This window comes from Kogia breviceps, chromosome 11, assembly GCF_026419965.1.
Source record: "Kogia breviceps isolate mKogBre1 chromosome 11, mKogBre1 haplotype 1, whole genome shotgun sequence".
Classification (NCBI taxonomy): Eukaryota; Metazoa; Chordata; class Mammalia; order Artiodactyla; family Physeteridae; genus Kogia; species Kogia breviceps.
Window position 1 is genome coordinate 9,371,206 of NC_081320.1, and position 118,694 is coordinate 9,489,899.

General features: G+C 46.4%; 2 protein-coding genes across 5 annotated transcripts; both read right to left on the minus strand.

The window, feature by feature from the left end:
• Positions 1-54,103: 54,103 nt before the first annotated feature.
• NCAPH (non-SMC condensin I complex subunit H) lies at positions 54,104-92,547 on the minus strand. Of its 3 annotated transcripts, none has more exons than XM_059078486.2 (18): positions 92,493-92,547; positions 83,384-83,627; positions 83,135-83,225; positions 82,345-82,437; positions 81,880-82,018; positions 81,278-81,402; positions 71,571-71,760; positions 70,775-70,866; positions 69,817-70,022; positions 66,133-66,281; positions 65,406-65,512; positions 64,907-65,029; positions 62,144-62,254; positions 60,784-60,951; positions 59,705-59,818; positions 57,795-57,883; positions 57,047-57,122; positions 54,104-54,588 (listed from the first exon to the last, which is right to left on the minus strand). In XM_059078486.2, exons 1-18 carry the CDS (start codon positions 92,509-92,511, stop codon positions 54,529-54,531), a joined length of 2,196 nt encoding a protein of 731 aa, XP_058934469.1. In that variant the 5' UTR covers positions 92,512-92,547; the 3' UTR covers positions 54,104-54,528. The 3 variants fall into 3 exon arrangements, with proteins under 3 accessions (XP_058934469.1, XP_066863294.1, XP_058934467.1); XM_067007193.1 differs by having other exon boundaries at positions 54,151-54,588; positions 57,034-57,122; XM_059078484.2 differs by lacking the exon at positions 54,104-54,588 and having other exon boundaries at positions 56,917-57,122.
• A 4,270-nt stretch (positions 92,548-96,817) lies between these two features.
• ITPRIPL1 (ITPRIP like 1) lies at positions 96,818-101,807 on the minus strand. 2 transcript variants are annotated; one of them, XM_067007194.1, is made up of 3 exons: positions 101,340-101,807; positions 101,076-101,169; positions 96,818-100,391 (listed from the first exon to the last, which is right to left on the minus strand). In XM_067007194.1, exon 3 carries the CDS (start codon positions 100,375-100,377, stop codon positions 98,728-98,730), a length of 1,650 nt encoding a protein of 549 aa, XP_066863295.1. In that variant the 5' UTR covers positions 100,378-100,391; positions 101,076-101,169; positions 101,340-101,807; the 3' UTR covers positions 96,818-98,727. The 2 variants fall into 2 exon arrangements, with proteins under 2 accessions (XP_066863295.1, XP_058934481.1); XM_059078498.2 differs by lacking the exon at positions 101,076-101,169 and having other exon boundaries at positions 101,340-101,599.
• Between the last annotated feature and the right edge of the window lie 16,887 nt (positions 101,808-118,694).

The following is a 118,694-nucleotide window of genomic DNA, read 5'->3' on the forward strand; positions in this document are numbered from 1 at the left end:
AACAATCCAACAAAAGGCAGGATAAGAGATAAAAGAGTAAAAAGTAAAGTAGATAGGTACAAGTCCAAATAGAGCAGTACTATAGTAAATGTGAATGGGTTAAATTCACCTCTCAATTGACAAGGATTTTCAGTTTGGGCAAATAAAAAAATATAAATAAATTTTAAAAATACAATCCTGTTACATTCTATCTCTGAGAAGTGGACCTAAAACAAAATCCAAAAAGACTAAAAATAAAGGAAAAGAAAAATATACCAAGCAAATAAGAAGAACAAACAAACACATTGTGGCAGCCCATGATCAGGCTTGCCTTGGAGATCCCTCAAGGTAACATAAGTGGAAAATGCCTGGGCCTTGCAGCATAAGAGCAGATAGGAAGAGATTGCCCAGTGCTGACTCATAAAGAGCCCAGGTATCAGGCTGGGGACTATGCTCGCTGATGGGTTGAAGTTCTGCTGTGTATGTAGTATTGATTGTTTTTGATACTGAAGTGAGACTATGATTCTACACTTTTCATACATCTTACTCCATTTAAGACCATCAAACTTTGGGCATATCCCTTGAGACATAAGTGGGCAACCAAGAGCCACCTCCCCCCCGAATCAATATCCTATGTAAATCCTTTGATCTAGTTATTTGTAAACCAAAAGTAAAAGGTTCCTTAAACTAGGTCCAAATCATTATTCTTTTTTTTCTTTTCTTTCTTTTTTTTTTTTTTTTTTTGTGGTACGCGGGCCTCTCACTGTTGTGGCCTCTCCCGTTGCGGAGCGCAGGCTCAGCGGCCATGGCTCACGGGCCCAGCCGCTCCGTGGTATGTGGGATCTTCCCGGACCAGGGCACGAACCCATGTCCCCTGCATCGGCAGGCGGACTCTCAACCACTGCACCACCAGGGAAGCCCAAGTCATTATTCTTGTTCATCATAAAAGACAGATTAGGCTCCTTGGTCTTAGCTTCTGTGCAGTTGTAGCTATATTAGCATCAGACAAACTAGAATTTAAGGGAAAAAAAAGATTATAGGGGATAAAGAGGGAATTCAACTAGAGATTTTCATACTAAGTAAAGTAAGTCAGAAAGAGAAAGACAAATACCATATGATATCACTTATATTTGGAAACTAAAATATGACACAAATGAACCTATCTACAAAACAGGGACTTCCCTGGGAAACAGGGATGTCCCTGGTGGTCCAGTGGTTAAGACTCCGAGCTCCCAATGCAGGGGCTCCGGGTTTGATCCCTGGTCAGGGAACTAGATCCCGCATGCCGCAGCTAAGACCCGGAGCAGCCCAATAAATAACTAACTATTAAAAGAAAGAAAGAGGGACTTCCCTGGTGGCACAGTGGATAAGAATCCACCTGCCAATGCAGGGGACACAGGTTCAATCCCTGGTCCAGGAAGATCCCACATGACGCGGAGCAACTAAGCCCTTGTGCCACAACTACTGAGCCTGCGCTCTAGAGCCCACGAGCCACAACTACTGAGCCCACGTGCTGCAACTACTGAAGCCTGTGCGCCTGGAGCCCATGCTCTGCAACAAGAGAAGCCACTGCAAGGAGAAGCCTGCACACTGCAATGAAGAGTAGCCCCTGCTCGCCACAACTGGAGAAAGCCCATGTGCAGCAACGAAGACTCAAAGCAGCCAAAAAAATAAATAAAATTTTAAAAAAAGAAAGAAAGAAACAGAAGCAGACTCATGGACATAGGGAACAGACTGGTGGTTGCCAAGGGAGAGGGGTTTGGGGGAGGGAGGCAATGGGAGGCTAGGGTTAGCACATGTAAGCTTTCATTTTTTATTTTTTTATTTTTTCTGTGGTACGCAGGCCTCTCACTGTTGTGGCCTCTCCTGCTGCGGAGCACAGGCTCCGGACGCACAGGCTCAGCGGCCATGGCTCACGGGCCCAGCCGCTCCGCGGCACGTGGGATCTTCCCGGACCGGAGCACGAACCCGCATCCCCTGCATCGGCAGGCGGACTCTCAACCACTGCGCCACCAGGGAAGCCCCTACATCGCTTTTATATATAGAATGGATATGCAGCAAGGTTCTACTCTAGAGCACAGAGAACCATATTCAATATCCTATGATAAACCATAATGGAAAAGAATATTTTAAAAAAGGAATGTATATATATGTGTAACTGAATCACTTTGCTGTACAGCAGTAATTAACATTGTAACTCAACTGTACGTCAATAAAGTAAAAAATAAAAATAAATATGATGATAAAAAGAATTATTCATAATGTGCCAAAGTGGAAAACAATCCGGATGTCCATCAACTGATGAATGGATAAACAAATGTGCCCTGTCCATACAATGGAATGTTATTTGACCATTAAAAAAGGAATGAAGTGCTGATTCATGCTACAACATGGATGAACCTTGAAAACATGCTAAGAGAGGGAAGCCAGTCCCAAATGGCCATATAATTGTATAATTCCATCCCTATGAAATGTCCAGAATAGGCAGATCCATAGAGACAGAAGGTAGATTAGTACAGGTGCCAGGGGCTCGAGAGAGGGAGGAATGGGGAGTGACAACGAAGGACAAGGGGGACAAGGGAGATGGTTTTGTTGTTGTTTTTAATTTTTAATTTTAACTTCATTTAATTTTATTATTTATTTTTGCTGTGTTGGGTCTTCGTTTCTGTGCGAGGGCTTTCTCCAGTTGCGGCGAGCGGGGGCCACTCTTCATCGCGGTGCTCGAGCCTCTCACTATCGCGGCCTCTCGTTGCGGAGCACAGGGTCCAGATGCGCAGGCTCAGTAGTTGTGGCTCACGGGCCCAGTTGCTCCGTGGCATGTGGGATCTTCCCGGACCGGGGCTCGAACCCGTGTCCCCTGCATCGGCAGGCGGACTCCCAACCACCGCGCCACCAGGGAAGCCCAGGAAGATATTTTAAAATTGATTTTGCTGATGGTTGCACAACTTTGTGAATATGCTAAAAACCACTGGACTGCACACTTTAAAGGGATGGATATTATGGAATGTGAATTATATCCAACTTTAAAATTATGAAAGGAAACCTACACACCAAAATAGATGAATAAAGATGTGCTAGTGGAAGAAAAAGAAGGGAATATTAGCTCTGGGAGCAGGAAAATCTTCAAAGAAGAAGCAACATTTAAACTGTTCTTTTTTTAAAAAAAAACATCTTTATTGGAGTATAATTGCTTTACAATGGTGGGTTAGTTTCTGCTTTATAACAAAGTGAATCAGTTATACATATACATATGTCCCCATATCTCTTCCCTCTTGCATCTCCCTCCCTCCCACCCTCCCTATCCCACCACTCTAGGTGGTCACAAAGCACCGAGCTGATCTCCCTGTGCTATGCGGCTGCTTCCCACCAGCTATCTATTCTACGTTTGGTAGTGTATATATGTCCATGCCACTCTCTCACTTTGTCCCAGCTTACCCTTCCCCCTCCCCATATCCTCAAGTCCATGCTCTAGTAGGTCTGTGTCTTTATTCCCATCTTGCCCCTAGGTTCTTCATGACCTTTTGTTTTTTTCTTAGATTCCGTATATATGTGTTAGCATACGGTATTTGTTCTTACAGGGCTAATGGCTATTTTGAAGGCAGAGAGGAGGGGAAAGGTATTCCACATAGTGGGTACAGCACGTGCAAAGATGGACAAGTGCAGGATATGTCCAGGGAATTATGGGGAGGTTGCACTGGCCAAAGCAGAAGGAGCAGGAAGCCGCAGAGGAGTCCAAGGGGAAGGAGAGCTCTGCTGGCCGTCGAGTGGCTGCAGAAGGGCTAATCTGTCAGTGGGCCCGTCTCACCTCAGTCAAACACACTCTGCTTGTAAGGCACCTGAGGAGAGAAACAGGCCCCTGCTAAGTTTCACTTTCCTAGGAATCCAGGATTTCTAGGTTGTGATAAGAAGTCACTGGATCAGAGCAAACAGAGGTAGTGTATAATGAATCATCATCATGAGGATAATACAGAGCGAAAGGAAAGTAAAAGTGCAACCAAGGATTGTCAATATTTGCTTGGCTTAAGCAGGAAGCCAGCCTGGGCTGGACCAGGGACCTGCTAGGGGGCTTTTCCAGAGACTGAGAAAAATTCCCTTGGTCAGGTGACTTTCAGATGAAGCTTCCTGTTACACCGACTGGGGCGTGAGACGTCAGTCTGGTGAATAACAAGCCGTTCCTCCAGGGACCAGGACCACTGTGTCCCCTTTCCATCCCCCAGCCCCTCACATGGCCCCAGCACGCCACCGTCTTCAGTGCCCCCCCCCAGCATTATTGCCTAATACCTGCTCCCCACCCCTACCCCCAACCCCACATAAGCAGAGGCTTCCTGCTTGCTGATAACCTGTTCAGGAAATTCCACTTGGACGAAGTCCACGAGCAAAGGCTGAGGAGGGCAGGGGGGGATTATCCCTGAGCCTCTGGCAGAGGGAGGAGAACGAGGTGCTGTCTCACACCTCGTCCACCTCACGTGGACCCTCACACCACATCAGCGTCCTGTCTTCCAGCTGCCCAAGGAGGAGAAGGTAGGGGTTCCCTCATGAGCCTGGAAGTGGTGAGTTTGTGATCCTCTGGTCAGCCAGCCTGTCCCTCTCAGGTCTGCATGAAGTCACTAAGCCACAACACAGATGATAATGTCCCCATTTTACAGCTAGAAAGAGTTAGGCCCAGAGACTGTGTCTGACTTGCCCAAAGCTAGTCAGTGTTTCCTGGTTTGTCAGGACTAGATCCCATACCCCTGAAGCCCGGCCAAGGGACTCCTCTGCCTCAAGCTGTACCATTTACGGTTTGACATAAATGCAGATCACCTAGTAGTACCACCTCTTTATCCCCCCAAAGTTGCCCAAAAAGGGGGAACAATTTACCTAGTCCCACCCACTAGCGGGCTGGCAGACTCTACACAAGGCAGGGCCTGGCAGCCAACTGGGCTGGGAGCCAGCCTTGAATACCAGTGTACCCATAGTAGACCCCACCACAGAATGGGCCGTGCACAGAGGTGGCACCCCTAGAGCATATAGCTCTGGTGACCAGAGGGAACTGTGCTGCAGGGTGCCATAGGATGTCTCCTGTATAAGTCCACTCCTCCAAGATTGGGAAACATGACCCACCTACCTAATACATAGAAATAAAAACAGAGACTGAGGCAAAATGAGACAACAGAGGAATATGTTCCAAGTGAAGGAACAAGATAAAATCCCAGAAGAAAAACTGAGCAAGGTGGAGACAGGCAATCTACCTGATAAAGAATTCAAAGCAATGATCATGGGCTTCGCTGGTGGCGCAGCGGTTGAGAATCTGCCTGCTAATGCAGGGGTTCGAGCCGTGGTCTGGGAAGATCCCACATGCCGCAGAGCTACTAGGCCCATGAGCCACAACTACTGAGCCTGTGCGTCTGGAGCCTGTGCTCCACAACAAGAGAGGCCGTGGCAGTGGGAGGCCCGCGCACCGCGATGAAGAGTGGCCCCCACTCGCCGCAGCTAGAGAAAGCCCTCGCACAGAAATGAAGACCCGACACAGCCAAAAATAAATAAATAAATAAATAATTTTTTTAAAAAAAGCAGCAATGATCATAAAGATGCCCAGTGAACTTGGGAGAAGAATGATGAACACAGTGAGAAGTTTAACAAAGAGTTAGAAATATAAAGAAGAACCAAACAGAGCTGAAGAATACAATAACTGAAATAAAAAATACACTGGGAGAAAACAAATACACTGGAAGGAATCAACAGTAGATTAGATGATACAGAGGAACGAGTCAGTAAACTGGAAAACAGAATAGTGGAAATCACCCAAGCTGAAAAGAAAAAAGAAAAAAGAATATTTTTTTGAAATATAGATTTATTTATTTATTCGGTTGTGCCAGGTCTTAGTTGCAGCAGGTGAGCTCCTTAGTTGCGGCCAGCAGGCTCCTTAGTTGTGGCATGTGAACTCTTAGTTGCAGCATGCATGTGAGATCTAGTTCCCTGACCAGGAATCGAACCCAAGCCCCCTGCTTTGGGAGCATGGAGTCTTAGCCACTGCGCCACCCGGGAAGTCCCGAAAAGATAATTTTTTAAAATGAGGATAGTGGACTTCCCGGGTGGTGCAGTGATTAAGAATCTGCCTGCCAATGCAGGGGACACGGGTTCTCGCCCTGGTCCGGGAAGATCCCACATGCCGCAGAGCGACTAAGCCCGTGTGCCACAACTACTGAGGCTGCGCTCTAGAGCCCACAACTAATGAAGCCCACATGCCTAGAGCCCGTGCTCTGCAACAAGAGAAGCCACCACAATGAGAAGCCTGTGCACCGCGACAAAGAGTAGCCCCTGCTCGCCACAAGTAGAGAAAGCCTCTGCACAGCAACGAGGACCTAACATAGCCTAAAATAAATAAATAAATTTATTTTAAAAAATGAGGATAGTTTAAGAGACCTTCCTGGACAATATTAAGCATACTAATATTCACATTATTGGGGTCCCAGGAAGAGAAGAAAGAGAGAAAGGGGCAAAGGACGTAGTTGAAGAGATAATAACTGAAAACCTCCCTAACCTGGGAAAGGAAACAGCCAGGTCCAGAGAGCACAGACAGTCCCAAACAAGATGAGCCAAAAAGTGGTCCACACCAAGACACATTGTAACTAAAATGGCAAAAATTAAAGATAAAGAGGGGATTTTAAAGCAGCAAGGGAAAAGCAACTACATGGGAGTGGCATGATATATCTAAAGTGATGAAAGGAAAAAAACCTACAAAAAAGAATATTCAGCAAGACTATCATTCATATATGAAGAAGAGATAAAGAAGTTTTAGAGGGAAGCAAAAGCTAAAAGAATTCAGCACCACACAACTGGCTTTACAAGAAATGTTAGACTTCTTTAAGCAGAAAAGAAAGACCACAACTAGAAATATGAAAATTATGAAAGGATAAAGCTCTTTGGTAAAGGCAAATATACAATAAAAGTAGTTAGATCAACCACTTATAAAGCTAGTAGGAAGGTTAAAAGACAAAATTAGTAAAATCATCTATATCTACAATAAGTAGTTAAGGATATACAAAACAAAAAGATGTAAAATATGTCAAAAATATAAAACATTTAAAAAATAATGTTTATTTTAGATTTTTAAGTAAGTTTTAAAATTTTAGGTGAATAAAAATGCAGAGTTGTTAGAGTACATTCAAACTTAAGAGATCATCAATTTAAAATAATCATATCTTTATATGTTGTATATAAACTTCATGGTAACCACAAGCCAAAAATCTATAATAGGTATACACACACAAAGAAGAGAAAGGAATGAAAACATAGCACTAAAGATAGTCATCAAATATCGAGGTGTCACAAAAAGGAAGCCCTGTTGCCTAATTTTTGGAGGCCTTGCGGGAATAAGCACGGCTGACGAAAAAAAAAAAAAAAAATCAAGGTGTCAGGCCTGCATCACCTTTGAAGATTTTCCCCTCCTTCTCCAGCTCACTCCCCTTTACCCTTCCCCAGGCATTTCCCCCAATAAATGCCTCATATGTCTAACTGTGTCTTGGCATCTGCTCCTGGGAGGACCTGATTACCACAGTGTCCATGAACAGGAGAATGGCTGAGTTGTGTTGTGGTCACGCAGTGGATGAACTGGAGCTACGAGTGTCACCTAGACAAACGTCCAAAATATAATGTTGACTGCAAAAAGCACGTTGCGGTAGGACGTTTCAAATCAATCCCAGCTCCAGCCCACTAGCGGTTCTAAGCACTTTACAGGTGTTTATGTATATGATGCTCACCCCAGCATTCTGGAGGAGGGCCTATCATCATCCCCATTTTACAGGTGAGAAAACAGGTAAATCACGTCACTTCTCTTCACCTCGATTTCCTCATCTTAAAAAGAGGATGATGATAATGCCTCCTTCGCAGTATACTGTGAATAATCAGCCAGTGTAAAACATCGAGTATTGTGCCTCCCATACAGTAAGCATCTACCGTCACCATCCTTTTTATTTACTTTAATTCTGTTTTTCTCTCTGGAGGACCACACCTCCCTTAGATATTTAATGGACATTGTCTTGGTATCTGCATCTCTCCTGTGGTTTTCCCTGGCTCTAAGGTCCTTCAGGCCAGCAAAAGCTGGCAGAGGTAATTAGAAGAAATTGCGTGTCTGGGAAGGGCACGATATAGTCATGAATTCTGCATGGAATCCATGTCAGAGGCATCAGTCCTCTGGAAGGAAATAAGGCGGAAAAGCTTGTTTGTGCGCTTTCTGGGGAGGTGAGGGAGCCAGGTGGGCTGAGGACCACCTGTGCCTAACCTCGAGGTTGGGAGCCAACAGGAGGAAAGAAATGGGAGTACAGCCCCTGTTGTGCTGCTGGCACCATGCCAGGCCCTTTCCACAGTGCTCTCATTACATCCTCGCAATCATCTCCTTTTCCGGAGGAGAGCAAAGGTCACTGGAAGAGGAGGAGCCACTACAGAACTTAGGTCTGTCTGGCTCCAAATGAAGTTTTGATTCCTGCCCAGTGGCTGGAACCAGGCCATCTCACTCTGAAGCTTGACCTGGGGACATTCAAAGCATGGCCCCTTATGATCTAATCTCCTATATTGAATAGAAGGACAAACCAGAAGGCAGTCTTCTGGAAAACAGTAAGTCAGGCCATTTCTACAATGTTTCCTGGGTGTGTTTGTTCACTCCAGAATTGCATAATTTTAGGACAGCTATTTTAAGAATAAAAAGTCCATTTGCTTTATGTCCTTATCTCTAGGAATTTCCAGATTCTGTCTTGATCAAGTTCTGATGAAATATAAACAAAGACTAGGGCTTCCCTGGTGGCGCAGTGGTTGAGAGTCCGCCTGCCGATGCAGGGGTCACGGGTTCGTGCCCTGGTCCGGGAAGATCCCACATGCCGCGGAGCAACTAAGCCCGTGAGCCATGGCCGCTGGGCCTGCGCGTCCGGAGCCTGTGCTCCGCAACGGGGGAGGCCACAGCAGTGAGAGGCCCGCATACCGCAAAAAAAAAAAAAGAAAAAAACAAAGACTAGGTGGAAGCTCAGTGGGGAAGTAGAGTAGTTACTTTATCCTAAATGAAAAAATGCACATCTGTATATTGTGCAGTTTCTGTATTATGATTTCCCTCAGGTAACCCTATTTTTACTTCACACCTACTTTGAAGCAGGATTTGTCGCTTTTTAAAATTTTGGCCACACCATGTGGCATGTGGGATCTTAGTTCCCCAACCTGGGATCAAACCCGCACTCCCTGCATTGGAAGTGTGGAGTTTTAACCACTGGACTACCAGGGAAGTCCAGGATTTGTCACTTTTTGAGATTTTTCCAGGAGAAAATCTACCCCCAAAGCATTGGTGAGAGATGCCAATTTGATTGAAGATGCCAGAGGATATCAAGGAGTGAATGAACAGAATGATAATAAAACTACTACTCAAAATTTGTGGGCTAGGGCTTCCCTGGTGGCGTAGTGGTTGAGAGTCCGCCTGCCGATGCAGGGGACACGGGTTTGTGCCCTGGTCTGGGAGGAACCCATGTGCCATGGAGTGGCTGGGCCCGTGGGCCTTGGCCACTGGGCCTGTGCATCCGGAGCCTGTGCTCCGCAATGGGAGAGGCCACAACAGTGAGATGCCCACATACTGCAAAAAAAAAAAAAAAAATTGTGGGCTATAGCTAAAGCTGTATATAGAGGGAAAGTCATAACTTTATATTACGTTCACCTGGAAGCAAGAAAGTTTAAAATGAAATGAGGGACTTCCCTGGTGGCACAGTGGTTAGGAATCTGCCTGCCAGTGCAGGGGACATGTGTTTGATTCCTGGTCTGGGAAGATCCCACATGCCACGGAGCAGCTAAGCCCATGCACCACAACTACTGAGCCTGTGCTCTAGAGCTGGTGCGCCACAACTACTGAGCCTGCATGCTGCAACTACTGAAGCCTGCGCACCTAGAGCCCATGCTTCACAACAAGAGAAGCCACTGCAATGAGAAACCTGCGCACCGCAATGAAGAGTAGCCCCCACTCGCCACAACTAGAGAAAGCCCGTGCGCAGCAACGAAGACCCAACGCAGCCAAAAATGTTTTTAAAAATTTTAAAAAAAACTAAATGAGCTAAACATTCAATTCAAAAATTTGGAAAAGAGCATCAAAGCATACCAAAGAGAAGGTTAATAAAAATATAAAGCTGATTCTTTGGAATAACTAATAGTATCTTTGGCAAAACTATCAAGAAAAACAGAAGATGCAAATAAAGAAAGAAAAGGGGAAATAGCAAGACATACAATAGATATGTGAAAAACAATAAAAGACTAATATGAATAACTTTACATTAATAAGCTAGATTAAATGAGTATAATTTTAGAAAAAAATATAAAAATTGAAAAAATGACAAAAGAAGAAATAGAGAACCAGAATAGGACAGTGTCTTTTTAAAATAGAAATATTAAACAAAGATGCCCTTTCTAAAAAAGGCCCAGTTGATTTTACTGTTGAGTGCTTCCAAAATTTCAAGAAACAGTAAAATCTTCTTATGAAAGTAGTTCTAGAAAACAGAAGAATAGCCAAGCCTCCCCAGTTAGTTTTATGAGGCTAATGTTGATTCCAAAACTGAATAGGATGAGATAAGAAAATTATGTGATTATTTCACTTAAAAATGTAAACATAGGGACTTCCTTGGTGATCCAGTGGTAGAGAATCCACCTTCCAATGCAGGGGACATGTGTTCCATCCCTGGTCAAGGAACTAAGATCCCACATGCTGCAGGGCAACTAAGCCCACGCGCCACAACTACTCAGCTTGCGCGCCTCAACTAGAGAGCTTGCGTGCCGCAAACTATGGAGCCCACATGCCCTGGAGCCTGTGTGCCACAACTAGAGAAGAGAAAACCTGCACGCCACAACTAGAGAGAAGCCACCACGCCACAGCAAAGAGCCCGTGCGTCGCAACTAAGACCTGACGCAGCCAAAATAAATAAGTAAATAAACAAATAAATGAACAAACAATAAATAAATATTTTTAAAAAGTAAATGTAAAAATAAAAAATAAAATATTATCTAACTGAATCCAACAGTGCATGTTTTAAAAGCTTCATGATAATCCAGTAGGTTTATCCCAGAAATACAAAGATGGTTCAATGTCAGAAAATCTACTCATGTAATTCACCACATTACTCAACTAAAATAGAAGGAGATATGATTATCTCAATGTAGAAAAAATCATTTAATAAAGTTCAACACAATTTATGATTAAAAATTCTGAGCAAACGAGGACTAAAAAAGGAACTTCCCAAACTTGGTAAAGATTATAATATTAAAATTTATAGCATATAATATAATTAATAGAGAAATTTTACATGGATTTTCTCGAGGCTCAGAAATAATTTTGATCAAAAGCATTAAGAAGAGAAAAATAAAACTGGTAAGAATTAGAAGAGCAGAGAATCAGCTATCATAATTTGTAAATGATATGACATCTCCCTAGAAAAACAAAATCAACAAACTTTTAGAACAATTAAGAATCTTTACCAACTAGGAAGGATCTTGCTGGATTCAAGATCAACCTGTGCTGGCAATTGCCAACCAAAAGTTTTAAAAAAATATGGGATACAGTTTTTAATATTGACAAAACTATAAAGTATCGGGATTAACCAAGAGATCTGTATAGAAAATACTTTAAAACTTTAATAAAAGATACAATAAGGATGATCTAAAAAATCCTGAATGGGAAGTTTAATATTATAAAAATATTGATTCTCAGAAATTAATCTATAAATTCAGTACAATCCAATACAACTTCCAGTTGAATTTTTTTTTTAATTGAGAAATTAACTATGTTGGATTAAATAGTGTCCCATCAAAATGCATGTCACCTGGAACCCCAGAATGTGACCTTATTAGGAAAAAAGTTCTTTGCAGACGTAGTTAGTAAAGCTGAGGTCATACTGGATTAGCACAGGCGTCACTGGTGTCTCTATGAGGGCCATGTGAAGATGGCGGCAGAGATTGGCGTGATACAGCTACAAGCCAAGGAATGCAGACTAGCGACGGCCACAGAAGCTGGAGGAGGCAAAGAAAGAGTCTTCCTTGTAGCCTTTGGTTCCAAGCGTGGCCTTGCTGACACCTTGATTTCAGACTCATGGCCTCCAGGAGAGAATAAATCTATGGGAGAATAAATTTCTGTTGGTTTAAGCCACCAAGTTTGTGGTACTTTATTACAGCAGCCCTAGGAAATGAATGCACTAACTCTGAAATTTATCTAGAAGACTGAAGATCCACAAGCAGTTAAAATGTCTTACCAGATAGTAAGATACACAACTAAAAAGTTTGGTGCTGGAATAAGTACAGTTGAACAGAACATGAAACAGAATAGAAATATTAGAGACAGACCTATGCATAAATGAGGATTTAGTATATAAAAAGGGGAAAGAAATGATTATCTAGTATTTGATGTTAAAAAAATTGACTCAGGGGACTTCCCTGGTGGTCCAGTGGATACGACTGCACTCCCAATGCGAACGGCATGGGTTCAATCCCTGGTTGGGGAACTAAGATCCTGCATGTCGCAGGGCGTGGCAAATCAATAACAGTGGCTATGTAAATCAACCATACTTAAATTTAAAAAAATGTTTCTAATTGACTCAGTATAGGAAAAAAAACTGAATCCCTACCTAAAGCCACATTAAAAAGTTGTATTCCTGATGAAATAAAGACCTAAAACCATACAACTAATAGAAGGAGATGTAAGAGAATATCTTTTGTGACTTAGGTATGGAAGGACTTAAAATATCAATAGCAGAAATTATAAGGGAAAAAACTAATTTTTGGTCACGTCAGATTTAAAGATTTCTGTTCAACAAAGGGCTCTGTGGACCAATTTTAAAGATTGGTGCAAACTGGGGAAAGATATTTGCAATTTCTAGGGCCTACTATCTAGAACATGAGTCTAGAATAGCACTGTCCAGTAGAACGCTGCAATGAAGCGAGTGTTCTATACCTGCTCTATTGAGCACGTGAATTGTGGCTAGAGTGAACCAGGAACTGAATTTTTAAATTTTCTTGAGTTTTAATTAATTTAAACTTAAATAGTCACATTTGCCTAGTGATTACCCTATTGGATGGTACAGGTCTAGAGTATACAAGCAACTCCTACACATCAAGAAGATAGGAACGGCAACCGAAAAATAGGCAAAGGTTATATCCAGTTATCCAAGAGTAAACCCCCGAGGCTAGTAAACTTAAGAAGGGGTGCTTAGACTCATTAGTAATCAGAAAAAGGCAAATCAAAACTGCAGTGAGGAAATTAGACCTACAAAATGGCAAAAATTAGCTGGATAATGCAGTCTTTGTTGAAGTTTTGGGGGGTAGGGACTCTCAGGCACTGCTGGGAGGGTGTGTAGACAGACACCACCATTCAGGAGTCCATCTGGCAGTACTTGGTCAAAGTAAATATTGATATATTTGTACCGTACGATCCAGCAGTTCTGCTCCTGAGTAACTATTCCAGAGATATTCCCAATCTGGTCCTTAGAGAGATACCTAAGAATGTTCACTGTAGCCAGGGCCAGCTCCATGGGTGTGCTCTGTGTCGCCATCTTGAAATTCTCAATGTTGTTTTTTTTTTTTTTTTAAAGACATATTGCCCCAGTTCTTGTATTAATTAATTTATTTATTTTTGGCTGTGTTGGGTCTTCGTTTCTGTGCGAGGGCTTTCTCTAGTTGTGGCAAGCGGGGGCCACTCTTCATCGCGGTGCACGGGCCTCTCACTGTCGCGGCCTCTCTTGTTGCGGAGCACAGGCTCCAGACGCACAGGCTCAGTAGTTGTGGTTCACGGGCCCAGCCGCTCCGTGGCAGGTGGGATCCTCCCAGACCAGGGCTCGAACCCGCGTCCCCTGCATTAGAAGGCAGACTCTCAACCACTGCACCACCAGGGAAGCCCTCTCAATGATTTTTGATCAAGGGGCCTTGCATTTCATTTTGCACTGGGTCCTGCCAACGATGTTGCTAGTCCTGACTGTAGCATTATTTGTGGTGGTTAGAAGTTGCCAATCTGGAAGAGTGAAGGATGAAATGTGGTGGGGTAGGGACTTCCCTGGTGGTCCAGTGGTTAAGAATCCGCTTTCCAATGCAGGGGACATGGGTTCGATCCCTGGTGAGGGAACTAAGATGCCACATGCCGTGGGGCAACTAAGCCTGCGTGCTCTAGAGCCCACCACACACCACAACTAGAGAGAAGCCCGCGGGCTCTTCGCGCTGCACTGAAGAGCCCGCACTGCAACAAAAGATCCTGCATGCCACAATGAAGATCCCGCGTGCTGCAACTAAGACCTGATGCAGCCAAATAAATACTTAAATGTGGTGGGGTGTGGGGCTTCCCTGGTAGCGAAGTGGTTGAGAATCTGCCTGCCAATGCAGGGGACGCGGGTTCGAGCCCTGGTCCAGGAAGATCCCACGTGCCGCGGAGCAACCAAGCCCGTGCGCCACAATGACTGAGCCTGCGCTCTAGAGCCCGCGAGGCACAGCTGCTGAGCCCGCGTGCCACAACCACTGAAGCCTGCACGCCTAGAGCCTGTGCTCCTCAACGAAAGAAGCCACCGCAACGAGAAGCCCGTGCACCGCAACGAAGAGTAGCCCCCGCTCGCCGCAACTAGAGAAAACCCACGTGCAAAAATGAAGACCCAACGCAGCCAAAAAATAAATACATAAAATTTTTTTAAAAAGAAATAGGTTTCTTATTATTCTCTTATCTAATGTAACCTTTAACCTTTAACCCAAGAGAGTAATTTCAGTGTGTTTGCAATGTAGGTTTGTTATAGGAAATGGCACTGGTTAATATGTTATAGGTAACTGTGTTTTTATTTCAGAGTTAAACTATGTTTGTTATAGTTCATAAGACAGGTTTCCACCGCCGTGTGGAAGTAGAGCGTTCCTGTGAAATCTTTCATAAGCCAAAAAGGTGTAAAGTGAAGAAGCCTTAGGACTCATCATGCTAACGGATACTTAAAATAAATCGAGATAAAACACAGGCGCTCACAGACACAGTCCAGAGCTATGCCAGCTTGACGCTGCGATGCTGAGTGTGGTTTCCAGGCAAGGAGCTTGGCGGAGCCTCTCTCAGTGCTCAGGGTGTCCCCCCACGCCCACCCCGCCGTCTCTGTAACGGCTGCTGCAGAACAAAAGCTGAACGCTATTTTCGATTTTCACCTTTTTCCTAAAAGCAAAAATCCTGTTAGGATTTCTCCTGGTTCATGGAAACAGGTGCTAACGTAGGTCTTCAGTAAAAGCCAATTGGTGGAAAGCGAACTTTCAAAAAGTGAGGGCTACATCACTGCTTTTGATATAATTAACCCAAACAATATAAAAACCGTGTAGGATCTCCAGGAATAGGAAAAGCGTTTCTTCTTTGCAGAGGTTTACGCAAATTTTTTAACCGAATAATGTGACCCACAATGCAAAATCTCTTTCATGACACTATGAACATACAGTTCAAGGAGAAGGCAAGACAAATGGCTTCCTTTTTTCATTGTTAATACTTTTATTTAAATGGTCATTTATCTTTTTTATTGTGGTAAAATATACATATCATACATTTTACCGTTGTAACTATTTTTAAGTGTACAGTTGGTAGCATTAAGTACCTTCACATTGTTGTGCAAACATCGACGCTATCCATCTCCAGAACCTTTCCGTCAGCCCTGATTGAACAATAACATCCCCATTAAACAGTAAGTCGCCGTTCCCACCTCCTTCCAGCCCCCATCATTCTATTTTCTATCTCAATGAATTTGCCTGCCTACATATTTCATATAAATGGGATTATATAGTATTCGTCCTTTTGTGTCTGGCTTATTTCATTTAGCATAATGTCCTCAAAGGTCATCCCTGTTGTAGCAAGTATCGGAATTTCTTTCCTTTGTAAGGTTGGATAATATTTCATTGCATGTATAGGCCACAATTTGTCACCATTCATCTGTCCACGGACACTTGGGTTGTTTCCACCTTTTGGCTATTGTGAATACTGCTAAGAACATTGGTACACAAATATCTGTTCAAGTGCCTGCTTTCAGTTCTTTTGGAAGTGGAACTGCTGGATCTTATAGTAATCACAAATGGCTTTAACATATGAAACAATACTCAACTCAAGAGAAAGGAGAATTAAAACTCTGAGGGAAGTAGCTTTCATGCATAAGACTGACCGAGGTCAGAAGGCCGTTCACAGCGTTGCTGATGAAGGTGCGCTGGGATGGGGCGCGCTGGAGCTCACTTTTTCATCGTGTTCCCTTTTTGTCCCTGTTGGCTTATATTTCTTTGTGCACAGTGATGCCTATTCCCGCACTCCGTGGTGTTGACTTCAGCTGCCCGGCCAGAGTAAGAGGCGGGAGCCATTTGGTTCCAGGCCACCTCCCCGGATTCCTGGGCACCCCACTGAGGTGGGGGAAGGACTCCCACCAACCTGGCCCTGGTCCCTGCGGTGTCCCGGAGGCTGGAGGGAGCGCTTCCAGCTGGCACCTGCAGCCGGCATTGCAGACCTCCCGGGCGTCCTGCGCTGACTGCCCTGGGTGGGGAGGTCACAGTAGCCTGGGGCGTAGGGAGCAGGGCCCTGTCCTCACTCGCAGTGTGGAGGGGCCCTGGGTTACCCCATCCTCCTCTTCAGAGGCTGCTTGGGACTGGGAGGCCACCAGGGACCCCCCCTCACAACTTCAACACCACGCCCTGCCGGCAGGTCACCCTGTTTCTCCAGCAGCTCTGGGGGTGGCCTGGACAGTGCATCGGTCAAGAGTTGTTTTTTGTTTCTTTTGGCCATGCCCATGTGGGATGTGAGATCTTAGTTCCCCAACCAGGGATCAAACCCATGCCCCCTGCAGTGAAAAACGCAGAGTCTTAACCGCTGGACTGCCAGGGAGGTCCCCAAATAACTATTTTAAAGCCCCAATGACACCACCATCTCGTCAAAGCTTTCCTCCTCTTTAATGGTTAATTTTTCTAACTGATGGACCCTCATTTATCAGTGGCTTTGTGTTGGTTCAGGCAGTTCCCCCATATCATTCTCACCTACTTCGTGACTTTCCAGCATCTTTTGCAGGATTTCCATTTCCATTTTGCAGTCATTTGCATTATTATTTTACAGCATTCGCTATCCAGTCACCAGCAAGAGACTGGCCACTGAAGCACCCTGGGTAGGGGGTCTGCACAGAGCCATCCATCGGGGTTCTCAGGAGGGGGTGATAGAGCGGTCAGGTCATCGTTGAATGGCTTGGGCTTGATGGCTGTGGCTGCCCTGCGCATCTTCATGACAGCAAGACTGCAGATGGTGAGCACCGGGTTGGACGCTGACCAGCCCTCTCCTGCGGGAACCAGCACTTACCACGTTCCATCAACAGCCCTGTTCTCAACCTTGGCTGCACATTAGAATGAACTGGGGAACTTTCAAACAACTCCCATGCCAGGGCCCCCACTGAGACATTCTAACATAATCTGTCCGGAGTTGGGCCCAGGCCGAGGTTTATGGGGTTTTTTTTTGCAGTACGCGGGCCTCTCACTGCTGTGGCCTCTCCCGCTGCGGAGCACAGGCTCCGGACGCGCAGGCTCAGCGGCCACGGCTCACGGGCCCAGCCGCTCCGCGGCACGTGGGATCCTCCCGGACCGGGGCACGAACCCGCGTCCCCCGCGTCGGCAGGCGGACTCTCAACCACCGCGCCACCAGGGAAGCCCCGAGGTATTTTTTAAAAGTGTTCCAGCTGGTTCTAAAGTACAGCCAGGGTTGAAAATCGAGTGACTGAGTGAGGAGGAGCTGGAGGACCACATGGCAGAGATCGGCATTTTGGCCAGCAGTGGCCATAGGCGCACTGCTTGGCTGCCGGTTACCCTCTACCTGGGAGGCTGTATTAGTTGGCTAGGGTTGCCATAACAAACACCACAAGCTGAGGGGCCTAAATAAGAGACATTTATTTCCCCACAATTCTGGAAGCTGGAAGTCCAAGTTCAAAGTGTCATCAGGGTTGGTTTTTTCTGAACCTCTCTCTTTGGCTTGTAGATGTCCATCTTCCCCTCGGTCTTCCCTCTGTGTGTGTCTGTGTCCTAATTGCCTCTTCTTATAAGGACCCAGTCATACTGGATTAGGACCCATTCATATGACCTCGTTTCACCGTAATGACCTCTTCAAAGGCCCTGTCTCCAATACAGTCACACTCTGAGGTACTGGGAGTTGGGACTTCAGCATAAGAATTGGGCGGGGGGCACGCAGCGTAGCCAAGAACAAGAGTAAACCTGGGCGGGTCTGGGGCAGGCAAGGAGGAAGTTGTGCCCAGACAGGGCAGCTCAGTGCATCTCCCACACCTTACCAGGATGGGGGCTGTTTGCGGATGCAGAAAGCAGGTACTCAAACCGAGAGCCATTAGCATCCAGGTGTGTTCCCAGGGCTGTGTGTGGTGGGGCAGGCTCAGCTGGCTTCCTCCCCGAGGGCTCTGGGACGACAGGGCCTGGGAAGAAGTCTGTCCGTGTGAGCGTGACCCACACAGGTGTGGGGGACCACTTCCAGGGGCTTCTGAGGAGGGTCTATGCTTGTCTCTGGGCCTTTCTTGTTCCATTTCTTTCTTTTCTTTTCTTTTCTTTTCTTTGGCCACACCACACGGCATGCGGCAACATAGTTGTTCGCGGACCAGGGATCGAACCTGCTCCCCCTACGGTGGAAGCGTGGAGTCTTAACCATTGGACCGCCTGGGAAGTCCCCTCTTGTTCCTTTTCTACCTGCAGGGCCTGCTCCAGACCTCTGGCAGGTCCTTCCTGGTGGCAAGGCCTTCACTCAGTGCTCTTATACCACTGGCTGAGACTCAGGAACCAGAGAGAAGCCAAGTGGAGCTCCTTTGTTTGATGGGAAAGGGTCTTGAGTGCCCCAAGCAGGGATGGGGGGAGGCGGTCAGAGCCTTATGCCACTGGCTCTCAAAGTACAGCAGACTTTGGAATTTCTGGAGGGTGTTTGTAAAAATGCAGAGTTCCAGGCCTCACCACCAGGGGTCTTCTCCATTGAAAGTGTGTTCCAGCAGGGTAAGGATTTTTTTCTGTTTAATTTGTGGCTGACTCCTCAGCTCCAAGACAGTGCCTGGCATAGAAAGCAGTCAGGAATGATCTGTGGAATGATTTGGTAGGCCATGGCATGGCCTGCAAATCTGCATTTTTAAAGCTTCTCAGGTGTTTCTGTTGTACGGGGGCCCTCCCCCCACCCCGAGAGCTGTGCCCCCTTCTGCACTTGGGGGCGTCTCTGCCGAATGTCTGCTTACGACAGCGACACCAGGACCTTTTCATCAGAGCACCCTGCCGGTGAGGCCACCTGCTCAGCCTGGGCTGTGGGGCAGCCCTGGGGGTGGGTGGGTGCTGGGAGGGGAGGACAGGGAGCAGGTGGCCACTCGGGACGGCACCCGAGGGGACCGGAGCGAGACCTCCCAGGAGGCGCCCTGTTGCCAGAAAGCTGACAGCGCTTCCTGAGTATCAGGGGATGGAGATGGAGCCCTGCGCTGCCTGCTGAACCCCACACCCCGTACAGCTCAAGGTCTCACGTCCCTCCCGCCCAGTCCAGGCTGCCTGGGGGGTGGAGGTCGGGGCCTGGAGAGTGCCCTCATCTGCCCCGGAGAAAAGAGGAGTCCTCCTACCCCGCAGCAGTGGTGAGTGCTTCCTCCCCTCATGACCACCTAACCACCTGCCTTCTCCCTCCCAGCCCACAGGGTAAGAATAAGCCACCCTCCTTACGCCCCCCCCAGTGAAAAGGCTGGCTGCACTCGCCCCCTCCACCCCCCAGGTAACAATCGTGGGTGCTCCTGCCTCCCTCACTCAGAGCAGTGGTGGGTCCTTCCTGTCGTGGTCCGAACGCGAGTTGGAAAAGAATTTCCAGACATAAGGCAGAATGTAAAGAAGATAGAATTTATGAGAGGGAAGGTCGCTGCCAGAACAGAGGACCAACTTCCTAGCAGTCTGGGAGAGTCGAGTCTGAACGTGTGCTATTGATCACTTTTCATAGCCAGAAAACAAAGGAATGGTCTGAGGTGAACATTGCTTTTACTGATTGGTTAAGGAACATATACCTTCCTCTATAGGGTGGGAGTGGGACAGGGCAGACGCCTTTCCTTGTTTGGGACAGGTCCCATCGCCCAGGTGGGCTCAGGAATTTCGTAACCATGGTAACATGGTAGGGAAGGTGATTAAGAGTCTGGTAGGGGGTGTAACGCTGAAACTTTTTCAGGCAGGGTCGTCCTTTGTCCTTGAAGCACCACACTTCCCTCTGTCCCCACCCCAGCAATGGTGTGGCCTCGTCTCTTCCCCTTCCTCCCGCTTCCTAAGGTCACCCCACTTCTGCACAGTGAGTCCTGGGGTCCCCAGCACCGGTAAGTTTAGCGACCACACAGTAAACAACCTGGGTGCTGGAGAGAAAGTCAGGCTTTCCAGGACCTGATGGCAAGACCGCTTTCTCCCATGGGACTTAATAAAGGGATATGAATTTATGGGCACCAGGGGCTCCATTCATTAGGCAGATTTTTTTTTAGTATTTATTTATTTATTTGGCTGTGCCTGCTCTTTTTGTGTGTGTGTGTGTGTGTGTGTGTGGTACGCGGGCCTCTCACTGTTGTGGCCTCTCCCACTGCGGAGCGCAGGCTCCGGACGCGCACGCCCAGCGGCCATGGCTCACCGGCCCAGCCGCTCTGCGGCACATGGGATCCTCCCAGACCGGGGCACGAACCCGTGTCCCCTGCATCGGCAGGCGGACTCTCAACCACTGCGCCACCAGGGAAGCCCTGTGCCTGCTCTTAATTGTAGCATGCAGGATCTTGGTTGCCGCGTGTGGGATCTTCAGTTGCAGCATGTGGGATCTTTAGTTGTGGCATGCAGGATCTAGTTCCCTGACCAGAGATCGAAGCTGGGCCCCCTGCATTGGGAGCGTGGAGTCTTAACCACTGGACCACCAGGGAAGTCCCAGGCAAGTGTTTTTGAACATCTCATGTTCCGGGAATACGGCAGATAGGGTCAGGGCGCGTGCCTGGAGAGACTCAGAGGTGCAGCTCTGCAGTGGTAACCGCGGGACCCTGAATGTGTGTCTCTTATGTTTGGATTTGACCATGAACTTCAAATTCTCCAGGGTTGGTATGACCAGCATTACTGGGGTTTGGCTGGCCTTGAGCTAAAAGAACAGTGGTCTGTGTATCTTCCATTGATCCTTCCCAAATATTTGTTGAAATTTAAGGCAGTGGCCAGTTTTCCAATATTTGGATTTGCATTGCAGTGAGCAGCTGTCTACCACTCTTGCAATTAGCCTGCAGAAATCTTTTTCTGTTTGGGGATTTGCTTCCTTAGTATATGCACTTTGGGGAGAGGGAGGGGTGCTTGGATCAAAGAGTGTGCATCAGTGCCTTCAGCATTCCCACAACTAGCTTCTGGAACATCCCCCGTTCAACACGCCCCAAAATGTCCTGGTGACGGTGAGATAGAAATTTTGGCTCTGCTTCACTTGCCTTAAACTGAGAAAAGAGAAATTAGAACCACATCAGAAGGTCCAAAATATATGTGTGTTTACACGCAGGAAAATGTCTCCAAGGTATAGACCGGAGTATTAAGAAGAAAAGTAAGATGCTATATTTGTATGTGCTTATATGCATTAAAAAACTCAGAAAGTCATGTCTTCCTGATTCCTCAATTTCCCCAGCAGTTCCGGAGCCTAGAGTTTAAGATAAGCCTGAAAAGCGCTGAAGTAAGCCTGTTGCCCAGCACACTCTGACGATGTCCACACTTCTACCAACCCACCAGGCAGGAGCACCCCCAGAGGGTCATTTAGTTCAGTGGGGAGAGCCCTGTCTGACCCTGCTCTCGTATATCATACATCAGAGACCCACGTCCCATGTATCAAAGGAAGGGGTGACAGCACCAAGGGAGAGGCATGTAAGGGTCCCTCTGCTCTTGAGTTCTTTCATTCTAAGCTGGAATTGTGGAGACTAGGGGTCTGCCCCCTCCCCAAGAGGCAGGAATGGGGACAATTTGGGGCTGAGCTTGGAGCCTGGCCCATTTGACAGATGAGGAAACTGAGGCCCAGAGAGGAGAGGGACTTGCCTAAGGGCATGTGGCCATTTACCAGGAAGCCGGTCGCAGCTGTGGTGTCTCGGCATCTCCCCGGGGCTCCTGCTGGCTCCCGGCACCCCAGCGCAGAGGCAGGGGCTCATGTGTCCCTCTCTGGCCCTTCTCCTCCAGGAAACCCTCAGCTCCTCAACCCCCAGGGAGCTCTTCCAGCCCCGGGTGAAAGGGCCCAGCTGCTGCAGGAGAGGAGGTCCTCCACCGGGTGCCCAGAGATGGTGCAGGCCGGGCCCCTGAGGGAGGTCTGGGCCAGCAGCATGGGTGCTGGAGCAGAGGGCTCTCCAGGGACTTGCTGAGCCCACTGCCGTAGGTGAGCCCTGCCCTCCCTTGACCCCCTTCCAGGCCCCACAGGAGGCACGCAGCCCATAGCCTTGCCGGAGCCCACCATCAGTTGGGTCGGGGAATCCAGGCTGGTCACTCACACAGGCCCTGTAAGCCAGCTGGTCGGGTGTTAACTTTCAGGGGAAGAGCATGTCTTTCTACGTTTGTCCCCCCCACTGAGAACCCCCTCGGTATCAATCCGAGAACCTGGAAAGCTGAGTTAGGAGCCAGGAGGGTGCTCAGTGCGCAAATCACCTGAGCCAAGAGAGGGGAAGAATCTTTTTTTTTTTTTTTTTTTTTTGCGGTATGCGGGCCTCTCACTGTTGTGGCCTCTCCCGTTGCGGAGCGCAGGCTCCGGACGCGCAGGCGCAGCGGCCACGGCTCACGGGCTTAGTTGCTCCGCGGCATGTGGGATCTTCCCGGACCAGGGCACGAACCCGTGTCTCCTGCATCGGCAGGCGGATTCTCAACCACTGCGCCACCAGGGAAGCCCTGAGGGGAAGAATCTTGAGGAATTTCCATCAGTGAAGCGTCCTCTTCACCCCCGCAGGGAACCAGCTAGACCCCAGGTCCAGCCTTGCCTCCAGGCCCCCCAGCCTCGGTTCCTGTGCCTCCTTAGGCTCTGGCTGACCCAGGAGAGCGGGTACAAAACACGTGATTATCTGTCCGTTTCCTGCAGGGACTGGGGCTCTTTCTGTTCTCTGCTGCATCCCCCCACCCCCACCTGTCCTTGGCTCTGCTAACCCCACACTGTCTCCCTTTCCGCAGCTTTACCCCGCGTTTGTGCTCCCTCCGGAAGGCTAGACTCCCTTCCTGCTCTTTTGCTAGTTTCCCTCGGGAAAGATCCTGTCTTCATCGCAGCCATGCCTGGCCCTCCCTGGTCTCCCGCAGGCCAACCACGTCCCGGAGGGCGTGCGAGGAGCCCCACTCCTGGGGGCGGGGGGCTGTGTCCTCACCTCCAGGCCCAGTGGGAGTGGAAAACTCACGTGGGCCCTGCGTGCTCCCCGAAGATCCCTTCAAGGGAGTGTGCGTGTGGCGGACACGTGCAGAGTGGCGCACGTTTGCTGGGTGTGCTCCCAGCTGGAGTTTGAACAGGCAGTGTGCTCTGCCTTCCTGTTTCAGCTCATGCTGTAAACAAGCGCCCTTTTCAGGGTCTATCTGGGGCTACGGTTTTCTTCTTTGCATTTTTGTGCTTTTTGTTGGTCATTTCACTGTTTAAAGCGGCCCCGAGAGCAAGGCCAAAGTGCCATCTAGTGTCCGTAAGCTCAGGAAAGGCCCGGGTGTACCCCCCAGCGAACATCCACATTAGATAATCTTCGGTCAAACGTGAGTTACGGTGCAGCTGGCCGGGAATCCAGTGCTAATGAATCAACTACGTGTTAGACGTGATGTCTCTAAACAGAAACACACGCCAGACAAGGTAACCACTGTGACCAGAGGCTCCCAGGAACCTGACTTCCTGTCGAGGCAGTGGTTCAGTGTGGGCCGCGTGACCTTAGAACTACTACGAACAATGCGAGTTCACTCCGTTTATTGGTACAAAACCCCTTTTGTAAGCATCTCCTTCAGAGGCTGTAAACGTTGTATTAGCCCACGGCACAAGTGCCTCTCCTTTCACATCTGGGACCACTGCATCACCGAGGCTGTCATTTCAGAGAAAGGAAATCTCCCCAGCCACCCCGCCATGAGGGATAAGGGCAGGAAGTAAAAATTCCTATTAAATCTTCACTGTGCTATGTTTTCCTCACTGTCCAAGGGCCGCCCCCAGTCCACCTGGCTGTGCCCACCTCCTCTCAGCTCTCCCACATGCAGACTTTTCTGGAACCTGGGCTGGCAGTGTCCCATACCCACCAGTGCAGTCCCTGGAAGTTGGGTGTCGGGCTGGCTACAGGTTCCACTGTGATAATAACGGCAGACGGTCATCAAGAGCCCGCTCCGCGCCCAGCGCTGTGCAAAGCGCTTTATAAAGATGAACGCCATCTTCTCAACACGCCGGTCCTGTTATTACCCCCACTTACAGATGAGGACACTGGGGTGCAGAAAGGGGCTGTAACTTGCCTGAGCTACTTACTGGTGTCCTGGGCTCAGCCCTGCCCCTAACATTGTGGGGCTCAGACCCATGCATCCTCGGTCTCGGTATGGAAGGCTTACGTCTAGCTAACAGGTTGTTGAAATATGTTCTTCTTCTCCAACCTTGACAAATACGCCTTCAGCCAGCCTGGAAGGCCAGGTCCAATCTAGGATTCTTGGATTGCTTGGATTTCCTTACTGGCACCCTTGGCCATGGCCCAGTCCCCACTCCATCCTGCATCACGAGGGGTCCGCAGACATGTATGTGAACACCCAGCCCACTCGTTGTCACACAGCAGCCACCCTGCAAACAGTGGCCCCCTGGCACAGGGGCGTGTCCTCTGGCAACACAGCCCTCCTCGGAGGACGCATGCTGAGCTGAGGTCTGCAAGGACCTGGCAGAAGGCATGAGGCTGTTCGATCTTGAACTTCCAGCATCCAGGGACTGGCCCCTGGGGGGATGTCTCCTTGTCCCTGCAGAGAGGCTGGCAGAGGCAGCTCTGAGGCTCAGGTCCCTGGTCTGGTCATGGGTGATTGACAGGGCATGACTGTCTAATGTCAGACTCTCTTTGAATTCCTGGGACAAATACAATTTGATATGTCTTAGTCTGCTCAGGCTGCCATAACAAAATGCCACAGACTGGATGGCTTAAATGACAGAAATTTATTTTCTTACAGTTTTGGAGGCTGGAAGTCCAAGATCAGAGTGTCGTGGTCAGTCTCTTGTGTGGACCTGGTTCCTGGCTTGCAGACTCCAGCATTTACAGAATCTCACTGTGAAGAGAGAGAGAGAGAGAGGACTCCGCCTCTTCTTATAAGAGACTCTCATCCCTCACAGCCACCAGCACGGTCCCAGGTGGGCACCTCCAAGGGACGCATGTTTGCCCCTGGAGATGGGTGCATTACCCACCCATGGCATTTTCCTTTCTGGAACCGGGTTCCCTCCCCCACCCTACCCTCACCGCAGGGTCACCGCAGGGTCAGATATGGTCCAAGTCCTCTGTATGCCTGGCACTCCTCCTCGGCAACCTCCTCCTGGAATACAACAGCGCAGAGCCAGTCTCCTAGCAGTGCCACCAGGAACACACCTGGATTGCTGGAGCCCTCCCCAGGCACCCAGCTAAGTACCGCAAATGGTACTTCCTTTCCCAGAGGCTTAAAGGAGGCCTGTGCTTTCTGTGAGCCAATTTATCTCCGATCGCTACAGCGTACCCTACAGACAGCCTGCTGGACATTACTGTGCACAGGGGAGCACCGGGTCCCTGCCCTGCAGCTGTGCTAAGCCAAGTGCTCTGGCTACAGAGGAAGTGTCCAGCTGGAGGTTAGGGGCCTCAGGGAGGTGGGGCCCAGAGTGCATGAGGCTGAAACCGGCAGCCATGGCAGGAAGGCCTGACCTCCCAGTGCACATGCCCACTGGGTCGTTCCATAAGGTTGTTATGAAGCCCACTGCTGTGTGCCCGGCACTGGGCGGCAAGGACGCCTGAGACTGGAGCTTGGCCAGTGGGAGGCTGGCCAGGGACCCGATGTAGTGAGGCAGAACGCTCGGAACAAGCTGCTCTGGAAGGGCAGCCAAGGCGACAGGGCCCAGGAACCAGGGACTCAGATGACAGGGGAGCAGTGGAGCTGCGTTATGGGCTGGGGAGGGGGTGACGAGCCCTCAGGAGCATGGAATGGAATGAGAGTGAAAAGGTACAAAGAGAAGGTGGTCCTGACGTCCTGGAGGGCGGTACTCACGTTACCGACTCGGGTCCTTGAACTCTTTAATCAATAGAAATTGATGAGGCCAGATGAGAAATTCAGGCAAGGCTTTATTTATTGAGACTCATGCTGCAGCACGAGGGAGCGAAAGCAAGTAACAGGTGCCCTTGCTCGCTCGTTGAGGGGGTGGGGTGAGCTGGTCCCTTAAATGGGGTGAGGGTGGGGGTGGATTGGTGGGTGGGGCTTGTTGAGGTGGGTGGGGCTTGTTGAGGTGGGTGGGGCTTAGGTGGTCTGCCCACCCCTTTGGTGGTGCTGTGTGCAGGGATCACGCGCAGTTCCCTGCTTTTGCTCCCGGTACCTCAGAAGAGGCAGTTGGATTTTGGCCTTTTGCATTGTATTATTCACTATTGCCACAACTGCACGTGTGTGCAGTTATTTTTAGTTCCTTATCGTTTCTTTGTATTCTGTTGCTGGAGGAGACGTTTGTCCAGGTGTAAGTACTCCAGTAAAGAGTCCCAGGTCCCAGCCTGTCTCATCAAGAGGAACACTGACTTGCTTAAGTTCGCAGGGCTCAGCAGGACTCCTTGAAACAGTCCAGATGCCCCTTTAGTCCAACAGTCCACCTAATGGGCTTAATTCTGCAGCCACGTGCAGTAATAATATATCCAGCATTTCCTGAGCATTTACAATGAGCCAGACACTGAGTCACCCATGTCCTCACAGTCCTGTGATGTACATATGGTTATTATCATCTTCCTGTTACAGCTGAGGGCACTGAGGTCAGTGAGGAAAGTGTCCAAGGTCACACAGCTAGGAGGTGGAAGATCTGGGATTGCCAGCCGTGTAAATTAGCCATGTTACTTAGCCTTCCTGAGGTTCAGCGTTCTCAAATGAAAATAAAGATCATAGCAGGGCCTAAACCTTGGGGATATTGTGAGGGTTCACAAGTTAATAATGTGAAAATTCTAAGAGCAGGGACTTCCCTGGTGGCGCAGTGGTTGAGAATCCGCCTGCCAGTGCAGGGGACACAGGTTCGATCCCTGGTCCGGGAAGATCCCACCTGCCGCGGAGCAACTAAGCTCTTGCACCAAAACTGCTGAGCCTGCGCTCTAGAGCCTGCGTGCCACAACTACTGAGCCCGCACACCTAGACCCTGTGCTCCGCAACAAGAGAAGCCACTGCAATGAGAAGCTTGTGCACCACAATGAAGAGTAGCCCCCACTCGCCGCATCTAGAGAAAGCCCGCCCGCGTGCAGCAAACGAAGACCCAATGCAGCCAAAAATAAATTAATAAAATAAATAAATTTAAAAATAAATTCTAAGAACAGACATAGAGATGAGATAGGCTAGGACCTTGGACACTTTGCTGCAGCACTTGCACCTGGACAAACATCTCCTCAAGCAACAGAGTACAAAGAAACTGTAAGGGACTAAAAATAACTGCACACATGCACAGTTGGGGCAATTATGAACAATAAGATGCAAAAAGGCCACAAACCAACCGCCACTTCTGAGGTGCCGGGAGCAAAAGCAGGGTCCTGCGCATGATACCTGCACACAGTGTCACCAGACTCAGGTTTGGCTGCTCGCCACTTGAAAGCCAGTACTCAAGAGGCAAGCGTTGGTAGAAAGGAAAGTTGCTTTAACCAGAAAGCTGGCAATCTGGGGGGAAGACTGACTCGTGTCCCCAAAACCAACTCTCAAGGTTCTTCTCAGCCGTGACAGTTTTTAAAGGGAGAAGGGGGAAAGAATCTCAGTGAATCATCAAGGCAGGAGGTCAAGCTCGGCCGGCTGATTTCTCTTGCTTCAGATGTTATCTTGTCTGTGTGGTCTGACTCAGGATTGCTAAGGGGGCTGCTGGGAGCAGAGAGCTAGTCATCCTTTAACTATTTAATTCTTCATTCCTACTTCTTTTAATCTAAGAAAAGAATCAACAGGTTAGGCAAGGCATTGTGTGCACTGAATAGAGCATAAGTCAGGAATTAGGTTAAATGTTACCTAGTGATCTCATATTTATAATTAAGGTTTAAGGGGAATAGAAATAGGCAAACAGGAAAGGGGCAAAAGAGCTGCTTACAAATGCCCACTTGCCAGACATTGTTCCATTTCTGTGGGGTTAGGGGCAAAAGTTCATCTTCTGTAATTTCTTCATGCTGACATAGGGCACCATATTCTCAGAGTGGAAGATGCGGACATGGGTCTGTTGCATCTGTTTGTTGACACTTTAAGTTGCCTGCTTACATATACAGGCAGGGCCAGCTACAATTATTTTGATGGCCACAAAGATACAGATTGTTATGAGCAGTAATGTTAATTCCATTCTCTTGAGGTCAGTTCTTGGAATTGTGCCAGCAGGGGATTCAGCATTGCTTAAGATGTGTCACGGCTATAGTCTGGTCATCATGCAGATAACTTTTTCCCTCTGGTGGCAGTTGTCGTATCTGTAAAACAACTCAGGAATGTGCATCAGACACTGAAAGATTCTGTGACTCTATTGTCCTAATCATTAGCTACTTGAGCCCACTCTTGTGACTCAGGGAGGCCTGGGAGACTTCAGCTTTGCTACAAACAAGAGGCAGGGGACAGGGAGGGGCCTTTGTGCCTGGGGGAGGGGTGGTACAGGGTTCTGCTTGGTTCCAACAGCACCACCAAGGGGGGTGGGGCAGACCACCTAAGCCCCCCCACCCCGGCCCCACCCATAGATCCGCCCCTACCCTCGCCCCATTTAAGCTCGCCCCTCACCCTCAGGGAACATGTAAGGGCACCTGTTACTTGTTTTCACTCCCTCATGCTGCAGCACGAGTTCCCAGTAAAGCCTTGCCTGAATTCCTCGTCTGGCCTCTTATCAATTTCTATTGATTAAAGAGTCCAAGGACCCAGGTCGGTAACAGAATCAAGCCAAACCACAGTTAGCTGTCGTTAGCTATTATGCAGATTCATTTCTGAATTTCAAACACTGACATCACTGAGCCCTCGAAATTGAATTTCAAGGAGGCAGTGACTGGAGATGGAGCAAAAGGAGGCTTCGGAGGCATGTTTTCCAGCACAGTAGGCTTCCATGACCAACAGGACTATTCATCTGTACCTGAACTCATTTCTTGGCAAGTCTACTTGACTTGATTAAAACCAATCAGTGGAGACTTAAAATGCTTCCAAGAGTAACAGGAACTAGATTAGATTACCCTCCTGGATGAAACAACTGAAAAGAAAAAAGACAGAGTATATAAAATCATGTTTTTTCAAGATGTTGGACAGCTGACAATGAAAGACAGTAACCCCTGAGAAACGGAAAACAAACGATGTAGCCTTACTGGCCACTGGAGCCAGGCAGTCAAGGGGCAGCCGCTGGGCAGAAGCTGCAAAGACCAGGCCTCCAGCCAAGGCTACCAGCTCCTTTTTGGGAGATGCGAGACATCTGGGGGGAGGCAGGGGAAGAGCGCCAAGATGGAGCCCACCTGCCTCCGTCTTTGCAGAGGGTTTCTGTTGGCCCCAGGTGTGTGTTAAATGAGATGCCCGCCCCTCAGGCCAAAGCTTTAAGATCAGCAAATAAGAGTCTTCCAACAGGAAGCCTGGGTACTTTTCAGTCGGCTGCGTCTTCTCTGCCTCTCAGTGCTGGTGAGTCCACACATGCTTCCTTTAAACTTCTCTGTTTGCTATAACCGTGCAGGGCTTGTGATATAAAGCCCGTGGGCTTTTAAAGCTAGACGTTTGGGGGGCTTGGCTCTCAGGGACAGGTCTTAAAAGCTGGGGCACCGGGTGTGAGGTTCAAGCCCTTCACTCCTCAGGGAGACGCTCTGGGTTTTGACCTCCTGCTCGTGGGTCACGGTGTAGGAAGCCGGGTCATCCCAAGACTGCGGTCTCGGCCTTTCCTGCCGGCTTCCAAGGGAATTTTTTCTCATTTATCCGATGTGTAGGAGTTGGGTTTCTCTCAGAAGACAATGTTTCGTACGTGGCTGCGGATTCAGTGTTTCTGTGCGAGGGGGTGAGTTCAGGACCCTCCCACCCGGCCATCTTGAACCAGAACCAGTTTGGCGTTTTGTTTAAAAGTTAGACGTACGCATCAGGTCAAGCCATTCCACTCCTCACTGTTTACTCCAGAGAAGGAAAGCAGATGCCCACACGCAGAGACTTGTGCACAAATACTCATAGCAGCTTCATTTGTAATTGCCCCCAAATTGGAAATAACTCACATGTCCATCTACAGGTGAACAGGCAGACCCATTAAGGTATATCCACATGTGGGGATGATACTGGGCAAACGAAAGCAAAACAAAACAAAACACTATTATGAAAGCAGCCACAGGGATGAATCTCTAATAATGGCAAGTGAGAGAAAAGAGGCAAAAATGTCTAGAAAATGGAAACAAACGTGTGAGGGGTGAGGAGGCAGAAGGGAGCTTTGGGGAGTAATTGCTATGTTCATGATCTTGACAGTGGTGATAGTTCTACAGGCGTATGTGTACGGCAGAATTTGTCAAATTGCACGACATAAACGTATGCAGTGAACTGTGTGTCAGTTATACCTCAAAGCTGTTTCTGAAAAGCCAACAGTGAGTATTCCTGCAGCCTGGGTGAGAATGAGCCTGCCCTGGGCCCCTCCCGGCCAGGGACAGAGGTGGAGATCCCTTGGCCACGGGCCTCAGCCCAGAATGCCATTCCATACGCTGCACTGCCCGCCCCCGGCCAGGGCCAGGCTTCCGTGCTGGGCAGGCAGTGTGGCCTGACAGCGACGCCACGGGGCTTAGGAACCTCTGCCCAGGGGGACGTCCCCTCAAGGATCATAGGTGCTGCTGTCCTAACTGGGGCCCCAGCTGTAGCAGCAAACAAGGGCCTGGGGGGCGGTGCAGCTGATTGGGGGTGTCAGGTAGGGAGCCAGGGGTGATGGGGACGGTGAGGACGCTGAGGGCAGCCGCCGCTCGGCTCCACACTTATTGCCAGAACCAGGGCCCAGTGTCGCCAAATCTTTTTTTTTTTTTTTTAAAGAAAAGCTAGAAGTCCAGGTTTATATGGAAGACCTTCCAATTTTTAAATGGCAAATTTATTCACTGCTTGTGCTAGTGCAGACCTATCAAAACACGTCCGTGGGTCCGAATCAGCCTGGGGGGTGCCAGTTTGCAACCTCCGTGCAAATGCCTTGGATTTTCTTCCCGGGAGCCAAGCCGTGAGGCAGGAAGCTGTGCTCACTTCTGTACGACACAGAGGAGGAGCCCAGGGCCGGGAGAGCAAGACCTCCATGTGTCTATCAAAATGTTACCGACCTGGGTTCGTTAATCAATAGAAATTGAGGCCAGACGAGGAGCTGAGCCAAGGCTTCACTGGGATTCATGCTGCAGCACAAGGAAGTGAAAACAAGTAACAGGGGCCCTTGCTCGCTCCGAGAGGGGCTCAAATTGCTTTTTAGGGGCCCTGCTACTTTGGCAATAGCTGGTCTTCAGGAGACCCCTTTTTTCCAGGGTTTAAGAACTTGGTGCCCGGGGTTTATTTGTGAAGGAACTGCCAGTCTTCCCCCAGGTATGTCCCTCGACGTTGAACTGGCCTGAGTAGCCAAGGGAGGATTGGATGGGCCTGTGGGTTATTTCCGGCACGCAAATCACAGGCAAGCCTTACTTGTTTCGCTGTCCTTTTGAGCCCCTTCCCTGAGCCCCTTTCCTTTTGCATTAAGTCCCATGGTGCAGCCCTCCCTTCGTGGGTGGCATCGTGTAAGCTCTTAACAAGTTTCCATTGTTGGGGCTCAGTGGTTAGAACCTTGTTAGCCGTTTTTTTTTTTTTTTTTTTTGCGTTACACGGGCCTCTCACTGTTGTGGCCTCTCCTGTTGCGGAGCACAGGCTCCGGACGTGCAGGCTCAGTAGTTGTGGCTCGCAGGCCCAGTTGCTCCACGCCACACGTGGGATCTTCCCGGACCGGGGCACGAACTCGTGTCCCCTGCATCGGCAGGCAGACTCTCAACAACTGCGCCACCAGGGCAGCCCCCTTGTTAGCCTTTTAATACCAGCCTGTGCTTCCTTCTCACAGCCCTATTTCTCAGCATTTTCTTGTTCTGCGGGGAATTCTGGGGGAGGCTAGGGAGTTCAGGGGGGCCAATCACTAGGGTCATAACTTGCTCAGCCTTCTGCCGTCAAGCTGCCCGTTTTGCAGTTCAAACCCCTTTCCTCTTCCCGTGGCTCACAAAAGATCCACCCCTCCCGTAGTCCCAAGAGCGTATCACTGCCATCTGGGTCGACAGCTGCCCTGCTTTTAAAAGTCAAGAAGTCCATCTTTGTTTTCTGGGAGAATTTTTAAGCAGTTAACGTTCCTCTTTCTTTCCAAATGGCAGCAGGAACACGTGGAACCCATATTTAGAGTCAGTAGTAAACATACCTGATTTCTTATCCTTCCCTAATTGTAAAGCTCTCATCTCTGCAATTAGTTTGGCCTTCTGGGCCGACAGCTTCTATAACTTCATCTAGACTAAGGCATACCCCACCTTTTGCGTTTCCATTTCTATAAAACTGCTCCCATCAGTAAACCACCTGACCTCAGGGCTGTCAAGAGGCTCATCTAGAAGATCAGGAGTAAGTTTGTTCTCTGGTCTCTATACACTGATGCAATAAGTCTGCACGCCTGGCAACTGGGAGCAGAGTTGCTGGGTTCCGGGTTTGGCACACCTTTAAGGTAATGTCAGGGTGTCCATCAGGAGGGCCTGAAATCTTGTGAACCTTCCCCCTGTCAACCAATGATGTTCTTTGACCTCCAGCACAGATTGTACCTGATGAGGGGTCAACACATCTAGGTGTTGTCCCCGGGGGAGCTTGGGAGACTCATTAAACAACGGGGCGTGGCTTCTACTGTCCGCAGGCAGCTTGGCGATTCCAGAGCTATTGAATTCAGTTGTGATGAAAGGTAAACCACTGGTCTCTGATCCAGTCCCAGCTTTTGGGTCAGGTCTCCTAGTGATCTCCTTGACCTCTCGTGAACATATAGGTTGAAGGGCTTGTCCAAATGTGGAAGCCCCCTTGCTGGTGCTCTACTCAGTCTTTAGAGTCTCAAAGGCCCGCTGGTGGTCCTTATTCCATTGAAGGGGCTCCCTTTCTTTTTCATTTAGAGCCTCATGCAGGGGTTTGACTATAAGGCCAAAATTTGGAATCCAGATATGTCAGAACCCAGCCATCCTGAGAAAGCCTCAGAGCTGCCTCCTTGTGGTGAGAGATGGTAATGCACCCATTGCTGGTTTTCAGCCCATGGCCAGGGCTCGTGCCCCTGGGGTCAAAATACTTCCTAAACACTGAACCCGTTGCTGTGAGATCTGAGCCTTGGCTGGAGAGATTTCATATCCCCTTTCTGTCAGGAAATTGAGGACCTTAACGGTATTCTGATATGAATCTTTCTTTGTCTCACTACTTAATAAATCATCGACATATTATAGCAGAGTTCCCTTTTCAAGGCTCAGTTCCCTCAGCTCCCTTGCTAATACGTTTCCAAAAAGATGGGGGCTGTCCCTAAAACCCTGTGGCAGCACTGTCCCAGTATACTGGGTAGCCTCCAGGGTGTCAGGGTCCCTCTGTTTAAAGGTATTGAGAATCTGGATATGGGAAAATACAGAAAAATGCATCTTTGAGGTCCAACAGAGAGGTCTACTGAGTGCTGTCTGGCATTTGGGCGAGGAGGGTATATGGGTTTGGTACCAATGGGTGAATAGGGCTGACGGCCTCATTTGCTGCTTGTAAGTCTTGCTTCAACAGATATTCCATGTTAGGCTTGTGAATGGGGAAAATCGGTCTGTTGCAAGGGGATTGGCAGGGCCTAATGAGTCTGTGTTCTAGGAATTTGTTGAGTAGCGTTGGATCCCCCTCAGAGCCTCAGGCTTTAAAGGATATCGTCACTTTCAGGCGTACCTTTCCCCAGGCCTTAATCTTATTTCTATCGGGAGAACACGTTTTGCCCTTCCTGGCACTGAATTATTCCAAATTGCAGGATCTACTTGTTCTGTAATTTCTTGGGGGATGTCTTGGGGAATATTTTGATGACCAGCAAAATTAGTAGCCCCAGATGACCGGCGGGTCACCTGGGGCTACCAATAGATGTATTCTCTGTTTGAATTCTCTACCTTCTTGGACTTGGACCCTGTCCTAAGACTATACTAGCTCCTAATTTATTTAGCAGATCTCTTCCAAGGAGGGTGACAGGCCATTCTGGCCTTTACAAAGAGGAGTGACTAAAAATAATGGATCCGACTCCGCAGGCGAGGGGGGAAGTAAATCGCCTTCCCTTTGGCTGTCCATCGGCTCCCGTCACAGCACAGTCTAGGTTGGAAAGGGGGCCGGCCGGCCAAGTCAGAGCAGAGCAGCCAGCTCCAGTGTCTACAAGAAATTCACTTCTCCTGTCTGACACATCGAGGGTGACCCAAGCTTGGCTCTGTTTTTCTTTATTAGCCTCTTATCCTTCTTGGCCTCCCGTTAAGTCTCCGTGATTATAGACCTTGAAGGCCTCCTCTGCCGAGGCTGACAGTGGGGTTTGGGGCCCAGCCTCAAGCTTTTGTAATTTTCCCCTGGTATCCGCAGCGGACTGGGTGATAGATGCACAGCCGATAGCCACCTCCCTTCTGCAGACGCAGGGTCTGTCCTGGCGTCCTTCCTAAATGCCTCTGTCACCCAGCTCAGGAAGACCATCAAGTTTTCATCTTTTTTCCTGTGTCACTTCTTGGACCTTCTCATAATTTACAGGCTTCACCATATGCCTTTTCATTCCTTCTGATAGACAAGGAATGTAACGTCTCATCCTGGCCTGGCCTACGTGATCTTCATGGCCCCAGCGTGAGTCGTGATCTGGAAACGCGTCGCCACCTGCTCGATGAATTTGGTGGTGCGGCTTGGTAGCCAGTAGGCTCTCTGTGTGTTCCTCGGCCTTTCTCCGTACATGCTCCTTTTCATCCAGGGCGCAACAGGGGGCCGGAACAGCCATGATGTCCTGCCAGGTCAGGGAGAACATCAACCCCAGCCTGATAAATTCGTCCCTAAACTCGTCAGCGTTCTCTGCGACCCTGCCGAACCCCTCCTTACAGATTCCTAGGTCCCCCACCGAAAAGGGGACCTGTACTCCAGTCATTGCTCTGTTCTTATCAGTTACCTCCCGGAGGGGGTAAAGGCCTTGTGGGGCAGAAGTGGGCGCTCAATTTGAACCTGATCGGAGCCCCACTGGGGGCTCCAATTTGGGGGGTTCTGATTTGCCAGGGTAAGCTGGGGGTCCCGGGGGCCAAAGGTGATGGTGGAGAGGAGGAAACAGGGGCCCGAGAAGGAGGCTCAGTGTGCCAGTGGGTAGTTGGCAGTTGAAAGAGGGGGGTCCGCGAGGAGGTCTGGCTCCGACTCTTTTGGGGGTGACGCAGGAAGAGAGCCTACACACACACGACAGAAATCCCTAGGACTGGGGTCTCGATAAAGTTTCATAAAGGCCTGCGCATACGGGACCTCTCCCCATTTTGGGGACTGCTTATAAAACAGGTCCAGTTGTAAAATGGTGTTAAAGTTAAGGGATCCGGGGGACTTCGCTGGCGGCCCAGTAGCTATAGGCCTCCAAGCTTCCACTCTGAGCGGGGGGCCTGGGTTCAATCCCTGGTCGGGGAACTAAGATCCCGCAAGCCACAAGCACAGCCCTAAATAAATAAATTAATTAAATGAAGTTAAGGGATTCATTCTCTGGCCCCTTCTCCTGGTCACCCAAAGCGCATTGGGGCCAGGCTGTGCTGCAGAAGAAAATCAGCTCTTCCTTTTTGAACCGTCTGATTTAAACTATCCCCAGTTGTTAGGAATGCCACACAGAGGAGAATCTCTGGGGAGTCCCTGAGTGTTTTCCATGTTAAGAAATAGATCTGGGGGCTAACAACTAGAAATCGGGGTGGGGAGGTGTGGATGGGTGGTTTTACTGATAGGGTGTTGATACGAGTCTGTAAGCAATCGATTCTGAAGCCTAGCGTAAAGACAAAGCGGGTCACAGAATTCCCTCCCCGGAGTTAGTGACACAAACAAGGGGTCTCCAGGATGAAAGGGACGGGATTGTAGGTATGAGGACCGAGAGAGAAGGAAAGGGAGGAGGAACAGAAAAGACAGAAAGAGAGAAAGAGAGTGCTGGTTCAGCCTGCCCCCTGTGGGTGTCTGTTCCGGCACCAGTCTGCGCGCTTCCAGAAAGATCCAGTGGAGGAGGGAGCATCCTGTCCACTGCCCACCGGGGTGATCGAGCCCAGCTGTACGTCATCTGTGAGACTGCAGCCCACAGGTGGGACCCTCACCCACGAGTATGTAAGTCTGTGGGACTTGAACTCACGGCTTTACATAGAAATCTGCTGCGTCAGCCAGTTCTTGACAGGACTTCTCTTGGCGGCAGGGAAATGAAGGTGAGAGTGTGATGACGATCGGGGTTCCGGCCACTACAAGATTTGAGGGTTGAGCCTCTATCGCTCTCAGAAATCTCCCGTCAGGCAGAGCCCGGTGGATCAGGGTCCGCACGGTGTGAGGTGAGCCTCTCCCGTCTAGGATGGGCCTGTTGCCAGTTGAGATTTCCAGAGGTTGGGCCCGAGGATGGGAGTGGCCATCCAACAGATTTCTTGCTCTTCGATGTGACTGACCTTGGTGATGGCCGTGGTGACGGGGTGAGGTTGCTGAGTGGCCCACAGAGCAGCAGGCGTGAAGGTGGTTTCTTTGAAGTTTCTATCAAGTCATCCGGCCCGGCTTGCAGGGCTTTGGGAAAAGGGCAGTTTTAGTTCTCAGGGATGCCAGGTCAGGAGGGTGGGAGAAAAATTGGCAACGTTAGTTCGGAGAGCTGTAGCCAGATATTGGGGGAAACTAGAAAAGTTAAGAACTTGGTTAGAACTGGCAAAAACGGGCAAGGTGGAATCCACAAGGGTGCGCTCTAGCTTTCCATTAAAACAGCGCTCCCCAACCTTTTTAACACCAGGGACCGGTTTCATGGAAGACCATTTTTCCACGGACTGGGGGGTGTGGGGGGATGGTTTTAGGATGATTCAAGCGCATGACATTTATTGTGCACTTTATTTCTATTATTATTACATTGTAATAATAATATTGTAATAATATAGTATTGTAATAATATTATTACATTGTGATATGTAGTGAAATAATTATACAACTCACCATAAGGCAGAATCAGTGGGGGTCCTGAGCTTGTTTCCACTTGCCACTCACCGATAGGGTTTTTTGTTTTTATTTTTTACCATTTTCTTTTACTTAAATTTTTAAATTTATTTTATTTTTGGCTGCATTGGGTCTTCATTGCTGCACGCGGGCTCTCTCTAGTTGCGGCGAGCGGGGGCTACTCTTCATTGCAGTGCATAGGCCTCTCATTGCGGTGGCTACTCTTGTTGCGGAGCACGGGCTCTAGGCGCACGGGCTTCAGTAGTTGCAGCACGCGGGCTCAGTAGTTGTGGCTCGCGGGCTCTAGGGTGCAGGCTCAGCAGTTGTGGCGCACGGGCTTAGTTGCTCGGCGGCATGTGGGATCTTCCCGGACCAGGGCGAGACCCGTGTCCCCTGCGTTGGCAGGCGGATTCTTAACCACTGCGCCACCAGGGAAGCCCCCACTGATAGGGTTTTGCTATGTGTCTGCAAGCAATTGATTTATTATGGTCTCTGTGCAGTCAAACCTTTCTGCTAATGATTATCTGTATTTGCAGCCGCTTCCCAGCGCCAGCATCAGCGCCTCAGCTCCGCCTCAGATCACCAGGCATTAGATTCTCAGGAGGGCGCAACCTAGATCCCTCGCATGCGCAGTTCACAGCAGGGTTCGCGCTCCAATGAGAATCTAATGCGGCCGCTGATCTGACAGGAGGAGGAGTTCAGGCCGTAATCTGCGTGATCGGGAGCGGCTGTAAATACAGATGAAGCTTTGCTCGCTCGCCCGCTGCCACTCACCTCCTTCTGTGTGGCCCGGTTCCTAACAGGCCACGGACCGCTACTGGTCCGTGGCCCGGGGGTCGGTGACCCCTGCATTAAAGCGTAAAAATTCCTCTACAGTTACCCCCTTTAGATCCTTCTTTACCCACTGAGCCTGGTCTCATTAGATTTGGCTTGATTGTTTACATACGTGCAGCAAGAATGATAATTGGCCACCTAAGCAGTTTTGAGTTTGCTTTGCTGGAACTTTTCATAAGGAATCTCAGATTAAACTTTTAAAACCCTCTGGTGGCTAGGAAGCCAGTCTAGGAACTCTCCAGCAGATTTCCCTTGCAGTACCTATAGATTTGGATTGTAATCCTCTCTTCTCAAGTCCCCAGGTATCCTGAGGTTCCTGGGCCCCTCAGGAAGGAATCTTCCTTACTCGCCTGTAAACCAGGCATCAAGCCAATTTTTCTAAGAGGCCTGTGTAAGCCTTGGCTCCACAGTCAACCTTGGTTCCTTAGAGCTGCCTGGTCATATTTGATTCTAGGCACCATTCTGAACTATGACACTCCACTCAAAACTTTGGGTCTTTAACCAGTGTTTCCAATTATGCCCCGTTAAAAGGAGAACAGCTTTTCGGGAAAGACTATTGCTCTGCGTTTGCAGTGGTTGCATTCGCTTGGGATTCTAAATAACTTGATTTGGGGAGAGAAGAGGAGCCTCACCTAACGTCTTTGCAGTTAACATTTAATGCTTTCGGGTCCTCTATTTGGCAGGGAGAGTTGGTAATAATAATACACTCTGGAAGATAAGCCTGGACAGTTTGAAAATGTTAAGTATGGGCACAGTATTTAACTCTGGAACTGCACCTTAAAAACCAGCAGCGTAATAGAATGTTCTGTTGCCCAGGTGCCCACTGAAATTTATAAGAAATTCCAGAAGACACTTGAGGGTGGGCAGGTCTTCTAAGACAGTATAGTCTCATGACTGGGGTGCCCAGGGACTCTTTCACATTTCCTATGAGGTGAAGACTTGTCATAATGACACTACGATATTGGCTTTTTTTTTTTTAAACCATTCTCAAGTAAACGATAGATTTTTTTTAAAGATTTTTTCATGTGGACCATTTCTTTTAAAGTCTTTATTGAATTTGTTACAGTATTGCTTCTGTCTTATGTTTCTGGTGTTTTGTCCACGAGGCATGTGGGATCTTAGCTCCCCAACCAGGGATCAAACCCTCACCCCCTGCACTGGAAGGTGAAGTCTTAACCACCGGACTGCCAGGGAAAGTCCCCAGCAGTGGATTTTTCTAACGAGTGGAAAGCAAATGCCCACGAGAATCTAGATCCATGTCAGCTTCTAATATATTCATGAATTATAATAAAGATGACTATATACATAAAAGAGAGAACAGATTCTTATTGAACTTATGCAAATAATTATATTGCCATGGAAATAAGAATGTTCAATAAGAGTTTCTAAATTCTGGAGGGATCAGGTAGGGAGAAGAGATAAGTGTTTTATTTCTGTTAACAAAAGTATAAGCTAGGACTTCCCTGGTGGCACAGTGGTTAAGACTCTGAGCTCCCAATGCAGGGGGCCCGGGTTTGATCCCTGGTCCGGGAACTAGATCCCACATGCGTGCCACAACTAAGAGTTCACATGGCACAACTAAGGAGCCCGCCTGCTGCAACTAAGGAGCTCATGTGCTGCAACCAAGGAGTCTGCCTCCTGCAACTAAGACCTGATGCAACCAAAAAGAAAAAAAAAAAGTATAAGTTACTAAACTGTTATAAGTTATAGATAGCCTAAGTGAGAGTGATTCCTTATGTCTGAAAAATAGAACTTTAAAGAACCAGCAATGTTCCAAAACAATAGCCCTAATCATCCTTGATCAGCTTATGCAGTCCCATGTAATCAACTCTTGTTCTACTTGATTCTGGCTGAGCAATTTCTTGATCCCATCAGCTTCTAAATATCTGATAAAGAGTTTATTTGACAAGAAAATTTGGTTGTTTCTGTGACACACAATAAAAATAATAACCAGAAGTATGAATGATAGCATTATACCAGGACATATCATGTGGATGGCAGGGTATTAACAAATTTCTGTGAACTTTATACAACTTCTGAAATAGTTATATTAATAATGTTTGCACGTACAAATATAACCTAGGTAAGCTTAAAGCATCTCTTCTTATTTGATAATGCCTTTTCATGCAATTTAACGTGTCAAACAGACCTAATTAGTTTAACAGCTCTCTTTTAACAAGGTGAAAGAACAAAGCCTTTTAGATTTTCCAGGAACCCTCTGCAAAATCCCAAAGTTAGTTCAAGGCCAAAAAACTTCATTTCGAATTTTATTTGGGGAGACAAAATTGTCAAAAATGTAAAAACCCGTAGCTCTTCTAAAAGTGAGAAGTCTCGGTTCTCTTTAGTAATTGAGTACATGAAAAAGATTAGCATAAAGCATGGGAAGTTATTCTGAAAAGACATAAGATCTTGGTGTCATAGGCACATTACTCAAAAGGTAAAGAAAAGATCTTTTACAATCTCTTAAGAGCAGACCGGGCTTCCCTCGTGGCGCAGTGGTTGAGAATCCGCCTGCCGATGCAGGGGACACGGGTTCGTGCCCTGGTCCGGGAAGATCCCACATGCGGCGGAGCGGCTGGGGCCGTGAGCCATGGCCGCTGAGCCTGCGCGTCCGGAGCCTGCTCCGCAATGGGAGAGGCCACAACAGTGAGAGGCCCGCGTACAGAAAAAAAAAAAAAAAAAAAAAGAGCAGACCAATAATCCAAGAAAACATTGTCATTCTGACAGAGAAGACTGAATTCTAGTTTTGCACCAGCATACTTTTGATATTAAGGCTCAGTTTTAAAAAAACTTTTATTGAAGTATAGTCCATTTACAATGTTGTGTTTAATTTCTGCTGTACAGCAAAGTGATTCAGTTATACATATATATTATTTTCCATATTTTTTTCCATTATGGTTTATCACAGAATATTGAATCTAGTTCCCTGTGCTCTACAGTAGGACCTTGTTGTTGTTTATCCCTCCTATTTATAATAGTTTGCATCTGCTAATCCCACACTCTGAATCCTTCCCTACCCCCGTTCTCCTTCCCCTTGGCAACTACAAGTCTATTCTCTATATTTGTGTCTGTTTCTGTTTCACAGATATGTTCGTTTGTGTTGTATTTTAGATTCCACATATATGTGATATCATATGGTATTTGTCCTTCTCTTTCTGACTTACTTCACTTAGTATGACAATCTCTAGTTGCATCCATGTTGCTGCAAATAGCATTATTTCATTCTTTTTAATGGCTGAGCAGTATTCCATTGTATATGTATATACCACATCTTCTTTATCCGTTCCTCCATCGATGGACGTTTAGGTTGTTTCCATATCTTGGCTATTGTGAATAGTGCTGCTGTGAACATTGGGGTGCATGTATCTTTTCAGATTATAGTTTTGTCTGCGTATTTGCCCAGGAGTGGGATTGCTGGATCATATGGCAACTCTATTTTTAGTTTTTTGAGGAACCTCTGTACTGTTTTTGATAGTGGCTGCACCAATTTACATTCCTTCCAACAGAGTAAGAGGGTTCCCTTTTCTCTACACCCTCTCCAGCATTTATTTGTAGACTTTTTAATGATGGCCATTCTGACTGGTGTGAGGTGATACCTCATTGTAGTTTTGATTTGCATTTCTCTGATAATTAGCAATGGTGAGCATCTTTTCATGTGCCTATTGGCCACCTGTATTTCTTCTTTGGAGAAATGTCTATTTATGTCTTCTGCATATTTTTCAATTGAGTTGTTTTTTTGTCATTGAATTGTAGGAGCTGTTTTTATATTTTGGAAATTAAGCCCTTGTCGGTCGCATCATTTGCAAATATTTTCTCCCAGTCTGTAGGTTGTCTTTTCATTTCGTTTATGGTTTCCTTGATATGCAAAAGCTTGTAAATTTGCTTAGGTCCCATTTGTTTGTTTTTGCTTTTATTTTGATTGTTTGGGAGACTGACCTAAGAAAACACCTGGTACGATTTATGTCAGAGAATGTTTTGCCTGTGTTCTCTTCTAGGAGTTTTATGGTATCATGTCTTATATTTGTCTTTAAATTAAGGCTCACTTTTTTTTCTCTAGTTGTGGCGAGTGGGGGCTACTCTTTGTTGCGGTGTGCAGGCTTCTCACTGCGGTGGCTTCTCTTGTTGTGGAGCATGGGATCTAGGCACGTGGGCTTCAGTCGTTGTGGCATGCAGGCTCAGCAGTTGTGGCTCACGGGCCCTAGAGCACAGGTTCAATAGTTGTGGTGCACGGGCTTAACTGCTCCGAGGCATGTGGGATCTTCCCGGGCCAGGGCTCGAACCTGTGTCCCCTGCATTGGCAGGCGGATTCTTAACCACTGAGCCACCAGGGAAGCCTCCTCACTGTAATTTTGATTTGCATTTCTCTAATAATTAGTGATGGTAATGAGCATCTTTTCACGTGCCTGTTGGCCATCTGTATGTCATCTTTGGAGAAATCTCTCTTTAGGTCTGCTGCCCAATTTTTAAAAACTATTTCTTTCTTTATTTATTTGGCTGTGTCGGGTCTTAGTTGCAGCACGTGGGCTTCTCTAGTTGTGGCGCACAGTCTCTCTAGTGGCGCACGCAGGCTCTAGAGCATGTGGGCTCAGTAGTTGCGGTGTGCGGGCTTAGTTGCCCCACAGCCTGTGGGATCTTAGTTCCCCGATCAGGGATCAAACCCACGTTCCCTGCCTTGGAAGGCAGATTCTTAACCACTGGACCACCAGGGAAGTCCCTTCTGCCCATTTTTTGATTGGGTTGTTTGTTTTTTTTGTTATTGAGTTGTATGTGCTGTTTATTTTGGAAATTAATCCCTTGTTGGTCACATCATTTGTAAATATTTTCTCCCATTCCATAGGTTGTCTTTTCATTTTGTTTATGATTTCCTTTGCTGTGCAAAAGCTTGTAAGTTTGATTAGGTCCCATTTGTTTATTTTTGCTTTTGTTTAGGTCCCATTTGTTTACTTTTGCTTTTACTTCTTTTGCCTAGGGAGACTGACCTAAGAAAACATTGGTGTGATTTATGTCAGAGAATGTTTTGCCTATGTTCTCTTCTAGGAGTTTTATGGTGTCATGTCTTATATTTAAGTCTTTAAGCCATTTTGAGCTTAGTTTTGTGTATGGTGTGAGGGAGTGTTCTAATTTCATTGATTTACATGCAGCTGTCCAGCTTTCCCAACACCACTTTTCAGCTGGGACTTTTTTTTTTTTTTTGCGGTACGCAGGCCTCTCACTGTTGTGGCCTCTTCCGTTGCGGAGCACAGGCTCCAGACGCGTAGGCTCAGCGGCCATGGCTCACGGGCCCAGCCGCTCTGCGGTATGTGGGATCTTCCCGGATCAGGGCACGAACCCGTGTCCCCTGCATCGGCAGGCGGATTCCCAACCACTGCGCCACCAGGGAAGCCCTCAGCTAGGACTTTTTAACAAAAAGACAGATTAGGGCCTCCTTGGTGGCGCAGTGGTTGAGAATCCGCCTGCCAATGCAGGGGACATGGGTTCAAGCCCTGGTCCAGGAAGATCCCACATGCCGCGGAGCAACAAAGCCTGTGCGCCACAACTACTGAGCCTGTACTCTAGAGCCCGCGAGCCACAACTACTGAAGCCCACATACCTAGAGCCCATGCTCCACAGCAAGAGAAGCCAATGCAATGAGAAGCCTGCACACCGCAATGAAGAGTAGCCCCCGCTCGCTGCAACTAGAGAAAGCCCGTGCAAAGCAATGAAGACACAACACAGCCAAAAATAAATAAATGAAACAACTAAGTTTATTTAAAAAAAGATTAACAAAGAAGAACAAACAGTGTATTAGCCTGCACAGGGGGAGAAATCCACATGAAGAGTAACTCAAAGTGGTGGCATAGAACTCTGGGTTACAGAGCATCTTCAACAAAGAACAATCAACTTGTGGAGAAATGACAGGACAAGGAAAGCCTTCCAAACTGTGGGAAGGTAAACATATGGGAGGAAATAATGGAGTGAGGTTTGCTTGCAGATTCCTCTGGTACCACCTCTGGGCTGATAAGAGTTTGTCTCCAGTAAAAGGAGAATTTATAACCTGCCTTTAGGTAAAAGGGAGGATAGAGACAGCTTTTCTGCATTTGATGCCTCTTCATTGCCTTCAGCTCCAAATTATTTTTACGTCAAAAGGCTTATTTTGGAGTGACGTTCTCATTTCCTTCACTGGCTTAATGCTTATTCTATAATAAAACTGTTTTTCTTTTTCTACTACCTTTGTGGAGTGTTACGGGTTGGGAGAAGATTTCACTTTTTATTATATGTTCCCAACACCGCCTTCTCCAAGGCTGCCCCCGAGTTCTTGGGAGGAGCCCCTCCTTGGCCCTCTGTCCCCATCCACTGGCTCACGCAGGCCCTGAGCACAGGCTCTGGGCTCCAGAAGTCTGCATGCACTCCAGGGCAGAGTGGCCAGTTGGAAACCAGGGACAGCAGGATTCAGACATATGGAGTCATCCTTGAGAACAAGAGGACAGGACAAAGCAGAAGGAGGCTGGACTCTAGGAGGCCAAGTTGAGGTCATTGCCAGCCTAGCTAAGAGCCCCACCGACTCTCAGTGCCCTGTGGGAGGGGCCAGCATGGATCAACTGAGCAGAGAGGCACAGGGACGAGACCCCTGAGGGCAGGGCCTGCCTGGTGGGCGCTGGGCACAAGGCTGACTGCATTGTATGCAGGAAAGCAGAGGAGACACCCGCATTCCAGTGTCATGTGTCCTTTCAGATAACCGTTCAGTTATAACTTGAGCCTGGAGGGCACGGCTCCTTTCAGCCAGTTGTGGACGCTGATGTCACCGGTCTGACATCAGTGTCCCTGGGTCACCCTGGGCCCCACAGTTCCTGAGGCTGAATGAGTCTGAGGCACGAAAGGCATGCTTTTGCCTGGCTGGTACACTGGGGCCATTGTTTTCAATAGATGAAAATCAGTCCAGTTGGAAGAGGTCCATTCAACCCCAGTGTTTACAGATGAAGAGCCGAGGGTCAGAGTGACAGGAAGTGACTCGCCCACGTCACAGAACGAGCTGGTGGCAGAGCCAGGGCTTGCCTGTGGATCTCAGCCCACAGGCCCAGGAAACTCCCTCCATTCTGCATCAAGATAACTTTCAGTGTGACCATCCCAGATGGACATTTGGGTTGCTTCCACCTTTGGGCTATTGTGAATAATGCTGCAGTGAACATGGATGTGCAGATATCTCTTCAAGACCTTGCTTTTAATTCTTCGGGGTACATACCCAGAAGTGGGATGGCTGGATCATACGGTAGTTCTAGTTTTAGCTTTTGAGGAACCACCGTACTGTTTTCCACAGCGGCTGCACTGTTTTACATTCTCACCAGCAGTGCATAGGGATCCAGTTTCTCCACATCCTCACCAGCACTTACCTTCTGGGTTTTTTTTTGGATAGTAGTGACCCTAATGGGTGTGAGGTGGTCCTCCTTCTATAAGGACACCAGTCACATCGGATTAGGGCCCACCTTAGTGGCTTCACCTTAACTTGATGGTTAAGATGCAAAGACCCTCTTTCCAAAGCAGATCACAGTAACAGGTACTGGGGGACTTCAGCATCTCTTTTAGGGACACAATTCAACCTATAACACATATATTCATATATACAAAAATATATTGTTTTGTTTGTTTGTTTTTGTGGTACGCAGGCCTCTCACTGTTGTGGCCTCTCCCGTTGCGAAGCACAGGCTCCGGACGCGCAGGCTCAGTGGCCATGGCTCACGGGCCCAGCCGCTCCGCGGCACGTGGGATCCTCCCGGACTGGGGCATGAACCCGTGTCCCCTGCATCGGCAGGTGGACTCTCAACCACTGCGCCACCAGGGAAGCCCCAAGATCAGTGTTTTATTCTCCTTCTTCTCATGCCAGCAGTTTAACTCCTTACAAGATGAATTTTTCCTTCCTAATCCTGTAAGGGGTCATGGTCACCTACTTCACCTTGTACAGGCAGATCTGGTCTTTAGTGAACTTTATGTAAAATATCAGTGTGCTATTTGATGTACGATCCCTTGTCTTGAAAATGTATATGGCTGTGCCTTCGACTTCTAACAGGCGGAACCGTCGTCAAGAGTTTTCTGAAAGACTGTCTCCCAGGTTACAGTCCCCAGGTTGGCTCCTGTAAGATGCTGTATTTAGATCGACTGTTGATTAATTTTTTGGCGATGGAAGGAAGGATTTTAGAAATCCTTACAGATGAGACCCACCCTGTGTCAGATATTAAGTGACCCTGTCTCAGCTCCAAACCCACCGCCTGTTCTCTGCTGGGTGATGCGTCTGGTGCTCTGCAAATCGCGTTTCTGCCTTGCCAGCCACTCCCTGTCAGCGGATGCCTAGGAGAGGCATGTGAGGGAGACTGTAGGGCTGGGGGGAAAGGCACCTGCCCCCTGACCCACCTCCCCACCCTGTGAGGGTCCCCAGCCACCCTTCCTACCCCCCCCAGCAGCGGCTGTTCCTTCCTGAGGCTGCAGTTTGCAGATTTTCTAACCCTCAGACCCAGCTCCACCGTGTCCCGTGGAAGACACGAGCAACGGCCGAGCAGCACCCCCTCGGGGGTCAGAGTTTCCACTCTGTGGAGCCCCTCTTCGAAGTCTCTGAGTTTTTCCTCTTTGTTCCCCTCCCTGGCTTTCCCAGCCCTTGGGGTGCTTGCTTCTAGGAGTTGCTACTTACCCGATACCTTAGAGTAAGTTCTCTTTTTACCTTTTCAATATCAACAACTCTGTATACCCAGTAAGCAGTTCTTGTTACAAGTAAGTTCCCTGTACATGTATCAGGTTTCTGTCTCCTGACTAGACACTTGCCGAAACAACGCCCATCTCGATTTTAACATAGGAGGTGACTGAGATCCAGAGGCAGTACCATGAATTCAGTGCTCTTATACATCTGTAAGAACAGAGAGGTGGTTTCCCAACTGGGCTTCCTTTTTTAAAAAAATTAATTTTTATTGGCATATAGTTGATTTACAATGTTGTGTCAGTTTCTGCTGTACAGCAAAGTGAATCAGTTATACATATATCCACTTTTTTAGATTCTGTTCCCATATAGGTCATTACCCAGTGTTGAGTAGAGTTCCCTGTGCTCTACAGTAGGTCCTTATTAGTTATCTATTTTATATATAGTAGTGTGTATATGTCCATCCCCGTCTCCCAATGTATCCCTCCTCCTGCTGGGCTTCCATATTGACAAAGTGTAGGAAGGATGCCCACTGTATATGTAGCTCAGCACGTCCGTCTCAGTGTCCTCCTTTCTTTCCACACTGGCCGCCTCTCCTACTGGCACACGGGGACTTTCCACCTTCATGTCTACAGGTTCCCACTCTCTCCCCATGACCTGTGTTCCTGCCCTAGTTGCTCCTTCGGCAAGAGGGAGGGCAGCTCTGATCCCTCCCCTTGCCCTCCAGGGCAGGGTCCCCCTGTTCTCTGGTTCTGCAATATTTTTAATTCCTGAGGAACTGGCACCAGATCCCACTCGGGCAAACCCAGTTGTGTACGAATTCCATTCATTCTCATGCAGGGAAAAGTATATCTAGGAAAAAGATTTCTGTTAGGAAAAATAACTCTGGACTTGGACTCAGAAGATCTGAACAATTTGCCCCAGAGCCTCCCGGCAAGCAGGGAAATTTGGAAGACTGTTCTGTTTCCTTCCTGGGGAAATCAAATAAGCGTGTGTAGCAGAGCTCCAGAAGGAAACTTTCCAGCCAACCATCCCCCCAAAACAAAGGAAGTTTATCTTCACTGGAAATGCAACCCCAACTGCCCACTGCAGGTCCACACAAAGTCTGAAATGTCATTGCTGAGATGTGGCAGGTATATCATAAAAGGAAGAGACATTTAATCCAGAATGAACAGGGTTGAGATATCAACCCACTGAGAGAGAGGCCCTGCACGGCCTGTGAGAGTTCTGCTACAGAGAGATACAAATGTGATATTGTTCCATTTAATCTGACAAAGAGTTTTTTCCTCCCTGATTTGAGGATTTATTCATGTGAAAATCCTAAAAAGGGACACAAATGCAATCCCAACCTTTTATTTCATAAATCTTTTTTTTTTTTTTTTGGCTGCATTGGGTCTTCGTTGCTGCGCACGGGCTTTCTCTAGTTGCAGCGAGCAGGGGCTACTCTTGGTTGCGGTGCGCGGGCTGTTCGTTGCGGTGCGCGGGCTGTTCGTTGCGGTGGCTTCTTTTGTTGTGGAGCACAGGCTCTAGGCACGTGGGCTTCATTAGTTGCAGCACTTGGGCCCTAGAGCGTGTGGGCTTCAGTAGTTGCAGCATGCAGGTTCAGTAGTTGCAGTGCACAGGCTCAGTAGTTGTGGCACATGGGCTTAGTTGCTCTGCAGCATGTGGGATCTTCCCAGACCAGGGATCGAACCCACATCCCCTGCATTGGCAGGCGGATTCTTAACTACTCCGTCACCAGGGAAATCCCTCATAAATCATTTTTAATGAAAAAAATAAAATGTGATGAAGTCAGGGCTGTTGCAAGAATCCAAGGCGAACAGTGTATTGATGGTGGAGCCCAGAGGAAGGTGGGTTGCTTCTTTAGTCAGATGTCAACAGTGCACCCAGCACATGTGAGGTGCTGATGAGTAAACAGAGACTTCCTCTTTGCTTTGAATCATCACTAGGAAACAGGACTCTGGCCTGGAAACTCGGATCCTGGAGTTCTAGTCTTACAGAATAGCAAATGTGTAGCAAATACTAGTAGGAAGCAATGAACTTCCTATTTGCCTCAGCAGGGGATTAAGAATATTACAAAAATTATTACGTCTGTAAAATTATTGGAGAAGGTCCTCTAATAGGTATCGTATTATGCTTGTACAACTTCATCTTTCCCCAGACCACCTCTCTACATACTAGGCCTGTGAATTAGGCAAAGAAGGAATGATTATGCCGATTTGACAGTTGAGTTGGAAACTGAGGCACAGAGAGGATAGGGGTCTGGTCCAGCTTCCCATTGCTGGGTCCTTTTAGAGCTATGATTACACACACACACACACACACACACACACACACACACACCCGGTATGGTTGTTCACTGATTGCCACATTTTGTTTTTTCGGTTTTACAAAAGGATCACTTATTCATTCAACACACATTTACTTGTTTGTTTATTTATTTTTGGCTGCGTTGGGTCTTCGTTGCTGCACGGGCTTTCTCTAGTTGCAGAGAGCGGGGGCTACTCTTCATTGCTGTGTGCGGGCTCTTTTTCAGATTCTTTTCCATTAATAGGTTATTACAAGGTATTGAATATAGTTTCTAGTGCTATACAGTAGGTCCTTGTTTATTTTATATATAGTAGTGTGTATCTGTTAATTCCAAACTCCTAATTTATCCCTCCCCACTTGCTCCTTTGGCAACCATGTTTCTTTTCAATGTCTGTGAGTCTGTTTCTGTTTTGTCAATAAGTTCATTTGTATCATTTTTTTATTTTAAAAAAATATTTATTTATTTGGCTGTACCGGGTCTTAGTTGCAGCACATGGGATCTTCGTTGCCATGTGCAGGATCTTTGTTGCAGCATGCAGCATCCTTCAGTTGCAGCATGTGGGATCTTTTTTAGTTTCGGCATGCGAACTCTTAGTTGCAGCATGCATGTGGGATCTAGTTCCCTGACCAGGGATCGAAACTGGGCCCCTTGCATTGGGAACACCTGAGCCCCCAACCGCTGGACCACCAGGAAAATCCCTGTATCATTTTTTTAGATTCCACATGTGATATATAGTTGTCTTTATTTGACTTAATTCACTTAGTATGATAATCTCTAGGTCCATCCATGTTGCTGCATTGGCATCATTTCATTCTTTTTATGGCTAAGTAATATTCTATTGTATATATATACCACATCTTCATTTATTCATCTGTTGATGGACATTTAGGTTGCTTCCATGTGTTGGCTATTATAAATAGTGCTTCAGTGAACACTGGGGTACATGTATCTTTTCATATTATAGTTTTCTCTGGATATATGCACATATATATATGCACAGGAGTGAAATTGCTGGATCATATGGTAACACTATTTTAGTTTTTTAGGGAACCTCTGTACTGTTCTCCATAGTGGCTGCACCAATTTACATTCCCACCAACAGTGTAGGAGGGTTCCCTTTTCTCCACACCCTCTCCAGCATTTGTTATTTGTAGACTTTTTAATGATGGCCATTCTGACCAATGTGAGGTGGTACCTCATTGTAGTTTTAATTTGCATTTCTCTAATAATTAGCGATGGTGAGCATCTTTTCATGTGCCTGCTGGCCATCTGTGTGTCTTCATTGGAGAAATGTCTAATTAGGTCTTCTGCCCATTTTTTGATTGGGTTGGTGTTTTTGTTGTTGTTATTGAGTTGTATGAACTGTTTGTATATTTTGGAAATTAAGCCCTCATCAGTAGCATTGTTTGCAAATATTTTTGCCCAGTTTGTAGGTTGTCTTTTCATTTTGTTTATGGTTTCCTTTGGCTGTGCAAAAGCTTGTAAGTTTGATTAGGTCCCATTTGTTTATTTTTGCTTTTATTTCTATTGCCTTGGGAGACTATCCTAAGAAAACATTGGTTCACTTTACTTACATCAGAGAATGTTTTGCCTATGTCCCAAGAGTTTTATGGTGTCATATCTTATATTTAAGTCTTTAATCCATTTTGAGTTTATTTTTGTGTGTGGTGTGTGGGTATGTTCTAATTTCATTTATTTACATTGGCTGTCTAGCTTTCTCAACACCACTTGAAGAGACTGTCTTCTCTCCATTGTATATTCTTGCCTCCTTTGACAAAGATTGACTGTAGGTGTGTGGGTTTATTTCTGGGCTCTCTATTCTGTTCCATTGATCCACATGTCTGTTTTTGTGCCAATACCATGCTGTTTTGCCTACTGTAACTTTGTAGTATTGTCTGAAGTCTGGGAGGGTTATGCCTCCTGCCTATTCTTTTTCCTCAGGATTGCTTTGGCAATTCTGGGTCTTTTATGGTTCCATATAAGTTTTAGAATTATTTGTTCTAGTTCTGTGAAAAATGTCATGGGTAATTTGATAGGGATCGCTTTAAATCTGTAGATTGTTTTGGGTAGCATGGCCATTTTAACAATATTAATCAGAAGAGATTTTTAATTAAACACAAAACAAAAAAAACACCCAGCTGCAATTGGAAAATGTACACGTTGCAAATTTGTGGTTTACTGGCCCAAGGGAGCTGCCCGATTGCACAGCTATGGCTGTGGAAGACGGTGTGTTATTGGCTAAAGGGGCCAGAACTCAGAGTTCAAGTTTAGGGAAGGCAGCTGGGAATTTGAAAGGGAGAAATCCTGGCAGTGTGAGACCCTCAGAAGAAAAAAGGTAGAAACTCTTGAGCATCAGCTGCCTTCCCCAGCTGACAGTTCAACTAGGTGTCTATGGGGGGACACCTGGTGAAGACAAGCTTACTCTTGGGAGAGAGCTATGTGGAGCAAGAGCTGTGAGTTTGATGCTCCTTTCCCCTGGTGCATTGTCCAACTACTTGCACCTCACCTGGAAAAAAATCTGAAGCTGGATGCGCTGGAAGGACAGAGCCCAGAGTGGGTGGAGGAGCTCGAAGATGGGGGAATCTCTATCCTAACAAGGAAGTCACGGAGAGGATGATCTCATCTCTGCCCAGATCGTTGGTCAATCTCCAAATTTTGCAGGCAGAGGGAAGCCCTATGGAATCAGGCCTTAAAAGCAACCGCTGGTAGCTATAAGAACAGATACCAATAACTTCATACCATAGGGAATACAAAGTTAGCAGTTTGAATCCAACTCTTACTTGAGTAAATAAGCATCTTCAGAAGAACATGATAGAATCCAAAGTCACTACAACGTTTTATCTATGATATCCGATTTTCAACCAAAAAGTACTAAACATGCAAAGAAACAGGATTATATAATCTATATTAAGGACAAAGAGCATTCAATAGAAATTAATGCTAAATGGGCCTGGATGTTGGATTTCACAAAGACTTCAAAGTAGCTTTTACAAATATGTTGAAAGAATTAAAAAGAAAGTATGTTCAGGGACTTCCCTGGTGGCACAGTGGTTAATAATCCACCTGCCAATGCAGGGGGCATAGGTTCGATCCCTGGTCCAGGAAGATCCCACGTCGCGGCGCAGTTAAGCTCGTGCACCGCAACTACTGAGCCCGAGTGCCACAACTACTGAAGCCCGCGTGACTAGAGCCCATGCTCTGCAACGAGAAGCCACCCAATGAGAAACCCACGAACCACAGCAAAGAGTAGCCCACACTCGCCACAACTAGAGAAAAGCCCACACGCAGCAACAAAGACCTGAAGCAGCCAAAAAAAAAAAACAAACCACATATTGTGTTATGACTTTATTTATATGAAATGTCCTGAAAAGGCAAATTTGTAGACAGAAAGTAGGTTAATGGTTGCCTTCCCGTCACAACCCCTTATCTTGCTGCCTAGGATATAATGTGATGGCTAGATTCCAGCAGCCACATTGACACACAAGGATGAGGGTTACACATTAGGGATGGCAGAGGAAGCTGGAATGATCCTTGGTCTCTTTATGAGTTCACGGAACTGCCACACTAGCTCTGGACTACCCACCTCCTAAGGTACTTTACATGAAATAAACTATCTCACATACCCATTTATTTGGTTTTTTTATATGCAGCCAAATGAATTCTGACACAGCAACCCTCATATAAATGAGGGAGAATCTTGCGAGAAGCAGAGTGGAGGGGAGGGGAGTTCATTGAAGAAGCTGTTACCACTCTTGCCAGTTTTATTGGCAGCTCGGCCCCTGCCTAGACCCCACTACAGAGAAGTATGCTGGACTGAGAGAAGGAGCAAGCTTGGCTAGGTCTAATCCTGGGAGTAAGAGCAGAGCAAGAGGACCAGCACTCCCCTGGCCTGGGAAAAGATGCTGGAGGCTTCAGCCCCAGCAGGACAGGGTATGAATTTATTTATTTAGCTGCGTTGGGTCTTCGTTGCTGCACGCGGGCTATCTCTAGTTGTGGTGAGCAGGGGCTACTCTTCGTTGCGGTGCATGCGCTTCTAATTGCAGTGGCTTCTCTTGTTGTGGAGCACAGGCTCTAGGTGCGTGGGCTTCAGCAGTTGTGGCACGTGGCTCAGTAGTTGTGGCTCATGGGCTCTAGAGCACAGGCTCAGTAGCTGTGGCGCATGGGCTTCGTTGCTCCGCAGCATGTGGGATCTTCCCGGACCAGGGCTCGAACCTGTGTCCTCTGCATTGGCAGGTGGTTTCTTAACCACTGCGCCTCCAGGGAAGTCCAGGACAGGGTATGGATTCTCACTCGGCATCACTGCTCTTCCTACTAAAGCATGTCCACAACCCTCTCAATACAGCAGAGTGGCTAATATTTTGGCCACAACTTGGAAAGCACATTCCTAAGGGGAAGGGATTGGTTTTTGTTTTGTGTCCTTTTTGGCCTAGGAGCAAGTTCTTTATTATCAGGAGTAATTACCAATTATATCCTTCACTGCCTCTGACCTATCATCCAAGCTCTCTGTTTACCCAGTGAATGGTGACAGGATGCTCTGGCAGAGACCCAGGACCTGACAAGGACGGAATTACTTGGATCAACATCTACAAGTATTGAGCCTGTGACTTGAGCACGTATAGTGTAGTAGCTAATAATAAAGATCTAGAAGCAGACTTCCTGGTTCAAGGTCAACCTCTTGACAGCTGTCTGCTCTTATGAATTACTTTCCCTTTGGGCACCTGTCTCTCCTCTGTAAAATGGGAGCTGTAACAGTTACGTTCCTCACAGGGATGCTAAGAAGGCTGAAAAACGTCATCCACAGAAGGTACTTAGCAGCCACTCAGTTAGCAATGTTTACTATTACCACCCTTTAGCAGAACTGATAGGCCCAATGGACCCAATCTTGAAATCCCCACTCTGCTACAGACAGATCAGCTCAGCCCTTAAGCACTTCCTGCCTTATACTGACACGTGGGTCTCTTGTCCAGCTAACAAGTCTGCATCCCCCTTGAGCATAAGGGCTAGGTCTGATACTCATGTAGCGGGCACTCAAATAGTTTACCAAGCAAATTATTCCAAATGATTTTATTTTTAAGCATTATATATACATTTATAAGCACACTTACGATGTATTTTATACACATGGATTTGGTAGCTGTTAAAGGACAAGTGCCTACTGGGAAATTCTTTTCTATAAGAATAAAGTATGGAAACAGCAATTTAGGAGACAAACTATACATGGATACAAAGAATGGACACAGTTGCCTAATCAAGGATAGTAAGGACCCTCTCCTCCCTCCTAGGTGGGCACCACAGGACAGAAAACTTTAATCAAGGACAGAGCGTTAGGCAGCTGGTTCCCAGACAGTGAAGGAGAGAAGGGAAGAGCAGCAGACACACAGCGCAGTCAGCTGCAGCCTTGCCACCAGCCCACAGCACTGAAGCACCAAGTGCAGGCATCCTGGTCACTGAGGAAGCAAGGGCTTCTCTCCCCACGGACTCAATCCCCCTGCCGGACCAGAACATCTGAAAGATCCTCAGTTCCTTCCAGCTTTAGATTCTGAAGGAAGATCAAACACACGTGAACTTTGGTATCCACAGGATACAAGAATCAGAAAACAAACTCTGAGGTAACAAGGTGGTGACTACAAAGAACGAAGTTTGTCCCGTGACTGTAAGTAAAACTGTCACAGCAAATATAATCTGCATGAAAAAGCTGGTTCCAAATCCTTGCCAACTGCAGGGGCAAAAAAGCAAGCCTGCTCTGATTTCTGCAGCCATCTCCGTCAACGGTCTAAGAGCTAAGCTCTCGGCTCTGGAAGGAGCTGTGGGAAGTGATAGGAGGCCACCAGGGGCCATGGCGCACGTGCATCCGCCCTGCCATGCATGACCTTCTCACTGCTCGGGAACCTCAACCTTAGCGATGGCCGTGGCGGCCACGCTCTCCCTCCCTTCTCTGCACAGCCTTTTCCCTGCTCCCTCTCCCTCCCCGATCCTCCCATCCCCTGGGTCCTCCACCAGCCCCAGGCAACCATCCCCTCAGGACTGAAGAGCTGTCAGAAGCCCTTCCTCACACGGAAGCCTAACCGCACCAGGACCATGGCTCCCTTGCCTGGCACTGGAGGTAGGCATGGTGTGGTGGTGCACCTTCCTCTCCTGCTGAAGATGGAAAGCACAAACCTCACCTCCCAGGGGACAGCTGAGGGGGAGCTCGTTACCAGAGCGGTAGATGAAGAGTCCAGATGTGAGTGAAAAACCGGGAGCAGGCAGGCCTAAAAGGGGTCACATTCTGGCACAAGGTGTTGTAAGACTCCTCTTGGTGGCCCTAAGCTCTGAGTTACCCCAGATCCCTGCAGATTATCTGGTAACTGTTGGCCAGTGTTACCAGTCAGATCTTCTCAAATAGACCAAAGCTCAGCCCAACAGGTCATGGTCTCGGGCCATCTCCTGATTCTTCAAACGCTGAGCCCCCAGGGGCCCCTTAGATTTGGTCGCAGCAAAGCAAGAGAAGCTGGCTCTGCCACTGGGGGAGGCAGGGTGGTGCCAGAGCCAGAGCACACGGACCTCAGTGAAGCCTGGAGTCACACTCACGCTTTCCAGCCGCGTGTCTGCTTGGCCCCAGTGTACTGGGAACAGAGTGGAGGCGCTAAAGCTGCTCTCTCACAGCAGAGATACGCGGCCCAGGGCAGCAATGATCCTCCAGCTGCTACGACTGAGTGAAGTCACTAACACTTACAATTTGGACTCAGGGTAAGTTTCTGAGCTTTGGTGGCACCCGACATTTTTGGGGACTGCACGGGCTAGGGGAACACACCCAGTGGGAGAGTCCACCAGCACCTACGCCCACTTGGATGCTATGAGATTCCAACCTCAGAAAAGCTTAGCAGGGACTACCCTGGTGGCGCAGTAGTTAAGAATCCGCCTGCCAAAGCAGGGGACAAAGGTTCAAGCCCTGGTCCGGGAAGATCCCACGTGACACGGAGCAACTAAGCCTGTGCATCAAAACTATTGATCCTGTGAGCCACAACTACTAAGCCCGTGCACCACAACTACTGAAACCCGCACGCCTAGAGCCCATGCTCTGCAACAAGACAAGAAACCACAATGAGTAGCCCACGCACCGCAATGAAGAGTAGCCCCCACTTGCGCAACTAGAGAAAGCCTGCATGCAGCAACGAAGACCCAATGCACACAAAAATAAAAATAAATGAATTTATAACAACAACAACAAAAAGCTTAGCAGCATTACTTTGAACGTGTCTAGCCCCAGCACTGGTGATGCTCACGGCATATGCTACAGCCCAGCCCACAGTCCTGGGGACACTAAAGTCTCGAGACTTGACACCAAGTCTCAAGCAGCACCAAACACACGGGCTTGCTGGCTGCCTCGCTGGGGTGCCTCCCGGGAAGCGTCCACCGGCCCCTGAGAAGATGGGTCTCACCTGCTCCTCAGTGACTGCCCCACAGCCGCTCAGCCGTCGGCTGGCGCAGCACGAGGAGGAGCCGGCACGCTGCCACAGGCAGCACTCCTGCTGTCTCCCTCCTGCGAAAGACGTCTCTCGCCCCGAGACATCCTTCACAGCCCATGGCGGCTCAGCATTGCTGGTGCTGCCTCTACGTCTCTGCTCTCTCCCTGCGTCTGTTTCCATCCAGCCTCATCTCTCCCCTTTTCTCCGCCACGCTTCCCGCGTGTCCTGACGGTGGCACTGGCAGGATTTGGCCTTTAAAGCCTTTGACACCCAGTGACACAAAAGCACCTTATATTTCAAGTTGGGAACTGAAAGATCACAATTTCAGCATCTCAAATTTTCCCATTTGGGTCCTCCTCATAATTTTCATTTCTAATCATACCTGTTGGCCTTTTTCTAAGTTATTTTTAGGTGTCTGGTTAATCCTCTGGGTTGAAGGTACTACATAAATTGCTGTATTTAAGATGTCCTATGAGGCCTCCCATGAATAATAAAAAGCTCCAGTAGGTTGACACAGAGAACATGGCCACGCTTACCAGATTTACCCACCTTTTCATTGGCTAAATGTAGGAGACATGCAAAGGCCAGAGGTATGGAGAGGTTCTGAGCCATGAGGGGAGGCAGGCTGTAAAACAAAGAGGCTAGTAAGTATTTAGCTGTCACTGCAATTCCAGGAACAAAGGCTCTTTCATCAAGTATGAATACACATGGTCAGTGAATAAACTAATGAGAAATAAAGAAACATTTCAGATGCCTTTTAGAAGCAGGTTTTTCCAGTTTCTTATTTGGAAATAAAATATTTCCTGTTCCATTCCAGCCACTGGTGCAGAAAAATGCCTTTTTAAAGGTGGACTACATTAACTCATTTATCAATGCAGAGAAGAAACAGAAAAACCGTGAGAAGTGTGAAAATGGTAGGTCGTGTGCAGAGGGGTCTGTCATACCAACAGCCTAGGCTGGCGCTCCCTCAGCTGGGGCTCGGAGGAGGAGGGGGAAGAGGGCGGGGGGAGGAGGAAGGGTGGGAGGAGGGTGAGGGGAGGAGGGGGAGGAGGAAGGGTGGGAGGAGTAGGGGGAGGAGGAGGGGGAGGGGAGGAGGAGGGGGAGGGGAGGAGGAGGGGGAGGGGAGGAGGGGGAGGGGAGGAGGAGGAGGGGCAGGGGAGGAGGAGGAGGGGGAGGGGAGGAGGAGGAGGGGGAGGGGAGGAGGAGGAGGGGGAGGGGAGGAGGAGGAGGGGGAAGGGAGGGGAGGGGAGGGAAAGGGGAGGGGAGGGAAAGGGGAGGGGTCTGTTGGCAAAAGCACCTCTTCTGCAGGTCCTTTGTAAGCCCACTGAGCTTCTTGTCAGCCACCTGTACTGGATCCCCTGCTTCTCCATTTTCTCTGTGGTTTGCCTGACAGAAGAAAGGACACGTAGAGATCAGACTGGGCCCAGTTCACTTTTGAGAGAGCAACATAAGCTTATAAAGCTGTATCTCTAAAAAGAAAAGCCTACATCAGAATGAAACCAAAACAATTTCTTTGGTACATTTTGAAGGAAAAGGATCCATAGAGGGACCCAGTGCCTTAGCCCTAGACCCTAACACTGACATCGATGGGGGTGCGGGGTGGGCGGGCGGGCGGACTGGATTGGGTGATAATATTGATGAAACAGTGATAATGGGCACTGAAGTGGTCATTGACTATACTAGTTTCTCTCTACTTTTGAATACTGTCATAATAAAGAGTTTGTTTAAATAAACCTATATTAACCAGAATCCCGGGAGGACAGGGTATTATGAGTCATTTAAATTCAAAGGTTACGATAGCCAGGACATGGAAGCAACCTAAGTGTCCATCAACAGATGAATGGATAAAGATGTGGCAATATATACAATGGAATATTACTCAGCCATAAAAAGAAATGAAACTGAGTTATTTGTAATGAGGTGGATAGACCTGGAGTCTGTCATACAGAGTGAAGTAAGTCAGAAGGAGAAAAACAAATACCGTATGCTAACACATATATATGGAATCTAAGAAAAAAAAGTGTCATGAAGAGATTAGTGGTAGGATGGGAATAAAACACAGACCTACTAGAGCATGGCCTTGAGGATATGGGGAGGGGGAAGGGTGAGCTGTGACGAAGTGAGAGAGTGGCATGGACATATATATGCTACCAAATGTAAATTAGATAGCTAGTGGGAAGCTGCCGCATAGCACAGAGAGATCACCTTTGTGGCCACCTAGAGGGGTGGGATAGGGAGGGTGGGGGCGAGGGTGACGCAAGAGGGAAGAGATATGGGAACATATGTATATGTATAACTGATTCACTTTGTTGTAAAGCAGAAACTAACACACCACTGTAAAGCAATTATACTCCAATAAAGATGTTAAAAAAAAATTCAAAGGTTAAACAGAACCCTCTTCCTACTTTTTAAAAAGTACATTTCTCTTATATTTGCATCCCATCCCACTTTAATTGATAAAACCTCATGAATATGACTGAAGCTTTATCTGACATCTAAGACTACAGCTCAGGGTCCTTAATCAAATCATGCATTTTCACTTCTCAACCAGCAGGGAAGGTATAATAGAATGTGTTGAGTTTGGAAAGCTCAGAACATTCTCCGAGCAGAAGTCTAGAAGAGGAGATGGAAGGATTCTAGTTAACCAGAGAGTTCCATTTAGTTGGAACAAGTTAATCAGGGTTTCACTTTGCTCTAAAGGAGAGACAATTTGACAGCATCATATATATACATATATATGTATACGTAATATATATAACTACTTTCCTACTTTCCCAAATCAGAACTATTAGATCAAAGAGCTTAAACATTTTAGCGTACCTGAGATGTTAGAAGCTGCTTTCCAAAAGGGTTATTTATCAACTTAATTTGCACCGGCAACGAATAAGTACTCCAGTTCTTCCTCTAACTCCATACTGAAAAATGTTGTTTAATTGCTAAAGCTGTCATTTTAAAGCAGCATAAAGATGCTGTCATTTGTATTTTTTGATTACAAGCAAGGCTGAGTCATGTCCCAAATACTAGTTTACCATCTGGTATCACCTTTTGTGTGACCTGCCTGTTCATATACTTGGTTCATTTCAGAGGTGTGATGTCTTTCTTGTATTTCTGAATGCTTTCCACGTTAGCGCTACTGATCTAGAAGCTCAGACACAAGCCACACCCTCCTCCATGCTGGGCACCTACAGAATGAGTGGAACCCATTACCTCTGCATCCGCCTGCTTGGGGATCTCCGTTAGCAAACTCCACATGCTCTGCTTCAACTTCTTCATGTCCATCTTTTTGGCAGTCTTAGCATACTGAATTTCAATTTTATTTACCTGAAATAGGTATGTGACGAGTAAAACTAAGCAGAAGAAAGGAGCATTTACCACCAGCTCTTTATAAAAAGAAAGTCTGGAGTTCAAATAATGAAAAAAATCTAGTTTATACCACAAAGTTATAGAGCTTTCTTTGGACATACAGAGTCCCTCATATCAACCTAATTTACTTTTGATCAAGTACAGTCTTCATTAGGATATCTTGGAATTCCAGTGTAAGAGATAAATGAATCAAATATATATGAAAGCACCAAGCCTGTCACTTGGTAGGGAATAGATGCTTGGTGTACGATAATTTAATATGAGTTGAATCTGGCCAAGATTTTCCAGAGCCAAATAGCTAGCCTTACCCAACCAGCATAGAAACCCATTTTCTCTGCCCGCACCTTTCATTCACACAGTTTGCTTGTGTGACTGGCTCACTCCTAGTCATATGGTTTATCATGATCTTTGGAGAGATGGCTAGTTCCACACAAACACAATTAGCATAATTAGTCCAGTGGTGCAGTGGTTAAGAATCCGCCTGCCAATGCAGGGGACACGCGTTTGATCCCTGGTCTGGCAAGATCCCACATGCCGCGGGGCAACTAAAGCTCGTGCACCATAACTACTGAGCCTGCACTCTAGAGCCCGCCAGCCACAACTACTGAAGCCCGCGCCTAGAGCCCGTGCTCCACAACAAGAGAAGCCACTGCAACGAGAAGCCCACGCACTGCAACGAAGGGTAGCCCCTGATCATCGCAACTAGTGAAAGCCTGTGCGCAGCAATGAAGACACAACGCAGCCATAAATAAATAAATACATAAATAAATGAATGAATGAATGAATCAGCCACTTAGAGAGCAATGGGTTAAAATCGAGAAGGAAAAAAATCAAGCTCAGACCAATGTGACCCTCATGAAATATACAAATTAAACAGATCTCAGGCAAACAATATCAGATATAATTCTTGGCTTCCTCTTTACCTTCTGAGGCTCAGCTACCAGATTTGACTCCCCGTAAGTGGTGATATCTCGGACTTCAGGCGCGTCATCGTTGTCTTGTGTTGTCGTAGGTGGATGGCCAGAATGGTCAAAGGTCCCAACTGGTCCCACAAATAAGTCATCTGACTCTTCATAATCACTGTCAGCAGCCTGAGCAAGGAAATAGCTCTTCAAGTTCAGCAGAGCTGTCTGAGGGGCTTAGAAATATCCTTGAAACAGACTCCATACACAGCAAGAGCAGAGCACCTGAGAGTTCATGACATTGAGTCAAACCCAGAATGGACTTCTAGGTCCTCTAGCCATCTTCCTGTTGCACATACACCCTAGTAGAGAGGCATCTGTTAACTAAGCCCTCTGGAGTGAGAGCTAAAAGGAATTCAGCAATCACAACAGCCAGCTGTCCCTCTGCTTCTAATGGATTTAGGATTTCATTTTACAGAAAGCACTCCTGAAACACCAGAGACGTGACCTGTCGGCTGGCCACAAGCAGGGGTCCTGCTGGGAGCCAGTGAGAAAGTCATTCTTGGACTGAGCCCAGCAGGAACAGACCAGGTCTCTGGGGTGGGGCCCAGGAACTGGTTAACAGGCTCTCTGGGTGACTCTTAGGCCCACTGAGCTTGAGGAGCACTGGTTGAGAGGCCAGTCTGGATTTTTACTAAAATGTAACAACGTAACAGTGAGAAAATAAGGTGAATAAACTATTCTTCCAATTCTTTCCCTTCTCCTCACTTGCAGGGACACAGATGGGGCCTAATATTTCCCCCCTTTCTGTTATATTTCCATCTGCTATCTCATTCATAGAGTCATAGAAGGGATTTTGAGATTATTTAGTCTAACTAAGATCTAAAGATGGGGAGTAGTTTGTACAAGTTCACAATGTGAGAACCAAAATCAGAGCTACGGTCCCCTGAGATCCACCCTCTACACTTTCTTTTTCCCCATCAGGACACACCGTCTTCACATGTCTATGTGTTATGTCTCCCCAGCCAAAAAATATTAGCTCGTAAGAGTAAGAAGAGTGTTTCTTTTCCTTTGAAATCCCAAAAGAGCCAAGATAAGTGCTTTGTACAGGCTTAAGACTCCATCTGCATGTTGACGGTTTACTGGAGCATGTCCACTTCTTTCCTGTGTACAGAGCTTAGAGTAAGGCAGGCCAAGGTTCTGGCTGCTGCCTCAGCTCTGCTCAGTTCTCTGATGCCTGGGGCAGGGCAAGCATCCACAAACCCCCACCTGACTCAGAATTTCCTACAGTCATCTGCCATACAGGAAAGGCCAAGAAGGGAAGCAGGAGAGAAACACGCTGCTGCTTAGCAGAGAGGACAGAGCCCCTGCCCCCGTTTACCTGTAATCCAGGGCAAAAGTTGGAGGTGTCATTAGGGTTGTTGTAATCATAGTCTGCAATTTCTTCACAATGCTCGGTCCCTGCCCTCTGGCCTTGGGCCATCTTAAGTAACTAGAATGAAGGAAAAAACAACTGCAGAAAGCAATTTCTAGAAAAGCAGCTAGTAAACTAGGTTGGGAGATAACCTTAGTTCCTACGATCATGTCCCAGAACATTAGGGTTATAAGGGCCCTGAGAGGTCATCTAATCCAGCCAACTTCCAACTAACCACACAACTCCACTCTAGAGCAAGCCCAGGGTAGCAGGGCTCCAAGCCGCCATCCATCCCAAATACACCAGAGCAGCCGGTTTGCAATCAGGTCTGCACACAACTTTATTTGAAAAAGTGTTCCTTTGCTAAAAACAAAGCCACCTACAACTAGCTGAAAAGAAGTCCACTTGTTGCTGCTTGAAGAATTCGGACAGAAAACTCAATCACTACTTTAATTCAGCTGGTCCCATTCCTGGGCCATCACTGTTCCCCACATAGCTACAGGGAGCAACCCGAGCTCTGCTCCCTGCCACCACATCTGCGGCTCTTGTTCTGCCTTTCAGGGCCTCACAGAACAAGTCTGCCTCCTCTTTTGGGAGTGCCTGTCGACCAGAGCCCTTCAGATTTGCAGGCCCTTAGGCCAGTGATCCTCATCTGGGGTGTGTGTCTTTGGGGTGAAGGAAATGGAATTAAAGGTGTGTACAGTTTACAGAAGCACATTGAATATTTTAATATAAATATATACTCCAAAAGTAGCCCCCCAAAACCCCTCAATGGTTTTGTATTACAAATCCAAAAATAAACAATAGATATTTATTAAGAAATGCCCACTTTCTTCCACTTTCCTTCATATGACACTATTTCTAGATCCCTCTCCATTTAGAATAATACTCTCCTCTGGACACACTCTAAATTGTCCATAGTCTACAAGAAACGTTTCAGGAAGGGTACGTGACCCCCCTCATGTATTGGCTGGTTGCTACTAGAATCACCCTTTAAGATATTAAACTGGATGGGTGGTTGACCTGTATAGTCTCTAGCCAGACTGAGTGTTTAATAGTCCAGTGTTTACTTTCCAGTGTTTAATAGCCATTGTCCTAGTGTAGCTCTACTGGAAGGACGAGGTGAGGAATCTCGGGATCCTGCTGCCTGGTTGCCCTACTACACATGCAGGGAAATTTGTCCCTGTGGATAATCAGAAGCAGGAGTTCTTTCCTCTGTAAGAAACAATTATGGAGGGCTTCCCTGGTGGCGCAGTGGTTGAGAGTCCGCCTGCTGATGCAGGGGATGTGGGTTTGTGCTCCGGTCCGGGAGGGTCCCACATGCCGTGGAGCGGCTGGGCCCGTGAGCCATGGCCGCTGAGCCTGCGCGTCCGGAGCCTGTGCTCCGCAACGGGAGAGGCCACAATGGTGAGAGGCCTGCGTACCGTTTAAAAAAAAAAAGAAACAATTATGGAAAAAAAAACCCAGAAAACTCCTGGAGTGCAAGGATCAAATGACTTTGTTCTACAACCTTCACATCTGAATATGCAAATGACCACCTAAGCCACATTCTTCAATGTTCATAGTAAGGGCCTGAGGAAGGAGAAGGTGGCTTGTGGCCTTGGAAAGCAGCTGGAGTTGGACCAGGCTTGGTGGAAGTGTCCTACCATCTCCCTTCAGCTCCCCAGCAGCCTGGCTCTGCTCCTCCGCCCCAGGGCTCTATTTTCTGATTACAGCAAGCAGCTGCTGGTATCTAACTGATACTGAACCATGACCACAGTTACTACCACTGCTGCAACTTTGTATCTTTCTACAGTTTTTTTCCTTTTTAAAATTGAGGTATAATTGACATGTAACAGTGAATTAGTTCTTTCTGCATTTTTAAGAGTATTTTTGCTAAGTGAACAGTATTGATTATAAAGAAAATTATGAGTGATGGATTATAAAAACAGAATGTGAGATATCAGTGAATTCAGGGAACTGTATACATATCATTAAGCCTTGTGGAGAAACAGGCAAAATAAGGAAGAGGAAACTGTAGACTGTTTTGTATACTTGACACCACAAGATTAAAACAACCAAGAATGCAAATGAGTAGAGGGTCCAGATAAAACATAACTTAGCATGACCCACGCCTAGTTACCCTGGCAACGGGAACACCCTCTCGCTGCTTAGCATCACCAGAAGGGCCACAGGCAAATGAAGTGAATAGAGACTGGGGTGCACACTGGCTAGTCTAGAGAGCTCACCTGAACAGTCATGGAAGGAGCAGCAGCGCTAGGGAGCCCCCAAGGACTGGCACCTACGTTGCCCTGCATGTCACAGTGGCCTCACGTCTACACCTTGATCATGGGGAGGCAATGTGGGCTGGGGAAAGCACCTGGCTAGTAAATCCACAACTATCATGCGAAGGTGAAAGAATCAAGAAATAACTAACAGCTTGTAAAAGCCTTGACAAAAGGTTGTTTATCCCCCTTGCATTTCGGCAAGTAGGCCAGAGTGTCCAGCAGTCCAACCAGGTGAGGTATTTCCAAGTCTTGAGTGGGCGTCTGTCCTGTGAGTTTTTCCCTCTGGCTCTGCCTTACCCATGCGATCATCCGGTAACTCCCCTGAGCTAACAGGAATTCCTCCTCATGCATTCTCCTTCTCCTGAAGGGCACTGACAATCACACTACCCACCACTTGATACCTCTGATGCTAAGAACAGGTTCAACAACAACATGACCTCAAGGAACCTAAGACCAGCCTTACCCTGGTGCCTGGTTTGAGATGCAGCTGGACAAGATTTTCAGTCTCATAGTGGAAATCTGTAGGAAGAGTTGTGGCTCTCCAATTCTGGTTCTCCAAAGTGGACTTGGTCAGAACAGTAGCAGCCTATTAATTAAAAAAAAAAAAAAAAGGTAGTTTTTAGGCATCTTTAATAAAAATGGTATATATATATATATATATATATATATATATATATATACTTTTTTTTTTTTTGAAGGCACTTGGGAAGGGTTTGAGCAGCACTAATCTTTCTACTTCTGTGTAAAGGAGTGATTCTGTTAGGCCTTATTCGTATGGATTCCCTCTGCCACTGGGTGTGGGACTATTTCTTAATTCCTCCAGGGATTGAGGGAGAATGAAGCCATCCATTTACTCTAAGAGTTAAATGTATAATGAATTTTTAAAAACTACATCTAAAAGTGAAAGAGGAGTGCAAAGAGTAATTTAAGAAAGCACAAATGATAATAAATCCAGCACAAACCTTTGTTTTTCGAAAATATACATCAAAGTCAATATCATCGTCAAAGTCGATTTCAAAATCCTTCTTTGTGCTCTTCTTTCTGTTCTCTGATTGCGAGGTAGTATCTTCTGCAGAAATGAACACAGATGTCAACACTGCTCACCTCTGTGGCCTATTTACTCATCTTGCAAGATCACTTGACAGCCTTACCAACCGCAAGACAGCATTTGTGTCTGAGCATCATAACAGCACTAGGAAAGGCAAATCATACACCTAATATTTATCCCTATAATTTGTGTTTTTGACAAGAAAACAATACTAAAAAGATCTGCTAATTAATCACTTCTTTTCAAAGAGAGAATGCAAACATTTAACACTGGCACAGCACTTCAGAGGGCTGCCGAGTGCTACTGGTGCAGTAACTCGCATGGCCCTCTGGGGCCTGGGGGCACATTCTCACCTCGAGCCACTGTTTGAAGTCACAGGGGTGCTGGGGGAGGACAAATCACAAGCCAGCTCTCCTGACTCTGGGCACTCACTCTTCCCACACACAGGCTTCAGTCTTAACTGATCCCTCACCCCAGGCCAGGCCAACTGACTGTCCAACCAGGAGGCTGCTTATCTGTATATTTCTACAGCTTGTCAGGAGGTACAAGACTGTGACTGGCATTTCCCTTCCGAGGTTGAACTGCTGACTGGCTGGTCATCTGCACTATCTCTTCTTAGAGTTCCGTCTAGAAGTACATACGTTTGTGCCGGAGTCTAAAGCGCCAGTGATCCGGGCCAGCCCACATTGACATGGTTCGGGGGCTAAAGTAGGAATACTCTCCAGGTTTCATGGATAGAAGGGGACACAAGCTCCAAATGTCTCCATCCCCGAGGGGAGTCATTTCTTCCCTGCAACACATGTGAAAACATGTACAATCATGCACGTGTCGATATATACAAGACAATTGTGTATTTACACATAAAGCAGCATAAGACACAGCTGCAGACTCTACCTACTTTTCCACAAATGGGCAACATTTCTAAGATAAGTCCAACATAAATACTTCATCATTAACAAGCCATTAGTTTTTACTTAATCAGTGCTTTTGCTTCTCTTCATTTTATAATACGATCATATCTATAATAAGTACTTTAGATGTTTCAAAGTGCTTCATAAAATGAAGTTTACCCATTTGAGAGTCAAGAAAACAGAAAGAAATTGAGTTTTTATATAAGACTGCACAGCTAGTAAAAGCCAGAACTGGGAGCTGGACACCATCCCCTGAATCCCAGCCTCAGGGTCTTTCCACACACAAGGCTTCCTGCCACGTGACACGGTAACTGCGTTCCTTCTTCACCATGCTTCCATAAATGAGGGCTCCACTAACACTGCTGTACTTCCTACTGAAAGTAAAAAACATGTTATTCTAATTTATGTTCCCCACATGATTGGGGGCCCCCCCTTATAATCTATCTGTTAAACCATCTAGCTTTATTCTTTGCTGCATGTGAAGTGCCTAACTGGCCTGTCCAGCATGGCAATTTTGGGTTGTTTTTTCACCCTCTCTGCAAGGTACTAGAATGTGTGAGGTAGCTTTCACCTAAAGGCCCCTGCCAGGTCAGAAAGCCTATTAGTGCTGCTATAATGTCCTCTAAAGGTAATGGCAATGAGGAAACTTCACACAGCAAGGACCTTTTCACCTGTATTGAGCCATATATAAATATCTCCTTTACATCAAGCCTATGGAATAAGCTAAAACAGCTTTAAAAGAAGGAATTTGCCTTTATCTACAGAATCTTTTTTTAAAAACCAGTAAACTGTATTTGTATATTTACTGTGTGATGAAAACTTAATTTTTAAAATTAAACTATACTAGGGACTTCCCTGGTGGTCCAGTGGTTAAGCCTCCTTGCTCCCAACACAGGGGGCCCGGGTTTGATCCCTGGTCAGGGAACAAGATCCCGCATGCCCGAATTAAGAGCCCGCGTGCCGCAACTACAACCCAGTGCAGTCAAATTATTAATTAATTTAAAAATTAAATTAAAATATACTTAAAAATCCCCATTTCTAGCCTGTAACTGCCTAGCTTGTGTTGTTAAGTAATAACTGTACTGCATTGTACTGCATTTCCGCCAGAGGGAGAAAGAAGACAGCTTCAGGAGCATCCCCACTCAATTCTCAGATACTCTCCTGTTAAAGCGATGGCGATTGGGAGGGCAATTTATTGGGAACTTACAGGCAAAGCTCTAAAGAGCTTGGCTCCCATCTTCTGAGAGTCTGTGGGCCAGAACCAGACTGAGGCCCTTGAGGCTTGAACTCTAGCCTTTTAATAATTCTTTCAATACACAATGCTATGTGGCAGGCACCCTACTGGTCCCAACTCCCCGACTCACCAACTAACTTAATCCACAGCCCACCCATCCATCAGGCTTCTCTCTGCCCTCTGGAGGGAGTCTTTGTTTCTTCTACCCACCCCCACAACCACAAGTCCCCTCCTTCAACGTAACACCAGCTCAGTCGTGCTGCACTACTACCCGCAGGTTAAAGGTCTCCCCAGTTAAGTGCTCTGGGGTGGATCCTTCCATCCACAGCTCATTACATGCAGCCAGGACTGGCCAAGAGTGCTGGGCAACTCCCAGCCCCACCCCATTTCCTACCCTCTCTGAGCCTGTTTCCTCACCTGTAAAACGGGGATAACAGGACCTAATTATAGGGTTGTTGTAAGGATTAAGTGATTGTATTTTATATATTATATAAATTATGGGAAATAACTCAGGTAAGGCACCTGGCAGAGTGTTTGGCATGAAGTCAGGATAATAAGGAGCTCAGTAAACATCAGATACTACTGTTATCATCTAGTCCCAACCGTTCACTTTATGGGTGAGAAAACAAAGACCCCAAAGATGATGCCACTTGCCCCACATCTCACGGCCATCCATGGCAGGGTCAGGCTTCATTCAGTGCAAACACTTGCTGAGCTCCCGGGAAGCTCCCTATCCTTATGCCACAGGTAAGGATTTCAAGATGGACAAAACCCTAGACTAGAACCTTAGTCCCCTGCCCCTAATGTGCTCGCTCAGTAGGATGGAGTCTAAGATTTTGTTCTGTCTGGAACTGGGGAGAGAGATGGAGACATTTGTTCAAAATAACCATCTATGCTTATACAGTTATAAAAGAATAACAAAATGGAAGTGACTAAAGTCCTTCACTACACCAGTTCCTCAGATGTCACCTCATTGTTTAGCAAAAGTGATAGCTCTTCTCTGACATTTGAAAATGGTATTAAAAGAGCTCATCCCTCCAACCTGCCTACCATTTCCCACTTCTTAGAAGACAGGATGGGAAAAGGGACAAAATCACAGGTCTGGTAATAGTAAAAATCAGGAGAGGAGGGTTCTAAAAGGGCCTGGGGGGTAATTTTTCCTTGAGGTTCAAACTTTCAGCCCCTTGACTTCTACTCAGATTTGAAGAGGCATTATCAATCTAATCATTCCCCCCACGGGCAGACAAAGTGAGCTCAAGAAAGCAATCTCATCCTGGAGACACTCAAGCAACGCTCTTGAAGGGATCTTTGCCTCGGTGGGAAATTATACTGGACAACTTCTAAAGTTTCGCACATACTAAACCAGCTTGCCCGTTCCCACTCCCAGGTTTGCCAAGCTGCTGCTACAGGCACAGGGTTATCTGAGGGTCTGTTTGTTCCAGTCTCGTGGAATCTGCTACACCCAGGCCCACTCAAGACCTTCAGAGGCCCTCGGCACTGCAGGATTGTGGGATCCTGCGTCCAGATCATATTCAAAATTAAAATAATACTAATCTATTAAGTACATATAATAAAGGCCAACAAAGTTCAGATTGTCTTACGACGCTTACTAGACTAATCAAAAATCTAAATTACTAGAGACCAGTTCTACCGTCTCCCACACCCCATATACTCATTTTTACCTGCTTTTTTAGTTTTCCTTGCTTTGCTCATCCCCGGTCTACCTATCTAATGACCAACACTGCCCAGACCCATCTTTGCCCTTTAGGCAGTGGCCACTTTTTTCTGGTAATCAACACATAAGCCTGTTTTCTGTCTATAACTGATATGGAGTGATTCAGCCAAAAGCCAGACCATGTGCAGGGTGTCGAAAGGGAGCACCCTCCATGCTACCAAAATGGAGGTGGTGAGGACAGCCACCAATGAAGTAGCTACTATAACCCAGCACTTTATGTATTTTAGTTCTATGCTTATGGACTCCTGCAATGTCAAGTTTATGACCAATAAGTGACTGAGCTGACATTCAAAGGCAGATTGATTCCACGGTGAGTCAGAATGGCTCAGCCTGTGTGACAACACAGCACACAAGCCCAGCCAATCACAGAGACGAAATTAGACTGTCCCAGCAGGAAATCTGGGAGAACTCGTATGGGAACATTTCCCGTGGCCGAGAGCCTTACTGGCAGCTCTGAGCGTGGCAGGGCTCTTTCCAGCTCCCCAACTTGGTGTGGCCCCCAGCTGCGGCGGGGTCCGGTCCGTCACTGGCATCAAAGTCGCCCTCCGAGGCCCCGACAGGGAAGTCCTCGCAGTCGCTCTCCTCCACCTCGGCATTGATGTCAAACACCTGATCGTTCTTCTTAAACTTGTCCACCAGGGCCGACACCGACTGGAAGGGACAAAGAGAGCCCCCAGTTCTCTGCATTCCCATCACCACCCCCGCCACTGCTGGAGGACCCCCTTCCCCCCATTCCCCGGAGCCAGTGTTCTCACGACAGCAAAGCGCTGAGGAAGTTTATATTGTGCGGCACAGGATGAAGCTGTATTGTCGTTAGGCACATTTTGTAAAACATGGAACAGGAATCTGCATCCTTTTAACTACATGTTTAGAGAAGACAATTTTCCATGGAAACCATTTATTTTGGAGGTTGTAGTAAGTAGGCTAAAGGGGGCCAGGCTAAAAATACACAGAGGAAAGCTTTACACATGATAATTTCTCAGGAAACTCTGTGCCAAGGGACTCAACCCTGAAGAAGAGGAAATTCCTTGAGTTTGACAGCAGCCTAAGAGACCAGAGGCCACTGGGACAACCATGTTTGAGAGTAACTCTGATAAAAACTGTGCACCCAGGAATGGAAGGACTGCCTTACCCTGGGGAAGCAGACCCGAAGCTGATCCCAGTACTCTAATCCCAGCTGGCTAGTGGGCCTGCTGCAGCACACACCACCACTCCAACCCCTGCCCCAGGGCTTAGTCCCTGCGGAGGAGCCAAAGGAAATATTTTCTGTACTGTTGGCTAAATAAAAACGATGCCACAGTTTTGGTTCCCATTGGGTAGAACTAATCTTAGGCCATCTCACTGAAACCACAAGCTGTTGGAGAAATGCCCAGAGCCCTCAGAAGTCCAGAAATTGACCACACCTCATTATGTGTTTCACTGTCCCATTTAGTGAACTGGAACCCCGCCAGGGAAGGGCAGATCTGACGATCTTCCACACACTGCTGCAAGGGCGCTGGGAGGACAGGAAGATCACAAAGAGGGTTCAGAGCAGGATGGAGACACGCCTCACCCCCTCAAGATGACCAGAGCAGCACCACGGAGGGAGGGGCACGGCCACCTCCTGTTTCTCGGGAAGAGGCTGGCTGGCCGCCGATCCATTCGCAGACCACTCTCCTGGGAGAGGGCGTGCACTCAGGCACATGCCCACACTAGAGGCAGGCTCCACGCTGGCATCCCAGGAATTAGGAAAACACTAGAGCAGAAACCCGAAGCACAGACTTTAACTCTGAAATAGACTCTGTGCCCTATGCTAGAGTTGGGAAATCAAAAACCCATCCTTAAAGCATAGTAAGTGCACAGCCAATTGTGCAAGGACCCCCTGGGTTAGTAATAGGCCTCTGGCTCAACAAGTCTCTTAAAGCCCCTCTCCCAAGTCCAAAACTCTGACACTCCAGGGTGACTGTGAGAACTGACTGCTAGCAGGCCACCTGAAGGACATGGCACATACAGACCACGAGCACTGGCTACTACTGTTGAAGACTCCATACTGCAGACAGGCCAAAAACTTAGTTTCTCCCGAAAAAATGCCCACTTTGTCATTCCAGAGGAACCTTCTGGGCAAATAAGCAACAGAAGAGCATGATGGGCTTACTACACCCATGGTTATGTAGAAACTTCTACTGAACTGCTCTGCTAAAAGGCATCACATGGACCTACCTTTTAAATCGGTCATTTCCACCCAACCTAAATCCGGCAAGTCAAGAGGTTCTCCAGTGGAGAGAGTCTGGACATCGGAGGGAAAGAGCAGCTCACTTCTGTAATCATGGCAGTGGAGGGTGGAGAGAAACACCCCCGCTGTACTGCACTCATCAAACGAGGCTGCCGTCTTCTGGAACATGGGATCAATCTGAGCACAAACACAGAGGGAACTCAGAATTATGGGATGTAGCCAAAGGAAATAGAAAATCTCATTCACTGGACCCTGCTCATTCGCAGCTGCATATACTGGATTGAAATGTCTCTGCACATAATCAAAAAAAGGGGAGGGCCTTTCTAATTGATCAGGTAAAATCCCATCCCAGTTCAAAAGGAGGGCTGTACGTGGTCAGATGGATAAATGTACACAGTAAATGGTGAGAAGCTTATACCGTGTCAATCTGTTTGTTTACAAACAAGCCAATCAAAAAATGGGCAGAAGACTTAAATAGACATTTCTCCAAAGAAGACATACAGATGGCCAACAAACACATGAAAAGATGCTCAAATTAGAGAAATGCAAATCAAAACTACAATGAGGTATCACCTCACACTGGTCAGAATGGCAATCACCTAAAAATCCACAAACAATAAATGCTGGAGAGGGTGTGGAGAAAAGGGAACCCTCTTACACTGTTGGTGGGAATGTAAATTGATACAGCCACTATGGAGAACAGAATGGAGGTTCCTTAAAAAACTAAAAGTAGAACTACCACTTGACCCAGCAATCCCACTCCTGGGCATAGACCCGAAGAAAACCATAATTCAAAAAGATACATACACCCCAATGTTCACTGCAGCACTAGTTATGATAGCCAGGACATGGAAGCAACCTAAATGGCCATCAACAGAAGAATGGATAAAGAAAATGTGGTACATATATACAATGGAATATTACTGAGCCATAAAAAGGAAGGAAATTGTGCAATCTGCAAAGACGTGGATTGACCTAGAGATTGTCATACAGAGTGAAGTCAGAAAGAGAAAAATATTGTATACTATCACTTATATGTGGAATCTAGAAAAACGATATAGATGAACTTATTTGCAAAGCAGAAATAGAGACACGAACATCGAGAACAGAAGTATGGATACCAGAGGGGAAGTGGGTGTGGGATGAATTGGGAGATTGGGATTGACACATATACACTATTAATACTATGTATAAAATAGACAGCCAATGAGAACCTACTGTACAGCACAAGGAACTCTACTCAATGCTCTGTGGTGACCTAAATGGGGAGGAAATCCAAAAAAGGTGATAGATGTATACGTACAGCTGATTCACTTTGCTGTACAACAGAAACTAACACAACATTGTAAAGCAACTGGACTCCAATAAAAATTAATTTTAAAAAAATCTGGTTATTTACAGTATACCTGGACAGTATCCTTCTGCTGGCCTCTTTCCACGGTCCCCGTTTTTAAGCGTCTATCTCTAGTAGAATGCTACCACACAAATCCCGCTGACTTAGAAAGCCTGTGTGATGGATCTGTTCGCAGAATCCCATCACTCCTCTGAAGAGAAATATTTTCAAAGACTTGGAAGAACATGAGTAAGAGATCCGGGCAAAGGACAGGCAGAGTCAGCAGGGTTCGATGGCCGGGTTAAACATGGGAGACGCGGTCAGAAGACCCCCAAGGCTGGGGTCAAGGAGCAGGAGTGGCATAACCATGTGTCACCAAGCCCCAAAGGAGAACAGGGCAAGGCACATGCATGTGTGGCAAGAGGGCAGAAGCCACCTGGGACTCTATAGGAGGCCCGGTGACAGGAAAAAGGTCAGGTACCAGGTTCACAGGTCTTCCTCATGTCTCAGGATGTGGCTACTATGGAGAGAGGGGCCCTTAATTCTGAGGACAGGCGTTGCTCTCTGGCCTTTTCCGGCCCCCTTAACCCTGAGCCCAACCTCACCAGAACTGAGAGTCTTCTCTCGCCTCCCAATAAGCTAGTCCCAGAGCAGCGTGTTCAGCACCTCCACGTTCTCCGTCTCCTTAGCCCTCACCCGGTCAGTTACGTGGCCTGGTGGGTTTTCCTCCCAGTGTGTCTCTACCACCTACCCCTTCTTCCCATCCTCACTGCCACCAATATAACCCTCGCCTGAGTTAACCCTTGTCTCTGGTCTCTCCCACTTCTTTTCCTAAAAATACCAGTGGTGCTACTTCCATTCCCTTCCCCAAATGCTCACCAGAGCAATGGTTTCCCACCTGGACCCCAACACCCCTAGAGGTCTCATGTAGTTAATGAAACTCAGCCTTTCAAAGAGTCAACACGGAAACTGTACACTGACCCACATTAAAGCTGAAACGCTAAGATAACTTTCCTCACTTTTGCCTAGAATTAGATCATGTCAGTGTGAGAACAATGGTTCTTTCATGTAAATTAGATTTGACTTACATCTTTGAGTGATTTGTGGGAAAATGAATTATTGCCGACTGTACAGTCTGGAAAAATGAACTTTTGGAAACAAGGATCCCAGCAAGGAAGAGAAACAGAAAGAGAAGCCCTTGGTAGACAGCAGACTACATGACAAAGTCTAGGGTTGTCTCAGCCTTATGCGAAAATCCACAGCTCTAGCCCAACTTGCACACTGTCCAGCTTCCTAAGGAACCAGAACTTTTCCTGCTTTGTGACCTTTGTTTATGCCTCTGCCTAGAATCACCTTCTTGTCACCACCTGACAAACACCTACCCTCCCTTCACAGCCCAGTTCAAATCTCCCCTCTTCCGGAAACTCTGACCTACACCCACTCTGGTCTCCTGAGTATGTGCCTTGACCGTCCTTACATTGTGTCTATTTGTGCCCTCCTGGTCTGAAGGACTGGAGCATAATCAGGCTGGAATCCCCGTGACAGCAAGAATTCTGCACACAGCAGAGAGCTGTGTCCAAAATAGATCAGCTCATATAAAAACAAGGGTTCTCAGCTGGTCCAGACACACCCACAGAACACCTGCTGTCTAATCTCCTGCCATTGCCAAGAGAATGCAGGTTCAATGAACAGCTGAAACTTCAGGTTTTAAGTTTATGCCCACCACCACCCCTTCTTTTTTAGCTTCCAAACTTTCAGTTATTCTACGTTTACCACAGATTACAGAGCAAAAAAAGCTTCCCAGGATCGGGGTTCTCGGTGTTTCTTCAAGATTCTGTTGTCTGCACTGGCATAAATAGACCAAAGCTTGCAGGGAGCAGCACTGCTGCTCTTGCGTTCTCTCTTTAGAACAATGGGAGAGGCCAGTGCAAGCCTCCTCGGGCTCCCTAGAATTGGGTCTACCTGGGAAGACACAAGATGGTAGGAAAAGAGAATTTCCAACCATGCTGCTGAATCGAACATTTCAGTGTAGAACCAAAAGCACAAGCAAGAATGATGGTGAAGTAAATATTTAGATTACCTGGGAAGGTGAAAAAACAAGGAGAATCGGGGAAGGGAAGCTTAGGTGGGAGAGGATTTTATGGCTCCCCTTCAGATGTGTACAACATATTACCATGGATAAAGCACTCTGACAAATACTGACCCACTAACACAGATCTCAGGGGTATCTGTTTTTAGTTTGACAAAGTGAGATTCAGAGACTTTTCCCAGGCCACACAACTAAGACAGTAAAACCAGGATCTGAACTTTACACAGTCTGCCTCCAATGCTGACCCATAGATAGAAAAAAGAATACAACTCCCTCCCCTAAAGAGCCTGGCCCCCTCACCTCTACCCTGGCTCCTGGCCTCGGCCTCGGGGCCCAACCCCACCTGCACACAGTCCTCACCCCAACACGGGCTGGAGAACCGTCCTGCCCAGACCCCATCAGCCAGGGTGAAAGCAGCCAGGCCCCTCACTCCCAGCCACCACACGCTCAGCCTCACCACTACCATCTGCCTGAGACAATATCCTCTCAAGGGGGTGGGAACTGGTTCCTGGGAGAAGGTGAGAAATATCTTAGAAATTACAATAATGTGTGCCTCTCCAACCTTGACCTTACCTGGCAAAATTGTATTCCTTTGGAATTAATTTCAAGGAAGAGGGATAGGAACAAAACTAAAAAGGCTAAGTGGTATGTGTGTGTGTTGGGGGGGGCGTCATGATGAAAGCCTGGGAAACACTGCTCTAAGGAAACACGGTTTTGCCCGAGGACACCGTCTCCCCAACACGGCTGCTTCCTCTCCCACAGCCCTCACACCGCTGGCCTAGATGTCAGATAGGTGATTTCCTTGCTCCTCATTGCAGCTTCCAGACTATTCTACTTCCCAATTCCTACAACCCCCACCTTTGAATGTAACATCAGACTCTACCACCCTGTTGCAATCACCTTCTAGTCCCCAGGTCACAACCCTACCCCCTTCTTAGAAGATTTTAATATTAGCTCCTGACTCATTCCTGTTCTCCAACTTTACTGCTGTCGTGGTTTCTGGTAATTTAACTATCCTTGTAGACCCATCCAATATTCTGGCCTCTCAGTTCCTTGATATCCTCTCCTTCAGTGGTCTTGTACTTCATCCTAAGAACCCCAAGACTCATGGGATCCTAGCATGGCCCCCTGCCTCCTCTGCCTTTTGCACCCTGGCCTATTTTCTGAATTGAATCATTAACCAGGATTGCAACCTCTCTGTATGCTCAATTCCAAGTGCTCCTCTCTGACCACCACCTCTTGTCTTTCCAGACTACCCCTTCTTGTCTCCAACGCCAAGAAGCCTTTGGTCCCATCAGGCCCTACAGTCTACTGGTCACATGGCTTTACACTGTCCTTCACACACCTCTTTTCCCACTAAAATTCCACAAGCAACAACCACAACCACCCCCTTGCACACTCTCAGCTCCAGCGCCCCTTTCAGCTGTGTCACATTCACTCGGCTAAACACAATCCTTTGTTAAATCTAACTTCCTGCCTACTCCATGCTTGTACCCACAGAGCCAGTCATGGCTGGAGAAAGACACAAAGTCATGGGACTTCTCTGGTGGTCCAGTGGTTAAGAATCCACCTTCCAATACAGAGGACGCAGGTTCCATACCTGGTCAGGGAACTAAGATCCCACATGCTGTGGGGCAACTAAGCCTGCACACTGCAACTACTGAGCCCATGTGTTTTGGAGCCTGTGCACCACAACTACAGAGAAGCCCACGTGTCACAACGAAGAGCCTGCACAGCTCAACGAAAGACCCGCATGCTGCAACAAAGATCCCATGTACTGCAACAAAGACCCGACAGAGCCAAAAAAAAAAAAAAAAAGACACAAAGTCATGCTGACCGACCTCACTGTAAATCCATCCTCCAGTGCCCCCTCAGGGAAACCCTAAGTGTTGTCTAGCCATCAAACTACATTTCCCTAGTCCCTCCACTCCCCCATCCTCCTAGATGACTCCCTACTACCTTATCCTCTCTTCAAACCTCCAACACTTTCCTCCTCTATACTCCCTGTCAGTTGAAGATCTGGCTTATTTCACTGATGGGGGTGGGGGTGGGGGTTGGAAGGGGAAGCGCAACCAGAAGAGAATATCCAGAATGCACCCATGTGCACACACTCAAGCCCCACCTCTCATCAGCCACTGTGCTCCTCAGACAAGCCCCATCCAAGCTGTCCAATCCTTACCCTTCTCACCTGCTCAAACACCACCCTAACATTTCTCCTCCCTTTTCTGCATCATCAATAATTCCTTCTCCACTAGACTGTTGCCATCAACAAGTAAACATGCTGTTAATTCTCCCATTTAAAAAAACAAACAACAACAAAAAGGCATTTTCACAGAACTAGAACAAATAATTATAAAATTTGTGTGGAAATACAAAAGACCCCAGATAGCCAAAACTATACTGAGAAAGAAGAACAGAGCTGGAGGATTCACACTCCCAGACTTCAGACTATACTACAAAGCTACAGTACTCTAAACAGTATGGTATTGGCACACAAAAAAAGACACATAGATCAGTGGAACAGGATAGAAAGCCCAGAAATAAACCCACACACTTATGGTCAATTAATCTATGACAAAAGAGGCAAGAATAAACAATGGGAAAAAAATGATCTCTTCAATAAGTGGCGCTGGGAAAACTGGACAGCTACATACAAAAGAATGAAGTTAGAACACTCTCTAACACCATATACAAAAACAAACACAAAATGGATTAAAGACCTAAATGTAAGACTGGAAACCATGAAACTCCTAGAAGAATACACAGCCAGAACACTCTTTGACATAAATTGTAGCAGTTATTTTTTTGGATCTGTCTCCTAAGGCAAAGGAAACAAAAGCAAAAATAAACATATGAGACGTAATTAAACTCAACTGCTTTTGCACAGCAAAGGAAACCATCAACAAAATGAAAAGACAGCCTACTTGACTGGGAGGAAATAATTGCAAATGATATGACTGATAAGGGGTTAATATCCAAAATATATAAACAGCTCATACAACTCAATATCAAAAAAACAAACCCAATCAAAAAATGGGCAGAAGATGTAAACAGACATTTTTCCAAAGAAGACACACAGATAGCAGACACATGAAAAGATGTTCAACACTGCTAATCATCAGAGAAATGCAAATCAAAACTAAAATGAGATATCACCTCACACCTGTCAGAATGGCTATCATTTAAAAAGACGATAAACAGGGACTTCCCTGGTGGCGCAGTGGTTAAGAATCTGCCTGACAATGCAGGGGACACGGGTTCAAGCGCTGGTCCGGGAATATCCCACATGCCGTGGAGCAGCTAAGTCCATGCGCCACAACTACCTACTGAGCCTGCGCTCTAGAGCCCGTGTGCCACAACTATTGAAGCCTGCATGCCTAGAGCCCATGCTCCACAACAAGAGAAGCCACAGCAATGAGAGGCCCGTGCACTGCAATGAAGAGTAGCCTCTACTCACTGCAACTAGAGAAAGCCTGTGTGCGGCAAGAAAGAGCCAAAGCAGCCAAAAATAAAATAAATAATTTTTTTTTAAAAAAAGACTACAAATAACAAATGCTGATAAGGATGTCAAGAAAAGGAAACACTTGTATATCGTTGGTGGGAATGTAAATTAGTGCAGCCACTATAGAGGGTTCCCAAAAGACTAAAAACAAAATTACCATTTGATCCAGCAATTCCACTCCTGGGTATATATCTGAAGAAAATGAAAACACTGATTTGAAAAGATACATGCATACCAATGTTCACAGAGGCATTATTTACAAGAGCTGAGATATGGAAGCAACTTAAGTATCCATCAACAGATGAACGGATAAAGAAGATGCTGTGTATATGTGTGTGTGTGTGTGTACGTACACACACACACACACACACACACACACACACACACACACACACACACTGGACTACTACTTAGCCATAAAAAAAAATGATGTTTCACTATTTGCAACAGCATGGCTGGACCTCAACATGGCTAGAGGTTATTATGCTTAGTGAAATAAGCCAGACAGAGAAAGACAAATACTGTATGTTATCACTTATATGTGAAATCTAAAAAATAAAACAAAGGAATGTATATAACAAAATAGAAATTGACTCAAAGTTATAGAGAACAAACTAGCGTTTACCCATGGAGAGAGGGAAAAGGAAGGGGCAAGATAGGGGTAGGGGACCAAGAGGTACAAATTACTATGTATAAAATAAATAAGCTACAAGAATATATTGTACAGTATAGGGAATAGAGCCAATATTTTATAACTTTAAATGAAGTATAATCTATAAAAATTTTGAATCACTATGTTGTATACCTGAAACTAATATAACATTGTAAATAAATTACACCTCAAAAATAATTTTTAAAAATTAAAAAAGAATATACTGTGCAAATATTCCCATGTCAATAAATAACTACAATATCATTCTTTAAAAAAACAAAAACACAAAAACTCAGGACCTTACTTTCCCCTCCATTTGCCATTCCATTACTCTGCCCCAATTTACAGCAAAACTCTTCTAAAAAACTGCTTCCCTTCCCATTTGTTTCCCCCTGCCTAATTCGTTTTGAAAAAGTTCAAACCTACAAGAATGTTGAAATAGTAATATGAATCTCTGTGTAACTTTTACCTAGATTTCCCAACAGGTAACATTTTTCATATTTGCTTTCTCCCTGTCCCCAACAACAGAACCTTCTTGGAAGTAGATATTACAAGACTTTGCCTCAGTTATTAAGTTATTAAGTTATTAAGTTATTAAGCTATTGCCACTCAGCTCCAAGCCTACCTTCTATACTTTGCTCTGTGATGCTGGGTTGGAGACCACACTTCAGCTGTGCCAGCAGCTCCCTATTGGGCTCCACCAAAAAGGGACACTAGAGGGAGATGGCAGGGCCGGAGGAAGGAGAAAGGACCCACTTCTTTCTGTAGGATTCCTGTTCCTGGGAGTGTCACCCAACAGTGATACACCACCCCAGCAGCAGCAGGTCCTACATGGGCAGTAACTGAATTTAACTTGTACTTTTTCCTTATACTCACAGAACCAACCTTGCTGGGTGCCAATAAGAGACACCAGCACCAGTGGGCATTCCCTCCTCAGACATCTGGGTTCTGGGCCCCCACGCCCCTCCTCCAAACTCAGGGACACCAGCATCAGCCAAGCAGCACCCCTTCCTTGGAGGTCTGAGCTGCAGCTCCCCAGGGCCCCTTCGCCAAGCTCACCATGGCCTCAGGCTGCCATATTTGACATGGTTGACTGCTCCATCCTCCCTAAAACTCTCATTTCAATACTATACTCTCTTGGTCTTCCCCCACCTACTGGACGTTTCTTATTCAGCTCTCTGAACTGTTAAGACAGGGGTATCCGGGCCCAGTCCTTTTTCCACATACACTTATTCCCTTGGTGATCAATTCCAGTCTCGTGACCTTAATTACTAAGGTAAGAAAAAGAAAGAGAAGGTAAGAGAAATAATCTAGTCCATCGTTGGTGGGATGTAGGTAAGAGAAAGAAATAATCTAGTCCATCGCTGGTGGGAGAGTAAGTTGGTATAAACTTTTTGTGAGGGCAATGGAAATTTCATGTCTCAAAATTTTCTTACAAATATACTCCCAGAAGAATGCAAACAGGTACAACAATGTTCACTGAAATTGTTTCTAATAGCAAAAATTTTTTTTTTAAATTGTAGCAATATCTGTTTGCTTTAAATTAACTGGTAATTTATAAAGAGGCCTCTGGTACCATTCCTTTAAGCAGATTTCTCAGGATTTGCTAAATCATGTAAGGTTGTTTAGAGCACGGACTCTGGAGCCAGACCACTTAGTTTCAAATCCCAGTTTACTTACTAATTACATCATCTTGGACAAGTTACTCCACAGCCCTGCACCTCAATTACCTCTTCATAAAAGGTAGCAAGGATGTTATAAGGACAGAATGGGTTAACAAAGGTCACGGGCCTTGGGCAGCACAGTGTGCCTGGTAGACACACAATAAATATTAGCTGTCAACACCACTGCTGCATGTACTACAGAAGAAAATTAATATTTTAATCAATTGGTTTTCTCAGTAATTCGCCATCTTGTTCTACTCAATCATTCTGAAATATTGAGGGAAAAGCAGGGACCTACCCCTGTCAGTCTTCGCTGTAAAGCTAAAGGATGACAATGCAGAGACACCAGTTGAATATTTTACTCCCGGGAGGCCTGAACAAGCACATAGCAGCAAGTTTCTGCTACTGAGCCTCTGAATTAGCCAGAGACTACACTGGGCACACAGTTTCTCACCTCACACTTTCGATCTGCTTCGGAGACATTGAGGTTGTTTATATTCTGCTCGATGGTTTTGTACAAGTGCTTCTTCCTTGGCTTTGGAGCCTTCTTGGTTGTTCCTGTTTCGGTTGCACTTCCATCTACAAGGAGTAAGACCATGCACTGCAGGGGATGCTTTGGAGCATGTAACTGAACTTATCAATTCAAGTTCTTCAAGACTCTAGAGAGTGATCGTAATTAAAACACATGCCATCCCCTCAAAGCAGCAGGCACGTCTAATCCGCAGCTTAGGGAGAAACCAAACTACTAGATAAAGTATTTGGTTTCTGATACGAGTCAATTTCCAAAGACCCCCCCCAAATCAGAAGCTCCCTCGTTGGTGATGTTTACTCAATCTTGCCTAAATAAAATCTAAAAGCTTTTATAAGGGCCTTCTCTTTTCCAAAGAAAAACAAATCTAGTGTTTGAGTATCTTCTCAAATATAATTCTGAAAATATCCATGTCTTCAACAGAATGAGAGAAGTGATATCTTGTGACTTCATTTCAGTGTTACTCAAATAACTACCTGCTACACCCTTTAAAAAAGCCCCTTACATCCAGATCCCAACCCATGTACCTGGACCATGGTCCTCTTCTTCTCCCGGAGATGGTGCATCCTTGCCCAGCCCACCAAGGACTTTGTATACATCAGCATGGACAGCATCTACGCGTACAGCATAGATCTTGGTGCTGGCATCCAGAGTGCCGGCAGCCACCTAGTCAAACAAGCAGAGCTGTACTCATGGTGATCATAAAAAAGGAGCAGCTGAACAGGCAAAACAAAGAAATCTGCATAAAATATGTACTTGCCCTTAAGAAAAAAATGACAAAGATTCCCCTAACACAGGGAATAAAAAAAACATAACAGAAAGATATTTTCTCTACCTTTCATCAGTTAAGGAAAGAAAGTAAAGTAGCTAATAAAATGTCTTAAACAAGGAAGGCTCTCATGTATTTGTAGAATTCAATTATTGTGCTATGCTAAGGATTAGCAATCACTAGCATTAATTCCGAGGCAAGAGAAGGTGAACATCCTTCTTACTTTAAAGTTGGTCGGTTCGGCATCTTTCTGTTTAAGAATCTCTGACATAAAATCAATCAAGTGCAAGCCAAAAGCATTCTTGGTGGTGATTTTCTGAAAACAGAAAGTTTTAGAAAGGTTTGTTATTTATAGCCTATGCTCACATAAATAATGCTACCCTGTCATGGGAAGCTAAGCTTTTAAACAGGAATATCCCACATCTCAACACAGATATCCATTCCCACAAACATCTGGTGATACAGCTAAATCCATGTGTGTACTTCCTCATTCTCAGGGTCTGGAGTGACAGCACACAATTGCTGAGTGTTCCTGTGTGCAGGTCCTGTTCTAAGCACTGACACAGAGGGGCTCAGTGACCCTCAGAACAATTCTCAGGCAGGGACTAGTCACATTCCCATTTTACAGAGGAGGACCACACTGCAGCACAGTGGCTGAGTGACTTGCCAAGGCTACACAGCTTTGTAAGTGACAGGATTCCAACTCAGGCTAGATCTAGGGCTCACAATTAGCCCACAACTCTACTATCTATCTACTATCTAGCTCCAGAACTACACTATTAACCCCTAGTGTGCTGCCTCGTGACACACCGCAGGGGGCAGGCAAATTGTCAGAGGGGCACCAAAGGTCTATAAGAAACAGTAAAACCACATTGAAAACACCAGCACTGAGAAGAGTCTCTAGAGAATAAAAGTGCACAATCACTGATCATGCATTCTCTACAGAATCAAGACTAGATTTCCTCTCTGATCAAGCTGCAAAATCTTCACTGATTAAACCGGCAGACACTCACATTTTCAGCAGACAGTTTGATACAGGTGGAGTAATGCTCAGTAATCTGTGTGTTTGTAAACTTAGGAATCGTAGCTGAAACATCAACATTCCTAAAGAAAAAAAAAAAAAAAAAAAAACACAACTCTGGCAAGGATCAACGACACTGGATCTTTTCAAAATCCAGACCCAAAATCCACAAGGTATTGTGGTGATGCAAACCCACGTAACCCATGTCAAGGTGGCCACCACAACAAGGCAGCCCACTCACCTACTGGAGGGGGAGGCCAGCAAATGAGGCGAGTCTGTGCTGAACTGAAGGTCAAAGACCCTGGAGCGCCTCCGCTGCAGCCGCTCCTTCTCGTCGTCATTCTGAGGAAAATCTTCAAGGACTGGGGTGCCAGGAGTACTGAGAGGGGCCTTCCTGGGCAGGGCCATGGAGAACACCTGCTCTGAGGGTGAGGAGGTGCTGTGGTGGCATCCACGGGTCCCTGAAGCAGAGTTCTTCATTGTGGCTGACAGCAGTGGAACAAAACACTTGCTCAGGAAACCTTCAGCAGGACATTTCCTACGTCTAAACAGGGGATGGGACCTGTCCCAGGGTGGAAGTTCACAGCACATTTCCCACCAAGATCTTTTCCAACTCTAATATTCTATGGCTAGAACCTCTGTAGTTCAGGTTTCTTGGGGGGTGATGGGTTTCTGATGCTTCCTGACAATCTGGACAAATATCCACTATGCAGCTACTGTAAACCTAAAGCACTATATGGGATATAACACTGGGTAAGAAAGAGTTGCTGCCTCTGATAAGCTCACAAACCAGCAGAACAACAGATGTATATAACCATGATGACAGGCAAGAGAGAAAAGATAAGATGCTGACATAAGGGTGAGGGATGGGCTATCATGTCAGACAGACTAGGTTCTAATCCCAGCAGGGATACAGAATAAGCAACACAAATATGTAAACTAAATAGAATATTCCAAAGAACTGCCCACAGATTACTTGCTAACTGCAAAGGGAAAAATGTCTTTTACAATAAAAGATCTAGCAGTCACCACGTTAACCAAACAATCAGATGTAGCCTCTCTAAAAATGAGACAACTTGAAACTTACTCATCTCCTTACGGGACAAAATATGAAATTCAGAGCATCATCCGTAAAATACTTTTGCCAAATATGCTTAACCTAAATTTAACCAAGACTTTAAATCTAACTTCCAGTTTATAAGAAATATAAGGGCTAGAGGAACAAGTTAAATGATATCAGAAGAAAACATTTAGACAAATCCAGAATATGGGACAGTTAGCTCTTAAAAAAGTCAATGTCAAAAAAAAAAAAAGAAAAAAAGAAAAGTAGGGGATTCTTCTTGAGCAAAAGAAACCAAAGAGTCATACAAACCAAAAACAATGTCTGAACTTTCAGCCAATCCTTGGTCAAACAAAAAAATTAACTATAAACAACATTTGGGGGATAAACAGCGAAATCTGGAATATAGTCCGGATATCAGGGAACATTAGGGAATTGATTTTTATTTTCTTAGGTGTGATAATGATATAATGGTATGTAGAAGAATATCCTTACTTTTGGAAGATGCATAGGAAACAATTTAGGGGTGATATGACATGGTGTGTGCAACTTTCAAATGAATCAATCAAAACTGTGTGTGTGTGTGTGTGTGTGATAGAGGAAAATTATGGCAAAATGTTAACAATTGGGTTTAAGTTGTGAGTGTGAGACTATTTACTGTCTAAGTCTTTCAACGTCCCTGTTTGTTTGAACACTTTCATAATAAGAAGTTAGAAAATGGATGGCATGTTAGATGGGGATAAAAGCCATGGGGAAAAGTAAAGCATGGAAGGGGAATAAAGAGGATTGGGGAATGGAGGTGGGAGGTCATTTTCAATATAGTGGTCAAGGAAACGTTTCAGCAAGAAGCTAACATCAGAATCAAGACCGTGCAGATATTTGCAGGAAGCTACATGGAAGCAGGGGAAACAGCAAGTACAGAGGCAGGAACATGCCTGGCACGTCTGAGGGGCCAGTGTGGCGGAAGCAGTGAGAGGGAAGCACGGAAGTGAGAGAGGTCACAGGGTGTCAGACTTGCGGGGCCTGGTAGGGCAGGAGCACCAATTAGTCAGAATAAGGGAGGGACAACCGGTAGGGGTGTATGAGCCTTACTTATGGGCCACTGTAAAGACTTGGGATTTCATGAGCAGTGAGAAGGGAAGTGAATGGAACGTGGTGAGAAGAGGAATAAAGTGATCTAACTTATGCTTCACGAAGATCCCTATGGCTATTATGTTGAAAACTGAAAGGACAAGCAGGAAGACCAATTAGGAGGCAACTATCAACAACTAGGATAAGAGATGCTGGTGGGGCTTCCCTGGTGGCGCAGTGGTTGAGCGTCCGCCTGCCGATGCAGAGGACGCGGGTTCGGGCCCCGATCCGGGAAGGTCCCACATGCCGCGGAGCGGCTGGGCCCATGAGCCATGGCCGCTGAGCCTGTGCGTCCGGAGCCTGTGCTCTGCAACAGGAGAGGCCACAACAGTGAGAGGCCCGCGTACCGGAAAAAAAAAAAAAAAAAAAAAAAGAGAGATGCTGGTGGCTCACACCAGAGAGGGGTCAGTGCAGGTGGCAGGCAGTGGTCAGACACTGGATATAGTCTCAAAGTAAAGCCAACATGGTTTCCTGATGGATTAAATGTGGGCCATGAGAAAAAAAAAAGAAGAATGAAGGATAACTACAACAGTACCCTGAACAACTGATGAAATGGAGTTGCCCGGACGTGAGAGAGGAAGACTACAGGAGAAGCATATTTGTGGGGAAAGGAGGCAAGGTCAGGGCTCAGTTTGGAGCCTGCTGGACTTGAGAGACTTACTAGTCATCCAACTGGAGTAGAGAGCCAGATATTTAAGTCTAGAGTTTAGGGGAAAGTTCTGGGCTGGATATATAAACGTGGATGTCGTAAGCATAGAGAGAGTATTCAAAGCCGTAAGACTAGATGAGAAGACCAAAAAATGAGGATAGATAGAAAAAAGCAGAAGGCTGAGTCCTAGAATACTTCAAAAGTTTAAAGAGAAGGAAACGGGGAAACAGTGAAGAGATAGGGAATGTGTAACTAGTGAAGGAGAATGTGGCATTCCACAAGTAGGTGAAGAAAATATTCCAGGGGAGGAAGGAGTAATGAACTATGTCAAATGCAGCTGACAGGTCAAATGAGATGAGGACAGAGAATTGATCATTAGATTTAGCAACCTAGAGGTTATTGACAAGAGCAGTTTTTCTTGAGTGCAGGGTGACAAAACAGAAAGTCAAACAGGCACAGATTCAAGATAAGATAGGAGGGACAAAAAAAGAGAGAAGATGGGAGAACAGAAATTGGAGAGAGAAAACAGAGACATGGTTTTCAAGGACTCATGCTGTAAAGGAAGAAGAGAAATGGGAGGAAGGCAGTTGAAAGGGAAGTGAGGTCAAGAAACTAATTTTAAAATGGAAAAAAAAAAAAACCCAGCTTGGTAGAAAAAAATGAAGCAAACAGACTGTATTAGTCTCCTACTGCTGCTATAACAAATTACCACAAACTTAATGGTACATAATACATAAATGTATTCTCTTGCAGTTCATGAGTCAGAAGTCTAAAATCAAGGTGTCAACAGGACTGCATTCTCTCTAGAGGCTTTAAGGAAGAATCTGTTTCTTTGCCTTTTTCAGGTTCTCGAGGCCACCTACAATCCTTGGCTTATGGTCCCTTCCTTCCATCACTCCAACCTCTTGCTTCTGTCATCACCTCTCCTTCTCTGACTTTGGCCCTCCTGCATCCCTCTTATGAGGACCATTGTGATTACATTGGGCCCATCCAGATAATCCAGGATAATCTCCCCATCTCAAGATCCTTAACTTAATCAAATCCACAACTGAAATCATACCAAGCATCTTTTCCGACCACAATGAGATTAAAAATCAATTACAGGGAAAAAACTGTAGAAAACACAAACACATGGAGATTAAACAATATATTACTAAACGAACCTTCAAGTTGCAAACTTTCAAAGATGCAAACGTGCATCTGGTTCCAGCAAGGAACAAGAACCTGTGCCATCAATGTCAGGCATGAGTGAAATTGCAGCTTGCCCTCCACCTCCTATTGCTGATGATCCTGCAGCTCTACCATCTCCCACCTTCTCTCCCTCCTCCAGCCAGTAATGCTTCTTTCCTGTTCACTCGATGCCAGCCTCTGTATGCCAGCTGTTGTACTGTACTACTGTACTTTTCAAGTAAGAAAAGACTAAAAATGTTTTATTTTTTGTTTTCTTCATGTATTATTTGTGTGAAAAGTATTAGAAACCTATTACAGTACAGTACTATATGGCCGATTATGTTAGTTGGGTACCTAGGCTAACTTTGTTGGACTTATGAACAAACTGCACTTACAAACTCACTCTCAGAACAGAACTCGTTCAGATGTAGGGGACTTACTGTAGTTTCCTTTTGCTGCTGGAACAAATTACCACAAATTTAGTTGTTTAAAACAAAACGAATTTATTCTCTTACGGTTCTGGATTTTAGAGTCTAAAATGTGTATCCCTATGTTTCTGGGATATTGTCAAGGTATTCGTAGGGCTGGTTCCTTCCTGAGGCTCTGAGGGCTGAACGCCTTTTCTGGCTTCTAGGGGTGCATTTCTTACATTTCTTATCTTATAAGAAATAGGCCCCTTCCTTCATCTTCCCAGCCAACAGCTTAGTGTCTTCAAATCTCTCACTGTTTCTGTCTTCACACTGCCTTCTCCCTCTCTAAATGTTGTAGCAGTGTTATTTGCAATAGTCAAATAGTGGAAACAATCCAAATACCCATCAACTGGTGAATGGACAGACAAAATGTGGTTTATCCATAAGACTGAATACTATTCAGCAATAAAAAGAAATGAGTTATTTAAAAAAAATGGATCACTGAGGAAATCAAAAAATACCTAGAGACAAATGACAATGAAAACACGACAATCCAAAATCTATGGGACGCAGCAAAAGCAGTTCTAAGAGGGAAGTTTGTAGCAATACAATCTTACCTCAGGAAACAAGAAAAATCTCAAATAAACAACCTAACCTTACACCTAAAGCAACTAGAAAAAGAACAAACAAAACTTAAAGTTAGTAGAAGGAAAGAAATCATAAAGATCAGAGCAGAAATAAATGAAATAGAGTCAAAGAAAACAATACCAAAGATCAGTAAAACTAAAAGCTGGTTCTTTGAGAAGATAAACAAAACTGATACAGTTTTGTTTATCAGTTTTCTTTAGACTCATCAAGAAAAAAAGGGAGAGGACTCAAATCAATAAAATTAGAAGCGAAAAAGGAGAAGTTACAACGGACACCACAGAAATACAAAGGATCATAAGAGACTACTACAAGCAATTATACGCCAATAAAATGGACAACCTAGAAGAAACAGACAAATGCTTAGAAAGGTACAACCTTCCAAGACTGAACCAGGAAGAAATAGAAAATATAAACAGACCAATCACAAGCAATGAAATTGAAACTGTGATTTAAAAACTTCCAACAAACAGAAGTCCAGGACTAGATGACTTCACAGGCAAATTCTATCAAACATTAAGAGAAAAGTTAGCACTTCTCCTTCTCAAACTCTTCCAAAAAACTGCAGAGGAAGGAACACTCCCAAGCTCATTCTGAGAGGCCACCATCACCCTGATATCAAACCAGAACTCAGCCATAAAAAAGAATGAAATAATGGCATTTGCAGTGACATGGATGGACCTAGAGACTGTCATACTGAGTGAAGTAAGTCGTACAGAGAAAGACAAATATCATATGATATTGCTTTTATGTGGAATCTAAAAATATGGTACAAATGAACCTACTTACAGAACAGAAATAGTCACAGATGTAGAAAACAAATTTATGGTTACCAAGGGGGAAATGTTGGGGGGAGGGATAAACTGGGAGATTGGGAATGACATATACACACTACTATATATAAAATAGATAACTAGTAAGAACCTACTGTATAGCGCAGGGAACTCTACTCAATACTCTGTAATGACCTATATAAGAACAGAATCTAAAAAAGAGTGGATATATGTATATATATAACTGAATCACTTTGCTGTACAGCAGAAACTAACACAACATTGTAAATCAACTATACTACAATAAAATTTAATTTAAAAAAAAGTTAAAAAATCATATCCACAAAGTCCCTTTTACCATGTAAAACAACATACTCACAGGTTCCAGATATCTTTGAGAGGGCCATTATTCACAGAGATCATGCAGAAGAAAGGGTAAAAGTTGCTGAACAACGTACTCAAGCAGGTAAAGGCGCTGCCTTGCTGAGAGCATAGAGTCCATCCACAGCAAAAGGAAGGAAGACTGAGAACACAGGCAAAGATGCAGGTAGGGGAGAAGGTGCACTGGTGGACTTGCGGATACCTTTTGATTGCTTTTATTTTCTTAGTAAAATAGGAAGCCTCTAGGGACTTCCCTGGTGGTCCAGTGGGTAAGACTCCACGCTCCAATGCAGGGGGCCAGAGTTTGATACCTGGACAGGGAACTAGATCCCTCATGCATGCCGCGACTAACAAGTCCACATGCTGTAACTAAGACCTGGAGCAGCCAAAACAAATAAATAAATATTTTTTTAAAAATTAAAGAAAGAAAGCAGCTAAAAACCAAAACCTCAGCAGGTAAGGGTGAGGGCTGGGAAGGAGGTACTGGAGATTTCAGGAGAGAAAGGAAGATACGAAATCACCATCTAGAAGGAGAGTGGATGAACCAGGGAATACAGCATGAATGCTGGGCAGCTTTAGCGTCCCCTTGAGACCACTGGGTGCAAGCAGAGTAGGCAGAGTTGGGATTAACCAGAGTTGTGATTTTGTCAAGCAAGCGTAAGGAGGCAAGAAGAGGGCAAGGGGTTCTGGGCATATGAAAGGGAGTGATTACACCAAATGACCATTGAATGTAAGCTAAGTAAGGAGGGGAACAAGGGTAGAGGTGAGAGACAGTGAAAAGTAGAAGAATACAAGTCTGCTGGGTCAAAGGATTGTTGGAGTCGGGGAACAAGAGGGAGTAAGCTGGAAAGACAGGAGTGATTGAGAGGCAGGGTGCACTGAGATGACAGTGGCACAGCTGTTGATAACAACAAGGTCTAGGGTGTGACCACGGTGGTGAGTGGCTGTGGCCTATGAGAGTAGGCCAAGAAACAAGATCCTTGGAAGGGAGAGATGAAGGAACTGAGAGACCTGGGGGGAGAGTTTCCAGATTTAAGAACCAGAAGGGGGCTTCCCTGGTGGCGCAGTGGTTGAGAGTCTGCCTACCAATGCAGGGGACACGGGTTCGTGCCCTGGTCCGGGAACATCCCACATGCCGCGGAGCGGCTGGGCCCATGAGCCATGGCCGCCGCGTCCGGAGCCTGTGCTCCACCAACGGGAGAGGCCGCAAGAGTGAGAGGCCCGCGTACCGCAAAAAAAAAAAAAAGAACCAGAAGGCTTGGCTTCAAACTCCAGCTCCTTCACTTACTAACGGGAGAAATTTTAAGTAAATGCTCTAAGCGTTTGCTTCTTCATCCTCCAAAGGAGAATAATAATGTATATCTCAGCTGGTTCAGAATTAGTGATATGAAAAAAATATGCATAATATAACACACATTTAATAGGAACACATTAAAAAGAGTGACACACAACAAAAACTAAAAGGTTGCCCATGTAAGGGGAAGGGAAAGAGTGAAGAGTGGGGATAAAAGAGATTTAAAAATACAAGAACAACTTCACATGTTTCCCTGATAGCTTCCCACAAGCTAAAGAGCATGATTAACATAACTCTCAGCTGAGGTCAAAACAAACAAAACAGAAGAAAGTAAAAATAGGAGGGAGGCAAGAGACATTTTTAGAGACTGGATCAAGAGGACTTGTGACTACTTGAATGAGGGCACTGCAAACGACGTAAGGCAGGGAGTTGGACCTTGGGATAAGAGAAAAACAGAAATAGAAAGCACTGAAGGAGGAATCTAAGAGGGGAACTCAAAATGGGAATTCGAGTTACACCTTATTTCGCAGAATTGTCTTTCCCTGATTTCTCTCCTTCCTTTACCATTATACATTCATTCATTCGGCAGATGGCTACTGAACTCAAAAACACTTTCAGTATCCACTCCCTCAACTCCTACTCATTTTTCAACCCCTCTGATCTGGCTCCCACGCCCACCACCACAGCTTCCTATTGCCAAACCCAATCGTCACTTTTCGGGCTTCATCCCTCTTGAGAGTCAACAGCACTTGAAACAGCTGAAAACACTGCTTCTTGAAACACTCTTGGCTTCTACAACACCACTCTTTTCTGAGTTTTTCTAGCTCTTCCTTCTCTAACCAGCTTCTAAATGCTGGTCCCAAGTATTTTCTCTACAGGGTCTTCCTAGTGTTCTCACCTGTTCCCATGGTTTCGCCATCTATATGATGATAATAACCAAATTTACTTCTCAGTCCACAGGCCACTTCCCTGAGCAGCCCATATCACTGCCCTGAGTATCAAGCTCTTATCCACGTGATTATTGACCCTTTCACCTGACTCAGGTCACTTACCACGTACAAAATGTAACTAAATTTCGAAACCTCTTACCAAAACCTACAAAGGCTCTGACTACCTACCCGACCTCACTCACTGTTCAGTTACAAAATCCTGTTTCTCGCCCATGTCAGCCTCTTTCTCCTTTGCCCGTTTTTTTGTACTTGCTCCTTCTGTCTGAACACGTTCCCCAGAATCTGCTTAAAGGGACCCTCCCCCGACTCTGCTTTTCTCAATCTGAGTACTCAGCCTCATCTGTAATTATTTCGTTTCCTGTCTGTCTCCCGAACTAAAACACATGCTCTAAGAGGGTGGAATCTTATCTGTTTTGTTCTTTGCTATATCTATGCATCTGACAAAGGTTCTGGCCCGAAGGGGGCACTCAATACTAGCTGAATGAACGTAAAAATAAATGCATACGTATTAAGCATACAGCAGTAACCACAATACTTCCATGGCCCTGAACTAACGCGCGTTACAGGAAAACCTTTTAAAGGAAGAAGACACCGCGCAAACTGTAGGAGCCCAGGGGGTAAGGCGTCCCACATCCGGCTCACAGCGGCAAGAGCTGCGCGGGCCGAAGCCGCGTCCTGATTGGCCGAACGCACCCGCCCGCCCACCCTGCGCCGGCCCTCCTCTCCCCCAGCCCGCCTGCCTCTACTTCAGCCGGCGGAGAACAAGGCCAACGACAAGGCCGAGAATAGCCGCTCTCCCGGCTCATGCCAGCCCGCCAGCCCCGCCACCCGGAGCACCTCTTCGCACCGGGCCTTTCCCACCACGCCTCCCACTCACTCAGCCTCACCGGGGCAGGGAGGTCCCATCTTGTCCTCCGCGTCTCCAGAGTTGGTTTTAAATCGCCCGCCGAGACGCCTGAGCGCAATAACGGCCGTGATGACGCCACCGTGGGCGGGGCCAGGTCTGCGCCTGCGCAGACCGCCTTGGTCCTCCGCGCGAAAAGGGTCTTACCGCGCGGAATGGAAGTGAGAGGTCAGGGATTGAGCGCTCCGAGCTCGGGTCCTGGGGCTAGACTAATGGATCCATGGACGCCCCCCGCCCCCACCTCCCCGGAAATAGTATGAAAACTCCCTCCTTTCCAGCGCTAGACGCGGAACTGGGCGCTAGGACCCAGACACCGTGGAGCAGAGCGGGCAAAGGCTCTACTTTCACGGAAGTTACATACTAATGGAGGAGGCAGGTGACCGAGGAAACAAAGGTTGATTTTCCCATCGCGACCTGTGCTATAAGGGCAGCAAAACACTAGGAGGTAGAAAGTGATGATGGGGTGTGGGTCAGAGGTGAGAGGTAGCCGACACCGGAATGAGGAGTGTTCCAGGCAGGGGAAGACAGATGCAAAATGTTGTGTGTACATTTTTTTTCTTTAATGAAGACCATCGTTTTTATTCTTGCGAAAAGATTCCTGGATATCTTCCTCCCTTTCAGAAAAAATAAGGTTAAGGTCGGAAGTGAGACGAGTGTAATGTGCCACCCATCGGTTCATTCTGCTTCATCTCATCCCAAGAACTGTATTACAGGAGAAAAGACCAGGGCTGTTCCCCCAAATACCCCTCGAACATCCTATAATGTCTTAACACACGTATGGCATTTTATACAGTACTTCTTCTCAAGGGTGCTATTGGCATTCAGGGTGAAACAACGCTTGGCCTGTGGGACTCCTGTCCTCTTTGTAGGACTGCTCAGCGTCCCAGACACGATTTTCTCGCTAAATGCCAACGGTGCCCCTCAGTCGTTTTGGCAACCTAAAAAGTACTACCTTCCCGTCCTACCCCTAGGCTCTTCATGACATTTTTTTTTTCCTTAGGACGGGAATAAAACACAGACCTACTAGAGCATGGCCTTGAGGATATGCGGAGGGGGAAGGGAAAGCTGTAACGAAGTGAGAGAGTGGCATGGACATATATATATATATATACACTACCAAACGTAGGGTGGACAGCTAGTAGGAAGCAACCGCATGGCACAGGGAGATCAGCTCGGTGGTTTGTGACCACCTAGAGGGGTGGGATAGGGAGGGTGGGAGGGAGACGCAAGAGGGAGGAGATATGGGGACATATGTATATGTATAACTGATTCACTTTGTTGTAAAGCAGAAACTAACACACCATTGTAAAGCAATTATACTCCAATAAAGATGTTAAAAAAAAAAGTACTACCTTGTTGAAAACGATTTTTTAAGCCTATCTATTTTTTGCACGAAGTTGTTTCTCCCAGTGAGCACCTTCAAATCTTTAGTGTAAGGCAGTGTGGGATAGAAGAAAGAAAACAAGTTTACCCAGGAACCCAAATCAGCACCCAGGGGTCATCCTGGATGCCTCCCTCTCCCTCACCCCTCACTCTTCACACACAACCCATTGCTGGGCTCTTTTGACTTACTAAAAATCTCTTCTATCCCGCATCTCTTTTCATCCATATTTCCTTCTCGCTGGTCTGCAGCAGCCCCAAACCTGCTCTGACCCTCTTCTCCTTGGGCCCAGGGTGGTGGTTGCTAAGTACAAAACCGACCTGTCGCTTCCTCCCAAAGTCCAAAATGCTTCAGAGGTGCCATTGCTCAGGGAGCTTCTAAAATGATCTACAAGGCCCTCCTGGGCCTGGTCCCCACAGCCTTTCCGCCCTCACTTTGCACCTTGCCTCCATCTTCTCCTTGCCCTCCAGTCACTGGGCCTCCTTTCAGGCTAGCCCTCATGGTGCCAGCTCTTACCACGAGGCCTCTGCATGTGCCACGTCTTCTACGTAGGATCCTCTCCATCCCATTCATCTTCACCCTCTTCATCCTCATCTTCACCCAGTTAACTCCTGTCAGGTTTCAGCTCATATCACTTCCTCAGGGAGGCCTCCCCTGATAGGCTCAAGTGTCCTTACTGGAGGCTTTAGTGGAACTTGTCACCTTTGTTTTTTTTGTTCATTTTCACTGGAGTAGAGTTGATTTACAATGTTGTGTGAGTTTCAGGTGTACAGCAAAGTGAATCCAGTTATACATATATCCACTCTTTTTTCAGATTCTTTTCCCATATAGGTCACCTTTTACATCTGCTGGGACGACTATTTCATATCTGTCTCCTCCATATAGACTGTCAACCCCATGAGGACAAAGCGTGTCTTTGCTCACCATTGTTTTCCCAGGGCCTGATGCTAGCCCCGGATACAGCAAGTGCTTAAATATGTATTGAATGAGCAAAGTTGGAAGACAAGCTTAATCCTGGATTGGGCGTCTTAACCTCTCTGGGCCCCATTTTCTTCCCTATTTATAAAACAGTGATGATAATACCCACCCCCCACCCCGCCCCTGCACTGGGCTTTAGGAGGAGTTAGGTAATAGATCCTGTGAACACACAGACTCAGTGTATGCTAGGGTGCCAGTCACTGTTCTCTTAAGTGCATTTGAGAGTGGGACCGGGTTGTGATCCTCTGGATTCCGTGTGTGCACCATCTAAGAGAAGTGGGGGCTGGGAGGGTAGCAGGTAGCACTGAATCTAGAGGCTCTGAAGAACTGGCTTGGAACTCTTAGCAGAGGAAGGCTCCTAGGAGGCCCATCAGCCATTGGCTGAGGTGTGAAGCTGTCCAGTGGTTGTAGTGGAGCCTCCTGAGCTGAGTGCTTGGAACTCCGTGTGCAGTGCCAGCTGCACCCCCTGCATTTCTGTAGGCCAGGCCTGCCTGGTGCAGGCAGGTCTTTCACCTCCCGTTCTGAATGCCTTCTTTGTCTGGGAGGATTAGGACTACAGCGGATACCAAGAGATCCGTTCAAAACTGGTATCAGTGGCCTGCAAAGCTCAACTCTTCTGTCTACAAAAGTAGTGGGGCCCCTCCTCCAACCCTCATCTGCCAGAAAAGTGCTGGAGCCGTTCCCCTTCCCTATTTTTCACTCCTCACCCAGATTCTAATTCCCCAAAGTGATGTCAAACAGCCTCAGTTTAGGAATAATAGAGGAATAATAGTGTTATCAGCTGGCTACCTGAACAAACAGTCTTTTGGCTGAAATTTGCCCAACCTTCCAGCCTGCAGCTGGCTTATATCAATGTAGTTCATGATATAAACCACCAAGTCACTGGGGTTCAACAGGGCATGTAGCTGAAATGGCTTTGCATTTGTTTTGGCCTCTGAGCAAATGCCTTTAATTTTTGTATGTGATATAAAATTCCTGACCTCCTAAGGACTGGACTAAGAACCAACAATTTCTATCTTCCAGAATTCCCAAACAATAACATACCACCCTTTATCTTAAAATTAATATAGTTTATCTTAAAATTAATATAATGCTTTTTGCTTTTCAAAACACTGTAACCCCTACATCTTATTCCCAAGATCGTGCTGGAAGGTTGCTAGGACGGGTACTTTCTTCCAGGCTCTGCCACTTATGAGCTATGTATACTCCTTCCGAGCCTCAGTTTCCTCGTAGGCAAAATGGAGGGGTTAAAGCACCCACCTCGTGGGGTTATAGTGTGAAGATTAAATGAGTTCCCAGATGTGCAGAACAGTGCCTGGACCATTGGCAATGCTCAATGAATGCTAAGTATTCCCATTACTATAATCGCTGTTATATCCTGGGTGCCAGCCAGGTATTGTTTAGAATAAAATTGAGCTTCCTGAGTATCTGGAAGCTTCCTCTTTCATTGTAAGAGTATTCCCAGAGCACAACAGCTCTGTCCTTCCCATTAATACTTGTTTTTCCTATTCTCTTTCTTATACTCTCTGCCCCACCCAAGCTTTGCTGACTGTTCCCTTTGTATTCTTCTGCCCACTCATAACTTTACATTTTCTTCCTTGTCTTGTACTAGACTGGAAACCACCCAGTCCTAGGTCATACCACCTTTCTACCTGACAGGCCTATGCCTTCTGGAGTTTATATATGTTGTTTGTAAACATTAAGACCTTTTAATTTGGCTGATATTTTGGTCTGGACACCATGAAAATGAGTAACTTAGGTGTTCCTTAAGACTCTGAATTACTCTTTCCTGGTTACCGGCCATGCCGGTGGGAAACCACAGGGCAGACTGGTTCAAAGTACACTGAGAAACACCAGGATGTACTGGATGAAGCGATCAGGGTAACGTGAACTTCTTGGGAACAGGCATGTGAGAATGCTGATCTGCTGTTACTGCAGATTCCAACTGATACAGAAAATAATCTTCTTTATTGATTTGGAAGTAAAACACCAGCAAATTATTTTCTAAACAAAAAGCATATGTATTTTTAAAAATTAATTAATTTTTGGCTGTGTTGGGTCTGTTGCTGCGCGTGGGCTTTCTCTAGTTGCGGTGGGGGGGGGCTACTCTTCATTGCGGTGCGCGGGCTTCTCACTGCGGTGGCTTCTCTTGTTGCGGAGCATGGGCTCTAGGTGCGTGGGCTTCAGGAGTTGTGGCACGTGGGCTCAGTAGTTGTGGCTCGCGGGCTCTAGAGCACAGGCTCAGTAGTTGTGGCACAGGGTTTAGCTGCTCTGCGGCATGTGGGATCTTCCCGGACCAGGGCTCGAACCCGTGTCCCCTGCATTGGCAGACGGATTCTCAACCACTGCGCCACCAGGGAAATCCCCAAAAACACGTGGATGTTTTTAAAACACCAAAATCCCACCAGCATAGAACCAACCATCATTGCATCTGCACTTGAAAGCTGTACCTGGCAGATATCAGCAGACAACACGAGAACACAGCAGCTCTTGTGCAGCAGTGGGAGCCCCAAATATTGGCTGGCATCAGCTTCTGGGACACTTGTCATTTATTTTTGCTGGGGGGGAGGGTGTGGATTCTATAACCAAAGCCTACGAGGCCAGCACCTAAACCCCCAATGAGGTCACATTAAATGTGGGGCAAAGTTCTCCTCCCCCGAAGATCTTCCTGGCAGTGCTGGGTAGGAACAGCACTGGTATTTCCAAAACAACCACACCCACAACTAGAGTCACATTTCTTAACACTCCTCCCCAGGATGCCCAGGGTTTGAAAGAGGGGGAAATATACCAATCATATCTCCAGAATTATGACTTTGTTAGAGCTGAACTGCTTCACAGTCCCTTCCTGTCCAGCCCTGGCAGTGGGCCTGGATTGTGATGACCCCGCTTTGCAAACCCACAAACGTAGTTCAAATAATCCCTTTGTCTTCTTTGAAAAGAGAATACAAAGGCATTACCAGACTGAGAAAAAGCACAGCTACACGTGGTAGCTAAACCTTCTTTCCATTTAACAAATAAGTGGCTCCCCTCAGAAACCGTGATTTCATCTCAGAGCCCCCCAAAAGACTGTCCTCCTTAAGGGTTTTATAATGTTTCCGGGCACTGAGGTCATCAGATGTTTTGACGATCTAATTAATTTTAGTAAACACATTATTTCAACTGTGGGACAGGCCACTGTTGACTTACTATTTGTCTGTGAGTCAAGTTATTTGGGTAGTATTGGAGTTCTTTTCAGATGCATAAAACAGCTATATTATATTGCACATATCATATGAAAATAGGGCTAAATTAAGAAAAGGGCAAATAAACATCTTGGTTATATCTTCAAATAGCGGAGGTCTGAAAAATTCGATCCTAAAATACAAGAAGCTACCATCACAGTATTTGGGATAAAATGGAGTGCTATCAGCTTGGATACGAGTTGGGCTGAGTTCAATAAGGAAACCAGTTTACAAGGGATGTGCTCGGAGTCCTTCACAAAAGAAGGAATAAGCTGGAATGGAAGTATTCTCTGGTTCTCTGACTTCCAGTGTTGCTACAAAACCCAACTTCACAGGCCTCTTCTGGATCTCAACTCTTTTAGCAGCAAGATCCTCCCATAACATGTTACCCTGGGCCCTCTTCGGGTCATGATGAAAGTTAAGTCAGGAGAAGAAAACTTCAAAGACCCAGCCTTGATTAGGCCCTGCAGACTGGACCCCTCCTCATGACCACTTCACATACTCCTAAGTGTCTTAATCTATCACAGCCCCCACTGGCAAGGTGAAGGTCACGTGTACTGCTGATGTGTCTGAAAAATAAACTCTTTTGCAGCCTGAGAATCAGAAATACCTTCTCTCCCTTTTTAACGGCCTGTACATTAATGTGCCCCAGCCAGTGAGGCACAGGGCAGAGCTTTCACCTGGGTTAGAAGGTCGTGGAACTCTTCCACTGCCTGTGAATGTGCCATGGGGTTTAGCACCAGGTGTTGGAAGAGATTGACGGGCTCAGCATTACGAAATGTCTTAGGGATTGGGATGGTCAGCGGCAGGAAGGTGTTACCAATGAAGAAATGATGGAGAGACCTTCTCCGGAGGCCTTGGCCCAAGAACCAGAGGATGTCCTGGAGCCGCTGGGAGAGCATGCCATGCTGCCAGTCCGTTAGGGGCAGCTGCAGCAACAGGTGCATGAGGGCAGTTTTGAAGTGGTAAGAGGTGAGGATGGGGCGGGATGCTCCCTGGGGTAAACTCTGAAGGTCCCGGAGACTCAAAATGATCTGGAGGCACTTGAGGTGACAGGTGTTCTCGGGAGCAAAACGCCCGACCAGCTTTAGGAACAAGTGCTCACAGGCTGCAAAGGACTCGGGCCAGTCCACGCTGGTGAGCTGTTCCTGGTCAGGGGCCTGACTCACCAGGTAGACCAAGGTGTCTTCCCGTTGCACACCCAGGACCAGGCGGATTGAGAGAAAGCGGCCTGAGCGGTAGTCCAGCCTGAGCTTGCAGGAGGTGGCGGATGGAGGCAGGCTGAGCTTGAAGTCATACTTGTGGGCTACGAGGGCCCAGGCATTGCCCACCATGTTCCGGAACCACTGCACCGTCTTACACACATCCAGGTAGGAGCCGGTGCAGACAGCCGCCTTGATGGAGCCATTACACTGGCCCAGGAGGGCTGAGTGGTCCCTGTGGTGGTGCACCAGGCACAACACGTCCCCCAGAAGCTTCTCGCGCTTGCACACGCATTCCGACTCGACCAGCACGCAGCCACAGCGGCGGCCTAGGACCAGATCCCTCATCTCCAGCACAAACATAGTGCCCTGGGGGGCAACAATGGGCACCAGGATGTCAAATTCCTGGGTCTCGTGGAGGGTTCCCCATTTCTCGAAGGCAGCCCCGATGCCCAGGCAGTCCTCCAACTGTGGGCGAGCCTCCCGGCGGCTGAGCACCCGACAGGCCTTGATGAGGTCATCCACAAAGCTCTCCACGAACTCGCAGGTGCAGGGCAGGTCCCGGGTGACGTTCTGGATGTGGTGTCTGTGAAAGGATTCCAGGACCTCCCTCGGGGGGAAGTCGGTAAGCCAGTTGTAGGAGGTGACAGGCACGACACGGACCTCCTCCTCCTCCTCCTCCTCATCGCTGCTGGAATCAAAGGCCGGCTCGTGCTGCATGTTCTGTCGCAGGAGCTCAAAGATGAGAAAAAAGCAAAAGAGGCCAGCGTTCCACAGGTTTCCCAGCATCCAGCCCAGCGGACCCTCCTGGCCATCTGCCTGGAACGCCCACCCCCTGTCTTTCTTCCCCAGCGCTAACTGGTCACTGGATGTGTCTCCTCTCCAGAAGTTCTCTGCCTTCTCCTTCTCCTCAGCTGCTCGCTTCCTCTCTTCAAACTCTAGGTCTAACTGGCGCATCTCCTCGCTCATCCGCTTCTCCAGCTGCCGGCTTCTGGCTAGCGTGTCCAGGTCCATCCGGTCACTGACCATCAAGGGGTGGTGCACAACATACATCATTGCCAAGAACAGAAGGCTTATCACAGCCATGGAGGCCTCTGCATCTAGAGAAGTAGGAGGCTGGGAGTCAGCGGTGATCTTCGGGACTTATCTGCTCTCCAGTGTGTACTCCCCATAGCCCTGGAACCCCAAATCCTGGAAGTCAGCTACTCAGGTCATTCCTAGGATGGGGAGGGGGACCCTGTTCCAGGGTGGTCTCACCCAACTCATCAGTCCACCATGGGCACCAGGTGTGCCCTGCTGATCCCAGAGGCTCCCTTCCATGGGCAGAAAGCACTGGTCTGCCTGGGCCACACCTTTCTTCTTGCCAGGCCGGCAGCCCCAGGCCGAGTGGGATGCTCTAGCACCCCACTTTCTCTGTGACTTCACAATCCTCATTCTCCTTAGCCTGTGTCATCAGACCACTCAGCAGCTCCTCCTGCCCCGTGCCCAGTGGGCCAACTCCCGGGGGGGGGGGTGCGGCCAAGGAGGCACAGTGCCACCAGCCACTTCTCCACTGCTGCTGCTGTGCTCTCTGAGGTCCTACCGGGGCTGCCGGTTACCCCATTGGTGGGCCAGGCCCAAAGGCAGGCACAGCTCCACCTCTTGGCCCAGGAAACTTCGTGAAGAACGGGATGCCCAAGGCCTCCTGAGAGCCCGCAGGAGGGGGTTCTTCTGCCTACCCATCCACCACAAAGGCCTGAAGCTTCCTGCACTCACCCCACCTGTTCACAAGCTACTGGGCTTACCGAGATCATGAAGGACCAGCGCTGAAGCCAGGTGAGGGATTCTCCTTCCTTTGGAACTCGTCCTTGCTTAGTCTCACCGCCCTCTCCAGGAGCCCTGTTAAAATTTACAACGTACCTGGGGGGCTTTGGCTCAAAGCCATGTGCCTCCCTACCCCCCATTCATAACTTCCCCAAATTCCACGCCTAGAGATCTGAACTCTCATCCGCCTATTTAGACCAAGCCAACTCAAGGTTTCTCCCGGGACCTGGGACCAGGTTACTCACGGTCAGCGTTAGCACGAACACGGTCTTAAAGAGCCCGCGCGGCCTGACCGTCCCCGCCTTCTTCCCCGCACGGTGGGGGCTACGGGTGCCTCGCCGGGTCCGCCCGCGGACGTGGCCCCGCTCCCCTCTCCCGGGGAGCACAGCATGTTTATCCAAGGGTCCGACTGTCTGTGAGCGGCGGGCCCCGAGACCCCACGGTGCCGCGCGCCGCTCCGAGGGCGCCAGCCGGACAACGCGCTCCCGCGGTCCAGGCTCCGCCCCGCCCCGCCCACCCAAATCCCCGCCGCGCAGAGAGCGCGCAGCAGGAGTCCAACCCTGGGGCCGGGTGACCTTCTTCGTCAGCGCGCGCCGTGTGTCCGCCGCCTCGCCTCCCAAGGCCCTGCGGAGGGGCTGTGGCCACAGACTCGCTGCTGAACTGCGCTCACGCCGCAGGCGATCAGCCTCCCTAGAGTCGGGCAAGGGGGCACTGCAGGGCCGGCTGTCAGCTTCACTCAGCTGGGTTCAATGGAGAATACACTTAATGGGATTTTAGAATACACTTACAGTGAGGATGATGGTGGCATAACCAAGAAAGCATGGGGGGACCGTCATTCCCACTTCAGGCTGGCCCTGCGCAAAATGGTAGTTCCTAGCCGGGGTCCTTGGACTCTTTAATCAATAGAAATTTGTAAAAGGCCGGATGAGAAATTCAGGCAAGGCTTTATTGGGACTCCTGCAGCAGCAGCAGGAGAGAGACAAAACAAGCAAGTTTCCCTTGCTCATTCCCTGAGGGGGTGGGGGGAGCTGGTTTTTTAAATGGGGTGAGGGTAGGGGCAGGTCCAGGGGTCTGCGGGGAGGGGGGGCTTGTGTGGTCTGCCCACCACCTTGGTGGTGCCCTTTGCGGGAATCTTCCCCAGGACCCTGCTTTTGCTGGGACACCTCAGAAGTGGCAGTTGGGTTTTTGGTCTTTGTGCATCTTGTTTATAATTTGCCTCAAGTGCAACATGCATGTAGTTATTTTTAGTCCCTTATAGTTTCTTTGTATTCTGTTGCAGAGGAAATGTTTGTGCAGGTGCAAGCACTGCAGCAAAGGATCCCAGGTCCCCTCTGTCTCAGTACAGCAGCTGAGGTGTGTGGTCGGCATCCTTAATGTGCCTCACCAGACTCAGGTGTCTTTCCCCAACCCCTTTCTCCTATCAAAGTGACTCTCATGAAAAAAACAGACAGCACCCAAAGACCTGGCCTGAGGCCTTACTAGCTGCTTGGGAATAAGAATCCTAAATCTACAGGGTGACTCAGGTGATAAGATGGGTGTGTAAAAGGGAACTTTCATAAAGTGTGGAGAGCTTATGATTCGCTAAGAAATGCCAATGGAATGGGCTTTTTGAAAAGGATCTTTAGAGTCTCAGAAAGAACCCCAACCTTCCTTCCTGTCCTGTGTCAGCTATCCAAGGAGAGAAGGAAATAATGATCTCTCCATAATTACCAATTAAAGTCCTTCTGCTGAAAGACAATCAAGTTTCACGCTTGCTTATCCAGGGTCAATGCAGAGGGGACGTCAAACAATTTGGACAGTACATCCAAAAATACTGATGTATTTAATTGTGGAGGGGGAAAGAAAGACCATCTTCTGGCTGACCATGATTGAAGTTCCAAAGTTACTTTTTAATAAACTTGCATGATGAAGAATAGACCACAGGCTACTCCTACTAAGCATCAGTGCAATTAAGCAATAATAATGAAATTATCATTTTAAAAGTTATGACATGACAGTGTCAGGATAAAAAAATACATTTCAGAGTGGGCAAAACAATGGTGTTTAGAGCCATGTGTTCAAAGGTGTGTTTTCATGATCAACTAAGGGTTTGCTTTTAAAGTGATTGTCAGGTTAGAAGACATTTGCTAATTCATGGTCTGCACAGAAATTAAGTTGGTTGCTATATCAAATCGGAGACTCCAAGCTAGAGAACTACTAATCCGTGGAAAGATTACACTTAAATAAACAAAAAGCCCTCTAGCAGTGGACATTTCTTGGTCTGTTTTCTGGTGATTTTTCTTCTTCAACATGAAGTTGGCTTAGTGAGTGGATTAATAGGAAACCAAGTCATTCGGACACCTTGTCATTCACACTAATTGGTGATTGTACACAAATGACACATGAGTAAACTATAGCAGCGGTCACTCATTTAACAAATATGGTAGTTTTCCCCAAAAATAAATTTAATAAATTTATTTTCATCACAAAAAAATAAATACATGGAAAGTAAGTACCTACATAATTACTTGGTTCTGCCTCCTGGCCTGCAAAACCTAAAATTTGTTGAAGACCATTAGCATTTTGGGGAGAACAGTTGCTCAAAGACTTGAGAACATTGGGAGAAACATCAGTCATCAATTGAAAAACATGGCAAACACTTTTGAGTGGTTTTCCTAGGCTTGATGAATCTACAGATGTTACCGATACTGTTCAATTGTTGCTGTCTATTCAAGAAACCAAAGCAGAGTTTGTAGTTACTGAAGAAGTAGATTTTGTGAATAGTCTGCATGGGACAACTAGAGACAAAAATATTTCAGAGTTGAGGGACTTCCCTGGTGGTGCAGTGGTTAAGAACCCGCCTGCCAATGCAGGGAACACAGGTTTGATCCCTGGTCTGGGAAGATCCCACATGCCGCGGAGCAACTAAGCCCATGGGCCACAACTACTGAGCCCGTGTGCTGCAACTACCGAAGCCCATGAGCCTAGAGCCCATGCTCTGCAACAAGGGAAGCCACCGAAATGAGAAACCTGCGCACCGTGATGAAGAGTAGCCCCCGCTTGCCGCAACTAGAGAAAGCCCGCGCACAGCAACGAAGACCCAACAGAGCCAAAAATAAATAAATAAAATAAATTAATTTTTTTAAAAAAGAAAGTGAGGGAGCCATTATTAGCCTGTCTCGGGTGATGTTATAGACGGTGGAAAGAGGCCACACAGAGAAGACTCCCACTGCTAGAGTGGATGGCAGATTATTTGTGAAAAGATAATTATGATCATTGGGATTAGCTGAGCTATAGGTCTTTGAAGATATTTTTAAATGATACACAAACCATAAAGTTTTCGCAAGAGTCTTGTGGTGCACCCACGTATTTCCAGTATGTTTACCAAAAATAATCATATCACTACATAAATCTTACACTCATGTTTTGGTCATCACACAATACACCTATAAAAACATACAAATATACTGTATATATAAAAAATAGAATGTGTAAATCTACATCAACGTGGAAAATAGACCATAATATATTAAGTGGGGGGGGGGGAAGCAGGTTACAAAAACATGCTATGGTTTAATACCACTATGTTACGTGTTGTGTGTATATACTACCTAGGAAATATGCTTAGGAAAAAAGTTTCAAAGGGTGAATTCCAAAAGATTTACAGTGGTCTTCTGAAGGTGTAGGGATTGATTACGGGTGACTTTTACCTCTTTCTATGCTTTTGAACTGTTTAACAATGAGCAGGTACTATTTTCACAATATAAAGATAACATTCAGACAATGCCCAAATCATGAATGAATGGGCTCTGGTGTGTCTTACTCGAATGGAGCTCAAAATGCGTTTTCTAAAGAAACAGGTGCGCCCAAGCTGGCATGTGTAACCCAGGACCTGATTTGTGCCTGAGCGGCGTTCTCCCGGTTTCGGAGACCCGGGGAAGGGGCTTCCTCCTCCCGGTCAGTTCTGGGGGCTCCACGAGCGCCCTCCCTTCGCCCCTCTGAGGCAACTGTACCCGGAGCCGCGACTGCACCCTCCTACGCCCAAGCTCCCCCCATCTCCGTGCTCTCAGCCGGGTCCGCTCCTCCGGGACACATCGGTCACCAAGGGCGACATGGGGGGCTCACAGTGATGGCGCGCATGGTTGCGAGGAGCTCGCGACCCTCCCGAAAGTGGGGAGCCTGTGAATGAGGGTCTGAGCCATCACTTCCCTGCGCTGCACTAACTCTGCGAGGGAACCTTCGCGGACTTCCCCGGGAATGCCAGCTCCCACCCCAACCCCTGCAGCTCGGCTCGCCCCTGCGCCTTCCGGGCGATCTTCCTCGGCTGGGACATGTCGAAGTTCTCACTGTGGTGTTGTAAATTACTTTCCTTCTAGTTCTCATTGTGTTGCAGTTAGCACTTCGTTTAAATACTGCCCGTGAGGAGCGGTTGGTTGTTTTTTTTTTTTTTTTTTTTTTTTGGTGCGTGGGCTTCTCATTGCGGTGGCTTCTCTTGTTGCGGAGCACGGGCTCTCAGGCGCCCGGGCTTCAGTAGTTGTGGCACGTGGGCTCAGTCGTTGTGGCTCACGGGCTCTAGAGCGCAGGCTCAGTAGTTGTGATGCACGGGCTTAGTTGCTCGGCGGCATGTGGGATCTTCCCAGACCAGGGCTTGAACCCGTGTTCCCTGCATTGGCAGGCGAATTCTTAACCACTGAGCCACCAGGGAAGCCCTGACGAACGTTTTAACTAACGACAAATTTCATTTCAGGATAAAAAAAGGCGTGCTTTCTTCTGGACGGCCGCTACAGCAGGGGCGGCTCCTTCCTCCGAGCGACCTGCGCCCCCAGTCCGGATGTGGAAATGAGGAGTCTCAGGTTGCAAACCTAGGTCAACAGGAGGCCTGCGGGCAGAACCAAGGAAAGAAGAGGCGGAAGGACTGAGAGCCCTCGCGTGGATCTGGTCCCCCTATCCAGACGCCAGCTCTCGCCGGGGGCCGGACATTGCTGGGAGCTCAGCGAGTCCCCTTTTGCCAGTCCCCGAGGGGGCAAAGAAAACTCCTCCTTTGCATGATCCATCCCTCCAGGTTGGCAGGATAAAGAGCACGGGGACTGGGTCTCTGAGCCATGTCTCGCTGCCTGCTATCTGGGGCCTGGAAAGTTCTGAACCTCCCAGAGCCTCAGCTTCCTCATCTGATAAACACGACAATAAAAGTCCTTTCCTTTTAAGGTTAGTGTGCAGATTAAATAACCCCATATATTTAGAGGGCCTTGCTCATGGGTTAGTCACCCGCCCCTCCTGGGTGTTGATATCTCATCTGTGTTCACATTACAGAATACAGCACTTACCACAGAAATCTGCACCTTGCTGAGTTGCTTATCTTTTGGTATCTCTAATGAAATTCTGAGAACCTCAAGGGCAAAGACTAAAATTAGACCTAGTTCAATTCTGGTTGTGCAACAGCTAAGTGTTTTTGAATGAATGAATGGAATAAATGAATGACACAGGTTTGAATAAATGATACAGAGTGTTCCAGCCATGAAAAATAGGAGAGTGTTTGGGTAGGGCAGGGGTCGTACCTTTTTGCTTTTATAGGCTGTTTGGAAGTTGGAGATAACTTACAGGAAGCAAGCCTAGGATCCACACAGAATCCTGACCAGGATGATGCAGAAATTGGGTCTATAGCCAAGAATTAGATAAGCAAATAAACAAACATTTAGATCTTAAATAAAATATTTGGTTTGGGGGCTGTGGGTGGTAGATCAGGGAAACCAAGGCAAGATAACGGGGATACAGTAAACAACTATGTGAGAAACCATTTTTATCAACCACAAATTTCAAAAAATCATTTTTTTTTTCACAACTGCAAGGTTTTCATCAAACCAGCTTCTTGTTACCACAAGTTGCAAAAATTATCTTGCTCTGGTGACATTTTTCAAAGCTTGCTGTGCAGTCAAGGCCTGTGTGGACAGACTTGTATGTTGTTGATGCTTCTGAACGTAAAGGGAAAGTCGAAAATTGCTGCCTTGTTTTCAATCAGCCAGGAATGCCCTGTGGAGGAGGAGAATTATTAATAGAAGAGCTGCTACCTGTGCATAAAATGCACCACTCCTGCTTAGTCAATCTGAATGGCATATCATTGCACATTATTTACTTCTCATATATTTCTTCAGAAAAACAACAGGCTCTCTCCTCTCAGATGTAGCACTTGTACTGTTGGGAGGACAACAGATAGATGCCAATGATTAAATGGAGGTTTCAAGATGTAAGCAGATTCTGTCCAAAGTCTATCATGATGAATTGTTCATTCATTCAAAAAATATTTATTTGAGCATATTTTACAACCATGGAAAGTATGTTTGGATCAGATACAATGAAAGGTATGAGAACAGGATCTAAGTCCTCAGCAGGGATCTCACCTATACACACATATTTCCGGTTTGTTCTCCCATCTTGCTCTCAGTTTGCTAATTACCATACTTCTCTCTCCTAATGTTCTGTTCCTCATGATTACAGAGTTTTCTTTCCATATTCTGATCTACTTACGTTTTCTTCTCGTGTTTCATTAGCATTTTTCCAAAGATTTTTAGAGTTCTTTCGTAGATTTTCAGCGATTTGTACATTTCTTAAATATTTAAGCCTTTGAATAAAACATTCAAAAAATGCATAAACATTTTTATCAAGTAAATACTGGTCAAAGACATTCTATCTCCCCACAAATTGATTATTAATTACAAAAGGAAAAATAGTAGCTTCACAGCAGAGAGATCTGTCAAGAGATCAAAATTAACATCACCATGATGTGCTTCCCGGGACATAGAAAGGACACAACATCACCCACATAATATTCTTGCCAAAAGTGCATAACTTGTATAACCCATACTGTGGGGAAACATAAAATCAAATATATTTTACAAAATAACTGGTGTTTACCCCTTCAAAATGACAGTGTCAAGAAAGACAAAAAAGGGAATTCCCTGGCTATCCAGTGGTTAGGACTCTGCACTTCCACTGCAGGGGGCACGGGTTCCATCCCTGACTGGGGAACTAAGATTCTGAAAACTGCACGGTGCAGCCAAAAAAAAAAAAAAAAAAAAAATGGTGAGAGAGGAATAGCTCCAGATTTAAGAAAACTAAAGAGATAAGACAATTAGTGAAACGTATAATTCTGCATCGGACATTGGAAGCTGAAAAAGTGCTATAAAAGACATTATTGAGATAACTGTCAAAATTAGAATATGGCGATAGTATTGCATTACTGTTAGGTGAGAAAATGGATAGGTAAGAAAATGTCCTTATTCTTTTTTTTTTAAATTTTAATACCTGAAATTGTTCAATATGTTTCCTTGGGATATGGATGGAAGACAGTAAGTAGAAGGTCGCTATTTCTGTGTAAGTATTGCAGAATGCATTGATTCTTATTTTTATTTATTTTTGGCTGTGTTGGGTCCTCGTTTCTGTGCGAGGGCTTTCTCCAGCTGCGGAGAGCGGGGGCCACTCTTCATCGCGGTTCGCGGTCCCCTCACCGCCGCAGCCTCTCTTGTTGCCGAGCACAGGCTCAGTAGTTGTAGCACAGGCTCCATACGCACAGGCTCAGTAGTTGTGGCTCATGGGCCGAGTCGCTCTGCGGCATGTGGGATCCTCCCAGACCAGGGCTCGAACCCGTCTCCCCTGCATTGGCAGGCAGACTCCCAACCATTGCGCCACCAGGGAAGCCCTGTCCTTATTCTTAAAAAATCCACACTGGTGTATTAAGGATTAAAGGGGCATGATGTGTGCAACTTTAAGTTATTTCAGAAGAAAACATATAGAAAATAGTAAAAACAAATGTGGCAAAATATTAATAATTGGTTAATGTGAATAAAGGGTACATTTAAGTTTGAAATTACTTCAAAATAAAATTTTTAAAAAGAAAAATGAATTTTATCTATATTAACACTTTAAAGTATTCATTTCAAAATTCAGAGCACATCGTAAGCAAACATGTTACACTTTAGAGAAATTCTATGCTTCATTTTAGTTTTTATATTTATTTATTTCAGGTAGAAATTGTGACTTTATTTATTTTTAACATCTTTATTGGAGTATAATTGCTTTACAATGGTGTGTTAGTTTCTGCTGTATAACAAAGTGAATCAGCTATACATATGCATATATCCCCATATCCCCTCCCTCTTGCTCTATGCTTCATTTTAAGAAGAGCAAACATTCAGAAACCATGCTGAATTAGTCACTTCCTGCCTCTCACCCACCCATGGTGACATCTGTCAACTAACAGACATGGTTCTCATGTGACACTGTATGTTTGCATGTTCGTTGGTTGAAATGATCGATTACATGAATATCACACAAAAATGAACCTTGGGGAGACACACTTTGATGCAGAATGTGACCATACTTCATCCTGGCGATATTCAAGGGTTTGGCTGTGAGTGTGAAGAGAAATCGGGTGAGAAGGGTGTCATGACTTAGAAAAGAGTAGTGTTGGGCCATATCAGGAATATTTTAAAATAACTTTTGGAGTTTCAGGTATACAAGCAAGAGGTGTAATATATGTTCGTTGAAGAAATCTTAGAAAATACAGGTGAGCAAAAGGAAGAAAATAAAAATCACCCACAACCCTACCACCCAAGATAACTGCTGTAAGCGTTTTGAAGTTGACATAGGTCTGAAGGATGTTCACACAGAGGCCGAAGTGTCGTTAACGGTGTGGCTGTAGGGCCCTACCCCCATTCTTCAGTTGTGAGGCCTTGGCTAAGCTATTTGGCCACTTTACATCTCAGTTTTCTTTATCTGTAAAATGGAGAAAATACTACTACCTTGCTCAAGGTATTGATATAAGTAAGTGAGTTCATATTTCTAAAGTACTTTAGAACAATGCCTGGCATATGGTAAAACAATATGCACGTTAACGTAAATTTTCTTTTTCTCTTTTTTTTTTGCGGTATGCGGGCCTCTCACTGCTGTGGCCTCTCCCGTTGCGGAGCACAGGCTCCGGACGCACAGGCCTAGCGGCCATGGCTCACGGGCTTAGTTGCTCCGCGGCACGTGGGATCTTCCCGGACCAGGGCACGAACCCGTGACCCCTGCATCGGCAGGCGGACTCCCAACCACTGCGCCACCAGGGAAGCCCTCTCTTCTTTTTTTAAAACTGAAATACTGGGACTTCCCTGGTGGTCCAGTGGGTAAGACTGCGCTCCCAATACAGGGGGCCCAGATTCGATCCCTGGTGAGGGAACTAGATCCCACATGCATGCCACAGCTAAGAGTCTGCATGCTGCAGCTAAAAGATCCCCCTATGCGGCAACAAAGATCCCTCGTGCCACGGCTAAGACACGGCACAGCCAAAATAAATAAATAAATTTTAAAAAACAACCTGAAATACTATAACAGGTAAAACTAACCTATAGCAGAAAAAAATCGTAACAGTGAATCCCCCTAGGGACGGAGATTGACTAAGAAGGGCATGAGGGAACCTTCTGGGGTAATGATAATGTTCTATACCTTGGTGGGGGGTTGAGTTTACACAGATTTATGAGTTTGTCAAAACACTGAGAATTTTACACTTAAGGTCTGTGCATTTCATTACATGTAAATTTTATTTCAAATGAAAAACTGTAAGCAAATATTGAAATACTGTTAATGATGTTCATGCTAAAGTATTTAGGGGAAAGTATACTGGTGCCTGTAATTTACTTCAAAATGCATCAAAAAATAAGGTGGATTGATGGATGGATAGAGGGTTGGATAGATGGATAGATGTGCAATAAAGCAAGTATAGTAAAATGTTAATGTTAGAATTGAGATAGTGTTCATCATAAAATTCTTTCAGTTTTTTGGTATGACTAAAATTTTTCATAATATATAAAATATGGGGAAAATAATATATAATACTGTGGTACTAACGCTGTTTCTGCTCTAAGATGGATCATGATAATCCTGTTATTAGTCTTTTCTATAAATGTAATCATCGTAATATATTCTATAGATTAATGTAATTAACTAAACCACTATTACATATTTCAATTAATTCTGAATTCATTACAAAGCAGTGAGAAGAATGCTTCATGAAAGAACTCTCATTAATACCCTCAAAGATTTACAAGAAGACATTTTATCCATGAAACTAGAGCAAAATACCCTTTAAAAAATTAGAGTCCTCGGAGTTTCCCTGGTGGCGCAGTGGTTGAGAGTCTGCCTGCCGATGCAGGGGACACGGGTTCATGCCCCGGTCCGGGAAGATCCCACATGCCGCGGAGCGGCTGGGCCCGTGAGCCATGGCCACTGGGCCTGCGCGTCCGGAGCCTGTGCAACGGGAGAGGCCACAACAGTGAGAGGCCCGCGTATCGCAAAAAAAAAAAAACAACTGGAGTCCTGGCGAGGGAGGGATAAACTAGGAGTTTGGAATTAACATATGCACACTAAAACAGATAAACAGCAAGGACCTACTGTACAACACAGGGGACTATATTCAATATCTTGTAATAAACTGTAATGGAAAAGAATGTATATGTGTATATATATAACTGAATCGCTTTGCTATACACCTGAAATAACACAACATTGTAAATCAACTATATTCAATTTAAAAAATTAGAATCCAAAAGGATTTTTTTAAACTAAAAACTTGATAATAGAAATGAAAAACTCCATAGACTGAATGATAAAACCAAAGAAATCTCCCCAAGTTAGAGTGAACATGCAAAGAGCTGGAAAAGAGTAGAGAAAAATTACAAGGGTCAGCCAAGTAGGTCCAACATATGACAATTTGGTGTCCCAGAAAGAACAGGGAAAAAGGAAAGGAGGAAATCTCATCAAAGAAATAATGAAACAAGTACCCATAACTGGAGGACATGAGTTTTCAGATTGAAACTGAGTGCCCAGCACATGGATGAAAATAAACCCACACCAAGGTATCTTCAGAACCCTCAGGACAAACAGAGGATTCTACAAGTTTCTGGACAGAAACAGGTTACATACACAGGATCAGAAAGAATGGTGTCAGACGTCTCAGCACAGCATTAGAAGCAAAGAGATGAAAGAACAATGCCTTCAAAGTTCTGAAGGAAAATGGTTTCCAAGTCTAGAATTTTATGCTCAGGCAAATTACCAAACAAGAGAGTAGGAATAAAGAGGGTTTTAGCCATACAAGGTTTAAAAAGAAAACACAACCTCCCATGTACCCCACCCCTTTTCTCTCTCTCCTTTTTTTTTTTTTTGTTGAAGTCTACCAGTCTTTGAGCACTTCACCTACTATATGCTGTATTGAGTATTAGTTTCATACCTTTTATTTTTATTTTTTGGCTACAGAGCTTGTGAGATCTTAGTTCCCAGGCCAGGGGTCGAACCCAGGCCCCCTGCAGCAGAAGCACAGAGCCCTAACCACTGGACTGCCAGGGAATTCCCTGTACCCCTTTTCAAGAAGCTGAAACCACCACCTTGCTGGCTGCCCAACTGCCTGTGCTTCCAGGCCTCCTCCTGGCCTCGCCTGCTTGGTAGATGCCCAGGGAAGCTGAGGCCAGCCTCTTATGCAGACATTCTGCCTCATCCGACCTTCTCCTGGTACCTCCATCTATTGGGACCACATTGCCCTTTCTTTGCACATCTGGGTTTCTGCTTGCTACCCGTTTTCTCAAAACTGAGCTCTCTCTCTCTCTCTCTCTCTATATATATATATATTTTTTTTTTTTTTTTTAAATAAAGTTATTTATTTTATTTTATTTTTTGGCTGCGTTGGGTCTTTGTTGCTGCACGCGGGCTTTCTCTAGTTGTGGCGAGTGGGGGCTACTCTTCATTGCAGTGCAGGGGCTCCTCATGGCGGTGGCTTCTCTTGTTGCAGAGCATGGACTCTAGGTGCACGGGCTTCAGTAGTTGTGGCACGTGGGCTCAGTAGTTGTGGCACACGGGCTCAGTAGTTGTGGCGCACGGGCTTAGTTTCCCCGCGGCATGTGGGATCTTCCTGGACCAGGGCTCGAACCTGTGTCCCCTGCATTGGCAGGCGGATTCTTAACCACGGCACCACCAGGGAAGCCCCCTGAGCAATATATTGATTACAGATCATACACAAGTAGTAAATTTATAAAGAAAAGCAAAAGAATGGCTCACATAAAAGTCAGGAAAGTGGTTACTTCTGGTGGGGGGAGTTGGAGGAACCACTGGAGGCCCCTCATGGGGTTTCTGAGGTTCTAGGGTGATGGGCACAGAGGTGTATGATCTCTTTTCCTATTTCCTTGGCTCCTTGGTCTCTGGCAGGAATTAGGATTCCAAGGCTTCCCTAAGCCTGCCCTCAGCTGTGCCTGCCTCTGAGAAGGGCTTACGCTTGGTGATCCTCCTCACAACAGGCACAGTCACGAGGACATGGCAGGTATTGTGTCCATGCTTGTTGGCTTATTAAAAAGTTGGTTGCAGGGAGTTCCACGGGCAGTCCAGTGGTTAGGACTCCACGCTTTCACTGGTTAGGACTCCACGCTTTCACTGTTGAGGGCCCGGGTTCAGTCCCTGGTCAGGGAACTAATATCCCACAAGCCGTGTGGTGCCGCAAAAAAAAAAAAAAAAAAAAAAAAAAAAAAGTTGGTTTGATACACAAGTTGGGAAGACTATGGTGCCTCAGGAAAAGATTATTAGGGCTTTGGATTTGGAGTTCATCTCAACCGGCAGTCTGGGCTGGGGGCTTGGAGCTGCCAAGATGAAACCAAATTGGCGCCCAGAGAGAAAGGTGGGCAGGAGTGCAGTAAGATGCAATGCAAGTATGGTTTTTTTCTTTAAAGGCTCCACTCTGCCATAGAAATTGGAGGGACTAGCACGGTAGGAATCGGGGAGCCTGAGAGAGGATCTGCCCAGTAGGAGATTCAGCCGGTCACAAGTCTGTCCTCCGTCTGTGATAGAAACCAGTCCTCGAAACTGCAAGCCACCAGCTGCCTGATTGGTTCTATCAAGGAGCCAGTATGAGCCATGCCTTAACACATGACTGCCTTTGCAGGGGGTTCAACATTTCTATATAGTTATGACATTATTTCATTTTTAAACGAGCATATGGCAACCTGCAGACAAAAATGAATTCTCAGTCCCTTCAGGTCAATCACCTGGAGAGGCCACATATTCAGCCCAACAGTGCATTCTGGTACAGCCACCCAACCTACAGCCGTGCTGCTGGATATACTTTATGCCGGCAAACTGCCATCTCTGTGAGGGCTGTAGTTTGGGGAAGAGCCAAGAGTCATTCAGAACCCAGTGCACTGTGTGGAAGGGCCATCAGGTTTGGTAGGACCATTTGGGATAAGAAAAGAAGGATATGGCAAAGAATGAGGCAGTCTTCCTGTGTTTGAGTCACAAACTGTCTCCAAACACAAAGTGTTTCATACTTTTGAGAAGCACTATTTCCTGGCATAGTTCTAGGTGCCCAGCAGTCCTATGGAGTAGGTAAAACTATCCCCGTTACACAGACAATGCACCTGAGGCACAGGGTCACTAAGAACTTACCCAAGGGAATTCCCTGGCAGTCCAGTGGTTAGGACTTTGTGCTTTCACTGCAGGGGGCCCAGGTTCCATCCCTGGTCAGGCAACTAAGATCTCCCAAGCCTCGAAGCGCGGCTAAACAAAAGAACTTACCCAAGATTGCACGGCTAGTAAGGGGTGAACCTGGGATTTGAACCCAGGCAGTCTGACACAAGACTCCATGCTTAAAAAAAAAATTTTTTTTTGATGTGGATCAATTTTAAAGTCTTTATTGAAGTTGTTACAATATTGCTTCTGTTTTATGTTTTGGTTTTTTGGCCCTGAGGCATGTGGGATCTTAGCTCCCAGACCAGGGATCGAACCTGCACCCCATGCATTGGAAGGCGAAGTCTTAACCACTGGATTGCCAGGGAAGTCCCAAGACTCCATGCTTTTAATCACTACATCAAACTGCCTGGAAGGGAAAAAAGCTTTTTTAGAAACACATACCAGATGAAATAATTAGAAAATCAATTTTGTCTCTACATATTTAAATCATATATATATATATATATATATATATATATATATATATATATATATATATATATGAATTCTGTCTGGTTTCCTGGTACAGTCCTGGAACTAGTATAGTGATTGGCACATAGGAGAGAGTAAAGTTTGCTATATGAAGGAGTGAATGAATAAAGTAGTTCAAAGTATGCATTACTGGGTGAACTGATGTTCTAGGCAAATAAAGAGGGAAGTATCCTTTATTGATTCCCTTCTTGATGTAGGACACTGTGTTTCCTGGAGTCATCTGATTTAGCCTCACTCTAACCCTATAAGGTGCATGTTCAATCCTAGGTCAGGAGCCATTTCACCATCCAATATGCAAGTTACCTTTAAAGGGCTTTTGGGTGACCCAGCACTCCTCTTTCTCAGCCCCAAGAATTCAGGCAACTTAAAGGCTTCCTGGACACACCAAAGACAATCACCTAGTCCCTTGGTGTTTCACTCTCATTTCTAACGTTCCATAACCCCTGCCCATGGCCCCTCCATCAGGTGTACCTGCTCCACCTCCTGCAATAGCCACCCAGCTCTACTCCCTGTCTCTGGTTCCCCCACCCCTGAGTCTCCCACTATCCCTCTTACCTAGCACTGTCAGCATCACTTTCTCCATAACTAGCTCTGTGAGGAAACCCCTGTAAAGAGGATCTGGAATGAGATGGCCTGGCTTTGAGGCAGGTGAAGCCAGGCAAGTCAGTTATCTTCTATGGGCCTCAGTTCCTTCCTTGGTAAAATGGAAAAATCAATATATTTCATAGAACTTTATGGAAATTAAATGAGATTATGTGTGCTAAAGTATTTTGCAGGGACTTCCCTGGTGGGTAAGACCCTGTGGGGAACTAGATCCCACATGCCACAACTAAGACCCGGTGCAGCCAAATTAATTAATTAATTACCTTAAAAAAATAAAGTACTTTGCAAATGCTTGCCACATGATCAATAGTATATTTTTTCCTTTGCGTAATCTAAATGTTGGTCCCTCTAATCAAACACCTGCTAAAGTTGCAAGAAACAAAACCTCCCAAACCAGAAACTTGCTAATGCTTCCTATTGTCTCCTAGGATAAAGCAAAATCTCTTTACAATGACATGATTTTTTCAAGGGATTCTAAATTGTATCTACCCAAATTATGTCACATTGTTCCATTCCTTACATTTACCTTGCACTCAGCTGAATTGGTCTCTTAACAGTTCCTAGGACTTGCCTCTGTCTTTCCACATTTATACTTTTGCTTTTTCTGTGTCCCCCTGAAATCTCCTCCACTCCCTGCCTCTGCTGAAATCCTGGTTGGCCTTTTTACATCACAACTGCAAAGCCTCAGCCAGTCTTCTAAATTAGAAGTGAGCTGTCTGATCTTTCAATGCCCCCTTGTGGCACTGACTGCATTCTGCTTTTTAATTGCAGTTATTTGTATGTTTCATTTCTCCTGCAAGACTAACTTCTCAAGGGTTCTAATTGTGTCTCAATTTTCTCTGTGTACCTAAAAGTGCTCACGGCGTTTACTGCACATATAAATATCTGAAAGGTAACTAAATGAAGTGACAGGCCTTAAGGTACAGAAATGTAGGGCCTGGGAGCCTGGGTAACACTGTGTCCAGGTCCGGGGTTAGGCAGTCGTGAATTCTGAAGGTCATCTTTGGAGAGAGGCAGCACAAAGGGGCACACGCAGACTGGAATGAGGCTAGAGCTGAGCCCAACTTGGTAACTAATGTCCCCTCAAGGGTCTGTGCCTGGCGGGGCGCTCCCAGGTCCTTCAGCTTCGTGGGGATAATCCTGTTTTTAAATTTTTTTCAAAAAAACCTTATTGAGATGTAATTTATATACCATACAATTCTTCCATTTTTTAAAAAGTATTGATTTATTTTGGCTGCACCGGGCCTTAGTTCCGGCGTATTTAGTTTCAGCATACAGGATCTTTAGTTGCAGCATGTGGACTCTTAGTTGTGGCATGTGGCATGCATGTGGGATCCAGTTCCCCGACCAGGGATTGAACCCGGGGCCCCTGCATTGGGATCGTGGAGTCTTACCCACTGGACCACTAGGGAAGTCCCAATTCTTCCATCTAGAATTTACAGTTCAATGGTTTTAAATCTGCATTCAGAATTGTGCACCAATCACCACAGTCTAATTTTAGAACATTTCATCACCACAACAAGAAAATTTGTTCCCATTAGCAGTTACACCCCATCCATCCTCTCCTACACCCCCCTCTTACCTCCACCCCATTCCCACCCCACTGGGAACCATTCTACTTTCTGTCTTGATAGACTTGCCTATTAATTAATTTGTGCATTCATTCATCAGTTGATAGACATTTGGGTTGTTTCCATTTCTTGGCTATTATTATTATTTTTTAAAATAAATTTACTTATTTTATTTACTTATTTTTGTCTGTGTTGTTGGGTCTTCGTTGCTGTGCACAGGCTTTCTCTAGTTGCAGCAAGCGGGGGCTACTCTCTGTTGCGGTGTGCGGGCTTCTCATTGCGGTGGCTTCACTTGTTGTGGATTACGGGCTCTAGGCACACGGGCTTCAGTAGTTGTGGCTCACAGGCTCATTAGTTGTGGCTCACGGGCTCTAGAGCACAGGCTCCGTAGTTGTGGCGCACAGGTCTAGTTGCTCCACAGCATGTGGGATCTTCCCAAACCAGGGCTTGAACCCATGTCCCCTGCGTTGGCAGGTGGATTCCCAACCACTGTGCCACCAGGGAAGCCCTTCTTGGCTATTATGAATAGTGTTTCTATGAACATTTGTATATAAGATTTTGTGTAGACATATGTTTTCAATTCTCTGGGTAGATAGAGTCCTAGGAGTAGAATTGTTGGGTCAAATGATGTCTGTTTAACTTTTTGAGGAACTGCCAAACCATTTTCCAAAGTGGCTGCACCATTTTACATTCCCACCAGAAATGTATAAGATTTCTAATTTCTCCATATCCTTGCCAACACTTTTAATTGTCTGTCTTTTTTATAGCCATCCTAGTAGATGTGAAGTAGTGTCTGAAAGTGGTTTTGACTTGCATTTCCCTAATTGCTAATGATGTTGAGCATCTTTTCATGTGCTTATTGACCATTTATATATTTTCTTTAGAGGAATGTCTGTTCAAATCCTTTGCCTATTTTACAATTGGGTTATTTGTCTTCTTATTGACTTGTAAGAGTTCTTTATGTATTCTGGATGCTAGTCCCTTATCAGTCTTTTCACTTTCCCGATGGTGTCCTTTGAAGCACAAACATTTTCAATTTTGATGAAGTCTAATTTATCAATTTTTTTCTTTTGCTGCTTGTGCTTTTGGCATCATATCTAAGAAATCATTGCCTAACTCAAGGTCATGAAGATTAACACCTATGTCTTGTAATAATTTTACAGTTTTAGCTCTTACATCTAGGTCAGATCCACTTTGTTTTTTTTTTTTTTTTGCGGTATGCGGGCCTCTCACTGTTGTGGCCTCTCCCGTTGCGGAGCACAGGCTCCGGACGCGCAGGCCTAGCGGCCATGGCTCACGGGCTTAGTTGCTCCGGGGCATGTGGGATCTTCCCGGACCAGGGCACGAACCCGTGTCTCCTGCATTGGCAGGCGGATTCTCAACCACTGCGCCACCAGGGAAGCCCAAGGTCAGATCCACTTTGAATTAATGTTTGTG

Coding starts and splice junctions, on each gene's coding strand:
- NCAPH (XM_059078484.2), bottom strand. Junction 81,403..81,879: donor AGAAGAGGACCATGGTCCAG/GTACATGGGTTG, acceptor TACTCCTTGTAG/ATGGAAGTGCAACCGAAACA. Junction 57,884..59,704: donor CCAAGCAGGCGGATGCAGAG/GTAATGGGTTCC, acceptor TTCTTCTGTCAG/GCAAACCACAGAGAAAATGG.
- ITPRIPL1 (XM_067007194.1), bottom strand. CDS start 100,377: ATGGCTGTGATAAGCCTTCTGTTCTTGGCAATGATGTATGTTGTGCAC.